The 142,913-nt window shown below is 33.9% G+C and overlaps 12 protein-coding genes, 2 long non-coding RNA genes and 1 pseudogene across 23 annotated transcripts; 10 read left to right on the top strand and 5 right to left on the bottom strand.

Annotated features, from left to right (window-relative positions):
* Positions 1-21,392: 21,392 nt before the first annotated feature.
* On the top strand, positions 21,393-25,972 carry LOC105762656 (zinc finger CCCH domain-containing protein 32). Of its 2 annotated transcripts, none has more exons than XM_012580469.2 (7): positions 21,393-21,765; positions 21,916-22,058; positions 22,748-22,810; positions 22,938-23,057; positions 23,162-23,452; positions 23,534-23,851; positions 25,269-25,972. In XM_012580469.2, the coding sequence occupies exons 1-7, from the start codon at positions 21,672-21,674 to the stop codon at positions 25,665-25,667; spliced, it is 1,428 nt and encodes a 475-aa protein (XP_012435923.1). In that variant the 5' UTR covers positions 21,393-21,671; the 3' UTR covers positions 25,668-25,972. The 2 variants fall into 2 exon arrangements, with proteins under 2 accessions (XP_012435923.1, XP_052481302.1); XM_052625342.1 differs by having other exon boundaries at positions 21,854-22,058.
* A 2,942-nt stretch (positions 25,973-28,914) lies between these two features.
* Positions 28,915-32,810, top strand: LOC105762655 (BTB/POZ domain-containing protein At1g03010). 3 transcript variants are annotated; one of them, XM_012580467.2, is made up of 5 exons: positions 29,649-30,397; positions 30,507-30,573; positions 30,681-31,877; positions 31,957-32,334; positions 32,412-32,810. In XM_012580467.2, exons 1-5 carry the CDS (start codon positions 30,087-30,089, stop codon positions 32,418-32,420), a joined length of 1,962 nt encoding a protein of 653 aa, XP_012435921.1. In that variant the 5' UTR covers positions 29,649-30,086; the 3' UTR covers positions 32,421-32,810. The 3 variants fall into 3 exon arrangements, with proteins under 3 accessions (XP_012435922.1, XP_012435921.1, XP_012435920.1); XM_012580468.2 differs by lacking the exon at positions 29,649-30,397 and adding an exon at positions 28,915-29,388 and having other exon boundaries at positions 31,957-32,810; XM_012580466.2 differs by having other exon boundaries at positions 29,661-30,397; positions 31,957-32,810.
* Positions 32,811-46,624: 13,814 nt separating this feature from the next.
* On the top strand, positions 46,625-47,296 carry LOC105762654 (uncharacterized). Its single transcript, XM_012580465.1, has 2 exons — positions 46,625-46,846; positions 46,950-47,296. Exons 1-2 carry the CDS (start codon positions 46,791-46,793, stop codon positions 47,140-47,142), a joined length of 249 nt encoding a protein of 82 aa, XP_012435919.1. The 5' UTR covers positions 46,625-46,790; the 3' UTR covers positions 47,143-47,296.
* Positions 47,297-48,786: 1,490 nt separating this feature from the next.
* LOC105762308 (monothiol glutaredoxin-S1) lies at positions 48,787-49,489 on the bottom strand. The gene has a single exon (XM_012580177.2). The coding sequence runs from the start codon at positions 49,282-49,284 to the stop codon at positions 48,976-48,978; it is 309 nt and encodes a 102-aa protein (XP_012435631.1). The 5' UTR covers positions 49,285-49,489; the 3' UTR covers positions 48,787-48,975.
* Positions 49,490-51,137: 1,648 nt separating this feature from the next.
* On the bottom strand, positions 51,138-51,748 carry LOC105762307 (monothiol glutaredoxin-S1). Its single transcript, XM_012580176.2, has one exon. It carries the CDS (start codon positions 51,670-51,672, stop codon positions 51,364-51,366), a length of 309 nt encoding a protein of 102 aa, XP_012435630.1. The 5' UTR covers positions 51,673-51,748; the 3' UTR covers positions 51,138-51,363.
* A 4,857-nt stretch (positions 51,749-56,605) lies between these two features.
* On the top strand, positions 56,606-67,422 carry LOC105761888 (probable peptide/nitrate transporter At3g43790). The gene is made up of 11 exons (XM_052624794.1): positions 56,606-56,773; positions 59,321-59,374; positions 59,458-59,520; positions 59,617-59,666; positions 59,758-59,833; positions 60,207-60,282; positions 60,663-60,811; positions 61,212-61,256; positions 61,475-61,563; positions 66,915-66,958; positions 67,075-67,422. Exons 1-11 carry the CDS (start codon positions 56,606-56,608, stop codon positions 67,191-67,193), a joined length of 933 nt encoding a protein of 310 aa, XP_052480754.1. The 3' UTR covers positions 67,194-67,422.
* A 2,055-nt stretch (positions 67,423-69,477) lies between these two features.
* On the bottom strand, positions 69,478-71,931 carry LOC105762652 (OVARIAN TUMOR DOMAIN-containing deubiquitinating enzyme 5-like; annotated as a pseudogene).
* A 3,919-nt stretch (positions 71,932-75,850) lies between these two features.
* On the top strand, positions 75,851-76,595 carry LOC105762651 (glutaredoxin-C13). The gene has a single exon (XM_012580464.2). It carries the CDS (start codon positions 76,089-76,091, stop codon positions 76,392-76,394), a length of 306 nt encoding a protein of 101 aa, XP_012435918.1. The 5' UTR covers positions 75,851-76,088; the 3' UTR covers positions 76,395-76,595.
* A 3,995-nt stretch (positions 76,596-80,590) lies between these two features.
* Positions 80,591-83,538, top strand: LOC105762650 (membrane-anchored ubiquitin-fold protein 3). 4 transcript variants are annotated; one of them, XM_012580462.2, is made up of 5 exons: positions 80,591-80,850; positions 81,298-81,396; positions 81,635-81,859; positions 82,387-82,557; positions 83,298-83,538. In XM_012580462.2, the coding sequence occupies exons 3-5, from the start codon at positions 81,727-81,729 to the stop codon at positions 83,351-83,353; spliced, it is 360 nt and encodes a 119-aa protein (XP_012435916.1). In that variant the 5' UTR covers positions 80,591-80,850; positions 81,298-81,396; positions 81,635-81,726; the 3' UTR covers positions 83,354-83,538. The 4 variants fall into 4 exon arrangements, with proteins under 4 accessions (XP_012435916.1, XP_012435914.1, XP_012435915.1 ...); XM_012580460.2 differs by having other exon boundaries at positions 81,259-81,396; XM_012580461.2 differs by having other exon boundaries at positions 81,234-81,396.
* A 2,841-nt stretch (positions 83,539-86,379) lies between these two features.
* LOC105762648 (zinc finger protein CONSTANS-LIKE 13) lies at positions 86,380-88,729 on the top strand. Its single transcript, XM_012580449.2, has 4 exons — positions 86,380-87,115; positions 87,352-87,522; positions 87,937-88,217; positions 88,333-88,729. The coding sequence occupies exons 1-4, from the start codon at positions 86,600-86,602 to the stop codon at positions 88,421-88,423; spliced, it is 1,059 nt and encodes a 352-aa protein (XP_012435903.1). The 5' UTR covers positions 86,380-86,599; the 3' UTR covers positions 88,424-88,729.
* A 3,774-nt stretch (positions 88,730-92,503) lies between these two features.
* LOC128035560 (uncharacterized) lies at positions 92,504-93,493 on the bottom strand. The gene is made up of 2 exons (XR_008192024.1): positions 93,270-93,493; positions 92,504-92,980 (listed from the first exon to the last, which is right to left on the bottom strand). It is a non-coding gene; the product is annotated as an uncharacterized LOC128035560 (long non-coding RNA).
* A 2,318-nt stretch (positions 93,494-95,811) lies between these two features.
* LOC105762649 (uncharacterized) lies at positions 95,812-98,107 on the top strand. 4 transcript variants are annotated; one of them, XR_008191793.1, is made up of 4 exons: positions 95,812-96,400; positions 97,119-97,212; positions 97,473-97,851; positions 98,029-98,099. XR_008191793.1 is itself a non-coding variant. In XM_012580454.2 (3 exons), exons 1-3 carry the CDS (start codon positions 96,358-96,360, stop codon positions 97,633-97,635), a joined length of 318 nt encoding a protein of 105 aa, XP_012435908.2. In that variant the 5' UTR covers positions 95,812-96,357; the 3' UTR covers positions 97,636-98,100. The 4 variants fall into 4 exon arrangements, 2 of the variants coding, with proteins under 2 accessions (XP_012435908.2, XP_012435909.2); XR_008191792.1 differs by having other exon boundaries at positions 95,815-96,400; positions 97,473-97,531; positions 98,029-98,107; XM_012580454.2 differs by having other exon boundaries at positions 97,119-97,230; positions 97,473-98,100.
* A 72-nt stretch (positions 98,108-98,179) lies between these two features.
* On the top strand, positions 98,180-98,631 carry LOC128035376 (uncharacterized). The gene is made up of 2 exons (XR_008191794.1): positions 98,180-98,284; positions 98,375-98,631. It is a non-coding gene; the product is annotated as an uncharacterized LOC128035376 (long non-coding RNA).
* A 10,282-nt stretch (positions 98,632-108,913) lies between these two features.
* Positions 108,914-116,311, top strand: LOC105762647 (sodium/hydrogen exchanger 1). The gene is made up of 15 exons (XM_012580446.2): positions 108,914-109,088; positions 109,663-109,867; positions 110,000-110,118; positions 110,414-110,511; positions 111,303-111,362; positions 111,737-111,783; positions 111,866-112,060; positions 112,785-112,831; positions 113,427-113,493; positions 113,613-113,713; positions 113,873-113,974; positions 114,249-114,387; positions 114,464-114,526; positions 114,903-114,986; positions 115,635-116,311. The coding sequence occupies exons 2-15, from the start codon at positions 109,733-109,735 to the stop codon at positions 115,953-115,955; spliced, it is 1,578 nt and encodes a 525-aa protein (XP_012435900.1). The 5' UTR covers positions 108,914-109,088; positions 109,663-109,732; the 3' UTR covers positions 115,956-116,311.
* Positions 116,312-117,513: 1,202 nt separating this feature from the next.
* On the bottom strand, positions 117,514-131,335 carry LOC105762646 (protease Do-like 2, chloroplastic). The gene is made up of 21 exons (XM_012580445.2): positions 130,969-131,335; positions 130,539-130,700; positions 129,898-129,948; positions 129,535-129,608; positions 129,289-129,352; positions 128,272-128,316; positions 127,820-127,927; positions 127,117-127,194; positions 126,891-126,957; positions 126,723-126,781; positions 126,093-126,192; positions 125,413-125,492; positions 125,255-125,311; positions 119,562-119,665; positions 119,280-119,367; positions 119,081-119,166; positions 118,959-118,983; positions 118,787-118,858; positions 118,401-118,451; positions 118,267-118,327; positions 117,514-118,174 (listed from the first exon to the last, which is right to left on the bottom strand). Exons 1-21 carry the CDS (start codon positions 131,161-131,163, stop codon positions 117,930-117,932), a joined length of 1,872 nt encoding a protein of 623 aa, XP_012435899.1. The 5' UTR covers positions 131,164-131,335; the 3' UTR covers positions 117,514-117,929.
* Between the last annotated feature and the right edge of the window lie 11,578 nt (positions 131,336-142,913).

The following is a 142,913-nucleotide window of genomic DNA, read 5'->3' as shown; positions in this document are numbered from 1 at the left end:
CGCTACAGTATCGCTATAGTATCTAATCTCACCGCCACCGCTATTTTTACACTAACCGCAGGTAAACTCACCGCCCATCCAAACCCACCCTTAGACTTGTGAAATCAGGAAGAAAAAATTCAAAAAAAAAAAAAGAAATCAAAAGGAGAAAGAAAGAGAGACTACGGCTTGGGTTTTATGATTTGTAATATAATTTGTATAAAAAACTTAGTGGTTCTTATATTTGATTTTCTATAAGCTGGCAAAGGCAACCCCCAAAATTTTGGAAAAAAATTTAATTAGGCTCTTCAAATTTTTTAAAATTCTCATTAATTTACAATTTTTTTAATTTAACCCTTAAATTTGTATTAAAAGAAATTCTCATTAAATTCTTACACCCCGAAAACTAATAATTTGATTAGTGATATATTACCTAAAATGATAGTTGATGACTTGTTTTTTTAATACCAAATAATTTATTATTATCTCGTTCACTTACATTATGTAAATTATATATTTTTGGTACATTAAAATAAAATATAAAATTATCTAAAGTAGCATGCAAAGAAGTTCCTTGCCTATGTTTGAGCGACATGGCTCATCGTTTCCTTAGGAGATTGATCAAGCAACCAAGAAAGTCCGGAATAAGGAGACATAAGAGTTTATTCCAAGGGAGCTGTCCTTGGAAGAAACAATTTCTGGGAAAGAATCATTTAAAGAGAAAATGATGGCTAATGTTGAGAGCAATGGTGGTGTTGCAGATTCGATTGAGGAAAATGATGATATTGTATTAATGGAAGGTGATTTTAGAGTATCAACGGATGATCCATATCCTGATGTTTTTCTTTCTGACCGTGTGCAGGAAATATTAGAAAAAGCATGGAGCAGACGGTGATGGTGAGACTACTGGGTAGAGCGATCGGTTACAGATTACTTCTTAATAGAATACAATCCCTTTGGAAACCTACAGGTTCGTTCCAGGTGATTGACGTCGAGAATGATTACTTTTTGGTAAAATTCTCAATGAGCCAAGATTATACTAAAGCGTTGACAGAGGGTCCCTGGGTGGTGTACAGAATTACCTAACGGTTCAACCATGGAGCCTCGATTTTTTCATGTAGAAACAACATCCCTCTAAAATCGTGGTGTGGATAAGGATGCCAGGTCTCCCGTATATAGATTTTATAATAAAAAACTTCTAAGATATCTAGCAGGGACATTGGGGAAAGTGATCAAAGTGGACTATAACACCACGACAGGTAAGATAAGGAAGTTCGTGAGGTTTTCCATTGTTGTGGATCTGAAGAAACCGCTGAAAGCTTTCATTGGTATCAATGGAACTTTTTACTGTGTTGAATATAAGGGGCTGTCATCCATTTGTTACCAATGCGGATGCTATGGACATACTCAAGAAAACTACCTGAAGTTGATTAAAAACATGGAGATGAGTCATCCCTCAGCGAGTACGACTAAACCCTCACCACCTATGGCAGAAAAAATGGCTGCTGGTCATAGTTGTTTCAATCCATGGATGCAAGCTCAGGGCAAGAAAATACGACCGATGCAGCAAAAAGTAACAAACAGAAATTACGAAAAGAAATTTACTGATGATAAAGTTACTCCGAAAAATTCTCGTTTTGATATCCTCGTTGATTTAGAGGAAATAGGTTTTGAGGAAGATACCAGGGATATGAGAGCAAAAATTTTGGTTCTCTACTGGAAACGGAAAATGTTTAAGAGCATCGTGAAAAGGAAAAATAACCAGAAAATGAAAGGCTCATCAACTATAAGCGGTTGTGCAATTAAGAGAAGAGGACATAGTGGTGGGCCAAGGATTGATAAGACAAGTAGTGGGCCAAAGAATCAAAATGATATTTGAAAGATGTAACAGGTGGGTCAAGTGGGACCAATTATTGAAAACCCATACGTGTCACAAAGTGGTTATAATTGAAAAGGGTACTGCCTAAAATGTATCTGATCGTAGTGTGTATGGGTCATGCAAAACAAAGAAAGCTACGGTTTTAAAACATAAAGCAGTAGCCATGAAGGAAACCACTAAGAAAGGGCATAAGGTACGTAAAAGGGTGGAACACAAAAGACCGTCTACTCAAGGTATGACAGAATGGGTAGAATCACTTTTAAACGAGTTTGATGTGTTGGCTAAGGCTCTCGGTTTCGAATTCAAGCACGAAGTTCCTACGGAAGCAGTGCTTAGGGAGTTCGATGGTTTAGGTGAGAACGATATGTTAGAGGATTCGGTTGTGTGAGATCAAACACAATATAGACAGGATGTTGTGCAAAGAATAGAGGTAAGTATTGAAGTTGCAGGTTTGTCACATTCATAGCAAGTGTGCCCTTCTCTTTTATTTTTTCTTTTTTATGGATATAAAATTTCTATGTTGGAACTGCCAAGGGGCGACTAGTCCCAAATTTTAAGTTGTTTTAAAGAATACTTTGCAGTTACAGAAACAAAATATAATAGTGTTGAAGGAAACAAGAATTAGTGGGAAAAGGGTTGACGATATCATACAGAAAACTTCTTTTGCTTATTCATACATGATTGAATTGAAGGGTTTTTCGGGAGGTATCTAACTTTTCTGGAGGGATAAGATGGTAGTGAAGGTTATTATGATTTCCAATCAATTAATCCATTGTCAGGTTCTTAGTCAAGGTATGAAAAAGAGTTTTTTATTCACTACTATATATAAGAGTCCTAATGTAGGTAAACGAAAACTGTTATGGAACCACCTTGCATCCTTGACTCCCCAGGATAGTATACTGTGGCTCCTCGGGGGTGACTTAAATGTTATTGTCTCTAGTGAGGAAAGGAAAGGAGGGGTAGAGAATCATGTGGGCATTGACCATTTATTCCGTGATTTCTTGACTCCCCAGGATAGGATACTGTGGCTCCTCGGGGGTGACTTAAATGTTATTGTCTCTAGTGAGGAAAGGAAAGGAGGGGTAGAGAATCATGTGGGCATTGACCATTTATTCCGTGATTTCTTGTTTGATAATGGTCTACTCGATATGAGGTTCTAAGGTCCGACTTTCACTTGGAGTCAAGGCTCACTTTGTCAATGCCTAGACAGGTTCATCTGCAATACTGATTGGATGGAGAGCTTCCCTGATTCCTCTATAGCTCATCTTCAACATATTGGTTCTAATCGATTTGTTTATCTCCGAGCGTGCAGGCCTCATCCATTAAAAGAAGGCCATTTTGCTTTATTTCTACTTGGTTGAAACATGAACAATTTGATTCGGTGTTGAAAGATTCTTGGGCTTTGGATGTTGATATGGTGACTAATATAAACAATTTCAACTCTAAAATCAGGATGGATGGCGCTGAAAATTGACTTGGAAAAAGCTTATGATAGACTTGATTGGAGATTCAACGAAGATACGTTAACTGACATCGGCATTCCAAGTACTATTCAAAATATTATTATGCATTATGTTAGCTCATCGACCATGCAGATGATTTGGAATGGGAATCTATCTGGGTCTTCAACCCGTCTCATGGAATAAGACAATGTGATCCTTTATCGCCCTATATTTTTGTACTTTGTATGGAGCGATTGGCTTATTTTATTAATGTGGAAGTCTAGAAAGGAGTGTGGGGACCTATAAAACTTTCAAAAGACGAGCATAGTATTTCTCACATATTTTTTTGTAGATGATTTAGTTTTATTCAGTGAGGCGACGATTGAACAAATGGTGCTTTTGAAAAGAGTGATTGAAAACTTTTGTGTTAGCTCTGGGCACAAAGTCAATGCATAAGAAACTCAGATATTTTTCTCTAAAAATGTTCTCCAATCGTTGAAAATGTAGATTAACTATGGTATTGGTTTCTTTCATGTGGACAACTTGGGGAGGTACTCAGGGGTTCTGCTCTTACATCAAAGAGTGAAAAAAGTCACTTTTCAGTACCTCATCGATAATATGAGGAAAAATTAGCAGGGTGGAAGACTAAACTGCTATCGCTAGCTGGGAGGATTACGTTGGCTAAAGCTATTTTAGCAGCTATTCCTATTTATGCTATGCAATCGATAGTTATTTTGAAGGGAGTCTGCTATGAAATGGAGAAGATCATTCGTAATTTTGTATGGGGGAACACTGAGGAGAAAAAAGAGCGTAATCTGGTTAAGTGAGATGATATTTGCAAAGATACAAAACAAGGGGGCCTTAATTTCAAGAAGCTCGACTACCTCAATAATGCTTTCCTCGTGAAGATTGGTTTTAATATTATCAAAAACCCCGAGTAATTTTGGGTTCAAGTGTTTAGATCTAAATACAAATGGAAGGGTCACCTACCTACTGTTTTATCTGCTAGAAATGCGTCACGATTATAGAAGGGGATAGGTTGCGTTTGGAGTCATATTGAGATGGTATTATATGGAATGTTGGGAATGGGTCGTATGTGGATTTTTGAAGAGATTATTGGGTTAAAAATTGGGGACCACTTATTAATGTGTGTACTCAATCCAAAAATGTCCCTACAGAGCATGTTCCTGTTAAAAATATTGTTACGCGCGCTGAATGGGGAGGGGAATTGGTCTGCAGTTAGTTTGGCCTTACCAACCCAGGTTCTTTTGAGCATTTCTTCTTACAAACCTCTATCAGTTTTTGATGTGGATGACTTTATTGGGTGGCGGCATGAGAAGAGGTCTACTTTCTTCGTTCGTTCTGATTACTCCACTAATTGCAGAATGAAAATGGCTAGAAACGGTAGCATTTGGCATCAAATTTGGGTGCTTTTCTTTGCCTAGCTTTTTTTTAAACAATATCCTCACTAATGAGAACCGAGTGAGAAAACACCTAACTTCGGATGCAAGTTGTAAGATATGTGGAAGCCTATCTGAAAGCGCCGATCACGTTCTGCATATGTGTACCTCAGCTGTAGCAACTTGACATTCGGTGATTAAGGGCCAGTTCTTCGTTACTTAAAAAAATTACTTCTGACTCCAAAAGTACTTTTGAAAGAAAAGCTATGAATTTGGCTGAAATTTTTAGCTTTTCAGAAGTGATTTTCAAAAGCACTTCTGAAAAGAAGCTGAAAAGGAGAAGCTAAAAATTTTAGCTTTTCCTTTCCCAAAAACACTTTTGGTGCTTAATTGATTTTTCACCCCTCCAATAACATAGTATTTTTCTTTTTTTTCTTGGTGTTTAATTACAATTGTGTTAAAATCATTAATTAAAAATAAAAAATATTTTTAAAATACTAATTATAAATATTTAAATATTTAAAATATAGTTTATATATTCTAATTAAATTTTATAAATAATTAATATTTATTACTTAAAATATTTACAATTTATATTTTATATATTAAAATATTAACAACAAGTTATAATAATTTTTTATATTATTACTAAAATATAATAATATTAACTAATTTAAATATTATTTAAATACATATTTGTTATTTGATAATAACATGTCTAAAATGGACATTTTATTTCTCAAAAACACTTTTTGACAGCAATGCTAAACACTCAAATTTTAAACAAAACTTTTCAAAAGCACTTCTCAAAAGCACTTTTCCACAGCACTTTTCAAAAGCAATGAAGAACTGGCCCTAAGGCTGCAAAGAGACGCGAGTTTTTCTCTATTGGGTTTGTAAAGTGGTTTGAGATTAATCTCTCTGACCCTTGATATTTTACTTGTGATCCTACTGACTGACAGTCACTTTTTAGCATCATTTGCTGGCAGCTTTGGATCAGAAGGAACAATTATGTTTTTAATGCAGATTTCGTGGAAAGTGGAAGTGTTTTAAAGAAGAGCTATTGCATGAGGGAGTATTATCTGGCCTTCAATCATTGGCTGGTAAGTCTGTTAAGGCATACAAGTTATAAAATTTGTAGGTTAATAAGATGGATTTCGCTAGATGATGGATGGCTAAAAGTGAACACAAATAGTGTTGTTTGTAATAGAATTAGGTATGTGTCAACAAATGGACTAATCTATGACAAGCATGGGAGATGGATTGCTGGTTTTTCAAGAAATATTGGTTGTTGTTCGGTCATCACTATCGAATTTTGGGGTGCATTGGAAGGTCTCCAATTAGTCTCGAATTTTGGGCTTGAATGAGTAATTCTTGAGATGGATAGCACTGAAGCGATCCAAGTGATTCAAGCAACTGAAGCGTATCAACAATATTCTACTTTAAGTCGAACCATCAAGAATCTACTCCAACTTCCTTGGATGGTTAGGATTGAACATATCTTCAGATAGGGCAATAGGGTTGCTGATGGTTTGGCTTTAATGGCGTTCTCAAAATCGTTGGGTAGATATATTTCATACAACCGCCGGATAAAGTGCTAAATTACTGTAAAATGACTACTTTGGAATGGCTTGGTAGTTATGGTTTATTCCTTCCTCTTGTACCAATATATATATATATTTGTATCCAAATACTCAAAATTACATGACTTTAACTCTTCCCCTTTTGTTAATAAGTTTAAAAGCTTAAATATAATAAATATATGAAGTAGAATGCAATTGATTGATAAGGTGGGAACAAAGTAGAAGTGTCTGTCGGTTGCCTATTTTACTTTTACTAAGGGCATGTTTGGTTCGACGGAATGGCCTCCATTTCGTCCCTATTCCACGCGCTACAAGGACACATTTGTTTGGTTGAAATTTGACCGCCGAATCGCTATTCTGTGCGGGCTAAACACTGTATATCCATTCAGAGGGTCAGGCTCTGAATGCCTATTCAATGCCTCTCGTAATAGCTTTTCTTTTATTTCAGACGAAAATCTCCTCCCTTCTTTGGTTATGGCTTTTTTCTCTTGCGTCGCTTGGCTTTACATTGCTGGACGGTTCATTTTTTTCTCTATTTTTGCTTCTGATTTCTCAATTCCAATACACCATTTTTTTGGAGACTTTTTGTTTTCTAGATCATATTTAGGGAGAAAAAAATAAAAAGGATCATAGAATCCTAATAAATATTCAATTAAATCAGCTTAGAATTGTTGTTATTTTTTTTCGTTTTTCCTTTATCAATTTTCGTACCTAACAAATTTGATAAGCTGGATTTGTTTATTTTGCAAAATTTTGGTGAAAATTAGGTTGTGGCAAGATGCAGAGAACAGAAAATTGCTTACTAATCTTTTTAAGAGGAACATTAAACATGTTTCGTTCTGCGATGTTTTCATTAGGACTCAGAAGCCAAACAAATTCTCCTTGTTTGATCCTATTTCCTCTGATTCTATTGTTGGTAAAAATTTTGTGTGTACGTTTATAAGATTATTCTAGAAACGTAGTTTACTATTAAATAAAATTTTAATAACTATAATATGTCTATTTTACCTCTGATGTTTATGTTTTTGTATTGCTAGAAACCAAAGGTTCTTACCATTGAAGATAAGCTAATAGTCTTATTTCTAATTCTTATCATCTTTTCACACTTTCTATGGTCTAATTGGACTGTTTCTAATTTTATTCAGCCCTCATTTGGAATACTTAATTTGATATTTAGGGATCTAGAGAGGAGGATTGTAGAAGTTGAGATGGATTTGACATTAGCTAAGAGTCAAGGCTACCTCAAGCACTAGTTGCCACAAAGTGAGTCTTCTTCACAACGAAAGCTTCTAGCAGTTATTGGAGTTTATACCGGATTTGGTAGTTACTTGAAACGAAATGCATTTAGAGGTTCTTGGATGCCTAGAGGTGAGTTGCTGGTTTCTTATACTCTAAAGTTTTAATTTAGATTTTTGGTTGGCTTTTACTTTCATTTTTGGTGTTCACTAGTCTTTCTGCTATGATGCTATTGCATCAGTATAACATATACTTTGCTATAGAAAGCATGTCTTATTTGCATTATTATGGTTTTTGACAGGTGATGCTTTTAAAAAAACTAGAGGAAAGAGGAGTAGTGATACGATTTGTGATTGGCGAAGGTATTCCATAATCTTTAATCCTTACTTCATTCATTTTTTTTATATGGATTATCGATTCTCTTCTTTGCTCAGTTTCATTCCTTTATTATTATGCAACTGGTGGGCACCAATGGGATTAACTACTTTGAAATTGGTAGTGCTTGTACAAGCCCAAATTTACCCGGGGCCCAAAACCCATTACGAGCCCAATTACAGACCCAACTAACCAAACCCACTACCCAAACCCGAGGCCCAACAGTCCTAGCCCAAAACATATTTTCAGAAAAAGTAACCCTAACCCTAGGTGCACCGCACCTAGGGTCGCCCACTTGCACCTGCCGCCGCCGACATCAGCGCCAACTGCTCCACCGCTCAACCACTCCTGCAAACACGCAAGAAATAGTGCAAAACAGTAGAAAAAATAGATAAAATACATTGTAGATCGGCTATAAAGAGCCCAAAAACAGATTGTAAAAGGGGAAGTTTTTTTAGAGAAATAAAAGTAGGGGTAAGCATTCGATCGAATCGAATCGAATCGAAAATTTTCGAGTTAATTGAGTTTTTGAATCTCATTTTATCATCCTAACTTTATTTGAAGTTTTCTCGAATCGAGTCGAGTGAGATGGAATTCGAATCGAATCAAATCGAATATATTTGTTCGAGTTAAATTTTAAAAAATAATTTTGGGTCCTTGTAACCATTGTCACCCATCGTAATAAAATTTGTCCACCTTAATCAAATTTTTTATTAACTTTCATCACTTCATAATTTATTTATTAATTTTTATATATCTTGGTTAGCTTCTTTGCTTGCTTAGTTGTTTCAATTATCTTGATTCTTGTCAAGATGTATTTTAGAATTAAAAAAATATTAAATGTAAAAATATGATTTTTAATAAAAGTTATTTTAAAATAAAATGTGAAATTGATACCAATATAAAATTTTAACACGAATATTTTATGGCATAATTAATAATTCAATTTTAATATAAATATTCAATATGACTAAACAATTCAATAATATAAATAATATAAAATGTGAAATTTAATTTAATAATATAAATAGTAGATATAAATAAAATTATTACTATTTATGTTTACTGGGTTTCGATTTTCACAATAAATCTAAATACACGAATCTTTTCAAACTCAAGTTTTAAACGATCTCGAGAATTATGAGGAGATCGTGTCCTAACTTACTGAGCATGATCCCTTTTTCCCAAATTTTAAATGATCTCAGAAATTAAGAAAAGATCGTGTCCTAACTTACTGGGCATGACCTTTTTTTTTTTTAAATCCGAGATAGCCAAATATTTTCTTAAGGAAGTAAATTTTTCGGCATGTATTCTCGTATCGGGAATTCAATACATTGTGTCCTAACGCATTGGATATGACGTGTTGTTTTCTCGATATGATGATTTCTCTAAAAAATAATTAAGGCAATATTTTGGGTTTGGAAATTCGAGAAAACGTGCCCTAATGTGCTGGGTTTCGATTTTTCGTTTGACCAAATAGCCAAATATCCTCTTAAAATTTCAAAGTATGGGTTTTGGAACCAAAAGACGATCTTGGTTTTGAGGGTTTAAAGTATTGTATCCTAATGTGCTAGATGTGATATTTTTTTTTCAGAACAAGAGAATTCTAAATTCCAACCCATGTTATTCGAAAATTTTTTAGGATCGTATTTTTAAAATTCTTCAAAATTTTCAATCTTCTACACTAAGACATTAATTAATCAACTAGGTACCAATTTTGGGCGTTACGAGGGTGCTAATCCTTCCTCGTACGTAACCGACTCCTGAACTTATTTTTCTGAATTTCGCGGACCAAAATCGTTGTTTTAATAAAATTAAATTGTTTATTAAAAATAACTACTTTTCAAGGTGACCCGATCACACCTTATAAAAAAGGATTGGTGGCGACTCCCATATTCGTTTTCATTTTTTAAAATCCAAGTCGACCCCGTTTCATAAAAAAAAATGGTGTCAACAATGCTAATCGAAGAGATAGCTTGGATCGCCATATTGATGAGGAAAATAGTAAGACGAAAGATTTCTTTATTCTTGTAAGTGGTAGCATTTGAATATGATTGCAAATTTGATTTTTGAACTTTTTCTTTGAGGCCTAGATATCCTGCATGATAGCAAGACTTTATCAGAAGGTTTCTTTAATTGGATGCAAGATATTGGTTTGGATTCTTCTATTGATTTGGGGCTGTTTTTTGGTAAGTTTAATTTTTTATTTTGGTTTTTTATTGTTTGTTTTGGGTTTGAAGTTGAATAGCATTTCGTGTTTGTAATGAAAAATGTGTATAGAAATCATTGGATGCTATGCACAAACTGAACTTGGTCATGGCTCCAATGTTAACAATTATACTTTGTAGTAAGCAATATATCCTGAGAACTGCTTCAATAATCATTCTCAGTATTTTTCTTCTTTGGCTCAGACATCCTTAAGTGTATCCTCTCTCCTCTTTTTTCTTGTGTACAATGCGTAGTTTTCTTATGCGTACTTTGTATACTTCATGACTTATTGTAATATTATAGTGATCTCCTTGTAGTGGTGACCTGGTAGACTGCGTAAAGTGTCCACACATGCTGTGGTTTATGCTCGTCTTAGAACAGATGGACAAGATTATGGAGTGCATGGTAAGTTCCTAATTCATGAACTTACTTTTTTTAGTTTGGTATTGCAAATATTAATTTAGATACTTTCTTTTTCAGGTTTTATTATCCAGCTGCGTAGTCTGGATGACCACTCTCCTCTTCCAGGCATAACAGTTGGTGATATTGGAATGAAATTTGGAAGTGGGGCATATAACAGCATGGACAATGGTCTTCTGAGATTTGATCATGTGTGCATCCTGAGGAACCAAATGCTAATGCGGTTTGTTCTATAACCATTCCTCTATCTGTCTTTATCTCTTTGTCCGCTGCTTTCTTTGAAGGCCAATATTTTTTCTCTCGTTTAATGTTTATCTGTCTGCCCACCTTGTAGAGGAATAAAAGTGCAGCCATGGTGGGAAGTATCTTTTGAAAAAGTCTTTACTGGATAGTTCCTGTAATGAGCAGTTTTTTCTTGACTGAAGTTGCAAGGCTGCAAAATTTTCTGCAACGTCAGTTAACAATAGAGAGGTTTTAGAGTGCTTATAAACCTAAAATTTATAAAAGTATCTTTCGTCAATTGAAGAAAAAGACCAACAAGGAAGCCACAAAAGTGATAACCTAGGCTGAAGTGCTGCTCATATAGTGTGATTTTCATGCAAAAACAAGATGACTGTTCTGATGTTTGCTTCTTTATTTCCTCGCCAAATGTTTCAATCTTTCCCAGGTTACAAGAGAAGGGAAATATGTACAATTTGATGCTCCCCGCCAATTGGTTTATGGTACTATGGTCTATGTCCGACAAATAATTGTATCCAAAGCTTCTTGTGCTTTGTCAATGGCAGTTTGTATTGCAACAAGGTACAGTGCTGTTCGTAGATAATTTGGTTCAGAGAATGGTGGTCTAGAGACCCAGGTACTACTTTCTTTTGGACTGCATATATTATTTCCAGTACAGATTGTTGTACACAGCAACCTTTTATTATATAATCACTTCTAATGGCTTGTTCTTTCCCATAGAAACTTCCAAAGACTTTTATTGAAAAGTATTGGCTGCTACTGCAGTTGATATTTCAGACTAATTTTTACATGTCCCAAAGGCTGATGCATCTAATGCTTTTACATTTATTTAATTTGTTTCAGGTGATTAACTATAAAACTAAGCAAAGTAGACTCTTTGCTTTGCTTGCCTCTGCCTATGCTTTCAAATTTGCTGGTGAATGGATGAAATGGCTATACACTGATGTGAGCAAAAGATTGCAAGCCAATGACTCGTATATAAATGTAAAATTTTTATAACATATGGATTATGATATATAAACTAATGAAATCATGTAATTTTTTGTTAATATATGAATATTATGTTTGGATGTGAAATATAATTCTCAAGTTATTTATTACTTCTAATATTTTGTTCTTTATTGTAGAATAATTAAATTATTTGTTTAACTAATGATATTTTAGCACATTAAATATGTATTGCAGTTTAAAAATAATAAAGTAGATTATATATTATTTTTATAGTATTATATATTATGAATTTTAATTCATATAATAATTATATTAATAATTTTATTAAATTATATATTATTTTATTAAATTATATTTAATAATAATTATGTTAAAATATGGTTAAATTATTTATTATTTTATTAAATTATTTTAATAATAATCTTATTAAAATTTAATAACAATAACAATAATCATCTACCTACAAAAAAATTACTAAGGATATTCTAGTCATTTTAGTTTTTTCCTTATGCTATTACAACATCATTCCATTCAACCAAACAAAAGAATGTTATTACAGCTCTATTCCATTCTATTCAACCAAACAATTGAATTACTGATTACAGTTTTATTCCATTACAACTCTATTCTATTACAGCTCTATTCCATTACAGTGAATCAAACGTACCCTAAAATCGGGTTTTAAATGATTCCGCGGAAATTTTATCAATTTCCCAGCACGCCTTATTTGGCCCACCTAATCATCTGTTTGGTTCAATGGAATGCCCCCTATTACGGGCTGATTCCATTACGGGTGTATGCCAAAATTTGGGGGATTTCTGGGAGATTTCTATTCCCTTCCCAGATCACCGTTTAGCTATTCAACCCTGTTTTATCCTCCCAACCCAAAAGCCCCAAAACACATGAAACAGAAGCTGCCAGCAAAGTCACCTCCATCCGCTCCAGATTCACTTTCATCTTGGCATCTTTCGCCGACTCCACCGTCTCAGATCTTCGGCCCAACTGTTTCGGCAAGTGCTTCTTCATATTATCGGTGTCTATTTTCAAGTTATATGCTCTATCTATATTTTTTTTTGTATTTTCTTTGATATTTCTCTTCGTCTTTTTGATCTGAATTCAATGGAAAAATGACTTTTTTTTATATTTTCTTTGATCTGAACATTTAATTGGATCAGTAACTTTCACAAACGAACATAAAAACCTATTTCTTTTCTTCATTTTATCAGTTTCGACAGCATGTTTCGTTGTTTCTTGCATTTTCTTTCTCCATCTTGCCGAAGTAGAGAGTTCCTTGTGTTGTTGCATGTAAATCTGGCTTTAGTGGTAATATATATTTCTATATTTCCTTTTATCTGGCTTTGCAATTGCATGTAAATCTGTTGCTGAAATTTTCAATTGGAGATGGTTTCTGTATTTTTCTTGAATGATCTGTTTATATTGTGCTCTGAATTTTAAAAAAAAGAAGAAAAAATTATCCAATTTACGTTTATTGAAGTTAGCTTTGAAAATTGTCCATGAAGCATGAAGTTTAGATTGTGATCTGTTTATATTGTGCTCTGGGTTATTCCCTTTATCATTATACTTATTAGATGTTATTACAACAGTTTTAGTACACTGTCACTGCTCAGAGAGATTGTCGAGGGAGCCTTACATTACAGCCTTACATTATTGCACTGTCCCCTGCATCTTGTGGTCAATTTAACTTTTACTTGTTTTATAGGAAAGACTCATTTAGCAGCTTAATAACTAATCTTCGTGGCTGATCATAGCAACCAATTTCTTCTCAAGTCACTCCCTAATTTGTGTATATCTAATATACTTGGAACAAGAGATGAGTTTGGTAGTTTTTGTTGGTTTATAAGGACAAGGAAATAATTTTCATAACATGTTAGTATAAATTACAAAAAGAAAAGAAGATTACATTATGAGACAAATGTATTGAGATTATGGCACATGGAACATATATCTATGCTGGTGGGAACATCCTATCCTAGTCCCTTGTGCATTTATGCTAATGCTAGCAGTAATGTAAGAGTTTTTTTGAGGGAAATTCAACTCTTGGGTAAACTTGAGATTTGAGTGCAATAAATAAAAACGAATATTTTATCAATTTTTTTAGGCAAAGATAGAAAAGATAGTTTGCATGCTGTCGAGGAATTTAACTAACCAAAAGATAGAAATTTTAGTGAAATTTCTAGTTGTTGAGGGAGCTGCTGAAGCATGCAATTTGCATGCACGCTGTCTAGTTTCTTACCAATTTAGGTGGCCTGATCGATGGTTGTTTATTGTTGTCCAAATAATAATTAAAGATCATCCAAATGATGAGAAAATTAAAATGGTCTGAACAATGTGAAACTAAATTGTTAAATATTAACTAATGATGTCCAAATGGATATGAATTGATGATGTTAGTAAGCTAAAAATTTAGGTGTTAAATGCTGCAATTTATGGTATCTGAAAGTTGTGATTTATGATATTCGAATGATGTATTTTAAGTTGTTCAGATGTGTTAAAGAGTTGATTTAATATAATGCCTAGTTTATTTGAAACCCACCTCTTCACTCTCCTATAGATCTACAATTCCATCAGCTTCTTGCCAAACCTTTATTCCTTAAATATTTTCAAATTCATCATTTTAAAATTAATTTTTATTTTATTATAATTCTATAGCCGATAATAATATTCAATTTATTATCATTTCCTCTAATCATTTGAGGGACTCTTCCTACTTTTTTCTCATTATTTGTGGAATTTTAATGCTTTACTATTAGACTAAAATGTATTCATTTAATACATTATTCTGCAATTTTGCTTTCTTTTATCATTTGGAGCTTTAATATTTTAACACAAGTGATGTCAATTTATTGGTCATTATTGTAGCTCCTAAAGGAAATTAATTTATTGGTCATCATTGTAGGTTGAAGGTAGCAACAAGAAGGGGGGAAATATCAGAAGATTTCTTGCTGACCATTAAAAATCATGGTTGTGTTGATGATATTTTGATAACTTTTGTGTTTGTAATATTTGGATGGTATAATGACATGATATAATTTCATTACAATGTTGTAACTTTTTGATGTTGTAAAATTTTATAACATATGGATTATAACATCTAAACTAATGAAATCATGTAACTTTTTATTAATATATGAATATTATGTTTGAATGTGAAATATTGTTTCACTAATGATATTTTAGCACATTAAATATGTATTGTAGTTTAAAAATAATAAAGTAGATTATATATTATTTTATAGTATTATATATTATGATTTTAGTAAATTTATATAATAATAATTATATTAAGAATTTTATTAAATTATATTTAATAATAATTATGTTAAAATATGGTTAAATTAATTATTATTTTATTAAATTATTTTAATAATAATCTTATTAAAATTTAATAACAATAACAATAATAATCTACCTAAAAAAATTATGCTAAGGGTATTCTAGTCATTTTAGTTTTTTTTCCTTATGCTATTACAACATCATTCCATTCAACCAAACAAAAGAATGCTATTACAGGTCTATTCCATTCCATTCAACCAAACAATTGAATTACTAATTACAGCTCTATTCAATCACAGCCCTATTCTATTACAGTGAACCAAACGTACCATTGGTGGTTAAACACAACAAAAAGGGAAATCTCATATAATAATCTTTGTTAATTATTTTTATAAAATATATGTTTCTTTTATTAGTTTATAATATCAGTAAACATTAAAAAGAAGTGCAATTTTATCTCCTATTTGTCTTATTTTTAAATTTAGAAATTTAATCAATTTATTAGTCTGATGTAAAATATTAAAAATCAATTGGATTTTAATATTTAATTAAATATTTGAATTTTAAAGGTCACCCTCGAAGTTTACTAATAATGTTATAACTTGTCTTTAGTTTTGGACTAGATTATTAAAACTAAAACAAAGAGATTGTATATAAAAGGGTTGATGTGATTTTTTTATTATGTAAATCTAGTTGGTGTAGTTGGTTTCAGATCGGTTCTCGTAGTTCTAAATTATAATAATAAACTAGTGCAATCAATTTTCTTTTCCATGAGTTAAATTTTTGTATGTATTGATTATAATGACTCGTTTCATTGAATTCTAACCAATCTAGTTGAAACATTGTGTATTGATTGGTGCATGAATAATATTAAAATATAAAATTTCTATTTTTCATCATTATTATAATAAATAATAAAAACTTTTATTGAAGCATTGTGCATAGTCGATACATAAATATTTTATTTTTGAAATTTATGTAATATAATTCATTTGATATTTGTAAATATTTTTATATACATATATTAAATATTTTAAAATATCAATAAATTCATAATGATACTTGAAGCAAATTGGTATAGGTACACACCAATTCTTATATAAAAAAGTCATTCATCGCGTGGTCTTGAGTAGTGATTACTTTGATTTTGCTACTGTATTTTTTGATCAACTTTAGTGTTTAAACTTGATAACTTTTTATTTTATTTTATTTTGATCCTGAATTTGAATTTCATTAAATTGCAATCATGTGACACTTGAGCTTGTAGATGAAACTTAAAAAAAATATAATTTTGCTTAGACTTTATATAAATTTTTAATAAATCCAAATGATGATAAGATATGATTTTAAAGTGTCATGTCATCACATTTTTACGAACTATAGGTATTAAAATAGATCTAATTGTTAAGTTTAAGTGTCAAAATTGATTAAAAAGTAATAATAACTAAAATGAATCTAATTGTCTAAGGGCAAAAAAATTACATATGTATGGAAAAGGCATAATGATAAATTTAGCTCTCAATGTTTGTATTTTTTTATCAATTTGGTTCTTATTTTTTTAGTTAAATTTGGCCTTTAACCTTTCAAAAAAAAAAGTCAAATAGTTTTTTTATTGAAAATTTTGACTAAAATATTGTTTTTTAACAATGTTGGCATGATAACTTGTGCAGCAGTCTACACGTACTTCATGCTGACACGACATCATTTGTTATATATCAACAAATAATTTAAAATTTATAGAACATTCAAAAAATAAAAAAATAAAAATAGTTCATAATAATTCTAAAAATTAACATGAACACTACAGTAAAACATGTTTTTAGCGACAATTTTTTGGGCTTATAGCGGCGCTTATAAGCATCGCTAAAATAGTTTGCAGCGCTTTAATAAGCGCCGCAAAAAATGCCATTTTAGATAGCGCTGCTAAAATTTGCGACATTTATGGGGTAAAATGCTGCAAGAGAGTCGAGCATGTTGTGGCATTTGTAGCTAGAAGCGCCGTAAAAGATCATGTTCTTTAGCGGCATTTGTAGTAAAAGTGCCGCTAAAGATCATGTTCTATAACGGTGTTTGTGGGAAAATGCCACTAACATTAACATATTTTACCAACCCATTTTATTTCATATAGAACCCAAATTTTCAACATATTTTCCTATAACTTCAAATCCAACAACAAACTTCAAATCTAAATGATACTATCACAAAATAAATATGTATATGATATAAATTAATAATTGAAATAACAATATATATTCAAAATTTATATTGTTAAGTTATTCTCACAATAAGAAAACAAAAGTTAAAGATGACAGATTCTACGATCTGTTGAAACATGTTCATCATATTTTGAAGCTGTAGCTAGACTTTGTCATATTTTCTTATTGCCTCTACTGCCCTTGCTGCTGCTTCTGTTTCTGCTTCCCTCGATGCTGCCTCCGCTTTAAGTTGTAGCTGGAGTTCATCATATTTTCTTTTGGCCTCTAATTCTCTCGATGTTGCTTTTGCTTTAAGTTGAGCAATTTGCTTAACTGTGCTCGCTTGCATCTGAGCCATCTGGTCTCTTAACCTCTGAACTTCAGCTTGAGTCTAATTCATCGAAGGCATGTACTACTGCAAGCTGGATCCAAAATGTTGGGTTGGGCTAACGAAAGATCCTAGAAATCGAACCCAACCATACCTTTCAAGACCCAAAACTTCAGTAATAACTCGGTTTTCAATGTCGTCCAAATTAACAGAACTATCACTTGAAGCTGTAGCTTCATACTCCGCCCTTTTATCCTTTAGTTTCTCCTAATAAATAAACTAAGGAGTTAGAAACGAAATATATAATCAAGCAAATGCAACATAACTTGGCATTATTTGCATTACAAATGACGAATTAAACTATTATAATTAAACATGATAAATATTTAAAATAATTCAAATTTTATTAAGTAAATATACCATAATTTCTGCAGCTTCAGTAGTCATAGGAGGTCCATCTTTCTTTCTATGTGTATGTCAAAAAGCTAAAGGCATCCAACTTTTTTACCAGACGACAGTTCCTACAATATAGTAGGAAAAATATTATTTAGTAGAAAGTAATTAATATTTGACACAATTAATATATTCAAAATACCTCGTCATCAGCTACACAAGCAAAACTTTTTGACCCAGCTGTGTGCGTGAATTTTTGTTTTTGCCTACTTGTAGTTTCAACTCGCTCACGATCCTACATTACGAAATTATTATTACGTATATAGTAAATACTATAAATTGAAATAATTATAAGAGTTTGGAAGTACATAATACCTCTCCTTTCTTTGAATTCCAAAATTTAATTGCATCTTCCCCATTGGTATCTTAGCATTCCCTGCGGGACATTTCGCAATTTCTCTTTGAGGCTTATATTTTTCTTAAAATATTCCTTTTTTAAAGTACTTTTATGGTCTCTCCATTTCTTTGTTAATGCTTTTTTCACATAATTATTTGAGACCTCTAAAGTAAATCTCTCCTGCAAATAACATAAGTTTAGAAAGTAAATATAAATGAAAATTAAACCAAAGTATTATAAATTACATTCACATAATTACCTTAATATCATCCAGAGCATGATTTTTGTTACTATCAGGCATATGATGCCAAGACTCGTAGTTGATTGGCAATAGATTGGCATTTCGTGCTATAATGCCCAAGTATCCTGCTAAAACTCAAGCTTCTGATCCAATAGGCTGACCATGACTGTTTCTAGATACTTTGACACGTTCCACAAAATTTAGATTGTATAAATCCTTTAATAGCGTACGTCCTCGAGTTTTGCGCCTCCCACAATTTTCAGCTAAAAAAACTGAATATGATAATATAAGAATTTGAAACAAAAATTAACAATAAAAGTCAACATGCATGTAAATTAAAGTTAACATTAATTTGAATTTCTACAGGTTCGTCAACTGTGTTCGGAACATTCGAAGATCCAATAGCAGTCTGTTGATCACTATTTGTTTCTTCCAAATTTGGAGGAATTTGAATAATATTTAGATCTCGCAATCTTCTTCTAGGCATATTATCTACAGTACACATAAAATAGTTGAAATATTAGTAACTAATTACAATAATAATAGTAATGGATATATTTAACAAGATCAAGATTTAAATTATAATATTACATATAATTAAAAAAACGTAAAATCTTACTACATCATGATTTGTAAATATCTTCATCCACATACTGGCGAACCTATTAAAATTGTGTACTAGTATTAGAGATAGTTTTATTTAAGTTTTGTTTTGAAAAAGGCAAAGTTTCTGATCTTTCGTCAATGTCATTTCTACTTCCATTGCCCATGTCAAACAAGTCTCTAGGGGTGTTACGAAGTACAACGTACCAACCCTCATCAGTTGGATCTTTTGAGTAAAAAACTTGTTTAACTTGAGAATAAAATATATACAGCTCGTCTATAAATTGTTGTCCAGTGTGAATTAATTGAGAGAAGTTCACCATTGTAAAACCAAATTGACCTTTTTTAATTTCGCGAGTAGTATTAACATCTGCCCAATCACATCGAAATAAGACAACCTTCCGTTTGCCATAGTAGTCCAACTCAATAATGTCCATAAGGAGTCCGTAATACTCCACATTTCCCTCAACAAGATTACTGTCCCTAGCACTAGTATAACTTGTAATTGAAGAATTAACAACTATTCTACAATTTTGAGTCCTCCTCAATCTTTCGTGAGATTTTGTATGAAACCTAAATCCATTAATGAGGAAGGTATTATATCTTTTTACTACTCTATTCGGACCTTGGGAAAGCCATTCAACTTCTTCATTGACGTCCTTTCCACTCCAAACCTATTGAATTGAAAGTAAATTGATTAATTATAATGTTATACGAAAACATTATTATTTTTCATTGAAAGCTTTAGTTGCATACCGTCTGCCCTACCCATTCATGAAAAGATTCTGTGAATAAGTTATGAATCTCTCGATGTTGTAATCTTCGGGAGCGTGAACGAGATCTCAATACTTGTTTAAACTCACTATGCTAAAAAGTGGATTACTTGGCTAAAAAATAAATAAATGAAAAAGATGAATATTTATCAAGTTCTAAAACTTACTTGCATAGTGGTTCAATTGAATCGTGGTGAAAAAAAAACATATTGATGTGCTTGTACCCAAGATCTATCATCTAAGTATGCAATTTCAACTTTACCGATTGGTTGTCCATAACTTCAAAATAGATAAGTTTCAGTTAAGTTATGATTAGTGAGCCCAACATTTCTACTTGGTCTATTCAGTCTTGTTTCAACATCTTCTAAATATCTAGAGCAGAAAGTCATACACTCCTCTACTAAGCAACCTTCAGCAATTGATCCTTCTGGATAATGCTTATTACAACAATAAGACTTCAATTTACATAGGAACCTAAACACGATATACAACATTATCAAAAGTTGTAATTAAAGGTATATTCATGAATGAACTAAAACTTTGCAAAACATCCACTATAGAAAATCAGTCTACCAAGTTTCGCTTCATGAGGGAGATGGATTAGCAAGTGCACCATAATTGTGAAAAACGAATGTGAAAAGATTTTCTCCAAGTTGCATAAAGTCAATGCGACTAGATCTTGTATTTTCTCAAGTTCTTCAACAATCAAACCTTTGCCACAAATAGCTTTCATTATATTGGATAGTTCAACTATACAAGACATCACATTTTTTGACATACAACAGCGTAAAGCAACTGACAATAAATCTTACATCAATATGTGGTAATGATGTGATTTTAAGGAATATAGTCTTCGATCTTTAAGACTCACACATCGATATGGGAAAAACACCACTAACGCTGCTCCCATTTTGTGTACCTTTGCAGCGCGTAGCATAAAACACCGCTAAATATGTACTATTTGCGACGCTATTTCCATAAACGCCACTATATAACGTCTTATTATGGCATTTTTTAGGTTAGCGCTACTAATGGGATATATTTGTGGCGTTTTTCAATAGAAACACCGTTAAAAGTTTAACCTTTGTGGTGTTTTCGATCCAAATGCTACTAAAAACGCCACTAAAAGCTTAAATTGCTATAGTCGAAGTACATGTTTCTTGCTATGTAGGCTACCATGTTAAAAAATTTAACATTTTAGTCTATATTTTCATTAAAAAAAAATAAGAATTAGACTTTTTCTAGAAGGTTGATTAAAAGGATGAGGAATGAAATTTAACTAAAACAAAAAAAGAGAGCTAAATTGATAAAATATGTAAACTTTAAGGCTAAATTTATAATTATGCTTATAAAAAAACCAAAATGACTAAATTTTAAAGTTCAAATTGTACAAGGGCTAGGACACAATTAAACCACAAGAAAAGAAACAAAGCTAAAAAAGGCCCCGAACCCAGACGTACGGTACTAGAGAGAGAAAGGGGGAGAGTAGAGAGAGAAGAAAACAAAAAAAAGCTCGAATACAGGGAATACCAAAGAATCTCTATCTCTCTTCTTCTTCCCTTTACTCCCAAAATTTCCACTATCGATCGACCTCTCCCCGATCATTCTAGAACCTTCCATTTTTCTTTCTAGAACCTTCCATTTTTTTTCTTAATTTTTTTCTTCTGTGAACTCGGTAAGGTATTACCAAGTATCAGAACCCGCCCCCCAACAGGAAAAATAGAACCCGTTTCGATGGAGTTGTACGGTCGAAACCCGGGACGGAATGGGTCGCAATCGGTTCACCAACCCGAATGGAGCCCCGCCGGTCCCGGAACCGGCCTGGAAGGTATTTTCCGTTGTGTTTTTTCCTCGGTTGTCTATCCGCATTGTAACGATATCACTTCGGTTAAGCTTATTTTTATTTGGGGCTTTAGGGTTTTTACCATGCGGAGTGCGAATTAGGTGTTTTATTCATCTTTCTTTGGCGCACTTGCAGAATCGATGTGGCAATTGTCTTTGAGGGGGCCCGAATCGTACCCGGAACGGCCCGGGGTACCTGATTGTGTTTACTACATGCGAACCGGTTTGTGCGGATATGGTAGTAGGTGCCGTTACAATCACCCTCGCAACCGTGCTGCGGTATATTCCTTTTATCATTTGCTTCAATTAATGAGGGTTTTCCTTTTCTTTATTTGATTCCGTTTGCAATGGCTGGTTTTTTGCATTGAACTGATATTGAGTTATGGAAATAGCATGTAGAATGTATGTTGATGTTGTTGAATTTGACTGTTATTGGCGACAGATGGGGTGTAACTAAGTATACTTAATAATTTAATATCCGACTATGAAAGTGCAAAATGCACTAGGAATAATGAACTTGCACGGTTGTAGTGGATAAATGAAGCAACCTTCTCTGGTTATAATCTCTATGTGCTGCAACAATGCAATAAAACTCTTATATAGTAGTTATTATCATAAGTGGTTTTTTCCCCATATACTTCCATTCATGTGTATATATTTTTGTTGCTTATAACTCATAGGACTTTGATGAAGATGATATTTCTAATGTGATATTTATCACAAAATAGAAGCTAAGTACTTCGAATTACAAGTTATGATTGACATACTCTGCTCTAGATTTAAACAAATTGCCTGCAACTTATGTCTGTATTTTTTCATCATCTTCCCTAACACTGGTAATATGAGCAGCCCTTTTCTCACACTGTTTCTTAATGACGTGTCTGCTGTCTAGGCTGATTGATCTTTTGTCTTGCACTCTGTTTTAAGGCTTTTGTCGGAGATATTTATTTGGTTGTGATGCCATTTAGGTTGAGGCTGCAGTAAGAGCTACAGGGGAGTACCCTGAACGACCAGGGGAACCTGCATGCCAGGTAAAAGAAAAATTGTTTATGGAAAATGCAAAATCGTTGTTAACGAATGAACCCCTTTGCTAATTAATGCTGGGAAGATCTTTTCTTTCTTTCTTTCTTCTAACTTATGCTTTTGTGGTTGTTGCAGTTTTATTTAAAAACTGGGACTTGTAAATTTGGTGCATCCTGTAAGTTTCACCATCCAAAACATGGAGGTGGATCCTTTAGCCATGTTCCACTGAATATATATGGATACCCATTACGACCGGTTTGGATGATCTCTTCTTGTTTTCTTTTCTTTCTCAATTTATATTAATCTTTTTTGAGTATACGTAAAACTTCCAGAGCTGGTTTGATATGCGTATATAACAGGGTGAGGAAGAATGCTCCTACTATTTGAAAATGGGGCAGTGCAAATTTGGCGTTACTTGTAAATTCCATCATCCTCAACCTGCTGGTACATCAATGCCAGTATCTGCACCTCAATTTTATCAGCCGGTGCAGTCTCCTTCAGTTCCTATGCCTGAACAGTATGGGGGAGCATCCACCAGTGTGAGAGTGGCTAGGCCTCCACTATTACCAGGTTCATATGTTCAAGGGGCTTATGGTCCTGTACTCTTTTCCCCTGGAGTGGTTCCTATTCCGGGCTGGAGTCATTACTCGGTAGGATAATCAGCATTGTTGCATTAAGGTACTGCCAAAGTATAGGGATTCCTGAAGCTGTTTTTAACTTAATTGGTGCAGGCACCTGTGAGCCCAGTCCTCTCTCCTGGTGCGCAACCCGGTGTTGGAGCAACTTCTCTCTATGGACTAACGCAGCTATCTTCTTCAACACCTTCACTTGCAGGACCATATCCTTCCTTGCCCTCTTCCACTGGCCCTTCAAGCAGTAACCAGAAGGATCAAACATTTCCAGAGAGACCCGGTGAACCTGAATGCCAATACTATTTGAGAACCGGTGACTGTAAATTTGGATCAACTTGTAGGTATCATCATCCCAGAGATAGGGTTGTGCCACGAACAAATTGCATCCTCAGTCCAATGGGACTTCCTTTACGTCCAGTATGTTAACACTCTTAATCTCTTTGTCTTAGTTTGCCCTTTGTATTGTGTTTTATGCTGAAGATGACATCTTGTTATGTTCCTGGCACTTGGGTTTGGCTTTTATAGGGATCTTGACCTTCAAAATGTTGCACTAGATTAAATGGTTTGCTAGATTAATATATTTAAATACCTCTGACATTGACTTTGACTGCCCTAGAAGTTCAAAATTTTGTTTTTTACTTTATCTGCGATGGAGTTGGAAGTTAAGTTACTTAGGGTAAAGAAAGAAAGTGATGACCTTTTGGCCATTGCCTTATAAGAGGACATCATCAAGGTTTTTATTAATCTTATTAAATATTTTTAGTATGTTTTGACTAGGAAAAACTAGCATTCAAATTAGTAGCTACCTTTAACTTTATATACCGAGGTCCTTATTTGCACCCTTCCTAATCCAGTGGTGGCTTTGATAAGTTATGGTCTCAGTCACTCTTGTCAACTTGGCCCAATTGAGAAATATGCATACATGTCTATATGAGGTGTATGTGTTTAATCTTTGTTTTTATCTTTCTTTATATTGTTTGTATTAATGCGAGTCAAGGTTAGTTAAGGAGAGAATCAAGTAGATTCTTCATGATCAAATTTGCATAGAAATATAGAATGGAGTTGTCGTGATTTATTAACTTATTAGATATTTTATCACTAACATAGATCTTTCTACTTTGCTGGTAATATCTGTTACCTAGTCAATTGAGAATGTTTCCTTTTTGCTGCAAAATATTTTTGACTCTTCTTGAGTTGTTGTATTTGCCTGATAATATACTTACTGAATGACATGCTTACTTCAAGTTGTAGTGTTTTGATGGAAACAGAGGTATAAGAATGCTATTTTGAATCAACAGTTGCAAGTTCTCACTATAGTTTTCACATCCCCTATTTTCCGATGAACTATGACCTTAGTGATCATATGTATTGTAAACTTCATTTTAGCAATTATGTACCATTTTGTGCTTTAGTAACTCGACTACATGACACAGGGAATGGGGTTTTTGGAGTGATGTCATTTGATTCTTAAATTGCCTTCATGTTTAGTCCATTGCAACTGCTTGATCTTATGTAACTTTTCTTTTTTACTATTATTTCATTCCTTGTTCATAACAAGGAAATAGGCATTGTCTAAAAGTTAGTTTGGTAACAATTTCATCATGACTTCACCATGTCGATTCATTTTATATCTCAGTCTGTGAGGGTCAAGAAATGATAATTATCTATCCACGACTACTTATTGTGGTAAATAAATTCAATTCAGGCTTAACTTTGGTATTGCTATCTTGAACTGCTAGTTTATTACCTTTATGATTTCATGTTGACATGCAGTGTCTATGCTAAGACATTAGACTTCAGTTTTTACATGGATTTTATTCTTTCTTGTAAACAGGGGGTGCAGCCTTGTTCATTCTACTTGCAGAATGGACACTGCAAGTTTGGATCCACGTGCAAATTCGACCACCCAGTAGGACCAATGAGATATAATCCATCAGCATCATCTTTCATTGACATGCCAGTTGCTCCTTACCAAGTTGGGTCTTTACTGGCTACATTGGCGCCTTCTTCCTCTTCTTCTGATTTACGGCCTGAGCTGATTTCGTCTAAGAAGGATTCCTATTTGAGCCGAATCCCTTCTTCTGCTAGCACATCTAGTAGTTCAGTTGGTTTGATTTTTTCGCAGACAGGTTCTGTTCCCCTTTCTGATTTGCAGCTTTCAAGTCAGAGTTCGGTTCCACTAAGCAGTAGCAGAAGCACAAGACAGGGTGGTGAGGTTCGTCGCACAAATTGATGTAAAATGCTAGAGCCATTCTTCATTATCTCTGCAGATGTGGTTTTCACCAACCATGATATGCTTTTCTGTTAATAGATCTGGGTAAATTATAGTCAATTGTGCAAAGTTACATTTCTCAGCAGCAAGGCTTATCAACCAATCTGCTTTACCTCAACAGTAGGACTGATTGTATTTAATGGCTAGCTTGTCTTTTTATTATCATCAAATATTATCTACAATAAGCCTTTGTAGCAAACAGAGTATGAACTACTATTCCTTTCTTCCAAATAATCACAATATAAAGCGATCATATCAGGCGATCATATCAGGTTAGCTCTGTGACTTAGCATTTCAGCTTGATGTTTTTTTGTTTTTTTTGTTACTCATCATTTTGCAAGAGGTGGATTGCAAGTTGCTTAAATGTTCTCCATGCCCCCCCCCCACCCTTTTTCTTTTAGCTGACTTTCAACTTTGCTATTGGACCATTGGTGTGCTTGTTTTTTAATATCAAAATAGTAAAAAGGTGTCGGTATTGCTGCTTTCCTTTATGGGTGTAGCTCTTAAAAAGCTTTGAATGGTTTGATAGAGGCGTTTCATTGCAGACAAAATTTGTACCGTCTTTGATGGGTCAACTTATTAACAGGGCAATAATGGAAAAGTTTTCTCTTCTTTGATTCTTTAGGTTTTACAACATGAACATTTAGAACCCCATCTTAGGTTCATTAGGTTATAACGTACATGAAACACACTTTTGGTATCTAATTTCAACAGGTTTACAAAGCTTTTGGTGATGTAGCTGGATGGGATCAGAAATTGGTCAGAGTATTCATTTGATGAGATATAAAATTGATGGACTTGTAAATAGATTGAACTAGCAATTGAAACAGTGTAATTAAATTTTATATACTTTTTATTTTTTAATAGTTTATTTTAAACTGTTCGGATTGATCTAATCGATCAGATTTCAAGATTTTGATTCAATAACAAAATTTTTTTCATCTTTTATTAGGAAAGTAACATTTTCAATCAGTACACTGTTTATCCATTGTAGTAAGGAGGTTGAATTTATCTTTTTTAAACCATCAAAATTAAGCAACGTAAATGAAATAGGTGGAGTTAAAAAAAAGTTAATCATTGGGTTTTCACCAGATTCAATGAACAAAAACAACTTGGATGGGGCACACGCATACATTCATTCTTTGAATAACTCTAACCTTATTTCATCAAATCACTTACTGAAGTTGAGCATGCGCAACAATTCACTTTTAAAGTAACGGGTTTTCTTTTCTTCTTGTAAAAAAAAGCTATAAAGAAACACCCGTGTTTTCCTTGTTGACCAATTTAACCATGAAAGTAACTGTATAGTTTCCCTTATAACCATCATTACTGCTGGTTTTTAAAAGGAATAGCTTTTACAAAACTTATACATGACGAAAATAATTTCCTCAGCAGGCTTGGATATGAAGAAAACCTAGCTGAACAAACCCACGTGCAAGAAGACACTTGGAACACTCCATAGTTCAATGATTTGAAAATAACCCATTGATTCTAACATGGCAAAGACCAGTAAGTGCAAAACAGGTTAACAAAATGATTAATAGTAGGATCATAATTAAGGAAAATATATACACGCCCACCCACACGATCAAGTATCATCGACCACCCTTAATTTGATAATAGGGGGGCTAATCAGTAAAGTATATGGCTATTATGGGGAAGGAAGGGAGAAGGGTTTCAAAAGAGTGTGGGCTCACATGTTTTCTGTAACTATAATTGTAGCCACCAACTTTGCTTTGTTCATCACCTTGCTGCACTAATGATTCAAAACTGCTTTCACCTGTAAAAAAATATATATATGAGAAAAGGAAATTCCCTTTTGGCTTTTAGTATCTATGTCTGGCACTGGGCTATACTCCCATTTTCTTGGCTGATACAGATTAAAGGGAAGCAAGATCCTCACCATTCTTTATACTTTTTACTTTGTATATATCAGTTTTTTTTTAGTGATCTGCAACTGGGATTTCTGATGTAAAACTGAAGATCAACCATATACATATATATGTTTGGTAATAATATTTAAAGGATGATATCTATATATACAATGATAACTGTGAGTGGCTACACCAATATTTGGTATATTAAATTTATGCCACCTTCAATAATATATCTGATAATGTGTTCTAAAAAATTCAAAACCAAGTTGTTAAGGTGTGGTTGCTCATGGACTCAAAACTTCTAAAAATATAAAGGTTTAGCTAAAAAGAAATGGAATAAAATAAAAATAAAAATGAAAACGAAGATGTCTTTGTCACAAGAGACCTATAACATCTTCATGATGTACCTACCTAAGAGATAATATAAACAATTAACCGCAAATTATGTTCATTTACCTTAATTTTTTTGCCTCCAAAGCTTAACCAAGAAAGAAAAATAAAAGCATTTGATCAGCAAACTTTGAGGCTAATTAAATACTGCATACCACTTACTCAAGCCACACACACACACACAAAAAAAAGCATGAATTGATGGGGTCATTATTATCACTTGATCCATGCAATCTTAGGTCATAATTAAGCCAACAGAGTACGTATATACACTCAATTTGCCCAATAAAATTTTGGGTATATTTGTTTGATTCTGTAAAGTGGAGCTTGACACAATAAAACCAACACCATGATATTTTTGTAGTACATATCGTGTATGGTTTGTTGGTTTCGAGAGTACTTAAAAGTAAAATTCTTTCTCTCGAAGTTCGAATTTATATTTTCACTCTTATGTGACGGATAAGACTACTAACCTATCAACCAAAAGTTTCTTGAGTAAGGTTTCGTATTTAATATCGAAAACAGTGCTATTCAAATGTTTTCCAAAATCAATGGAGCAAAACTATAAATGTTTCACTAAAGTTTGTGTAAAGGGAGAAAGAATGTCATCTGAAGAAACTGTAGCATGTTAAGGTAATGTCATGGTGATTGTGGCAAAGAAAATGCCTATAGTTGAAGGCCTTGGCTTCTAGCTAGGACTTAAAATAGGCTATATATATAATACTTATATATATATATCCTGCAGAACTTAAAAAGTAGTTTTTGGGTGATGTAATATGGGCAAAGGAGTGTGGTACTAATTATATCATGTAATCCAACTCATCTTCTTAATACCCTTACTTTACTAAGACTTTACACATAATATAAAGAGTTAATTAAGCTTAATCTTTTATATAGGTAGCTTTCAATAGCCATGATTATATCCCCAAAAAGCACTGCAACCCTTCAGGATTCCTGCAATATTTTTTTTTCTTTCTTCTTCATAAACAAAAACACCATGTAAAAGAAAAAGGCCACCTTCTCACTGGCTTTCACCGAAAAGTTCATAGTTAAAACTTTAGATTAGGCATATTCTCTACATTAACACTCATTAAAAAAAGTATATTTTAAAAGCCATTACCACCCTTTAATCCTGCATGAATTCATGTGACTTTTACCTCACTCCATAATCCACCCCTTCCTCTTTCATAATACAATCTTTAAACCACCTGTCAGCAGCACAAACCATGAAGTATTGAACTGACAAAAAAGAGATATTTTGCCAAAGATTACAACTTTCTTAAGGCTAAAAATCTGAGCTTTTTCCAGGTTTTTGTGAAGATGGGTGTTGTTACAGTTGGTGAACTTAAAACAAGTATATCTGGGAAGAGATCTTTTCGTCCAAGTTCAACTATAAGGCATGCTGCCACCGAATGGTAACCTTCTTGTTCTTATTTTGTTGCAGAGTGATTTTCACTAGAATTTAAGTTGGTGGGTTGTTTTTGCATTTAATATATTAAACTTTGAAAAAATCTTACTGTTTAATTGAGTTTAGACCATTGAGTTTTACTTGTCAGACAGTTTCAGATTTTTCATTTAATTGTGAAAATGATGTTTTCCAACTTCATTCTTCATATCTGACAAGAACAGATCAACAGAAGATATATCTTGCTTTGTATTATTTCCTAGGTTCATAATTTTATGCAAAGAGTGCAATCTTTTTCTTTCTATAATAATTTTTTTTTTCCAATAATCTGAAAGAACTAACTGTTATCAGAAGTACATGAATTTCAGCTTTTTCTTTTCTTAAAAGTTTGATTTCAGTCAATTATCATGTTCATATAAGGTCCCTCAAGTAAATTAAAATTAGACAGCACTAGTTGTTGATAAGCCCTGGAATACTGACATGTTTGACTGTGACAGATTAACCCCTTTGAGCTTAAGATCTTGGCCTCAGAATTCTTCCATACCAAGTAATGGTACCACGAGGCTAGATTGTCGGATTTGAGGATGTGTTCTTATAAAATTCTCATAAGCTGCCCTATTGATATATTCTCCCATAAAACAACAAAAAACACACACATCTATCCAACACAAACTAAGGGTCCCATTTGGTTCCTAGCAATTCATATCCATGAAAGAAAGTGAAATAGTTTACTTGTTTTCCACTTCCACAACTAAAACCAGTTCTTCAATGCTTGTTTTTTTTTTGAAAATTTTTACCACCACTCATGCTATAATTATTGAGTTGTTAGTTTTCCCACATGGGTCCTCCTTGTCCAACCATGGAACCAAATATAGTTTTTTTTTTCTATTGATTGAGATGTTCAATGGAATTTACATATTGACTGAAGCAGTGGGGAAATTAATGAGTTCAAGCATGGGATTGCAGGACTATGCCAAACAAAACGTCATGATATCTAAATTTTTGGCACTAACAAGCATGTAGAATTTCATTTATCTGTCGTTTAAATTTTTTGTTTTTGTTCTTGTTTCGTTTTATAGCTTTAGTCTCTATGCAATATGCTTTGACCTAGTTTTTTCAATCTTGCAGGCCTATTTCTGATGTTTCTAGTGATGTTACCATTGAAATAGGAGCATCAAGCTTTGCACTTCACAAGGTAATATTTAATCTATCATGTTGTCTATGTATATGGTGTTTGAAAGATGTTTACCTTTGTGACCAAGAATTTGTTGCACCATTGTGATTTGTAAATTTTGTTTTCAGTTCCCTCTAGTTTCTCGGAGTGGACGAATTCGTAGACTGTTGATCGAAGCAAAGGATGCAACGATTTCGCGTATGAATCTCTCTTTGATTCCTGGTGGACCGGAAGCATTTGAGCTAGCTGCAAAGTTCTGCTATGGAATAAATATCGAGATTACATTATCGAACGTCGCGATGTTACGATGTGCAGCGCATTTTTTGGAAATGACGGAAGAGTTTGTGCAGAAGAACTTGGAAGCTCGTACAGAAGCGTATCTGAAGGACACGGTACTCCCGAACATATCAAACTCGATATCTGTTCTTCACCGTTGCGAATGCCTCTCGCCTGTATCCGAAGAGATCAACTTGGTTAATAGGCTTATCAATGCAATTGCCAATAATGCATGCAAAGAGCAGCTTGCTTCAGGCTTACTTAAACTTGATCACAACTTTCCAATGAAAACTATGCCAAACATCGAACCGGAAACGCCATCTGACTGGTGGGGAAAGTCACTGTCGGTTCTTAATCTTGAGTTCTTCGAACGAGTTTTAACGGCCGTGAAGTCTAAGGGTCTAAAACAGGATATGATCAGCAAGATTTTGATAAATTACACCCATAATTCTCTTCAAGGCCTGGTCATTAGGGACCCTCACATTGTAAGGGGAAGCCTGTTGGACATGGAACTGCAAAAGAAACAAAGGGTCATTGTTGAAGCCATGGTTAGCTTACTGCCAACTCAATCAAGGAGGAGCTCAGTTCCCATGGCTTTCCTGTCCAGTTTACTGAAAACTGCAATAGCTTCATCAGCATCCACTTCATGCAGATCTGATCTAGAGAGGAGGATAGGCCTGCAACTAGACCAGGCAATCCTTGAAGATATCCTTATACCAGCTAATTCATATGGTAACAATCATGGAACCATGTATGATACGGAGTCGATCTTGAGGATCTTCTCCATATTTTTGAACTTGGATGAGGATGATGATGAAGATAATCGCATGAGAGATGAAAGTGAAATGGCATATGATTTTGACAGTCCTGGATCCCCAAAACAAAGTTCAATCCTCAAAGTATCCAAGTTACTTGACACTTTCCTTGCAGAAATTGCACTGGACACAAACTTGTTGCCATCAAAATTCATAGCACTTGCAGAGTTACTTCCTGATCATGCTCGGATCATTAGCGACGGGCTATACCGAGCCGTCGATATCTTCCTCAAGGTGATCGTCTCACAAGAAAGTACTAAATAGTCCACAAATTCCATAGACTAAGTTTAACATTAAGCTATCTGTTTTACAGGTTCATCCGAACATAAAGGACTCAGAACGCTATAGACTATGCAAAACAATAGACTGTCAGAAATTATCACAAGAAGCTTGTAGTCATGCAGCACAGAACGAAAGGTTACCTGTACAAATGGCGGTCCAGGTGTTATATTTCGAGCAAATCAGGCTCCGGAACGCGATGAACGGAGGTCACAACCAATTCTTTTTTGGCACAATCAACAGCCAGTTCCCTCAACGATCGAGCAGTGGTGCAGGGAGTGGAGCCATCTCGCCTAGAGACAACTACGCGTCGGTCAGACGAGAAAACCGAGAGCTGAAACTCGAAGTGGCAAGGATGAGGATGAGGCTAACGGATTTAGAAAAAGATCATGTGTCAATGAAACAAGAGCTGGTAAGGTCACACCCTGCTAACAAGATATTCAAATCATTCACTAAGAAATTAAGCAAGCAACTCAACTCGTTATTCAGGATCAATAATTTGAAGCCAATAGGGAGTAAACCAAATGCAGAATCTCGTTTCTTGTTCCAAAGGAGAAGGCGTCACTCAATATCATAAAATTTTTTTTAAACTACGTGTGGATAAGTTGAAAGAGTGTATAGGGTAAATTATATGTGCATGTAGTGTGAAATTTGTGGTCTAATTGCAGGGTTGATAGTAGCTTTGTATGTATGTATGTTTGCATGTATGTATGTATTACATTGTTTTTTTTCTGGAGTGTTGGATTCTGGGGTTGCTTTGTTTGGTGAGATCATTGCCTTGACATTTTGAAAAGAGTCTTGAGAGAAGAGGCATTGCTCAGTCAAAACTGGTGTATGTTAAAATGCGTTGACTGCTGAGAATCTATGTATGAACCAAAGTAGGACCAAGGAACAGCCTTTTAAGCTTTTTTTTTTTTGTTATTCATATATTCTTGACAGCATTGCTGTTTAAATTGGACCAAATTTGTTGGTAAGACTAGTTGAATCAAGACTAGGTAGGGTATTGGTTTGGAGAAACCATTTTAAATTGCGGTCGGATTGCAAATTGAGAATCGGTTTTTTAAAATGTTTTGGGACAAAAATTCTTAGCCCAAACAGAGAAAAACAAGTTCAATTATAAACCCAACTGACCGCCTAAATCTAAAACAAATCAATAAAAAAATAAATGGGTAAACTATATTAGTAGTCACCTAGTTATGGTGTTTTTTTTAATAAAAGTTATAAAATGGTCACTCAACTATTTAATTTTGTCTTTCAAAAATCACCGCTGACTAACGTATTAAATTGGAAAGCACTAAAAAATCTAAGATAATTGGGTGATAAAAAAGATAAAATTGAATAATTTAGTGACTATTTTGTAACTTTTCATTTCTTTTAATGAGGGGCTTTATCTTTTTTTTAGAGGGGAAAGAGGAATCAGACAGGGAGATCCTTTGTCTCCCTATCTCTTTGTGGTTGCAATGAATGCCCTGTCCAGGATTTTAGAAGAGGCAGCTCAATGTGGTGTTTTCAAGTATCATCCTAAATGTCTCCGTGTTAAGATTTCTCATCTATCCCTTGCAGATGATCTTCTTATATTTGCCAAGGGTTCTTTTGACTCGGTAGTTGGTATTTGGTGTTTACTGGAGGAGTTTTATAGGTATTCTAGGCTGTAGGCTAATGCTTCAAAAAGTGAGCTATTTGTTACTGGTATTTTTGAAGAGGAGGTTGAGCTTATAAGAAGCATTACTGGGTTCAATATTGGTCAGCTTCTTGTGAGATATTCTGGAGTGCCTCTTGTATCTAGGAAACTGACTTTTTCAGTGTTAGAATATAGAGATTGTTAGTCTGTTATATCATTCTGTTTCTTAGTCTGGTATGTAGTTGGTTAGCAGCAGTTACTCATATACAAGTATATAAACATTAGCATTGTACTAATTCAATTAGATAAAGAATACTAAGTAATTTCCTCAGTAAATTTATCTCTCTCAATTTGTTCTCTGTTCTTATGAAATAGTATAGTATCTAACATGGTATCAGTCGCCTAATTTCCTGGTGCCTGCTTCCGTTACCGATCCATGGCTAATTCAACAGATTCTACTTCTGTTGATCATACTAGCCTGACTTTTTCCAACTCGTGTTTGATTCAGTCTTTCCCTCGTCATGACACCGTGAAATTAGATGAAGGAAATTTTGTGCAATGGAAGTAACATGTTCGATTAATCATAGAAGGATATGAGTTGCAAGGTTTTTCAGAAGGCATGTTACCTGCTCCGCCTAGATTTGTGGCATCTTAGGATGGTGTTCTGACTCGAAATCCAGATGCGTCCTTGTTTGTTCAACAAGATAAGTTACTTGCTGATACGAGCCAAGGAGGTGACACTCAAGGGGTTGTTTTTCCTAGTGGTCTAATTACTCGAAGCAAGGCACGACAATTAAAATTAAAGATGAATGCTTTTGTCCAAGACTTTGTTGCTACAAATTTAATTCATCATGTTCGTGACATTGACAAATACGAGAATGCAATTCACTGGACAAATCTTGGAATAGTGAAAGCCCATAAATTGGTGGATTAATTTTTTATGTATATTATTATTATTATTTACTTAATTCTCATTGGTTGGGACACATCATTTATGAGTTAAGTAATTTTATTGGTTAGGTTATTATTTATTTATTTTCTTAGATAATTTTAAAGAGTTTTATTAGGATTCAACTACTCTTTAAAGAGTTTTATTAGGATTCAATTACTCTTGAAAGAGTTTTATTAGGATTCAATTACTCTTGTAATTTGCCTATAAATAGGCTTGTTTTCTACACATTGGGAGGGATAAAAAAGAAGAAGAGTATTTGTTTTCTTTCAAATTTGTGTGAGGCAAATTTTTTTTTAGAGTAGAGTGATTCTTCTCTTGCTATTTAGTTTGGAGTTTGTTACTTTTCGAGGGTATTTCGGAGTTGCAAATATTCAAATTTCTTTCCCGTTCATCGGTGTTTCTAGAGGTTCTTCTTCTAGGGGTTTCGTAGGGAGCCGCTCAATCATTGGCGTTTTTGGTTACAAGTTAACCAAGGGTTCCATAGGGCAAATCTATCCTTTTTATTTATTTATTTATTTATTTATTTATTATTTAACTAATTTTTATTTATTCTCGTTTTATTTCTAATTTGTGTGTCTCTTGTGTCTAGATCCGGGTTTCCGTATCAGTTGGTATCAGATTTAGGCCATTCGGTGTTATTTTCGAAGCTAAAATCAAATCCGAAACGAGTCAAAATACCTAAAACACTTTTCATCGGTTTCTTCGATTCTCTTTTTTGTGAAGTTTGTGTTTATTCTCCTCTTATTCTTTAAAAAAACAAAAAAAGCAAAAAAGCGCAAAAAAGAGAGAGTAAAAAGCGCAAAAAAAAAAGCAAAAAGCAAAAAAAGCGCAAAAAAAAAGTTGCCTACCTTTCATACGTAGGTTTCTTTTTTTCCTATTATTGTTATTATTTTTATTTTATTTTTTCCCAAAATTGATTTTTTTTCCCCTTCTTTTCTTGACTCAAGTATAATTAAAGCTTCAATTTTTGAAAATCTTAAGACACCAAACGTTTCCGATTTTTGTTTTCCTTTAAATTGGGTAGAGTTTTCTTAAGTTTTCTTCTTATTAAAGCTTTTCTTTGACTCTAGAGTTAGGGATCGTTGCAGGTCTACGTTTTTTTTTGTTTCTCTTACGTTTTCTAACACTTTGTTTCTTCTTGTGTTAGCAGATATTAAAGGCACGCACAATTCCTTCATCCGTGTAGCCTCCATTACAAATTGCTTCGTCAAGTTTATTGGCCTCTTAAAGCAATTAGGATCTTCATTGTTTCTTTGAAGTTTGCACCTCCATTATTTGATCTTGATTAGTAACCCTCTCCAAACATATTTACAAGTTTTGAATCATTCAGAGAGTTATTCTTTTGAGAGCTAACGAGTGAGGTTATTATTTTTTTTTCTTGTTCCTGTTTGTGTGATTTTTTCACAGATACCATGCCGATCACTAGATCCCAAACTAGTAAAAATGAAGAGGATGATCAAAAAAGAGATAACGATCATTTGGTCGAGTTGTTACAAAAAGAGATGAAAAAGTTACAAACTCAAGTCGAACATCGCATGACCCAGATGTTACAAGAGCAAAGGGAGTATCTTGATACAAAACTTACAACTCAAGAGAGATACATTGCCGATAATTACAAGAAGTTGAACGAAGCCTTTATAAGCCGATCAAATTCGCGAGATCGAACTTTTAAATGAAGGGAGGACCATGTTTTTGATGATGACTTTGAGTCCGAGTATGTACCTAAAGAAAGGGTGGAACGAAACAATGACACCCCCAAACCAAAATTTCCTTCTTTCTCAGGGAAGAATGATCCTGATGCTTACCTTGATTGGGAGGAAAAGATGGAAGCAGTCTTTGCTTGTTACAATTACTCTGATGAGAAAAAGGTAACATCTGTTGTCATTGAGTTCATTAATTATGCACTAACATGGTGGAATCAATTATGTAAAAGCAGGATTCTTTATAGAGAGCAACCTGTTACTACTTGGGTTGAAATGAAGCGCATCTTGCGAAAACGGTTTGTTCCACCATACTATTATCGAGAACTCCATCAAAGGCTCCAACATCTTGTTCAAGGAGATAGATCTGTCGATGACTACTACAAAGAGATGGAGACTATTCAGATTAGAGCCACTCTTGTTGAAGAGGCTGAGGAACTATGGCTAGATTCCTTGCCGGCCTAAAGCCTGAGATTGCAAATCGAGTTGAGTTACAACACTACATGGATGTTGAAGAGATGCTTCAAACCGCACTCACCATTGAAAAGTAATTACGAAATAAAGGGACACCGAGGGGTGCTAGTTCAGTTTCTAATCCTGTTTGGAGAGAAAATTGGCAAAAACAAGATGATAAATTGTGGAATGGGAGAGATGCACGGTTCAAGCCAAATGAGCCTAGAACTTACTCCAAAGATAGAGGTATGCCTAATTCATTTAAAGGTTCTACTTCTATTAATCAAGCTCCATCTTCTTCTTCTACTTCTCCTGGTGCCATTAAGCAGCCAAAAGATATTACCTGCTTCAAATGCCAAGGAAGGGGTCACTATGCTCGAGAATGCCCTAATAAAAAGTCATTGGTGATTCGAGAAGATGGTGAGGTTGATTTTGAGTCTGATAACGAAGATGAGATGCCTCCTTTGGAAGATGCTGATGATGTGCATACTCATGATGAGTATGAAGAATACTTGGAGTATAGTGAGAAAGCACTTGTTGCTCGAAGGGCTTTAAATGTCCAGTTTAAAGAGGAAGGGCGCGAACAAAGAGATAACATTTTCCACACGAGATGTTTGATTGGTGGACAACCTAGTTCATTGATCATCGATAGTGGAAGTTGCACCAATGTGGTAAGTTCTTCCCTTGTTGAGAAACTTGGCCTACCTTGTGTGAAGCATCCAAGGCCATACCACTTGCAATGGCTGAATGATAGTAGGGAGGTAAAAGTATCTAAACAATGCTTAGTTTCATTTTTCATTGGTAGATACTCTGATAAAGTTTTGTGTAATGTTGTTCCAATGCAAGCTGGGCACATATTACTTGGACGACCATGGCAGTTTGATCGACGAGTAAATCATGATGGTTTCCTTAACCAATATACCTTTGTATTCCTTGGAAAGAAGTTTACTTTGGCTCCACTTCCTCCTCAAGAAGTCTACAATGATCAACTCAAACTTGCTAGTAAGATGGGTAAGGGAAGTGAGGTAAAATCATTGAAAAAGGCTGAGAGTAAAGAGGCCCTTAGTGTTAAAAGCCAACTTAAAGGCCCAACATTGGTGAGTGATTGCACACACAAGTCACGAGATGAGAAAGTGAGTTTATTCACTAGGTTTCGAGATATCAAATTTGCTCATTGTACAAAACAAACATTTGTAATTATTAGGTTTAGGGAAAACTTTGTTTTGACTAACCCTAATACACATTTGTCTAGTTGTTTTGTTGATATTTTGTAGGATTTTGAGGATGTATTTCCTTTTAAGAGAAAGAATAAACTTGATGCACGAGGAGATGGACCATTCCAAGTACTTGAGAAAATAAATGACAATGCTTATCGCATTGATCTTCCTGGTTCAGATTCGAGGACGAATCTTCTTGAAGAGGGGGAGAATGGTACGAGCCAAGGAGGTGACACTCAAGGGGTTGTTTTTCCTAGTGGTCTAATTACTCGAAGCAAGGCACGACAATTAAAATTAAAGATGAATGCTTTTGTCCAAGACTTTGTTGCTACAAATTTAATTCATCATGTTCGTGACATTGACAAATACGAGAATGCAATTCACTGGACCAATCTTGGAATAGTGAAAGCCCATAAATTGGTGGATTAATTTTTTATGTATATTATTATTATTATTATTTACTTAATTCTCATTGGTTGGGACACATCATTTATGAGTTAAGTAATTTTATTGGTTAGGTTATTATTTATTTATTTTCTTAGATAATTTTAAAGAGTTTTATTAGGATTCAATTACTCTTTAAAGAGTTTTTATTAGGATTCAATTACTCTTGAAAGAGTTTTATTAGGATTCAATTACTCTTGTAATTTGCCTATAAATAGGCTTGTTTTCTACACATTGGGAGGGATAAAAAAGAAGAAGAGTATTTGTTTTCTTTCAAATTTGTGTGAGGCAAATTTTTTTTAGAGTAGAGTGATTCTTCTCTTGCTATTTAGTTTGGAGTTTGTTACTTTTCGAGGGTATTTCGGAGTTGCAAATATTCAAATTTCTTTCCCGTTCATCGGTGTTTCTAGAGGTTCTTCTTCTAGGGGTTTCGTAGGGAGCCGCTCAATCATTGGCGTTTTTGGTTACAAGTTAACCAATGGTTCCATAGGGCAAATCTATCCTTTTTATTTATTTATTTATTTATTATTTAACTAATTTTATTTATTCTCGTTTTATTTCTAATTTGTGTTTCTCTTGTGTCTAGATCCGGATTTCCGTATCACTTGCCTCTTGGTTACCCTTTACAATTAGTGCTTCTTTGTTGTCTTGTTTAATAGCCGGTAAAACGACATGTGAAGTCTGGAGTACTATGAATCATCTTTTCGCTACCTCCACTGGTGTTAAGATGTCTCGTATTAAACATGAACTGCACTCTATCAAGAAATGTGAGTTAATTGTTAAAGAGTATATTGTCAAGATCCAGAATACCTGTGCTCTGCTTGAGGCTTTTGGATCTATCATTTCGGAGGCCGAAAATGTGGAAGTTATCCTTGCCAGTCTCTTGTTGAACTCTGATGCGGTGTTGACTCTGGTATCGTTCTTATCGGAGACTCTTCCGTTTCAGAAAATAGTCGACGTGTTGTTGGAGTTTGAGAGCCGCCAGGCACGGGTGGTGCATGATGTGTCGATGCATGCTAATATGGTTGAAGCTCCTTCGGCTACAGCGATGACCGAGTCAAATCTGAGTGATGTGCATGGTGGTCATTCCACATATGGCACAGTGTCAGATCTGCAGCTGTTATAGTCATCTGGCGCAACGCTACTTCTACCGATTCAACCGCGACTACGACTGTCCGACTGCCCTAACCACGGTGCGATTCTCTTCTGCTCATGATGGACAAGAGCTACACAGTGATTTGCATGGACGATCTGCTGGTTTTAGTGGACCTGGGTAGCATGCTGACTCGGCGGGGACTATTCTAGCGTATTTTTCTAGTGGCGCCTCTTGGGGAGGATGACCATCATTTTAGAACTTTGGGGTTCCTTTCCCGCAGCCTAGGGTTGTAAATCCTTTTACCTATAACAAAATGAATGAGGTGGGTCACTTGGTTGGGTCTGCTAGTGGACCATACGGTAATATGATTGGGTCTGCTAGTGGCCCAAGTGTATTTTATGGCCTATATGACAGAACCCCTATGGAGCACGATTTGGGCCAGCGTCGTTTTGGGCCGTCTGCTGGTGTCCACAGACCGCATGGTGCAGGTCAGACTATTGGGCTGTCTAGTCCTAGTGGGCAGGCCACTGCTGGTCCAAATTTTAGGCACAATCCCTTTGGGCCTACTGCTAATTATGTTGGCATTGAGGGGCTCTATGCAAAATAAGGTTTTGGTCACACGAATTCTACGCAAAATAATAGGTCTGGCTTCCTATAGCAGACTAAACCTCGAGTACATGTCATTAATTTTGACTCCTCGCCGTGTATTGGACTGCCCAGTATCCCTAATTTTCATGCATCTAATTTTTCGACCGTCACTAAGTATGGGTCCAATTTTGATAATAATGATTCATATGTTCCTGTTCTTATAGGGACTTCGTTATGGTATCCAGATTTAGAGGCTACTCATCATGTTTGCCAAAATGCCTCTGGTTTAAATGAGTCCACTCCATATTCAGGTACTTCTTCTCTTTTAATGGGGAATGAGGCCCCCACTAAAATCTCGTCTATTGGAAATTCTATTTTACCTACGAAGAGAAGTTATTACATCTCTCTAATGTCTTGTGCGTGTCGAGTATCCAAAAGAATCTTATATTTGTCTCTCAGTTTGCTAATAACAATAATGTATTTTTTAAATTTCATCCATCTTATTGAAAATAATGTATTTTTAAAATTTTATCCATCTTGTTGTGTTATTAAGGACATCCAGACACAAGAAATTTTACTACGGGGCCAAGCTTGTGATGGTCTCTATCAATTTTCAGCTGGTCCATTTAGTTCATCTAATACAGTTTCTTCTATTCACAACACTGGAATCCAAGATTACCTTTTAGATAATGATGTTTTTACGCTGTGGCATAAAAGACTTGGTCACATTTCTGCCGCAATTGTTAAACTTGTTCTTGATAAGTGTCAAATTGTTTCCTATAAGAAATGTCTAGATAATGTTTATATTGCCTGTCAGAAAGGGAAATCACATAAATTGTCGTTTCACTCTCTAATACTGAATATATAAAATTATTTAACTTGGTTGTTTCTGATTTGTGGGGACCAGCTTCTGTTGCTTGTGGAAGTAATCTGTATTATGTTTCGTTTATTTATATGAGTAGTCGGTTTGCTTGGGTTTATCTGATTAAATGTAAATCTCAAGCGATTAAGTGTTTTCTTCAGTTTTAGAAGATGGTCTTCACTCAGTTTGGGAAGAATATTAAAAAATTTCAAAGTGATTGGGGTGGTGAGTTTCGTGCTTTTGCATCGGTTTTGGCTAGTCATGAGATTCTTCATCTTCTTTCCTGCCCATATACACTAGAAAAGAACGGTGTTGCTAAACGTAAACACAAACACATTGTGGAGACTGGTGTTACACTCTTAGCCCAGGCCAATCTACCCATGGATTACTTAGGTTATACATTCTGCAGTGCTGCTCATCTTATCAATCGTCTGCCGACTCCGATCTTGAAAGGTCAGTCTCCGTATCAAGCTCTTCATAGCCATGAACCTAAGTATGATCACTTAAGGGTGTTTGGTTGTTGTTTTCTGTATTTGCGCCTATTTGTGCATCACAAACTGGATTTTTGTTCCCAGCCATGTACTTTTTTTTGGGTATAGCTCTCAGCATAAGGGCTATCATTGTCTCACACCAGATGGTAAGGTTGTTATCTCTCAACATGTTTTTTATGAGCGTCGATTCTTGTTTCCTTCATCTGTTTTGGCTACTGTTTAGTCTCCTTCATGTGTCACCATATATGTTCCTATCGTTCGACCCTCCTCTGTCTGATCTACCGCAGAATCTAGCAGAACCACTGTACCTTTACCCACTGTACCTTCATCTCTTGCTTCAAGTGGCAATCCTGTGTAGTCTGTATCGGTTGAGTCACCAGCTACATGTAGTCCAATACAGATCGTCTCAGTTGATTCGTTGGCTGAATTGATATCTAAACATTAGGATCATCGTCTTGCAATTTCGTCAGCTGAAGCTAGTCCATTCGGTCCAACCACTGTGTTTTTAAATATTCATTTTGTTCCTCCGGAAAATACTCATACTATGGTTACTCGGTCTAAGGCAGAAATTTTTGAACCCAAGGCTTTGTTAGTAGAAGCTGTAGATTTTGAGCTACGCACTGTTGAGAAAGCTCTTGCTCATAATGAGTGGAAATTAGTAGTTCAAGCTGAATTTGATGCCTTAATGGCTAACTCTACCTGGGAACTTGTTCCTCTACCTCCTGGTAGAAAAGCGATTGGGTGCAAATGACTTTTCAAAATCAAGAAGAATCCTGATGGGTCAGTTGATCGACGAAAGGCACGGTTGGTAGCAAAGGGTTGTTCATAGATACCTGGATGTGACTTCAAGGAAATGTTTAGTCCGGTAGTCAAACCTGCTACTATCCAAACCATATTAGTTATTGTTGTATCCAATGGTTGCCAACTCTGTCAAGTCGATGTAAACAATGCTTTTTTAAATGGATCTCACTGATAAAGTGTTCAATGAGCACAACCTCCAAGCTATGTTCAGTATGGTCCAAATGGTGAGCCTTTGGTGGGTCGTCTTACAAAGGCATTGTACGGATTACGACAAGCTCCCCGTGCCTGTTTGACAAATTGAAACAATTCATTGTCTCTACTGGTTTTGTCTTATCTAAATCTGATGCATTCTTGTTTGTTAGAGTTACAACCAAGTCCATGTTTATGTTTTGGTCTATGTGGATGATATTATTATTACTGAAAGTTCGACTGATGAAATAAACTATTTTGTTCAGCAGCTATATAATGAATTTTCTCCAAAAGACATGGGCAACCTCTATTACTTTTTAGGTATTGAAGTCAACCAGTCATCTACTTGAAGTCTCCACTTATGCCAGCGCAAATACATTCGGGACCTGCTTGACAGGAGTTCTCTAACTAATGCAAAGAGTGCCCACACGCTGAGTACTCACATGTTGTTTTGTCTAAAGATGAGGGCGATCGACTTGCTAGCCCTACTGAATACAGAAGTCTTGCCGGTGTTCTTCAATATATGGTCTTAACTCGACCGAATATTGCTTATGTGGTAAATCGCATTTGTCAATTCATGCATGCACCTACTACAGTACATCTGGTAGCATTAAAACATATCTTGAGGTATTTACATGGTACTATTAATCACAGGTTGGTGTTTCACCGATCCGACAGACTATTTTTAGTTGGTTATGCTGATGCTAATTGAGGTCTAGATTTTGATGACCGCCGTTCTACGACAGGCTATTGTGTCTACTTTGGCCATACACTTGTCTCATGGTGTTCTAAGAAACAACAAGTTGTTTTGTCTAAAGATGTGGGTGATCGACTTGCTGGTCCTACTGAATACAGAAGTCTTGCCGGTGTTCTTCAATATATGGTCTTAACTCGATCGAATATTGCTTATGTGGTAAATCACGTTTGTCAATTCATGCATGCACCTACTACAGTACATCTGGTAGGATTAAAACATATCTTGAGGTATTTACATGGCACTATTAATCACAGGTTGGTGTTTCACCGATCCGACAGACTATCTTTAGTTGGTTATGCTGATGCTAATTGGGGTCTAGATTTTGATGACCGCCGTTCTACGACAGGCTATTGTGTCTACTTTGGTCATACACTTGTCTCATGGTGTTCTAAGAAACAACAAGTTGTTTCTTGATCTACGGCGGAGGCTGAGTATCGGAGCTTAGCTGCAGCTACCAGTGATATTGCTTGGTTAGTTTCTCTGCTAACAGAATTACAAATCAGTTCTACTGATCATCTTGCTGTTTCGTGTGACGATTCCAGCGCAGTAGCTATTGTAGCTAATCCGGTCTTATACTCCAAATTCAAACATGTCGAGCTTGACTTATTTTTGTTCACGAAAATGTGGCTAATGGTTCACTAGTTGTCAGCGAAGTGCCAGCTTGTGACCAGGTCACCGATATTCTCACAAAACCATTGTTTGTCTCTACTTTTGCTCGATTTCAAAGTTTACTTCGGGTCTTACCTATTGAGAAGCTAGGTGAATGTTAGAGTATAAAGATTGTTAGTCTGTTATATCATTCTGTTACTTAGTTTGGCATGTAGTTGGTTAGCAGCAGTTACTCATATACAAGTATATAAACACTAGCATTGTACTGATTCAAGTAGATAAAGAATACTAAGTAATTTTCTCAGTAAATTCATCTCTCTCAATTTGTTCTATGTTCTTATAAAATAGTATAGTATCTAACATTCAGACTGTAGTGCTTTGATTGGTAAGATATTGAGTAAAGTTACGGGCTGGTCTGCTAGATATTAGAGTTATGCTAGTAGGCTTAGCTTATTAAAGTTGTTATTTCCAGTATGCAGTCTTACTGATGTAGGTAATTTCTTCTTCCTAAAGTTGTTCTTAGGAAGATCACTCAAATTTGTGTTCAATTCTTCCAGAAAGGTCAGGATTGTGTTGCACATAGTGCTAGAGTTAGCTGGACTTTTATACGTTCTCCTAAATCAGAAGGTGGGCTGGGGCTGAGGGATCTTGAAGTATGGAATAAGGTTTGCATTTTACAGCATATTCAAAGTATTCTTGCAGAGGAAGGTTCTCCTTGGATTGCTTGGATTAAAGAGTATGTTATGAAGAGGATGAGCTTTTAGGATGTTGTTCCTAATTTTACAAGTAGCTGGAAGCTGAAGGAGCTTGCTGCTGGTAGTGTGCAAAGAATTCCTATTAGTAGTAAGATTGCTTCTTCAAGATAGTGGGAGGATATTAGAGATAAGGGGAGGAAAGTGTGTTGGCATCGATTGTTGTGGTTCCTTTTACATATATTCCTAAACATTCTATTGTTGCTTGAATGGTAGTTTTGGATTGGTTGCCTACTAGGGATCATTTAAGTTCCTTTGGTCTCAATGTTGCTTGCTTTGTTGAAACTAGAAACCATATTTTCTTTGATGGTTTGGGAGATGGTATAACAGCTTTGTAATATTAACAAAGCTGTTGGAACTTGGGATCAGGAGCTAGCTTGGGCTATTTCTAAGCTTAAAGGCAAGTCCCTCATTGTTGCGGTGCTTAGATTGGCATATATTCATTCAATTTTGTGTAAAAGGTATGAGAGGTATTTTGGCAAACCTCATTCTAATGAGTGTGTAATCTTGATGCAAATTAAACAAACTATACATATTAGGTTGATGGGAAAGAAAATTAATGGGGTAAATGCTCTTAATATTCATATTTGTTCAATTTGGGGTTTGATATATTGTATAGGTTTCTTCTATGTTTGTATGGTTTTGTTTGTAGTAGTCAACTCTTTCTGGATAATGAAATTCAATTCAATTATCCAAAAAAATGTAGTTTACCCAAAATAAATTGATACAAATATGAATGGAACCCAACCTTAAACCCAATAATCAATTGGCCCAAACCCAACCCAAATCCAAAAGAAAATTAAAGTGTTATTGTTGTTTAAATTGTTTATAAATTTTTTTAAGTATTTTTATGAATTTTTCTGACTTTTCTTTTGCAAAATTTTTCTATTTTCTTGATTCTTTAAATATTTTAATAGTGAATCAGTCAACCTAGAGTCGATGATTTGATCCCATCGAGTTAGTTTTGAAAACCATGCTTGGTGGTGGGCACCATTTCGTTCATTTTGTTCAAACAAAATGTTACGTAAAGTCACAATTTTTTAGCTCAAAATTCAAGTTGATGAACTAATCACAGATGTAATGATAAATGACTTAAGTTGCTTAATTTATTGTTGACATAAATTGTCACTTAAGAATTTGATTGAATTAGTGTTATATGTTTCTAATTCAGATGCAAAATTATCAAAGACATTTTATTTTTATTTTTTATATAAAATCTAAAAAATATAGTATTTGATTCCAAAACATCAAAATATTTATTATCTCAACTTTGTTATTTCAAATAAAATTACATTTAATTTTCATATATATTTTCATAAATGCAATACCTACAATTTTTACTAGTAGGCATGGATTAATCTAGTATATATTAAATTAATTAATGAAAATTTACTCAGAGAAAATATTTTATATATCTAAAGTTGAGGGCAATAAAAGATCAATAGGAATATATTCACTTAAATCACTCTTACTTAAATTTAGAGCTCTAAAGATTAGGTTACCTGCTTGGGCTCGAAGACCCGCCTGAAACATTAAAGGGTGTGATCAAGTAGACAAAACTCCAAAAGTAAAAAAAAATATAAGCCCATTTTTTAATCGGATTGAGTTTTGGACTCTTTTTTTTGAAGCCTGATCAAATTATATATATGTGTATTATAAATATATATTTTATATTTTATAGTAATGAGTTTTTAATATAAAAAAATACTCGAATAATCAAAGTTAAATCTTAATTAAAAATTTTTTATTACGATTTTAAAATTTTCTTTATTTATTCATGTGAGGTTATAACATCTTGGCTATAAAAGATTTTATTCCACATACGTATTTTATATACTTAAAAGTTAGTTCTTAACAAAATAATTAGATAATCTTCATATTTCAATCCTATTTCATTTATTATTGATGCAAAGTGTGAACAAGTACAATTGGTTCGAGTCGACTCAATTATCATATTTTATATAGAATTATTTTAAATAAGATGTTAAGTTCATATTTCAGATCGTATCGAATTTAAAGAAAAAGAATTAAATATCTTATTTTAACTATACTTTTTACTATTTATATATTAATAAAATATTAAAAATATTTTTAATGTTTATATATTTTAAAATATGAATATAAATTAAAATATTTTATTATTTAAATTGAAATCGATGTAAACCGGACAGTGGAGTCACCCGGTCCATTACAGGTCTACTCATACCTCCAGTTCTATAGTATCAATGGTCAGAGTGTCCTTCTGGTTTGCCGGTTCTTTGATTGCGACACGAAGGCTGAGTAATCCACCTTCATTGTCTCCCTCGACCTATCGGCTTTAGAACGGTGCCGACGAGATGCGGGCTTCTCTTTCTCAATTGGGCAATATCTTGCCCATTCCCACGCTCTTCCGGTACTACAAACTTCACCCTTTGAATTTCCTTGTTTTTAGGGTTTTCCAAATTCCAAAATCTCGAAAAAGATTGAAATTTTTTTCTCGAATTTTCTTTTTTCAGGCAATTAGAGCAAGAAATGGAAACTGTTATCAAGGTGTTACAACCTGGACCCTTGGGAATCATCGAGCATAAATTCTCCGCTGAAGAAATCCGCGAAGCAAACGCCACGGTTCGTAAAGCCGTCGAGAATTGGCGGAGGAATGCAATTATAGAGCACAGAAATGGCATTTTGAAAGATTACATTCACAGGTGAACAATTATCATGCCGCTGTGTTCATTTTCAGTTGATGATTGAGGAAGGAATTTTGTAGAGATACGTTAAAAAGTAAAACCTTTTTGGTTAGTGTTTATTTCGGTATGTAGACTTTGCTATCAGTTATGAATAAAGTTATTAAATTTTCCTTTCAGTGTTTTTATTCCTGTAAATTGGTCTGCCCTTTCAAATATAGGGGAAAATCCTCTAATACATTGCAAGTTAAGATCTTTGAAACAGAATGAACAAAAACCAATGTGGCCCCTTGTTTAGTTTTTAACTAGTTAATAAAAATTATCAGTATTTGTGGCAAGATGAATTTCGTTCGGAGTGGTTATCTCGGCAGACGTTAGATGTTCATTTACCTGTTTCATTTTACTGGTTCATGTGTTTCTTAACCGGACTCGGTGAATGATTGTATTAATGACCAAAAACTGGTTTTTAATCCTTGGGAAGAAATGGAACAATGCTAAAATCATTATGCAGTTATCTGCTTTGAATTTAATCTCAGCAGGTATCTTTTGTTTGTATCTTAATGCTTCTTAGAATTCTTGGCCTTAAAACTTTGGGATGCTTCCAATGCCATATTTTGACATATATCTGCAAAGAGTCCGTGGACGATTCTCTGTTGCGAGTTGTTGTTTCAGATAATTGATCCAGTATTGCTATCAGGTTGATTACTCGAATCCATGTTTATGCCATTAAATGTTGCATGTAATTCAAAGCATAGGCCAGGGGTGTTACATGAGGAATCTTGCTTTCCCAAGAAAATTTACTAGGTAAGGAGTCTCTTCAGTGTCTGAAGTATCTAAAATTATCAATAGGTATCCATTTTCATCATGCCAAAATGGAAAAAGAAAAGAAAAGAAAAGAAAAGAAGAGAGTCATGGTCTTTATATTGTTTTGCAACTCGGCATCAAAGCCTAGTTGAGAAAGTACATGTGTTCCATGTTCATATTACTCGCTGATGATCCACATGGAGGACCATATAACCTGATGGAGACTTCCAATGAGATCTTGCCCTATGAATACAACTGTTGCTTAGTATTCAGAATCTGGTTCAGCTGGTTTGCAGTACGGTATGCCGCCAAGTCAAATTTGAGTCTCTCTATGATATGGCATGTGCAATAACTGCTGCTGCTGAAGACCTCCTTGGGTACACAAACGAGATAAATTTGGAAACATGTGCTATGAAGTTTTTGAAGGCTAGTGATTGAAAATCAATATGAAGCAGTTCATTAAACTGGGGTTAACTTGTTTTTTGTTGATTGAAACTCTAGATGATCTCACCATAATGCAGAAGACAGACATTGTTAACACAAGTCTCAATATTAATTTTCCATTGAAAGGTCATCAATGCCTACAAATGAAGAACTCATTCGATACTCCACTGTTCTTCCATTAAAAGATCGACCTTGTTAATTCAAGTAATTAATCTCACTGATTTTCAGTTCATGCTGCTATTACATTGCCTGCTCACCCTTAAGCTTATTGTCCTGTTTCTACTCCTATATTTTTATGTGCCAAGTGTTCCCAGGACATAATGAAACTACACTGTCAAGTCAAGGTTACTAAATGCAGCAAATAATAGCATATATATATACACCTTTATTTATCATAGACATGGGATGTTACAGAAGCAAGTTAAAATACAAGTTCCACTTAATTAAAGATTAGTACAAGGAAAATACTATGACCCTGCTCAGCCCCAAAAATGGTGTACAAGGATGGTGATAGTAGGGAAACACATAACAAAGCCATTTATAACTTTATTTTTGTTTAGTAGCTTGCATGGTGTTGAATTTTGAGTTAATGAAAGTTTACTTTTATCTTTCAAATCCATATTGCTCCAGCCCTTATGAGCAGTGGGACAAGCTGGTTCCTGAGTTGAAGGGACATGACTTGGTTAGGACCTCCAACCAGCTGTTGCCCTATGAAAACAGCAGGTACACTGGGATTGCACCCCATCTGCTGCAGTGCCCTTTCAACTTGTTGCCCATTCGGAATTTCATCGAGCTCGTAAACTGTCAGGTTCGCCCCAAACCCACTGATGAGAGTCTTGATGGTATGGCTCATGCAACAAGTTGTCCTGCTAAAGATGACCACAGGCCAGTCAACAACCATCCTTGTAACCACATCCATTGTTATGCAGCAGAGAAAGAGTTTCTTGGGAAATGTTTAAACTGCTTAGACTTGATCAGGAGCTAACCACTATGGAGACCTTATTTATACTGTCCATCAACAGTAGATATGCTGAGAAAGAATAAAATAATCCAAAATATCTTCCTTCATATATTTGCCCCCTTGATGATTAAATTGATAAGGACATCCATAACATACTCAAAGTGAAACCATGCATGGGCCATGAGATATTTCTCCTTCGACACCTCTCAAAATATGGAAGAACAATTGGTCGCTTCTCAAGATTTTATATTTGAGATAACCTTTGATACGTTAATAATTTGCATTATATAGATTGACACATTCATGTATTCGTGTTGTAATTATTTTTTTCTCGTATTATGTTAACAAAGTCTATCTGGTATGACTAATTTTCTGCTCTCTATCATCTTTGCAGCATCTCTGCTGAAGTGGAGAAAGAAGTTGGGTTTATCCAATTTTCCCCTCAAATTCCAATGATTAGCATAAGTTCCTAGAGAAAGCAACGGAAAAAAGGAAGAGAAAAATGGAACCTTGATCTTTAATAGCATTGAAGGACTAATAAGAAAAAAACCAAAAAACAAACGTAAATGACCGTACAAAGAAGCAAGAAGAAGATGCCTTGATGACCCACTACATTATCTAGTACTTCCTCTTTACATTAATTGCGTTCTTTACTTGCAAAAGAATGTGATGAAGCTGAGATATTCCTCCACATGTGGAACCCTATTGTTAGTGCACTCAACTATTGGAAAATGCCTTGAATTAATAGTAATCACCATGATTACAATGGATAGCATCTTAAGGTAATGGAAGATTTGCAGTTTTTAATGAAGTTTTTTATTACTGTGGGAAGCAAATTTAGAACTTTCTTAGAAAGTGTTAACCATTGTGTTTGATACCTCCACAATGTTTATCATATGAATTAATAATGAATTACTACTGCCGGTTAAGTTTTAGTTCAGTTGACTCTGTTACCATTATAGCAACAAAAAAAATTTCGGTTTAAACAAACTTAAGCATATTTTATATCATGACTTGTTTAAAGATTCGGGAGAGTTATGGACGGTAATAATAATAATAATAATAATAATAATAATAATAATAATAATAATAATAATGGGTTACTACTTTTATTAAGTCCTTTTATTTCTCTTAAAAAATTACACATTTTTGTTATCATTTATTTAGGAACTGGTAAAATTCGAGTCACTCCACGAATTTTGCATTGATTCATTCAAATGAAGAATTTTTTTAAAAAAAGGTGAATGTATGTGATGAAATGGGACAATTGTAGTAAATGCTTATTTCGCTCTACCTTGTTCTAATTTGTAAATCACTATTTTACCTAAAAATGATATATAACTTGAATGAAAAAATTATGTATAATTTAAATTGAAAATTAAGTAATAAATATAGTAAGGTGCTTCATGGAAACGTAAGGCAATCCTCGCCTCAACACCCCTCCATTGCCATCCCTACATCCATCTATCTCAAGTGAGCTTGCTTATAGTATCATAATCTCTGCACAGTTTTTTGGTATTAATTTATCAAGTCAGAATATGTGGCCATGTTAGAACAACATTCAATCCACCAATTTGAATCTGCTTTTCTTCTTTGTCTGTTGATAGCATCAACAAATTTACTTTGTTTTACAATATTAAAGGGTCATCGATGCCTACAAATGAAGAGCTTATTTGATACTTGATTATTTTTTCCATTAAAAGATCAACCTAGTTAAAACAAGTAATTAACCTCAGTAATTGATTTTCAGCTCATGCTGCATTGCACGCCAAGTCAAGGTTCAAGCCACTAATAGCAGATATACCTTTATTTAGAGTAGATAAGGGATATTACATAAGCAAGTTAAATTACAAGTTCCACCTAGTTAAAGTTTAGTAAAAGGAAAATGCTATGACCCTGCTCAGCCCCAAAAATGGTGTACAACTATGCTCTGCAAATATATGTGGACACAGACAACAAAACCATTTCTCACTTTATTTTTGCTGAATAGCATGCATGGTATTGAACTTTTAAGTTAATGAAAGTCTACTTTATCTTTCAAATCCATATAGCTCCAGCACTTTTGAGCAATGGGACAAGCTGGTTCCTGAGTTGGAGGGACATGACTTGGTTAGCACCTCCAACCAGCCGTTGCCCTATGAAAACAGCTGGTACACTGGGATTGCACCCCATCTGCTGCAGTTCCCTTTCAACTTGTTGCCCATTCTGAATTTCATCGAGCTCGTAGACCGTGGGGTTTGCCCCGAACCCATTGATGAGAGTCTTGATGGTATGGCTCATGCAACAGGTGGTCCTGCTAAAAATGACCACTGGCCTGTCAGCAACCATACTTGTGACCACATCCATTGTTATATATGCAGCAGATCAGAAAAGAGTTCCTGGCAATGTGAGAGCTAAATGAAGCTTATTGGGAATATGTTTAAACTGCTTAAGCCTTGATGAGGAACTAGCCACCCCTGGAGACCATATTTATAATGTCCATGAACAGTAGATGCTGAGAATTGGAATAAAATCATCCAAAAGATCTTGATGATTAAACTGAAAAGGACATCCATATCTCCTAGTCCTTGCATTCAGTACTAACAAGTTGCACAGCAGTTACAGTATGATAAATATACAACATATATATATATTTAAAACGGCTACACTATCCTTAACATTTAGAGAAGAGGGAGGGCAAAGTGTTCCATGCATGAGCCATGAGATATTATTTCTCCTTTTGAGTACATCAACTTGGTTGCTTATCAAGATTTTTTTCGAGACATTCTATCTTTATATAAATTTTGATACATTTTTGTTCTAATTATCTTTCACATGTTAAAGTAAACCGGAAAAAGAAGGTGGGTCTGTCCAATATACGAGATAGCACTTTTGTTATCGTTTTTAGGTTCCTTCATATCCCAATGATTCACATAAGTTCCAGTTCAGGAAAACCGAAAGGTAACAGTGAAAGCGAAGGTATTGACCGTACAAAGAAGCATGAAGAAGATGCCTTGAGGACCCACAACGTTATCTAGTACTTGCACGTGGAAAAGAATGTAATGAAGCTGAGATATTCCACCACATTGGAACCGCCATTGTTAGTGCACTCAACTGTTGAGAAATGCCTTGCATTAATAGTAATCGCCCTATGATTTAGGTTGAAATATGCACCCAATGGTTGGTTAATTAGTATAGCATAATACATCAACACCGACTTAGTCTAAAGCATAGTTTTTCATGCGATTTCAAATCATTTTAATAGGTTTGTTTTCAAATGCTGCTAATAGTAAACATTAAATTATCAACAGAAAAAGGGGGTTGGCTAATCGCCAGATTAGGATTCTTAACATATCTTTGCCACTTATCTTCAATTTGACTAAAGCTGAAGAGAAAATTTGTCAGGAAAAATCAAAAAGAAATGAGAAGAGCTAGTCCATTCATTGATTCTATAGTCAGATCTATTAAAAAAATGATGCTCACCACAAATTTTAAAGTTGTTTCATACTTAATGGTATTAAACATTCTAATATGACAACTTCTCTCTTGTTTTGCTCTTTCTAGTTCAACTTAGTGGATTGCATGTGAAGCTAATGATCCATTAGCAGCTTTTAAAAAGTTTTAAACTGTGGGGGATGCAGTCATTGTGTTGATAACACTCCACAATGGGGGTATTTGGTCCTTTGACTTCCCATTCAAGAATGTGGGTTCGACTTGGAGCTAGCTAATATTAGCATCATCTCTGCATATATATATTGGTGTTAATTTAATAAGTACTCAGAATATATTCTCATCATGTTACAACAACTGGATCCATATCATGATCTATCGCTTTATCCATCAACTATATCAATCCCACCAAAGTGAATCACGGTTATGGTGCATCTGCTTTTCTTCTTTGTCTCTTGATAACAGCATCAACAAAACTATGACTTTTGTTTTTCTGAGTGTAAAACGCGTTGTACGTTTCTATATATATATACAACCTTTGAGTACGTACCAGATATCACCACGTAATATTATCACCAGCCAGCCAGGCATATATATATATATCTGCCCCGTTACCCTGGCTCATGATAAACCCAAAGGCCAGGGTCACTTTAACCCATTTCACTTAGATTTTTTCTTTAAAAAAAACCCCTGGATTCACTGTAATATTTTTAATGGACATATTCAGTTAACAGATAAATGTGTGAATTCATATCAATTTACTTCAGCACCTGCATGAATTGATCTATATGCTACTAATAATATTTATCAAGGAATATAAAAATGTGAAAGATATAGACTTTTTCGTTTTTTGTTTTCTGATATCTTTTTTGCAGAACCATTCATTTTAAGCACACTAGAAAAAATTTCCATCACACACATATATACATGTATTTATATAAAAGATATATTCTTTGATTTGAATGAAAGAGATAATAGAGAGTGATAACGAAGACAACAAGTACACATGGATATGGCGAACAAACCGACAGTTCGAGAATGTCAACTTTGGTGGATTCACCTGAAGTAGTACTTGATTGAACCACTAAAACAAAGCAGTAAGAGAAAGAAGAATACGAAGGCGGCTCCTGGCATCACAGCAACATGGATTTTTATTAACGTTCTTTGAATCAGTACTGCATGTTAGGAAGATTTATTTATGAAGATTTCCCATATCAAGGTACAAAAAAAAAAATCATTTTACTGTTGTTGATGAAAATCTAAAGTGTTATTCTGCAAATACTGATAATCGTCTTGAACTGGAAGCTGAATTTCTTTTACAGTGTCACAAAAATTCCCAATGACAGCAACAGCTACATGGGGGTGATGGCATATATATTTATACATATATGTATGCATCTTTCATGTTTGATGGATCAGTTGTTGCTTTCTTCTTTAGGTTAAACCACTTGCCTCGCTATTCCATGTTTCTTATCTTCATGCCTCGACGTGAAAGTTGATGGTGACTTCATGGAGATTAACTGGTATCACTTTCTAGACCCATTTGATTGGTTAATTTAATTAAAATAAAGATAAGTATCTGATTTGATCCCATTTTTATCCGGTACTAATTAAAAATCAGCTCGAATATAGCTTAACAAAAATTAAAATAAGAGTTTTATTTTAAAATAAGGAATTATGATGAGGTGTAATTTGATATCTATAAAATCAGTTTTTGAAAATTCTTTTAAAAGATAATTTTGAGTTTATGTTGATTATGTACGAGAAAGATTTTAACATTCTCGTGATGCTCAAAACCGATACATTATCAATTACATGTTATCAAAAAATTAAAATTAAAATATTAATATTTAGTTATGAGCTACTTGTTTATAAATAAATAAATAAATTTATTAAAGGAGTTAATCGATGTCATTAGAGTCAAACATAAAAATCATTATTTTGCACTATTCAAGTGAATCACTGAGATACGATAAAGATATTTTTTGGTTAATGATGATCGTATTTTATGGCTAAAGGCTTTACTTTTCATCAGACTTTAAAAATATTCCTTTATTTACTTATTTTAAAATGTTTCCTTTTTCAGCTTCTTTTGCTTTTTCGGATTGGGCTTCCTTGTTTACTGGGTTGCCTTGATGGGTCGGACTTATTTTTTTGATTTGTTTCTTTTATTAATCCAGCCCGGTTATTTATCAAAAAAAAAATTGTTTAAAAGCAATTTTTTTTTTTTGTATTTTCAAATATGAGTAATGTCAATCCAACCCAAATGCAATATTGAATAATAAATACACATTTTAAAAACCATATCAAAATCGGAAAAATAAGTCTTATAGGCGCTTTCCAGCTAACGATCAGATCCCAACAGAATAAACTCTAACAACAGTAACTTTTTTTTTACCCTATAAATATCTCTCAAATATCATTGTTTTTTCATTCACATCCTTCTCTCAATTCTCTCAAACCCTCTCAAGTCTCTCATTTTTAATAATTTTTGATATCTTTATTTAAAAATATTTTTTTTAAAATTATCTCGTTTTTATTCTTTTAAATTGATTTCTCACGAATGGCTTCCTCCTTAATCCCCTTCGACGACAAACATATTTCCGCCGCCCAATTAGTAATGGTAAGACCGGAGTTTATTTTTTTTTAATTTCAATAATTTTAAATTTAATTTTTATTATATTATATTTTTTGTGTGTAAATAGACGGATGATTATGTTCTGGAGGGCTTCATCCGGAACATGTTCGCATTGGTCTCGCATAATTATATTTATTATAATTTAATTTTTAGTATAATTATATTTCTGCCTGCGATTCTTAAAATTCATGGCCACTTGCAAGCAGCTGGATTCTTACATGCGTCTCGCATGTCCGAGGCCTACAAACTCAACTTACAACTAATCAGCGTATTGGTGGAAATATGAAGGCCCAAAACATACACTTTCCACCTTCCACGCAACGAGTGTACAATCACACTCGAAGAAGTAGCACTACAACTCGATCTGCCAGTGGATGGACCAGTCATCACGGGATTTGGGATCGTTCCGGACAAAGTGACCCTCTGTCGATCACTATTGGGGAAGGTCTTGGAGAAGTTTGAAGGTGGCCAAATATTAATGAACTGGTTGAAGGATAATTTCGACGAGCTCCCTAAAGACCTTAAAGACTGAACGAATGAGGTGATATAAAAATACGCCTGAGCATACATCATGAAGTTAATCGAGGGCATTTTAATGCCCGTAAAATCTCAAAATTTGGTGCACATAAGGTGGCTACTACATCTAGTGGACTTCAATGACAACAAAAAACTAAGTTCGGGATCTGCTGTATTGCCCACGTTATACCGAGAGATGTGTCGGGCCACACAATCGAGGTCAGCATCGATCGGTGGTTGTCTGCTTTTGTTGTAGTCGTGGGCTTGGTGGTGACTACCGTTTCTATGTCTCAAGGTGACCGACCCATATATGTTTCCATTGGTGACAAGGTAAACATCATTTATTAACAAATACGTAATTTGTACAATAATTATTATTATACGTTTTGACTAACATATCACTTGTACAGGTGAAACTATGGGTCGAGCTACGTGGGATTGCTCGAGGTTCTAGAAGATATTAAGCTATTTTTAGATCAACGGTTGGGAGCTAAGGTTAGTTACCTATTCTTTCAAACCTATATTAATTACGAAATGATTCATAAAAAAATCATAAATAATGATATTTACAATTTTACTTATCAGTTTAAATGGATGTTGTACGTCGACATCGATGTCATATCCTGCATCTCGCCGAAAGTTTTGAGAAATAGATAGATGAGAGATGCGAATGTGCGGTTGATAGTGTATGCGACAATGGAAATGCACGAAATAGACAGGGTGTTGAGGCAGTTTGGGTGGAGGCAACGAATTCCACCGCCACCGCAAGACCTGAAGGAACTACACAATGTGGACATATGGGGGAATGACAACATCGACTGGTTGAAAGCAATGCTATTAATGCTGGGGCCTCAACATTTCATTGTACAAAGAACAAGTAGGCTTCGTATGCCCTGAGTTTCTACAACACCCGCATAATTTCTATTGATCATGCCTCTCCCGAATATCCTTATTGTTCCTTATCTAGGCAAAATTCGGGTGACCTTTTGAGATGTAACGTAGGTTTTTATTTGGCACCATCTTGAACGGTGCGCTGGACACAAGCGGCCATATACTCTCATTTGGGACGGGTGGGAATTCAGGACTCCACACACTTCGAATGCGTTGTAGTCGGTGGACGTCATTGATGTAAGGTGCGTACTCAATTTATATGTTCTCACAAGTGGCAATTGCATATGCGCATGAGAACCGAAGTACTTGGAAGCTCCCACAATCGCAGGTCTCTTCCTTTAAGTTTACACGATAGGATACACCTGACATTTCTTGGTCGAGCCTAAATGCTCGGTGACTCAAAAATTAAGGTTACGATGTGAGTGGCACACTACATACATCATGTTCGTTCTCGCTGTACTTCACCGAATCTCTTTCATCATGTCATAGCAGAATGTACCGTCGCTTGCTATTTGTCCAGCATACGCCGACTCCCTCTTAGGGAACAAGACAACCAATCGAAAGTATATCTCTTTGGCAAGCGATGTTACCGGCAAATGATGCATCCTCTTTAGTAACGAATTGATGTAATCCGTCAAGTTTGACGTCATGTGCCCGTATTGTAGACCCCTGCTGTACGATTGCGTCTACTGTTCGAACGGTATATTCGAAACATATGTCGCACCGTAGGCATTAATGATGGTTATGTTGTTCAACTTTTGATGGAAAATATGTTGGACAAGCTTGTAACTTGTCGATAAAGAGATATTGTTTAGTGCAATGAAATAACCACATAATTGAAAATTCGATTTGCAGTGAGTACATATTTGGAACTACAAACCCAAATCGGTGACTAGATCTCACTCAGTCATCGAAACATTTTTTTATAGTAGATCTCACCAAGTCGTAAGCAATACTGATGATGAGTGCGATCCCAAAGGGATCTATGACGATCAATCGCCGAGAGTATTTTGGTTCCTCTGTCCGATATGTCACATATGTTGGGCTGCAGGCAAACGAGGCGGTGTAATCGGCTTAGGAAAGAATCTCAGTCATCTGTCGTTTCTCTAGGAGTTATTGCGAAAGCTATAGGCAGAATCTTCCAATTACCATCTTGAGCAACGACAAGCAATAGACGCTCTTGATACCTTCTGTACAGCCAGGTGCCGTCAATTTGGACCATAGGCTTACAGTGCTGAAATGCCTTTCTACATTGCTCGAAAGTCCAAAAGAACCGATGAAATACTCTTTTCCTAGGGACTATCTAATTGTCACAGTACCCTGGATACATTTCAAGATTAGTTACGGAACCTGGCACGTACCGATCCAATGCCTGACACCATTTCTATAAATAGTTATATGAACCCTCTCACCCGTGATACAACTTTTCCGTAGCCTTCTGTTTTGCAACCCATACTTTGTAGCACGTTGGAGTGTACTAGTACTGGCTACGTATGTTCACAATCAGCACCGATATTTCAATCTGGGGATAGGCCTTCACCATCTGTAGAACAATGTCAACAATCATGTCTGACTCTAGCCTCGGATGGTCCTAATTTGCACCCGTTGTAACACATGTATGGGGATCGATATATTTCTTTATCGTCCATATCCCGATTTTTTTCCAGTAAGACGCCATGATTTTCCACTTACACCTTCCATCCTTCGTTGTGCACTTTCTTTCGAATTTCTCGGAGCGAGATTTCGTGATGTAGTAGTTCACATCGTTCTTGATGTTGTACCGCTTCAATGCAACAAGAAAAACATCTTTATTGGGGTATTCCATTGAAACTTCTAGTACTCGTACATCACGAATTGTGCTTGCATGTCCAAGTGTTCTGTGCGGAAGCCGAGAAAACTCTAAAGTCTAAATCATTAAGACATTGAATTTTATTATCAATTTGTTTTTTATTTTTCATGTTTTTTGTCATTCCTAAAGTTGGCATGTTCTTTTCAAATATATATTTTTCACTAATAAAAGTTTTTGTATTACAATTACGGGCTGTTTGGTTAGGGGAAATAGGAATGCATTTCCCCTTTTCTACGGGCCACCACCAAATAGGCATTTGGTTTGCCCGTAATGCTATTACGTCCTGAATCCATTCCGTCCCTAATACGTCCGCATCCCGTGTAATAGGCATTTCCCCCATTCAGCGCCGATTAGGGATTCTTTACCCGTTTCTTATTTTCGTTTCCTTTTTCTGCCCTCATCGTTTTCTGCTTCTTCTTCCATCGATATTGCAGAGGTAATTTTTACTTCTTTTTCCATCGATTTCTGCTTCTTCTTCCATCGTTTTCTTATTTGGTGGCCCGTACGGGTCATCTTCAGCAAAGGTACGTGCTAGTTTTTGTCTTCAGCAAGGGTATGTGTTCTTGGTCTGCATTTTTGAACTCATATACATTTACTTACACAACAAGCATTTCCGAGTATTACTTACTCAAGAGGACTTTAGTACTTTACCTTCTTAGTTGTTCTTCCAGGCTTATGCTTCTGAAGTGTGTGGAGAAGAGTATTGGGCTTTGGTACTTTCAGTTGTAAGATGATTGATTTTGTAGTCGGTTGGGTACATCATCTGGTTTTTGTAGTATTATACTTATATCAGACTTCGCCATTTCAGGTTAGTACATCGCGAGGCATAGGACTGATTATTGGCCTTGCTATTAGAGGATTCTTTGTACAGGTAGAGACGTTCCATCACTCTACTCTTTACGCAGATTGTTAAAGAAAATTTTCTTACCTTCTAACCATATTTATTACTTCATGTATGGCCTCTTAGCCTGTAGAGAAATATCCAAATCTTTTCGCAGAAAGCTCCATTTTCGTGAGGTAGTCCACATTGCTTTTTTTTTATCCACTTGTCATATTTTTTCCCATTTTCTCTTTATGTGGTGGTGTTTTGATGTGCATACAATTGTAGATTTACCTACTTCCAACCATGCCTCATAATATCAGTTTATGCTGTTGGATCTCTTATTGCCTGCAAATGGCTTCCAGTAAGTTTCAAACTCATTTTCTCATCTTTTGCATTTTCTTGTTCCCTCTCTGGCTTGGGGAATTGGTAATTACAATAGAAGTTCATGATCAATAAAGACATTGTTCTATAGGTTTGAACTTTGGATATTTGACTATTAGACACAGGTATCCATCATTCATCCCTAAGTCTGAGCAACATAGCTGCACATTAAGATTAAGTTTACTTTCTATTTCTTTCAGTCTTCAATATTTTTTTCATTTATTGGTTGTTTACTGTTTATATGCATGCATTTGCCTTCAGTTTGCACATTATGATTGATTCTTAGAGAAAAAAATATTGCATCTGGCACTGAGACAAGTTTAATCCTTTTATGGGGTATGCTTCTTATATAGGCGATTTATAAGATTTCTGTTGTTTATTTCTTTCTCCTTTCTGGTGACGAACACTTACACAGGAAACTTTACACAAGTATGCTGAAAAGGCAAATGAGAGAGCTGATCTACATGATATTTCAGAACATTCTTCAAATGATTCTGGCCAGAAAGATAACATAGTAGAACTAGAAGATAAACAGATTCACAAATCAAATCTCTTAAAAAACTGGCCACTAATGTCTACAATCATCGTATACTGCGTTTTCTCACTTCAATAGATGGCTTACTCTGAAGTAAGTTATATCCCTTAAATACAATTTATTGTTATCCCCTATGCCTATCTGACTTAAGTACAAACTTCTCACATTGTCTAGGATTCATCATGATCTGATCTTCACATATTCTTAATATATGTGTGTGTGTGTGTGTGTGTGTGTGTGTGTGTAATTTCCTATTTGAATTTTTCTTTTTCAGAAAGCGTTAGTCTAATAGCATGCTTTCCATCATTTCCAGGATTTGGTCTTTTACTGTTTCAACTGCTGTTGTATCCACCAGTTGAGAGACGCCTTGGGCCTCTCATGGTTACACGCCTTTCAGCTGGAAATTTTTACTTCCACATCACTGTATTCCTATACTTCTTTTCTTTGGGTTAATCTATAGATACACCTTTTAATTTTTAACCATTTGGCACCTAAAGAGAAAAATAAAATTTATAATAAAATTATTATATTTTATTTTCATCAAGTAAATTAAACCAAATTGACTGATGTTGTTAAATAAAATGTTGACCTGTAACTTCATTGACCAATAGTAAATCCACACTTCTTGGATCAATGTTAGAAAATATTTAACTTGACTTATGGCGGATCAGTATTGGTTACAATTCCACATGAACTCCAGGTTCTGAATCCAATGAATACACTGAAATGAATCAGACACGTTTCTTTTAAACTATTTTTCTTTCTTTGTTCTTTTCGGTTGAAACCGTCTGATTTATGGGGCAAATTCATTGGTATCGTGTAGGTTTCACTTGTTACTGGATTATTCATATTGCTGAACAATGCAGTGGTAATGTTTTCTGCCCATATTTTGGGAAATATTTCATGTTAAATCTATGTTGAACCCTTCATTTTTCTTTTCAGACATGGGGGTGGACATATAACCCTCCAAATACATAGAAACACTGAGAAAAACAATTGTATTAATTGACTTTGATTGTATATAAATGAATTATCATTCCTCTCTCTGGTTTCAACATTGTTTGTTTATGCTTTTTCTTGTTTCAGCCTCAAAGTCAGAGAGGGGCTGCTAATGCCATTTCAATAACTGCAATGTCTGTTTTCAAAGCATTTGGTCCAGCAGGAGGAGGAGCGCTGTTAGTATATTTTTTCTTTCTATTTTCTGTATGTATTTTAGCTTTTTACATATGAATCACACTAGTCTATTTGAGTGTTGAATTATACTCAAGTAGTAAGTGATGAATATGATCAATGTATACCCTTTAGAAGAGTTATCAGTACATGAATTTATACAGCAGTGATAGCTGCAACTACTAACTAACTAACTGCTGCAACTTCCTTAGCTAACTAACTGCTAACTAACTACTAACTTGACAACTGACTAACTTCCTTATAATACTCTAACATTCTCCTGCTTTTCTCTTTTTCTTAAAGCAACCGCCTCATCTTTAGTTGTTACTCGAAGAGCACTGCGCAGACCTACAAATTGCTTGGGAGCTAGAGGCTTAGTAAGCACATCGGTAATTTGATTAGCAGACGGAACAAAATTGACCTGAAGGGATCCATCGGCAACATTTTCTCGAACAAAGTGATGATCAATTTCAATATGTTTTACTCTTGCATGATTCGTTGGATTGGCTGACATGGACACTGTAGACGTGTTGTCACACCAGACTGTTGGTGCATGGACTATGCAAACTCCTATCTCATTTAGTAATTGTCGAATCCATAATAATTCAGAAACGCAACCAGCCAAGCTACGATATTCAGCTTCTGTAGAAGACCTGGACACAACAGGTTGTTTTCTCGAGCACCATACTATTGGATTTGGTCCGAGAAAGATAACATAACCCGTGGTAGATCGCCTGTCTTCAACAGAAGAGGCCTAGTCCGTATCGGAGTAACAGACTAACTTGAACTGTCTACTCAAAAAGAACAATCCATGATCTATTGTTCCAGCTAAGTAACAGAGAACACGCTTAACGGCTTTCCAGTGAGCTTCACTGGGCGAGTTCATATACTGGCTTAGCTTATTAACGCAAAAGGAGAGATCGAGTCTTGTAACACAGATATTGCAGCATCCCTATAGTGCTACGATAGAGATGTTCATCAACTGTCTGACCACCATCAGAGGCTATCAGTTTAGGATAGCTGATCATAGGAGTCGGTGTGTTAGCAGCACCCTCTATCCCTGTCTTCTAGAGAATGTCCTGAACATACTTTCGCTGAGTGAGAAGCATACCATGAGGCATGTGCTGCACCTCAATGCCAAGAAAAAACTGAGAGGACCTAAATCTTTAAGAGCAAACTGTTTGTGTAACTGACATACCACCTCATCAATAGCTTGAGTGGAGTTGCCAGTAAGAATAATGTCATCAACATATGCCATGAGAAATAGCTGATTTGAGCCAGAACGCCGAATGAACAATAAAGGGTCTACCTTGGACGTGCAAAACCCCAGCTTATTCACCACAAATTGTTGAAGTGTGTGAAACCAGGCACAAGGCTCCTGACGCAGTTCATACAATGCCTTGTTTAACTTACATACCAATTTACCATTCGAGCCACATACTTCAAAACCTGGTGGTTGATCCATAAAGACTTCTTCATCAAGCTGACTATTGAGGAACGCATTATTCACGTCCACCTGTCGTAGTGACCATCCATTCATGACTGCAATAGCAAGAACCATTCGTATAGTAACAGCTCAAACTACTGGGCTGAACGTGTCTCGAAAATCAGTCCCAGCATCTTGAGAGAAGCCTTTTGCTACTAACAAAGCTTTGTACCTTTCTATAGTACCATCTGCTTTCTTTTTCACCTTGAACAGCCACTTACAGCCAACAGTTTTTCGTTGAGGAGGAAGAGTACACAGTGTCCAGGTGTTATTTCGAACAAGTGCATTCAACTCATCAAGAATTGCTTCTTTCTAAAGAGGTTGTGCCATAGCAGTATGAATGTCTGGAGGAACTTTAGATGACAAGGCAACACCACTCATGTATGCTTTTGGCTTAAAAATGCCAGCTTTGCTGCGGGTTACCATAACATGGGTGTTTTGTAGAGTAGGAATGGGAGATGAGACAGGGATGGAGACAGACTGTGACTGAGAGGTTGACACATTTAAGGGAGTAGTTGACATGAGAGAAATAGAGGGACCATGGTGTGAATGGACAGGGGAGTTAGGTAGGCATGATGGTAAGGTCAAACTAGGTTGGCTAAGACACTGAGGCTGTAAAGGAGAATGTAAGCTAGGAGCTAGAACCATTAGCCTGGAGCTAGTATGAGGGGTTGTAGAGGCTGGAGGCGGTTTGAAGCAAACTGCTTGGAACCCAGACTTATTTTCATGAAACGTGAGATACCTAGCTATGTAAACCCGACCATTGCTATCTTGACACCTGTACCCTTTATGACTAGTAGAGTAGCCAAGAAAAATGCAAGGAATAGACCGAAACTGAAGTTTGTTTTTATTATAGGGTCGAAGATTTGGAAAGCATAAACAACCAAATGTTTTAAGGAAGGAATAGTTGGGTTTGTTTTGAAAAAGTTTTTCATAAGGAGAGATAGATCCTAAAGGTGCAGATGGTAACCTGTTAATGAGATATACAGCGTCGCTAAAGGCATCGTTCCAATATGACACTAGCATTGCTACATAAGCAAGCATAAAAAGTCCAGTTTCAACTATTTGGCGATGCTTGCGTTCAACCAAGCCATTCTGAGCTGATGTGTGAGGACAGGTGAGTCTATGCAGAATTCCATGTTGAGTAAGATACGGTCGAAGAGCTTGGAACTCACCCCACCATCTGTTTGGAGTGATCGAAGGTTCATACCAAGGGTTCTCTCAACTTACTTGTGAAAGAGAGGAAAAACAGTAGAAACATCCGACTTCTTATGCAGAAAGTATAACCATGTAAATCTTGTAAAAGCATCTGTAAATGCTACATAATATTGAAACCCATTGGATGTTACTGGTGCTGGACCCCAGACATCTGCTGCAACAAGCTGCAAAAGTGCCGTATATCGAGATTCAGAGGAGTGCAAAGGTTGTTTATGTTCTTTGCCTAAACGACATGCCACACATGCAAAGGAATCTTTATTATCATCAAAAGCCAGATTACAACTTTGTAACGCTTTAATCAGTACATTTCTGCAGGGATGACCTAGCTTAACATGCCACAGACTTAGAGGCGTTGGAGCATGAGTTTGAAAACAACTAGCTAGCTGTCGATATTGATTATTCATACGACTTTTGTTGAAGCAAAGCTTATACAGACCCTGATGAACTGGACCTTGAAGAAGCACTTCCTTGGTCTTTAAGTCTCGAACTTGACATTGTGATGGAAGAAATTCAAACATCACCTGATTGTCTCTGGTCAACTTAAACACTGAAAGCAAATTGTTAGTTGTACCAGGAGTATATAACAAGGACTTCATGTAAAGTGGTCGTGTCTTAGTAATAAGAGTTGACTGACCAGAACGCAATACAGGCAGGGAGTTACCATTGCCCATATACACCTTACCTGGTCCAGGACGAGAGGTGGTATCACCAAGGGACTTTATCGAGTGGGTGAGGTGATGTGTCACCCCAGAATCAGGATACCAGACAGAATCTCTAACCATATCCGGAGTGACAATCATTGCATGTGGTGACGGAGCAAGCACAGTCACAGACAGACCCTGTTGCACTGAGTTACTAACAAAGGAGTTTGGCCAGCTAGAGGAAGAAGGTACCTGATATGACCAGTTAGGGGATGGAACCATAGAAGGAGCAGTCATACAAACATTAGCTTGTGGATGGGGTCTGTAGTTTGTGCTCCTGTAGGATGAATCGAACCGGCAGTAGCAACGGTCCACAAGATGCCCGAGTTTACCACACAATTGACATTGAAACCGTGTGTTAGAAGAGTGACCACGACCGCGACCACGAGAGTTAGATGGCTGATAAGCCGGTGTGGAATTATCTGTAGCAGAACTAGCAGGCTGCTACGAAACAAGGTTCGCAGAGCTAAGGACCTCAGCCAGTAACACTTGCTGTCGAGACTCAGCATCAATCAACATAGTCATGACACTCTGAAGGCTGTACAGCGTTGGGCTGGCTACAATGATGGACACGATTGGCTCATACTTAGCTGGTAGCCCGTTCAAGATCGCTGTGATATGCTCATGTTCGCTGATGATTTCCCCAAAACCAGCTAAGTTATCACAAAAACCTTTAACCTTCATTAAAAACTCTCGCATAGATAGATCACCTTTGCGTTGTGAATGCAAAGCACGGCGATAGAACATTAGCCGCGAAGTAGACTTACTTCCATACAAGGATACGATAGCGTTCCAAATCTGTGCACTAGTATCTAATCCAATAAGATGAGGTAAAATTGTTGGACTAACTGATGTCAAGAGCCAAGAAGCAAGTGCACTATCTTGCTGTTCAAACCTTTCAAAATCAACATTCTCTTGAGGCACCCCATTATCATCAATAACCATCGAAGGAGGCGGAACAGTATGTAAATCAAGAAATCTTTGCAGTTTATAAGCTTTTATAACGAAAAGAATCTGCTGACGCCACAAAAGGTAGTTAGAATCATCAAGAAGCACACTAACCTTCTTAGTGGAGAAAAACTTACTATCAACAATACCAGCAGATGGTTGAGAGGCCATCGAGGGAACCGCAGAGTGAGCAGCAGAGGGACTCAACGAAGGATCCATGCGAACAACAGAAGTACTTAACCCAGGAAAAAACTAACATCTGATACCATGTTGAATTATACTCAAGTAGTAAGTGATGAATATGATCAATGTATACCCTTTAGAAGAGTTATCAGTACATGAATTTATATAGCAGTGATAGCTACAACTACTAACTAACTAACTGCTACAACTTCCTTAGCTAACTAACTACTTACTAACTACTAACTTGACAACTGACTAACTTCCTTATAATACTCTAACATTGAGCAGCAAAATCTGCACAGTTCAGCACTTTCAATTTTTACAAACTGACAATGCTTTTGTGCCACAATATCGTCGGCATATTCGAGATTTTGATGGAGAGGTCTTAGTTTACATTGTTGTTAAAACGCTGAACTTAATTAATTCTTAAATTTCAAAGGTCTTGAAGGGCTAAATGTGAGGGCTTCTTATTATGGTTGATTATATTGTTAAAATGAAATCTATAGAACCTGAACTAGGTCAATTTGATGCATGTGGTCACCCTTAAAAAGTAATGCAGTAGATTTAGTGTTCGATTCCTAGAATGTGCAACATCTTCACTTAACCTCAAGCCGCAACCTTTTTTATACTCCTTGCTTAGAGAGATAAAACCAAAGATTAATTCAATCTTAAATTTAGCAAATGTTTGTTTTCTTCCTTAATTCAATCTTAAATTTAGCAAATGTTTGTTTTCTTCCTGGCCAATTTATATACCAGAACTACTATTTTCTCTTGACTCAATAAGGGTCTTATCAACCTTTTTTCATTCATGAAAATGTAGATTTTCTTGGGCACAAGAGCGACAAGTTGTCTCTTTTCTTCCAGGTTTGTAGTTTGAATCCTAATAATACAGCTTCAAAATAGGCTCGGATCGATTTACTATATATACATGTGGGTATTTAATACAAGACATTTCTTTGATTTTTGGATTTTGGAAACAGGTGATCAAATGGTTTTCTTTGCGCTAAACGTGGTTCAATTTATTGGGTTGCTATTGACTTTCAAGCCCTTTCTTGCTGAACCGTACCAGAGAGAATATCATCAACAATTATTTTTTTAGTTCACTTCATCGGTGTTCTCGTCATATGAATCATTGTTGATTAGTGAATTGACCCGAATAAAGTTTGTAATATTTGGGATGATATATCATTACAATGTTCTAACTTTTTTATGTTGAAAAACTGTATAACATATGGATTATGACATAGAGTTTCATGAATTTCATGTAACCTTTTGTTAATATATGAATATTATGTTTATGCAAAATATAATTCTCAAGTTATTTATTACTGCTAATATTTCTTTTATTGTAAAATAATTAAATTATTTGTTTCACTAATGATATTTTAGCACATTAAATATGTATTGCAGTTTAAAAATAATAAAGTAGATTATTTTAAATTATATTTATAGTATTATATATTATGGTTTTAGTAAATTCATATAGGAATAATTATATTGAATTTTATTAAATTATATATTTTATTAAATTATATTTAATAATAATTATTTTAAATTATATTTTATAGTATTATATATTGTGATTTTAGTAAGTTCATATAAGAATATTTAATATTAAGAATTTTATTAAATTATATATTTTATTAAATTATATTTAATAATAATTATGTTAAAATATGATTAAATTATTTATTATTTATATTAATAATCTTATTAAAATTTAATAACAATAACAATAATTATCTACCTAAAAAATTTTTGCTAAGGACATTCTAGTCATTTTATTTTTTTTTCCTTATGCTATTACAACATCATTCCATTCAACCAAACACAAGAATATTATTACAGTTCTATTTCATTCCATTCAACCAAACAATTGAATTACTCTTGCGCCTCTATTCCATTACACCTCTATTCCATTACAGCGAACCAAACGTGCCCTTAGTGGTGAAGCCACTGGTAAGACCATTCGGGAAATTTTTTATTTAGATAATTTTATAATTTATAAAATTTTAAATCAGTAATAATAAAAATTATACTTTGACCCAAAAAAATGATAAAAATTTTATTTAATCGTTTAAAAATTATAAAAATATAGACTATTAAACTAATAAAAATATATTTTTACTATTGTAAAAATTCCGGCTTCCCAAAAAGCTCAAATGGCGCAGAATAATAAACCAAAAAAATTATGAGCCAACAAAACCCAAAGCTCAAAAATTAAGAACACCCTAAAATCACAAACGGGAGAGACTACCTAACCAGTAAGGGCTTAAAGCCACCGTAAACCATCATCGGAATGTCAGCATTCAACAAGGGAGGCCATTCCGCGATAAAACCCGAAAAGCAGGTACTAGTGTCACGGACTTAGAGCTTTCCCACGCGATCCGTGCGGCCTTAGGCAGTTTCTCTGCTTAAAACGCCTAAGTCAGCCTAACTTGCAAAGAAAAGGATTCAACAGCAAAAACGCCCAAGTCAACTTAACTCACAACAATAAAGGATTCAATAGAATTCCCTTAAGATTTTCGCTAAGAACAGCAGAAGAATGAAGTAAGAACGAGCCTTGAAAGATGAACAAAAGCAAGAACACTTGAGAGAAAAGTTTGAGGGAATACTCTCAAAATTCTTATTAATAACTGAGTGAATTACAATGAGTAAAGAGGTCTCTATTTATAGTTGAGCCTCAAAGTACATCAAAGGCTATAATTATAAGCTGTATACAATTAGAACTCTAAGACATAATTAGAAGCTGTATACAATTAGAACTCTAAGATTAAATAATCATATCTTCTTGGGTCTCTTCCCTTATTTATCAGACTCTTGGGATGGGCTTTTAATCTCTTCAGGAAACGGGCCAGTTTGGTTGGGCCAAATGACCTCCTTCAAATACGATGGATCGCACAAGTTCGTCATGGTTGCGTGTTCCCATGCGCAACCCATGACACTAGAACCACCATGAATCAAAAGGAAAAACAACATAGGTTAGGATCACCATTGAATATGGCTCCCATCCCCAAACTTACAAATCTAGTGCGTAGACATCGCAGCTCCATCACATCTCGTCTAGCGATTCGGAGGATGGCAGAAGGGAACATTAGGGAGGGGGAGAGCGGCAGCCATACCACTCATTGTTTGCTCATTACATGCAGGGGTTACCTTATTTTCCAACATAGTACATGCTTTTAAATGGATACGCATGTCATAGTACATGCTTTTAAATGGATACGCATGTGGCGTAATTTCCCAGTCATAGTATTAGCAGCTTTTTTTTTATTAGAACTTAGGCCGCGGTCCTTCCTTCTGTTAAGTCTTATATTCAACCTCCAGTGTTATATGCTGGGACCGTCCTAGTAAGTCTTCTACTACTTCATTGACGAACTTGATGCAAAAATAAGACAGATAATAAATCAACTATCTTCAATCAAAATCAAGTTTCAACTTTTGGTAAAAAGAAGATGTTCCTTGCTCCTTGAACATCAGACTTGTATGTTCAAATCCGGGAAAACAGAATTATAGTGCTCTCCAAGCCCAAAGGCATGCTTATGGTATGACAACCGGATAGTCCCAGTTGATGAACTGCACCCTCCATCGGATTTGTATTCTATACCCATCTCCACATCAGGAAAAGATCCAGAGTATATCATGATATGTTTTCTCAAACAGTGGGTTAAAGCTCCAAGCTCTAACTGTCCTCCCCATGCAGCAATTGACTCCACTTCTTTACAGTAGTCCTCGAATTTCTCTGCAGGTGATTCGTCTGAATCTCCATCAATGGCATTTTCAGATAGGAAAAACGGGAGGAAATCGGACGCGTGTTTCCTCATATAAGCAGCCGCCATTTCCCGTAGCTCTTGATATGCATAAGGAGAAGAGCCTCCTGACTGAAGGGACAGCTGATCTTCAACAGCTCGGTAGAGGCAGTGTCCGTTTGGCTTTATTTCCTTGATTGTGAATCCTAAAGGTTTGAGTTTTCTCTCAAATTTCTCACCTTCAATCATTCTATCGCTCATGATGCTGCTCTGCTCTTCTTGTATTCGTTGTCCTCTTGCCGCTTCTTGCTCAGCTCTTTTCTCTCGTCTCTTTGCACCTTTGCTGGTCTTTGGGTGACCCTGCTGAGGGGCAACAGACACCCCAGCGATGGCCTTCACCAAGTTGTCCGTATTGCTTTTATCATTTCCATTATGACTGAAGCCTAGTGAAGCAAGCTCTTCAGCATGCTTTTCCTTTAGGTTAGCAGATAGCTGAGAGATCTCTTCTTCCACCTGCTTCTTTTTAGCCTTCTGTTCAGCCTACCCTTCGCTGCTGCCTTTTTCAGTTCAATTTCCTTGTTCTGCAGTTGCGATATCTCTTTCCTGCAGAAGAGGGTGAATAAAACAAGTATTATAGAGAAAGAAAAAGATCATATTTTATTTGAAAAACTAATTCCAACTAAACATGGAATGGGCAAAATCCTAGCAAGAAAACTGCAGTTTTTTGTCCAAAATACATTTGCCAAATCAGGGGATAGTAATATTTATGCACGTATCGGCCTTATTTCATAATAACAACTAAATATACTTTATTATTAAACCATACATTGTGCCAGGATATAAGCCTAATTCTTTTTTTGGCAAAACGATACAAGCCACATTAATTAACTAGATTAAAATATAAAAGAAAAGCATGAAACATCCACATTAATCAACTTCATAAAACCATCGATAGGACTATAGGAATAATTGAAACATAAATTAATGGTGATCGAATTTACCTGTGCCTCGAAAGCATTTCACGAGTTTCATGCTTTAGGGATGTAGAGGGCAATTTTTCTTCACATGGTTTGCCATCTATGTCTTGAACATCTGCCATTTTGAGCACGCCTAAGATCCTGGTAGACAATAACACAGAGGAAATGGTAACCTTGAACTTCAAAATACAAGAAACAATACGAACATCCAGATCACTTTGAACTAATAGTGACATGTAAAGAACATGCTAAAATCAAACAACAGGTTATGTTTGTCTAAGCCACAAGTATGCCGCAAAACAGATTAAATAGTCTTTTATTTACAAAACGAAATTGATTACCTATCTATCTATGAAGACAACCGACATTTTTGCAAACATGAACTTATAGATGCCTTAACATATAACATCTACTTTGATAAACCAAGTTCAAAAAAATGATTAGATACTCAACTTCTTTCCAGGACTCTAAATCCATGCATTTTTCCTAAGATTCTTATAATTGTTTCTATTGATGAAGTTTCACATTTGAGTAAAGAGACAAATTAAACAGAACTCTAAATTCAATTCTCATCTAAAAAGAAAGGATAGCAATTTATTGGTTCAAACATGAACTAAACTGAAATTAAACAGCAACTGGCAATGGAAATCTCTTTTTTTTTTTTCTTTTTTCTTTTTACTTTATAATCAAACAGTAAATTAACGCAAACTCAAATCCCAATCTCATGTAAATCCTACCAATCATCGGTAATAAAAAAAAACCTCAGACTAGAAAATTATATTCAGAATTGGCCAATCGTGTCTAGGAATCGGAGCTTAGTTCTAAAAAAACAAAGCAAAGCAAATAAGACATACAATTAGGATTCCCTTTGATAATTTCTCTTGTTTTCTTCAATTTTCTAGAATAATAAACGAAGTGCAGCGAAAAAGCTAACCTTAGCAGAGAAGAATCCTGCAGAGTTAGCGTAACGAAGAAACCTTTTGATGAAACTGGAAATCTGAAAGAGAAAATTGACAGAGAAAATAGAGAAAGAGAGGAGAAGAATCGACCGAGAGAAATAGGAAGTTAACTGAAATTGTGCTTAACAAATTGGATAACAGTTTCTGGTTACAATAGTGTATTTTTAAGAGAAAGAAAATAACCTTTGGGGAGTTAGTTAGCTCTTCACAGCTCAAGCAGTTAATCTCAAACCACTTCAGTAAAATTCGATTCCACTCGAAATGTTCGAAAAAGATTTTAAATTTTAAATTATTTGAATTAAATTATTCGAGTTAATTTAAATTTTTTTTAATTTTAAATTAAATTAAATTTTTAAATTTAAATAATTTAAATAAACTCAATATAAATTATATAATTTTAAATTTTAAATTTATATTTCTCACTCCTTAAACCTAAATCTTTTTACAATACTCATTTACTCCAAAGCCCAAACCCACCCTATTTCCCCTCAAAAGCCCATCTGCCACTTTTCCAATTTCCCAAAGCGCCATCCCAATTTCCCCAAAAGTCAAGATTCTATGTTCACTTCTCCATTCAAACTTGAAACTCCCGATTCTCAAATACCAAATTTCTTTTTCTTTTTTAAAACCCCTAAATTAAAAAGTAAATCAATTCTTCTCCTCCTTCTTTTTCTTCAAAAACCTTAAATTAAACTCTCTATTCTTCTTCTTATTCGTCAGTTCATTCAAAATTCAGGAAGAAAATTTTAAAGACAAATATTTTTTAAAAATACATAAAAATAAAACACCAAAATTATTTTTTAAATTTAACTCGAACAAATATATTTTATTTAATTCAAATTTCATTTTATTCGCTTGATTTATAAAAATTTTAAATTAAGTTAAGAAGATAAATAAACTCAATTAACTAAAAAATTTTCCATTCAATACCACCGTTTAACTGACATAAAACACTATGCTTTTTCATCGAATCATTCCTTAAATGCACCGTTTACTTCACCTAGTTTTATCTTCTTAATTCCTTAAACCCCGTAACAAATACTGCTCTCCAAAAAGGATCTTTGTCCTCAAGGATCGAAATGAGGAAAAGTGGCCTGTAGTTGCTGCAATGGTATCTTTAGGAAATGTGTTTGCCCATTCTACAAGGAACTCGATGAACCAAAACTCTAATTAGATCCTTAAGCAAGGCCCTATGAACATCCACTAGAGGAAATTGACCTTGGACTGGCGTTGCTCCCACATACTTCTTCAATTGAGATACATGAAAAGTAGAATGAATGCGCGAGCCTGAAGGTAACTACAATTTATAGGCTACTTGTCCCACCTTGTCCATTATAGGAAATGGATCAAAATACTTTACGAGACAACTTCTGATTTTAATCTTGATGTTATAATATTCAACCTTATCATAAACGTAATTAATTTTATTATTATTGTTTTCAATAACCTCGGAATCAATTTCACCATCCATCTAAATTGACACTCATATGTTATTTTTTTAAGATGACTTAAGAGATTTTACAACACAGTGAATTAAGACAATGTCAATTTGATAGTGGGTGACAAACTTTCTTCAGTCATATTATGAATTTATCATAATTTTATGCTACTTAAAATATTTATAGATAAACATTTAGGTGAATATAAAATAACTTATTACGTGATAAACTTAATATATATGTATAACTTGATATCGTATTCAACATTTAACTTAAAATCATTTTAAAGAGAGTCCTTAAAAGTGTATTTATTCTTATCTTCGTTGTTGCATTTAAATCTAAGTTTGAAATAATCTTTCATTTTTATTTGTGATTCTACAACCTACCTGAAGCTGAAATTTTTCTATATAATAGATTCTCTCTCTTCCTAGGGCTTATAAATAAGAGATGATGAAATCTCCTAGTTTACCACAGCCAAGCCTTAGCACATATAAGCTTCCTACACTAAAAGCCCTTCTCCCTAGTCTGCCTATTCACCTTTTCTTTTTCAAGCTTACTTCAGTTAGACCTTCATTTCAGCTTCTTTTGCCACTTATCTCAATTGTTAGTAACTTCTTATAATTCTTCAGACTGAATTTGTGTCCAACAAAATCAATGAGAGCAATGGAAGACATGATATGTGATATTCACTAAGACCTCATGATGTTGCGTGACCCATACCATCAACACGCTTCCTTATGAGCTTGGTGCTAGCCCTATAGTTGATGAGCTGGACCATGACCCTAGTGGGAGAGATGCAGAGTTGGCTTAAAAGGGCTAGGGTATGACCCGGTGTCTCGGTCCCGTTGAGGGGTCCGTTAGCCCTCGGTGAATGGTACTATCTTACCCATAAATTCCATATAAGGACATAGGTTCAAATCCCACCAAGCAGATGTTGACATTTTTTTTAGTGAGTAAAAACGCTCTCACTCCGTAAACCCCTCAATACTCTCTGAAATCTGAGAATAAAACTAAGCACAAACACCTGGACCAATACCGGACCTCTTTAGGGTTTGTTAGCCAGACAACACTTGGCAGACTTCTCCCCAAGTAAATCTGACCTCCTCTCAATAATCTGCAGAAGGGTTGTAATATCCCTCCATGTTGAAAGGGAAATATTGTATAAAGGGCTTTGCTATGTGTTCAGTTCCTTGAATAAAATTGTGTATAAAAATGACACTTAGTAGATATGTAGTATCTTAAATGCTTACTGTTTAATGGATACTGTTTCCATTTCCACGGATATGATAATATAATGATGCATTTAACTTTGTAGGATTCTATATTATCAGAAACAGACATAAATTCCTGGTTTTTTTAAAATCAAATTTAGGTTCACACGGTGGTTCATGGAGCTCTCACTGAAGAATATTTTTAAACTAATATATAGAATAAAGGTTCCCACATCCAAAATGCATGGCTCTTCCTTCTGGGACTCAAATATGTTCCCAATAGAAAACTCACCCACTTACAAAAAGTAATCACATGCATTATTAGTAAACTATTGCACAAGCAACATCAAGCTGATGAAATTTCTTTAGGATATTGCAGGTTTTCAGTGCCTTTTTTTCATTTTTTAAGGTGTTAATTAGTACTAAAAGTGATATCAAATTAGTTGGTTCTTGACTTTTCTGGCATGTCACCTCCATTGAACAAACACTTGGCATGACAGTATCCATTAACAAGTTTAGTTAAAGATTTCTTTATCAAATTGATATCTATATGGACTTATCTGAGAGACAGAAAGGTGATGTTGGAACTTTTTTATGCTTCCATTCTATTCCACCCCATCTAAAACCTTAAAGGATAGAAAACTTATTTTAACATGCTTGGAAGTTCCTAGATGGCATATGGATACTTATATATATATCATTTGTTAATTATTTATTCAGGGTTTTTTTCCAAACGTGTAACCTTTTACTGTACCTACCTCATGGATGATTATACAATGAGCACTTCTTGTAAAGCTAATTACTTTATTCTTTGCAGTAAGATAGCTGAGAATGGGGAATCCTGCCCCCACCAGTGATGAAGGAAGAGTTGTTGTCATTTGCACGTATGACCATTCGTCATTCGCAGGCTTCACTCGAGCATGTCAAAGGGTTGCTATATGTTTAAGAGCAGCAGAGCTATGCATGAAGTGAAGTGAGCCTATGTGTATGCTCACATGTGTGAAGAATCGTTGCAAGTTGTAGTGCACAAAAAAGGACATCACCATTCGCGATCTCATTCGTAATCTTTTCTGCAGAAGGATTCAAAGGGAAGTGATTTTGTGAATCTGGTGTAAATTGACTTGCCAGCCTCAGAATTTTGTTACATTTTGATAGGAATTCGAAAGTATAAATCCCATAAAATCTACCAAAAAGGTTGGAATACATATGGTTTGTAGGCTAAACACGTAGGTCGCCGAATCAAGCTAACATGAATCTTGTTGCTACTTGGGTTTTTTTTTCTTTTTTCTCTTGAACCATCTATTTAAAGAAGTGATTATATCAGAACATGTTTTAAGTTGAGTAATACATAGCAGAAACTTGAATTAGCCAACTTGTTAAGCCAATGGAAACACAGTAGTCCCCCATCCCATAAAGTAGCATCTATAAGTCCCTATAAATACTCTAGCATCGAAGCTTAAGTTCCAACAACCTTAACCTTTGAACCCTTCTTTAATTTCTTTCTTAATTCACCTTCTAAAAGTCCAACCTTCGATTACAATCGGATTCGAATGCTGTGCTTTTAACATTTAAGTGAAATATCTACAGGTAATCAAGGGAGTTTCTCCTGTTACTAACAGTGTTCAATACAGAGAACATTGTGAACCAGGATTTTTCAGCATGGAAAAGGTGACAAGTTTGGCCTCAGAGAAAGGGGTAGTGCTATTCAGCAAGAGCTCATGTTGCATGTGTTATGCGGTCAAAATCCTATTCCAAGAGCTTAGGGTAACCCCTATGGTTCATGAGATAGATCAAGACCCTGAAGGCTGGGAAATGGAGAAAGCACTCAAGAGGTTAGGGTGTAATGGTCCTGTTCCAGCCATCTTCATTGGTGGGAAGCTAGTGGGTTCCACCAATGAAGTTATGTCCCTCCATCTAAGTGGAGGGCTCTTACCTATGCTGAAACCTTATCAGACTTTGTGTTAAATAAAAAAGTAAAACTTCAAAAATATCACATTGTAAGAATAAAATTGGCTCAATACTAGTCTCTCTGGTCATGAGCTGTGATTGTATTACTCTGTATGTAATCATCTATGTTCTATGTGTACCTGTAACAGCTTTGGATTAGCTCGCAAGTCTCTACCATGTAATCACTTCCTATTTCTTAATGAAGTTAACTTAATATAATTTGTGATTGTGAGTGTGTGTGTGTGTGTTTCAATTATGAACCCCATAAAACTTTTTGAATAAACTTTGATGTATGGTTTCTGCAAAAGCAATATGCCATGCAAAAAGTCATCTTTTTTATTTTTTTTTATTGGTCCATCCACCAAATTATACCACCTCAGTGATTGGCTTTTTACATAAATTCCCCCCGCCCCCCTCATGATATATATCAATCCTTCCATAGTCGAATCCTATGAACAATTGACAAGGAGTTACATAAAGTTCTGAATGTATAAAAACCAAACACTAATGGTTGTCCGAAAATAGACAAAAAAGAAAACTCCCAAAATACCAGAAGTTTCTCATTGAGTTCCTCAACTTTGGAAACCCCTATTACATTCCTCCACACATGCAAAAAGAAATTCTGAAAACTTTATCTCATATAAAGAAAGGTATTACATTCCTTTGCCTTTTTATTCTTTAGTTTAGTTTACTTTGATTTTACATCCACTGGTAAAAGATTGGACTCTGATTATATATAGTAAGGGCCATTTTTCTTTACGAGGCAACTTTTTCGAAACAACAAAACTGTAAAGATGGTTTTCACTTCCGAATTTTTTGGACTTAGGCATTAACAAGTAAAAAGTGATATATATATATATATATATATATATTCTTTACCTTTAGCACATTGAATAGCAGAGCTCTATTTAGCTCAAATGAGACAAGATTGCTAATGTCTTGGAAAGAAAAGTTATTTAATTGTAGGGATGAACATAACTCGATTCGATTTTAAAAAAATTAAAAGAAAATTTGAATTTCGAGTTAATTGATTTGAGTTATTCGAGTCAACTGGAATAAGTAATTCGAGTTCGAATCGAGTTTAATTTTACAATTCGAATAACTCAAATAATTCGAATAATAGATTGGTGTAAATACCCCTTTTGTCGTTGTCAATTTTGAAAATGAGTAAATTGGTCTCTCTCAACAAAAATTACAAAAAAAAATCTAAATAATTTTTAAAAATTCTAAAACTTATATTTTAAAAATTATAATAAAATTCTAAAGAATATGTAAAAAGTTAAAATTTTAAAATTTCTAAAACATTAATTTTGGGAACCTAAATAAGTTAATTAATAATGTTTTTTTGCCTTAAAAAGTTTTCAAATATATATGGTTTCAAATTTATGTGCTCCAATATAGAATTAGTTATACAGTAACAAGATTTTAATTTGATATGTTTACTTTTTCTAATTTTAACTCAAACAATTTCACTCGATTCGATTCGACTCGAATTTCACTTTACTCGATTCGATTTGAAAATAAAATTCAAATCGAATTAAAATGATAAAATATGACTTATCAACTCGATTAACTCAAAATCTTTTCACTCATTTCGATCCAACACTCACCTCTACTTTATTGGATGCAATGGAATAATAGTTACAGCATTGGTTCAATTATTTCAGAAATGTATTGTAAACAAATTCTTGACAAGTGTAAACACCCTTCTTTCTAAAGGTGAAAAAGATGGACAAATATACATACCTTTCTTTTTTTGGTATATTTTACAGGGAGGGCCTATAACCATAGGCTTTGAATTGTGACCTTTTTGAAGTGTTAATAATGGTGGATTTGGATGGACGATTGGGTGTGGTGTGGTGCATTTAGCTTACTTTTTGTCTTACGCTACAGTATCGCTACAGTATCTAATCTCACCGCCACTGCTATTTTTACACTAACCATAGGTAAACGCACCGTCCATCCAAACTCACCCTAAGAGAACTTGATGATTGTTGTTTTATATTGTCCCCCTTACACATACACATATATATATTAACCATGAAGGCTATAAGATCAGGACAATATCAGCTCAAAGTCCCTCAGTCATTGAAATTAGGGTGTTTAAATAGTTGATTTGAGCTATCATTAATTAAATTAATCGGAAATTTAAAATGTTTAATCGTTAATTGAATTATACTTTTCATGAAAATAATTAATTGAATTTAGTTCTATCAACTATGCTGTCAATAGTGTCTTCAACAGATTCCTCCATTGTAAATGGAAACAAAGCATTGGGAACGCATCAACTTTCTAATACTCCACCTTGTTAATCATGCCGTGTGGGGGACTCTCAAACCTTTCCACTGTTTTTGAATCTTTTTTTCTACATCGTTAGATATGTTGTACCAGCTTATAAGCCCAACTTTGAAACTGGTTACCCTCCAAAAGAAACAAATCTAATCTTATACAGCCCAATCCCTTAGTTTGCTCGGTTGTCTATTAGAGAGCTTGTCTTCTACATAATATTTTCAGAATCGGATTAGTGGTCGAACCAGTTAGATCACTAATAATCAATTCGATTAGTTTGATTGTCGGTCCGATTTTAATTAAATAATTTATTAAAAATTATAAATTACAAAACACGTCTAATTATCACTTCAATCAATTTTTATCTCATTTCAATTGGTTCATACAAGTTCACGGGTCAACATGTTTTTTCCCTTACTCTGGATTGGTGTTCTCGATCGGTTGTGATCTTGTCATTCCAACCTACTAATTTGATCTAGTTTCAACAACCTTGTTTCTAAGACGGATTAGCAAATTTGTTAAAAAGCTTGGAGTAACTAGTGACTAGACAAAGCAACATGCAAACATGACTAGACGACCAACCAATGAATGGTAAGATCTTCTTTTTCAATATCTACACTCTCAACTTTACTATACTAGCTTAAGCTTTCTTGTTTCTTTACTCTGATTACACATTTTATTAACTAAGTATTAGGATACGTTTTGGAACACGTGTACGATGCCCCTTAACCCATGTTCATCTTGTTCTAACTTTGAACTTCCAAATCTAGTCCATTTACCTCAAAAGTTGCCTTCAAGCCTAATTTTACATTGAGAATAAATTAAGCAGTCAATCAATCTTTTAGCAACTGAAAGTATTGTCTCCAAGTGGAGAGTTTTGTCTCCCGTACTCTGTCGAGAGCTAGCATACAAAGAGTGGCAGCCCAGTTGACTTGGTTCACAGAGCGGAGAGTACCTCAATTGGTGGACCTACAAGATTCAATGGGAAAGATATCAGTATCGGGTGTGTGTAGTAATTATAGAATTCATTTGGGCATGCAGGGACTCAAACTACTAATTTGAGGCATATATGTCATTTACTTGCAATCATGGTACCACTTGAGCTATGTTGTCTTATGGTAGAGTACAAAAGACAGAACTCTCGTCAAGAAACACTAACTTTAACAATACCAATCGATTGTCCAATAAATAACATTTTAAAAACTTCTTCTAAAAAAGTTAACCCTTCAATAATGCCATACTCGAGTTTGACTCTCAACCAATGATGGACATCTCCACTTCACCCTCTTTGATCTGCCCACCCACTTTCACTTGCCTTGGTGGGGTTACAACTACCAATAGCATCATGGTTGTCACAGTCACCATCTTCTGCATTATATTTCTCTCTTTTGTCTTAGCTTTACAGGAATGACCAAGCTGTACTAATGGACCAAACATTTCAATTACTACATATATAAGGAAAAAGCTATATGTATATAATTGGCTGCACAGCCCATTTGTTTTGCTATAAAAATATGTTTTTTTCTAATAAACGAAATTTTAAGAAGTTGAATGAATTTTGAAGTTTTCAGGTCTTCAGGCAAAATAACTAACAGTAACGGCCACCTCTTTTTCTCTAAGGATAGTTATCGCCCTTAATTATAGAAGAAGCCAATTGTTAAATGCCACGTGTAAAGTTAGGTTAAATTAGTCATTCCGAGAAATCTCTGAGTCCACATGGCAAACAGAGAATGGAAAAATTTTGAGCTTTAACATATTGTCTCCTAAGGATAAAAAAAGGTTCCTTCTTTTTAAAAACAATTATTTTGGTTGATTAAATTCAAAATTTAAGAGATAAATTTGAGCTAATTTTAAAATAGATTAATTTTTTTTATTTTTAAAATTTAAATCCGAAATATTACTTAAAAAAAAAGATAATGATTTAAAGAAGGGGGTAATAGTATAAGTTTGGGGATTGGATCCACCCTGCTATCTTATATCGATTTTCGACATCTTATCACAGATTTTGGGGAAATTAATTAAAATGAATTTTATTTTTTAATTTACCAAAGAAAGGAACGGAAACTTCTACTTCTCACCCTTCTTTTTCTCGATCAAACACCGACAGTGTGGCCAGAAAAAGTCTTTTGCTCGATTCGATTCTATCTGTATCTCGCCGATCTTTCATCAATGGCTTCTTGCTCAGGTTTTTTTTTTTTCCTATTTCCTTTCTTGATTACTTTTTTTTTTCTATTTTTATGTATTATTTCCGATTAATTTCCTTGATTCTATCATATTTTTTGGTGAGTGAGAAAAATTGAAAAAATAAAAATAAAGCGGAAACAATTAGATAGGAAAAAAAAAAAAAAGGAAAAGTGATGTTAGTCGTGATTTCAGTTTTCTGAATTGATAAAACGAAAATGAAAAGGAAATCTTACCCGAATTAATTTCTATTAGGTTTTAATTACTCTTTTCTTGTTAGCTAATTAGATATTTAATAGAAGCCTTGTTGTTGATTTCGATTTTCTTCTCCAATCAGAAGATAGCAGAATATTTAGATTTTATTAATATTTTTGTTCTCTTTTTGAGGTTGAGTTCTGCATTTTTGTTAAAGGAACATTGGTTGAGAGATACTGACCGGGAACCTTGTCAGTTATCAGAACATATGAAGTGCTCACTCTGTTTGAGACGTTGTCTTGAAGTTGTTTCACTTGCACTCTTACTAAACAAACTTCGCCGAGGATTAATTGAGGTTAGTTTAATATTTTGTAATTTGAATTAGATTTATGCATAACTCCACTTGAGTACGAGAGCAATCTTAGAAAAAAAGGTAACAACAAGTTCTGCATTTTCCGCTTTCTAGTTGATACCATTGATAACGTATAATTCTTTGTGCGTTTACCTAGGTAAACTAGGATAGGTAATTTAGCTGATTATGAAATATTGCAAGTTTAAATTTTAAGCGATGTGACGGGGGAATTATTGTGCAGGTGGGTGAAGGGAGACTGAATTCTGAGACTAAAACTGTTTGTTTGCTATCACATTCGACCTGTGTGCTGGAAAATAGAGAACAAAGACTACTATGGCTGAGGGCAAGGAGCTTATTGAGCTTAAGTTCCGCATTTATGATGGAACAGATATAGCACATAGTACTTACGCATCCTCTATGACTGTTGCAACCCTTAAACAAAAGATTGTTGCTGAGTGGCCACAAGGTTATTAATATGCTTCTGCTTACATATTTCCTCCTCTTAACTTATTCCTTTCCGAAATCTACATAATTGGATTAAACATCATTGGTGCTCAGTTTCATTGTCTTTGTTTATATTTCTTTCTATCTTTCATCTGATCACTTTTGAACTAAGCATGTTTGAGGATCACTTGCTCCCTACTTTAGCGAGTTTCTTTTCTCTGTTTCCTGTTGCTGGCATTATCATTGATTAGTCTCAGTATAGTGATAACATTGCTTCATGGTATGTTTAAAAACAAATTATTGTAATAGCTTATATTCATTTGAATGAAAATAGTTTAGCCACAGTGTTCATGCATGTGAACAGAATTGGCCTTTATTTTCATTTGATGATGCCGGTCTGCTTGAAGAAAAGGTGTGATGTTGGCCATGTCTACAAACTCATATATGGGGCATGTCCGTAAGGAGCAAATTTGAATCTAAAATGTCTTTGATGATGCTGCTCCCGTGCAACAGCTGTCTGAGTTAATGGATTCTTTTGTGTATTTTCAGACAAAACCGTCATACCAAAGTCAATAAATGATTTGAAGCTCATACATGCTGGTAGAGTTCTGGAAAACAACAAATCACTCGCTGATTCCAGGATAACCTTTGGTGACCTTCCTGTTGGTGTTATCACCATGCACGTGGTGGTGCAGCCCACTATAGCAAAAAATAAAACAGGTTTGTTAAGTTCACTTTCTTATAAAAGAAAAATGTTTGGGAGAATGTATCTCATGAAATCTCGTTGGTATTTAAGATTACCGAGAATCAAAAGATTTATATTTTCTTCATAACATGTAGTCTATAGCACATATATTGGTCATTTAAACACCCCCCCCCGAATCCCTTTATTGTTACATATTTCTCAAGGAAAATAAATAAACAAAAGGGGAACAAAATGAAGAATCTCTTTAATTTATCTACTTTAAGTAAGGAATCTATAAAAAAGCAATCCCTTTAATAAACCTCATGAAGTAGTTGTGAGGCTACTGGAGAAGCAAGAAACTGAGTTAGGCTGAAGTTTTGTTTTCTTGCCCACCTAAGTAACAAGGCCCCAAAGGCTTATTTTGCCTTTTGCCTTTTTCCCTCACCACATCTATGTTGTCGTTTTTTTTCCTAAAGGGGAGTGGAGGTTAAAGGATTCTAACTTTGAATTGTCTTTAAGGATGCATTATTGATCTTAATCTTTTAGTTGCTGTGTTCATAATTGAAAATTGAAAACAATTCCTGGTTAATATAAACTTTTATCATCATCAGTTTGTCATCAATGGAATTTCATCTAACCATGTTGAATACTTTTTGCATTCTAATTAAATTCCTTTGTTCCATTATCAAAATTTGATAAGAAAAAAAGTCATTAGTTCTAAACTTCCTCTAATTTCACTTGGTTTTGCCCTTTTGTTTTGGTGCTCTGCATGCAGAAAAGAGCAAGGAGGATATGCAGAAGCTGAATTCATGCCGGTGTGTTATCCTTTAATTAATCCATAGACATGTTTCCCACTAGTTTTTCAACTTATCATCTGTATAGTGGCTGCTTTGTTACTGTGATTACTCAGGTTACGGAGTTCTGTAACCATCCTCTTATCAGTAAAATTAGGCTATTCAGAAGTACATTTTGTAAAAGCTACGATTGTACAGATGAATCAAATGCATTTTCAGACAGAGACAGATAGAGATGGTCATGTCAAGGTTTGAGCAAATTACCTTTTGGCATTTTTTATGTATCCATAACTAATTGCTCCATTATTGAGTAGCTAGCATGTTAAGGTTTAGAATTTTAGAAGTGATGGACTGGTTAATCATGCAATCAGCCTAGTATATATTAATTGAGCAAGTCGGGTTATCGGATCAATTCGGGCTTTACAAATTTTGGGTGTTTGGGTTGTTTAAAATTTGGGTTATTTTGATTTTTTTTCTAGTCATTCAGGTATGAGACTTGGATTTTTCTGGTCAAGTTATTATAAGTTTAGATCATTTTAAATTTTGATCATTTTCTTATTCGAATTATTTCAGGTTTTGATAATTTTTAATTCGAGTCATCTTTAAATTTAGGTTGTTGATTTTTTATAATAGCATTGAATTAGGTCATATTTGAATTCAAGAATTCGGATTAATTGAGTTAAATTTTTAGATTTAAGTTAGAATTGTGATGTAGGTGTCATTACCTCCTTCTATATGACAAAATTGAATCGGATTTGGATACGGAAAACTTGAGTTTAGTTTTCAAATTCAACAGACTTGACATGTCGGGTCGGTTGTTGTTAGCACATAAATCCCCGTCATTAATGTTGATGTCGGACCTACTATTGAGTATGAGTCACGAGTTGCACATTAGAATTATGTGAGATTTGTCCTTTTTTAAACTCAAAACTTTCTAGCATGAAGAATGCCATTGATACGACTGATCGACCTAAGCCTTATCCAATATTAACTTTTCTCAAATTGATCAGTCAACATACTTCACAGCAATTTCTCGTGATCAATCGTGAAATTCGTTGTGCGAATCTTATCATAAACCATTCATTGAATCTGGCTTTCATTAATTTATTAGGCTTAAATATATAAATTGGTACTTAAATTTGACACTATTTTTTATTTAATATGGTATTTATATTTGACAAAAGTTATATAGTTTGATATATAAAGATATCAATGTTAATTTTTAGTGTTTAATTTAAATTTTAGAGTGATTTGATGAAAATTTATCATATTCATGATCAGATTGTATTAATACCGTTATTTTTAATATCAAAATATATAACATTTGTCAAAAATAAGTATCAAATTGAACCAATAAATAACACAAGTGTCATATTAAAAATTAAACTTATATTAAATGCTATATTAATCCTTTTATTTATTCCTTTTCTTTTGTAAATAGAAATTAGCTTTAGGATAATATTATAATAAAACAAGAAGTTAAAGAAGTTTACTCTGATTATAGAATTTTGACTTTTGTTGTAATTTTGGACCTCCTAATTAGCTTTTATTTTAGGAAAATGCATTCATAATTTATACAACTATATATATATATATAATGAAAGCCTTAACATTATGAATCTGTTTATTTTTAGATTATAAGAATGGTTAAATTTCAATTTGATTCTTACATTTTGTTTAAAATTGAGATTTAATATATATACTTTAAATTTGATATAATTTGTTGCCTCAACTTTTATAATGCCATTAGTTAGTCTAAATCTAATTAAAATGATGTTTGAAATTTTAAGAATTGTTATCCTTGTTAAAATTCTTTGTTTAATCTTGGTTCCTTATAATGTTTTTTTTGTTATGTTGATACCAAATTTTTTTCAAAATGTCACACAAACAAGAAAGAATTCTAACAATGTTAACAAATAAACCTAAATTTTAAATTAAAAAATAGAGAAACTAAAATTTTAAAAATATAAATAAAAATATTAAATTCCAAATAGATGGAAAATACAAAAATTCAACAATTTATAATTTTAAAATTTTCACTATAATTATATATTGAATAGGAAAAAGGTTAAGGTAATGGTTCTACTATATGTATATAAAAGGCATTGGGAGTTGTTCCTTAATTCAATATCTTCTTTATAAGGAATTTTTCCTCCAACTTCATGAATGCTTTGATTTTACAAAATTTTCCATATTTTTCATTTGTAAGTAGTGTATAATTTCCCAAATTTGGCAAAAAAATTTGATCTTTTTAATTTGTTTTGGTGAAATGTTATTTTTTTAATTTTGATCTGAGTAAATTGATTCATTTCAACAAGAGCATTAAATTCAATTCAAATTTGACATGTAACATATTTAAAACATATTGATCAAATTGTAAACATGATGTTTGAAACTAATATGTTTAAGAAAAAAAACACTCAAGTTTTAGGAAAATTATTATTTTTAAATGTCAAATCTAAATTGTTAATATGACAAGTATATATATATATATATATATATATATATATATATTTAAATTTCAATTCACATGTTTTAAATATGTATCACATCAAATCTGAACTAACATTATAATGCCAACATATTTTTCAATTAACCATATATTTATTCTTTTATGTGTAATATTTTTGGTAAACTACACCCAAAGTCATTAAATTAGTAGTAAGTTTAGGTTTTGGTTACTCAACTTTAAAATGTTACAACATGCTCATTGAATTATTTGAAAATTTGTATTTAAGTCATTCAACTATTTTAAATTTTTATTTAAATTACTAAACTATTAATATTTTTAAAAATATCTGACTAATGAGTTTTAAATGATAATTCAAGGAGCATTGAATAGTTTAATGGCTATTTTATAATTTATAAAAGTTAAATAAATAAAATATAAATCTACTAATAATTCAATAATGTTGGCTGAGTTTACGCCAAAATTTTTTAAGGTCTTTTACGTGAATAATAATAATATAATAAAACCTGTGCTGTCAGCCTGTCACTTCCAAACCGAATAGTATTTATGGGTGTACATGTCTACAATATAAATATCACTTTCTCCCATTAAAAAGGAGCAAAGAACAAAAAATTCAACTAACACATTGAAAGACAACTTGCGCACCAAGAAAAGCCTTAACTTACTAGACTCTATACCCCTCGCCTCTATCCATTTCCACCATTTTTCTTCAGACAAAGCACCCAAAGCTTGGCGCCATTCAAATGCTTTATATTCTTCTCTTTTCTTCTTAACCAATCCTTCCTAAAAAAACCCAACCTATATCAATTACACATGACTGATCAGAGAAGAAGTAACCAAAAACAGGGGAGACTCTGTGATTATTGCAACCAATCCAAAGCTCTTTTATATTGCAGAGCTGACTCCGCCAAGCTATGCTTTTCGTGTGACAGGGAAGTTCACTCGGCTAACCAACTATTCTCTAAGCACTCTCGGTCACAGCTCTGTGACGCTTGTGATGGTTCCCCTGCTTCCATCTTTTGCGAAACAGAGCAATCGGTGTTTTGCTCCAACTGTGATTGGGAAAGCCACAAGTTTTCGACGTCTTCGTTGCATAATAGGAGGCCAATAGAAGGGTTTACTGGGTGTCCTTCGGTGAATGAGTTGGTGAGTTTTGTTGGGATCGAGGATGTGGGTGAAAAGAAAGGTGGTGATGATTGTGGATATGATGATGGGTGGTTGGATTTGTTGAGCTGGGAAAATCCGGTGATCTCTAGCTTTGATGATTTGCTTGTTTCGAGTGATTCTGATCATGGGTTTAAGCCAACTGATGTTCTTCCTTTGCCCAAGGTAGGTTTCGAGCTGAACCTTTTCCACCTTTTTTGCATTTATTTTGGGTCTATGTTGGTTGGCTAGGACATGTAAAGAAGCTAAAAAGGTTGTTCCTTTTTATGAATGCTACTGCTATGCTTGTGAAAAGGTCTTGAATTAGTTGTTTGACATTGATGCCCGTGAGGGTTCTGCTTATTGAGGCTTCAAGTTCATAATAACATGGATCACTGTACCCTTGTTTTTTTCTGATTCAGAATCGTAATGCTAATTGTGGACAACATAAAGAGGAAGTACTTCATCAACTACGTGAACTAGCAAAATCTGAACCTACCCTCAGCTTTGATAATACTGATGATTTGCAGACAGGAACTGTGCATACAAGTTGCACAAATGATACAGCTCCAATTTCATTTCCTGCTTATGAGGTATGAGCATGTCCTTTTCTTGTTTTCTCCAAGAGATTTGTATAATCCTTTTTGAAATATAATACATTGAGTTTTGTATGGGATGTTGATTGATAAATATACCACTTTTAGATGCTATTTTGGAAACGGAAGCAGCTGCAAATTAGCCATGGATATGTAGCACAATTGAGAGGCTTGTTTATTGGCCTTCGTTGTCATTTGGGTGAGGTTAAATTGACAATTAGGTCAGCAAAGAGGCATATTGTTGTTTGGCTGTAAAGTCTGATATGGCTTACAGTTTATGTTGATGATAGATTACAGCCTTTGATATGGTTTGAATGGCTTCCAATAGATTTCTTTGGTGTTTGTGGAGCATCTAAAAGTTTTGGCTTGTTTACCAGAAATAGAGGGCTAATCTTTTTTCTCTTCATGCAGTCAAGTGCACTACGGTTCTTCGGCGACAACGTTGAGATGACCGACAAAGTTTTTGTGCCTTTCTCGGAATTAAGGGGTCATACTGAGGAATGTGCTGTGGTTCCTGATAAACATCTAGGTTCAAGTAGGACTATACCTGTGAGTGATAGTCTTGGGAACCAACAACATCAAATTGATGCTGGAACCGTGTCAGCACTTCCAAAGGTCGCTGTCCACGAGTTAAATAGCCAGGAAAGAGACTCAGCGATCTCGCGCTACAAGGAGAAAAGGAAAACAAGGAGGTATTGCTTGACTTTGTTTTGTACATATTAAACATTATAGATCAGGAAGTTCTTTTAACACATTAAACATTCCTTTCTGCATTTTGCTGAGCAATGTTTCATTGAATCATGACAGATTCGATAAGCACATCAGGTACGAATCAAGAAAGGTCAGAGCCGAAAGCAGGGCAAGAATTAAAGGACGTTTTGCGAAGTTGGAGCATTGAGATTACTGGTGAACTACTTTTGAGACTGGAATTGCTATGAGCAGGGATCATTTTTGTAACTAGATAATGTTTTCCTTTGTTCATTCTTTGTTCCTTTGAAGCTAAAATCTTAGTAAGATGCAAGGTTTCTTGTAAAATATTGAATTGTAATACCTATAATTACATCATGTAGGCTATTTTTTAACCTTTAAGCTGATGGTTTGTGCACTGAAATGCTGATTATTGGCCACAGCAGTGAAAGCCCTTATTTGGAATCTTGGACTTTTTACAATCATGTCATGCAAAATAAAACGATGGTTAGTGAAATTTGAGTTCTATGTTGAGAATATTCCATTTTTTACTGTAATGAGATTCCACAACCAGCTTGGCTACAAATTTAACACCATTGGGAAGTTCATTAAATACTCATATACGACACCGAACCTACTTTTTGATATTTCACCAACACTAGATACTACCATTAATAGCCCCCTAATGACTCCCCATCAACCTTCTTAACTGCTCATCTACCTTGACTTGTTGTGAAGGTTGAATATGGCGTGTGCTATGAGCCAAATGCAAAACCAACGACCCCAACAACCATATAAAACAAATTCCGGTCTTTCTTCGATTGGACATGCGAGTTACCAGCTTGGCCTAAGATCCTGACAGCGATTGCTGCCCTGTGGTGACGTCTAGGATGACGAGAAATATTGCGGTCTTGTTTCTGGAAGTTTTGACCGACAATGGTACTACTAGTCATGCTGTTGTTTATTAAAATGCCATGGAAGCACCTTTATTTCGAGGATTTAATTTTACTCTCTATTAAAAATAGACAATTTAATAAATTGGTCTTGCATGTCAACCTTACATATGCCATCTCATGTATCACTGTTTGGTTATTCCGTCAATCATACAATTTTTAACCATGTTTTTAAAATCAGACTGGTTATCGAATTGATTAGATCACCAGTTTGTTAGTCCGATTGGTTCAACCGATCCAATCGATTCGATAAAAAATAATAATAACCCGGTTTCACCTAATCAATTGCCAATTCATATCGATTTATGATTCAATTGGTTCAATATCTTTCTCCAAATCGGTGCTCTATCTAATTTTCAGTCTAACCGGTAGGTTCAGTTCGATTTAAACAATAATTGTACAAAAGATATGCAGTTGCATAAAATTCCTGATTCTGTCACTTGAAAAATTTCAGAATGTCTTCATTGCCATTAAGTCAAACTCATCGGCAATTAACATTTAAGCTAAATAGGATGTAGGACGAGTTAACTCTAATTAGAGAGCATTTGAAGAGTGAAACAACTAAAACATGACGTCATTTCGTTTGTCATTGTTTTTGTCTACATCTACAGACACAAAATATCTCTGGTCCTGTTAACCTCTTAATTGACTGATAGATCCAGGGTTTAAAACTTGCTTACTATACATGTAAAAGAGGGTGGGAGCCAACCATGCAGACCAAGCCATTTATTGCAATGGTCATTAATAAACATTATCTATGTGCAAAAGCAAAACAGGAAAGTACTAGTGTCACGAGCCGCAGTTTAAAGCCCGTGACCATCGCACCAAATGCATCCAATAAAGGTCTATTGCTCAGATGAGGATCATTTGGCCCAAGAGAACTGGCCCGATTCAAAGAGCGATTGGAGAAGCCTGTCAGATTGAAGTCTGGTTGGCCCGATAAGAGAGAAATGGGCTAATATGATAACTAATCTAAAAGATAGAGGGGATCATATCTTGTAAAGATTAGATTGGATTTGATAAGGCTTATCTTGTAAATCCCTAAAATTAAGGGATATGGTTAAATCTCATCCGTCGATGTAAATGTATCTTGACCGTCGGTTTTGGGGGAGCTCAACTATAAATAGAGAGCCTCCCCTCATTTGTACTCATTCCATTGTATTCTGAATTCTTAAGAGTAATAGAGTTCTGAGAGCATTTACTCAAACACCTTGTGTGCATTCTTTTCTGTGGCTTTCTGTTGTTCTTTGGCTTAGCTTCTTTTGGCTTAAATCGCTTCCGCTCTTTAATTGGTGTCTTGGATGAGTTCTTAAGGAATCCTCACTTGAGTTAAGCCTGACTTAGGCGAATTTAGACGAACGGATCGCCTAAGGCCGCACGGATTGCGAGACGAAAGATCTAGCCCCGTGACACTAGTAACTTGTAATGTTGAACGGAACTGAAAGATAAGAACACATACACCATGGCAAAGACATGTAGTGCCACTTAGCAGTAACAGGGACATGCAAGGAGAGCATGGTTTTGGAAAAAACCAACAGAAAAAGTCTGTCTCTTTGTCAACAGCCGTCAGAGTCTGGTGCTACCAACGTAAGGAGCAGCCCCATGAACTTTAAAACCCCCTTCACAAGTATTTAACTCTACATGATAGATGGTTAATTAATTCGACATTAAAGTGAACAACTGAACATAACTTATGTAAAGCTTTTCTAGGACAGCTAACTTGGGAAGCAAGTAATGAACAAAGACCTTCTTAGGCTATACGCGGTGCGACCACCATAGCTCGCCGAGGAGGTGGTGGGATGCATATGAACCGTTGCCTTGGTATTTGTTTAGTTTGTAGCAAATAACTTTTCACATCTCTGGTAAGAAGAGTTGGGAGGGAAGGGATGCAAACTCCATGGACGTTAATGGTTCTTAGAAAGAAAACTTTTAATTCTAAGTGCAGTGTCATTGGGTTGGAAAGCAGGTTCAAAGTATAGGTTAGATGTGAAATGTGGAATTTCCATAACTACAGTCTACAGGGTAGTGAATAGAAAAGAAACCAATGGCTTCAATGGGGGTGGCTATGGAAAAGTGTCAACCTATAAGCAAATAGCACCTTTATCGGCTTAGTACCTACAACCATTAAATTTAGCTATTTTTGTCAAAATTATCAGTTACGTATGTAACATCCTAAAACTTGTGGCTTAAATAAATTTTGTTAGTCCCTAGCGTTTAACCTTTTTTATGGTTCTAATTTTTCTTTTTTAATCATTTAAATTTTAGAAATTTTTTAGACCAAAAAATTAACTAAACCATTAAAGTTTTAATCAGTTTAACATAATATTTTATAAAAATTAAAAATTATTAAAAAATTCAACAAATTATAAAGAAAAGTTCATAATTATTTTCAAAATAATTCATGCCATGCAGGCTGCAATTCAGTGCACAGTTCAGTTAACTTTTTTTTGTCCAAAAATAAAAAAATAAAATAAAATTTTAAAGTTTTAAAGTCAAAATGATTAAAAAATAAAATAAAGAGAATTACATATATGGCTGAATCTTTTGAAAAAGATTGTATTAGACCTGATCATGAGTCGAGTCGGATCAATGTCAAATTTAGGCTCATTTTTTAGGCTTGAACTCGGCCTGAAAAATGGATCTAAAGTTTGCCCAAGTTCGGTCCAAATAAAAAATATTAAATCTGAGCCCGACCCAGCCTGCCTATATTAAAATTTTTTATATAAAAATAAATTTAAAAAATATAATACATCAAATACACTAAAAACATTAAAATAAATGTTTCCCAACAAATTGAAAATATATTAAAAATTCTTTACTTAAATAACACTAAAATAGTTGCAACTTAGCAAGCAAATGTCTCTAAAATAGTAGCAAAATTAACAATAAAACAAGAGTTATACAATATCCAAACAATAACAACAAAATAGTAGCAATATAATAGCAAAATGACATCAAAACAACAGCAAGAGGAAAAAAATTTTTAGGCAGATTCGGGTCGGGCCGGACCCAAGATAAAAAAAATATTATTCGAGGCTTGGCCCATTCAAAAAATGAGCCTTATTTTTTGTTCAAGCCCATTTTTCGAGTCTATATTTTTATCCAAACTCTCTCATTATTCGGATGGGCATTAATTTAAATTTTAAAATTGTTAAATGACTTTTTTTTTTAATTGGGTTATATATATAAACAATAAATATTTCAAAATTTAGTTGATTGTCTTGGATTTTGACCCAGAAGCAGTCATCCACCTCTGTTGGGAGAACTGAAATTGAGGGATTTTGTAAGTATTGAAAGTATATGTGTATTGGAAATTTGGTTGATTTTTGTTACAAATGTTTGACATCAAATAATTTTATTTACTACAAATTTGCTTTTACTGTATTAATTGCCTCTTTTATTTCTGTCTTACATTACATCAACAAACACTCACTTTAATATGAGAATACAATAACATTAAAGGAGTTTGCAAACTCTATTACAAAATCTAGATCAACTTTTTAAACCCTTTTATCAGTTCATTGGCACAATCCCAATTCTCAAAAACATGAAAAACTATCCCATGAAACTTGAAAAAAAAAACCAAACTTCAAAAGAAACAAGATTATTGATGATGATGATGATGATGATGATGATGATCCCTTGCTTGAGCCCTTACCAAGCTATACGATGAGTGACAACCATAGCTGGGCGGGGGCGTGCGCGTGGAGGTTGGTTGACACAGGTGAGCATGAGCGCGATGGCAATAACCAGTGCAAGTACAAGTCCCATGATATCCACGTCTAGGTTTATGCAGAACTCCCCCATCTCCAACGCTATGAAGAAAAAACCAGTTGATGCCCCAATGGAGAAGAAGAAGAAGAAGAAGAAGAAGAAGAAGAAGAAGGAAGGAAGGAATTACTTCAAAATAGAATGCATTTGTTTAAAGTCAAGTCGGGTGTGGAAATTTTTATGGTAAAAGGAGGTCGTTAGCATCAAAATCTTGACTAATCTTATTGGAAAGAACTAACAATATTTAATTTTCCAAAAGCTATATGACTTTGGCTTAAAATTAATATTTAATTAATCACGAGAGTTAAATGAGACGGTAAGAGTATTTACTACCTTAATCAGTGGTCGAGGGTTTAATCCTCACCCTGGCATGGAACAGCTTTAAAACTCGTGGCCAACATCTACCCCTTGATGGTTCTACAGAATGTAAAAGATTAATTATCAGGTTTGCTCTGATAGATACCTTAAGAAATTAAAAAAAAAACAATATCTAATTAATTAGTACATTAAATATGAGAAATGGTGAAACATATCTTACTTATCACTTTGAAAATTATACAAACCACTCACGTCAATATCATTTGTTAGTAAATAAAACCCACCCAAAAACTTCTAGCTACAAAGCAACCACGTAATAGCTAGCAAATATTCATTTTTTTTTTTTGGTTGTAGTTGTTTTTAATAATATTATATCTAAATTTGAATTTGAATTTTTTTAAGAGTAAATTACTCAAAAAGAAAAGAAAACATTTCCTTTAATTACCTCTTTCTTTCACCTAAATTTATGCCTAATTGTATTGGTTAACCTTTTCCATGGAAAAATAGTAACTACTTGCTTAATTGACTGGTAGGTTCCTTCCTTAATAAACTAGTGCAATTTAAACCTTGTCCCTCAAGTAAACTCCCATGTTTCTACATAATGCAATGCAACCTATAGTTTGAAGATTTTAGCGAATATCTTATCAAGACTACAACTTACCTGTTTGGCATCGTGTTGCTAGTGGTGGTAAGTGGTGAAGATTGAAGATGGAATAAGTGAATTTGGTCCAGGGCCGTGCACATGCCTTTCAAGCTGTAGCTAAACTGGGTTCTAACTAAATCTAAAGTCGAGTCGAGTTATATCACTACACCAAAACAGGCTTTTAGCGGCATTTTTAGCGGCGTTTGGATAAAAAACGCCGCTAAAGATCGAGCATTAGCGGCGCTTTTTGGAAAACGCCGCTAAAGATCGAGTATTAGTGGCGCTTTATGAAAAACGCCGCTAAAAACAAGCATTAGTGGCATTTTCCAGAAAGCGCCGCAAAAAACCTAAGCCTAACGACACCGTTTTTTGAGCTTTCGGGGCTTTAGTGGCATTTTTGGGGAAGTGCCGCTAATGCTCAGGGCTTTAGCGGCGTTTTTGGGTAAGCGCCGCTAATGCTCAGGGCTTTAGCGGCGTTTTTGGGTAAGCGCCGCTAATGCTCAGGGCTTTAGCAGCGTTTTTGGGATAGCGCCGTTAATGCTCAGGGCTTTTAGCGATGTTTTTGATAAAGCGCCGCGAATGCTCTATTTTTAGCGGAGTTTTTTAAAAAGCGCCGCTAATGCTCAGGGATTTAAAATAATTTAAAATATTTTTTAAAAATGGAAAAAATTAAAATACTATTATTTAAAATTATTTTAAAGTTTTTTGGATACAATATTGATTTTTTAATTTATATATTAAATAATTTCTTATATAATCGTAAAAGAGAGAGTATTAATTTTAAAATATTGAATTAATTATCACTCTAGTTTAGAGTTAAGGTTTAGGTGTTACCATTTTAAGGTTTGTGGATTATGGGTTTAGGGGTTATGGTTTATGGTTTACGGTTTATGGTTTATGGTTTAAAGGCTGGGGTTTAAGGTTTAGAGGTTATGTGTTAAGGGTTTATGGTTTTAGGGTTTAAGTTTATGGTTTAAGATTTAAATTAACTAGTGTTTTCTAATTTATATATTAATTAATTTCTTATATAATTGAAAAAGAGATAATATTAATTTGGTTCTTCAAAATCGTGTGAAGATTTGGTTCTTCAAAATCGATATAAGCTATATCTGGCCAAGGATATCCCCATCTTATCCCATCCCGGTTCAGTATTTTTAGTGCTTGGTTCAGTTTTTTTTATCCAGTTCAGTTTTTTGCGTGTTTTGCCTTGCCCCCGCCGTGATCAAATAATTATATATGGATTTAGGGATTATGGTTTAAGGGTTGGGATTTAATGTTTAAGGGTTAAGAGTTATGGGTTAAGAGTTAGTGATTTAGGGTTTAGAATTTAGGGATTTAAGGGTCAGGTTAGGGTTTAGGGTTTAAATTAATTAGTTTTTTAATTTATATATTAAATATGTTCTTATATAATTGTAAAAGAGATAATAATAAATTTAATATATTAAAGTTATGAGTATAGTTTATATTATTTAAGAGATATATAATAGATAGACTTTATGTATATTGAATGGCTAATTTAGGGTTTAAGGTTTATTTGAGATTTGTTAAATGATACAATTTTATACAATCAATTAATACTTTTATATTTAAAATATTTAATCTAAACCATTTGATATATTTGATATGGATATATAGGTAATTATTTAATTTGGATAGGACCAAATTATAAGGAAAAAATACAAAATAAAAATGAGATAAAATGATATGGATATATAGGTAATTATTTAATTTAGATAATTCTAATTTAATAATTAATTACAACCATTTTATCATTTATTTTCTTATTAAAATATATAATATTTATTTTAAGTGTAGTTGATTTTTTTATTAATTTTTAAGGGGTTTAAGCAATAGCAGCGTTTTTATAAAAATTCACTTTTAAAAATGGCGCAGTTTTTATAAAATCCCTTCTTTTTCCCCTTAAACAATAGCGAACGCCACAAAAGAATTTCGCTTTTAAAAATGGCGCATAAAAGCCCTTCTTCTTTTCCCCCTTCTTTTTCCCAAAATTTCAAATGAAATCCCACCTGAAATCTTTCTTCTTTTTTCCCCATTTTATTTTTCCCAAACCATTTCTCGTTTATTTTTTGCCCCCAATTTCCCCAAATCGACAGCCCTCTGCATCTCCATTGGTCCTGCCCATTTTTGCAGCCTCGACTTAGGTGAACAAAACGACTACCTCAAAGGCGTCGTCACCGATGTTATCCATGACCCAGGCCGCGGTGCGCCCTTAGCTCGCGTCGTGTTCCGTCACCCATTCCGTTACAAGAAGCAGAAGGAAGGATCTGTTCGTCGCCGCTGAGGGTATGTACACCGGACAGTTCGTGTACTGTGGTAAGAAGGCCACCCTTATGGTCGGAAACGTGTTGCCTCTTAGATCTATCCCCGAAGGAGCTGTCGTTTGCAACGTTGAACACCACGTTGGTGATCGTGGGGTTTTCGCTCGGGCTTCTGGTGATTATGCCATTGTTATTAGTCACAACCCTGATAACGACACTATCAGGTCTCTAATTTCATATTCTTGTTTTAATTTTAATTTTGATTTCGATTTATTTGCTTTAATTATATGCCTTGTTTATACCCTGATAACTCTTGTTTTAACTTTGTGCTTCCATTTTTACAACATGGACTCAACCAGTAGGGAGAACTAGAGAAGACATTATAGATAATGTTTGAGTATTTTAGCTATGCATTTAGTCCATCTTGGCAAAGCTAAAACGTCTTATAGACAATGTTTAGTTTTGAATGCTAATGGACTTAAATTGAATGCATCTTTCATGACTTTCTGATCTCATCCTACATGGAGTTCGGATTCATAGAGATGATACATTATTTTGTTTTTGCACATAGCTTATGGCATCTTCTTTTGAAACAATAACCGAGCATTTACCTTAATTATCTTATCCTTTATTTCTGTCGATAACTGCATGTTATGTCAATGGAAGCCAATATTGTTCATTGGGAATTTAAAAACAGAAATTGTCTATATTCTAATGCTTGTAAAACCATTTGCTCAGTCTATCTTTGCTAAGTTACTAGCCTTGAGTTAGCCTGCTAATGGACTCACATCAAAGTCCTCTCGGTACTCTTGTTTTGTGCTTTTTATTTACGGAGTTACAGAGTTATCGGAGAAGATACATAAAAAAATTGCCTTTGCATATTCTATAATCTCATAGACGGATAATATTTGATATTTGACAATTGCAATTATTATTTTGCAGCTGAATTGTTTATTAATGGGGAGATTGTTCAACGATCACCAGAAAGACAAAGGAGGGTGGAACTACAACCGCAAAGGGCCCAAGACAGACCAAGGTGCAAGTTTATGCCTTTGTATGTGTTCCAGTAAAAATTGGACAAAAATGTATAACCCGATTCATTACTGCTCATCTTCTCATATTGGAGGCAATGCACTTTATTTTTGTTAGTTTGTGAATATAATGTTGGTTCTAAAATCAATAACTGACTGCATTTCACGTTAGTATCAAATTCATTAATTTTTCTTTGATATATGGGTTTTTGTGCATCTCGATGATCGTACAACTTATTTGTAGTAACGTGCTTTATTGATGTAGGATTGCTGACAAATCACAGGTTTACACTCAACATGCTTATATGAGACCTCTTGGAGTTGGTATGTCTATGATTTCTTTAAAATCTTATGAATATGATTTTGTTTTAATTACTTATATTTGCAACAGTAGATTTTTTACAATTTTTCAGTTAGATATATGCTAATGTATTTCTAAGTAACTTTCTCTAATATGTAATGACAAAAATGGATGCAATATTGTTCTACTACTAGTAGTAGTAGTAGTACTAGTAGTAATTATTGATGTAAAATGGAGAAATATGAGGTGGTCAAAGATTTGGGAGCTGGCAATTTTGGGGTTGCTCGACTTCTCAGACACAAGGGTACCAAGGAGCTTGTTGCTATGAAATATATTGAGAGAGGTCACAATGTTTGTTTCTTTAATGTCTATTATCTCTCTCACTTGTTCTTGCATTTTTTGGGTATTATTAATCTTGTTCATTACTTCATCACTTCGAATCACGTTCTTCTTTCTGTCTCTTTCTTTTGAATGCCAAACCGGTTGATTGAAAGCTTAGCTTAGCTGTGTTTGTTTGCAGATAGATGAGAATGTGGCAAGAGAGATTATCAATCACAGATCTCTTAGACACCCTAATATAATTCGGTTCAAGGAGGCAAGTATCGTCTCTTGCTTCATTTCCCTTTTAAAAAATTTAGGATGTTTCTATTTTTGATGGGATATGAATGCTGTAGGTGGTTTTGATGCCTACCCATTTAGCAATTGTGATAGAGTATGCTGCTGGTGGTGAGCTCTTTGATCGAATTTGCAGTGCTGGTAGATTCAATGAAGATGAGGTCCTTTTTCTATTTCTATTTTTATTCTTTTCATTCCCACTTTTTTTTTGGAAACAAAATTTATTTTAGTGCTTACTTGTATTTCTTCAGGCTAGATAGTTTTTTTCAACAGTTGATCTCTAGTGTTAATTACTGTCACTCCATGGTGTTAAGATGAAGGCAGCTGAGGAAGCCTTGGAAGCAAAACAAAAAGTAACAAATAGCTTGTCTGCTACCTGTTCTTTTTTTTATTATCATGTTTTATAATTTTGTGACAAATTGTTCTTGGTACTCTGAAGATATTTATGCAAAATTACCCTATGATTCTATTGTATTTATACTGCATGGCTGCACCATGTATTTCTTAACTAGTTTGATAAATTTTATGTGTGGGTGTTTTATTTTTCGTTATTGTCTGTGTAACTTGCATCAAAAACCTACATTTGAGCTATCTTTCCATTGTTTATTTTAGTTTTGATTCTAAATTTTATTTTTACTTTAATATTTACGACAACTTGAGTTTTAACTTTTGAATTTTAATTGTGTTATTAATTTACAGCCCTAAATTCTAAAACTAAATTCATTAATTTTATATTTAGTTTTAAAGTTAAAATTTTCATAGAAAATTTAATTTAAATAATATTTTATTTATCCTTAAAAGTATATTTAAAGTTCAAATTTTAAAATAAAACATAATATAATATTTATCATAAAATAAATATTATTTGATTAAAATAATTTTTTTTAAAGATTATGTTTTTAGCGGCGTTTTTGTTAGAAGTGCCGCTAAAGGTTTGTTCTTTAGCGGCGTTTGTGGGAAAAAGCGTCATTAAAGGTTATGGTCTATAGCGGCGTTTGTGGAAATAGCGCCGCTAAAGGTCTTGGTCTTTAGCGGCCTTTGTGGGAGAAGCGCCGCTAAAGGTCTTTGTCTTTAGCGGCATTTGTGGGAGAAGCGCCGTTAAAGGTCGTGGTCTTTAGCGGCGTTTGTGGGAGAAGCGCCGTTAAAGGTCGTGGTCTTTAGCGGCGTTTGTGGGAGAAGTGCCGCTAAAGGTCGTGGTCTTTAGCGGAGTTTGTGGGAAAGCGCCGCTAAATACCTAAAAAAACGTCGCTAAAAGCCTGTTTTGGTGTAGTGTATCCTTAAATGGAAAGGTAAAATTTTGATTTGAATCCAAAACTTTGTTTGATATATGTTAAGCTGTTTAGTACTTAACTTTAACAGGTGTTGGGAAAGAGCTCTAAAGTTCACATTTTAGAAGCACAAATAGATGGATTATTGAGAGGTCATGAAAGACAATTGCATGCTCTTAGGTTGATCACTAGACTAGAGTTCAAATTTATCATAACAACACATCTATACTAAATCATAAGTATTATAAAAGATCAAAATATAGGAGATATACAAAAGATAAAAGGCATCAAAAAAGAAGAAGAAGCATAAAACAATAAAATTTTATAGATGTGGAAAATTAGGACACGTCTCAAAATATTGTAAGATTAAAAGAAATATTAATAATTTAAACCTAGATGAAGAAATAGAACAAAAGATCAATGAAATTATTCTAGAAAGCTCTTCCTATGAAAAGATACATCTACTAAATCGATGAATTGCAAATAGATGAATTACATACAACATCTCAATCCTCTACTAAAGATGAACATATAATAAATGTCTTAACCAAAGACCAAAATTTATAATTGAAGTTAGAATATCTTCTTAAATTAAAATATTTATTAAAAGACGAGCCAAAAAAAATATTCCTAACCAGTCACAAATGTATAAATTTAAAAATTAATAAATATGAAAATCGAAAGGGAAAATTAGACATATATGCCACTTTAAAAAAATATTTAGGGTTTTAGGCTAATTTTTTAAAAAATTTAGGAAAATAGATCATTTTTGGATAAGTCAAGTGCCATGTGACAAAAGCACGCCTTGCACAACATTTATTTAAAAAAATAAAAAAAATTATATGTTAATCGTTGGATTGCCAACGGTTAGATAATAAGGGACATTGATTTTCTAAACGTTGGGACCAACGACTATTGAAAAGAATCCCTAACGACTAAAAGTTTTTTCCTATATATACCCTCTACACTTTCAATTTTTTTCATTCAATCTTATTCATCTATTCTCCCAACTTTTTCAACTCTTTTATTCTTAATTGACCATCCTAATATCTTAATTTTCTCTCAAATTCTTCTTCTCTCAATTTTTTATCCTAATCATTTGTAATTTCTTGGACTTTATTCGACTTTCATCATCTTAAAGATTTTAAAAATGTCAACGTCTCTAATTCGTTTGGACCACAAACACATTTCTGACGTCCAATTACAAATGGTAAGAAAATATAATTATATTTTTTATTTTAAGTAATATCATTATTAAGTTGTTAATATATATATTTTAAATTTTTATGTTTATATAATCAGGACGAAGGTCAGATTATCGAAACATATATACATAATTTAAGTACGAGAGAATCCTGTGTTATTGAACAATACTTGGAATAGGCAAGATTCTTGCACGTGTCCCGTATGCTCAGCGGGACTAAATTGGAGCTCGCACTTATCAATGATTTGCTAGAAAGATGGAGACCTAAAATACACACATTTCATCTTCTGTGCGGTGAGTCTACGATTACACCCGAGGATGTGGCTTTACAATTTGGTCTACCGGTTGATGGGTCAATCGTTACGGGGGTAGTGCGCATTGGTGATTAGAGCGCAATTTGCCACCAACTATTAGGCAAGATGTCGAACAAGTTTAGTAGTAACCGAATATATATGAAATGGTTTGAAGATAATTTCTTACATCTCAACAACTCTTCTAGTGCGGTTGAAAGACAACAATTCACTCGAGCATTCATGCTAAGGTTGATCGGAGGTTTTCTAAAGTCAGATAAATCTCAAAATCTAGTACATTTAAGGTGGCTCCTACATTTAAGAAGTCAGGTGACTTAGTTTGGGATCAATTGTCCTGGCTACATTGTACCGACAGATGTGTCGGGAAATTGAAGCCTAGTTTACTTCTAGGCATTAAAATCCAACTCAGCAAAATTATAGTACGATAAAAAAAAGAAGAAGAAATTTTATCAATTTTTTTTGTGTATTACAAAATTTCAAAGTGATTTGTTAAATCAAAAAGTTTCTTTCACGAATTGATCACATATCTTCAAAAATAGTTTTACAAAAAGGTGTTCAAAATATTGCTTCAAAACATTTTTTTGCTAGATGACAAGCAATTTTAATTATATTTGTAACAACCTGATTTTTAGTGGTGTCGAAAAAGGCAATTTTAGAACCCCATTTTCGTAAACTGAGTCCATAAATATTAAATTAGAATATTTATAGATTTAGTATAAAAGAATATTAAATTTTGTCCTTCAATTTTATTTATTAATTGTTTAAGTAAGGTACAAGGACTAAATTGTAAAAGTCTTATCGCTATGAATTTTAAATAGCTAAAGGCTCAATATGGTAAATAAAACATTTTGTTTCATCAAATGGTGGAGGATGATATTAAAATCCACTAAATTTGACTAATTAAGTTTAAGGTTTGGTTAATTAAAGTTTAATTAATTAATATTTAATTAAGTTTAATCAAAGTATATAAGTTAAAAATGAAAGAAAGACAACAATTTTTCTATTTATCTTCTTCTCCACCGAACAAGAAAGAAATAAAACCCTTAAAAAAGTTTCAAACATTCGACCCCTAATTGGTATTGTAAGAGCCCATTTTTGCCCGGCCCGTTAATAAAATAAAACCAAATGAAAAAAACAATTAAACAGTCCAATAAACAAAAATTCACCAGACCCAATTACAGCGGCCCAAACCGTTCTAACATAAAATACCTAAAACCCCAGGTCCAATACATTATGGCCTGATTTGAATGATTTTTAGAAACCCCTAGGGTTTCCTGAATGCCCCCTGCGCCGCAGCCACCAGGGCTTTCCCTCGGCCCCATGAGCCTTCACACGCCTCAGCCACCGCTCCAGCAAGCCATCAAGCCGCAATCAATCTCTGGCCACGCATGTGCGCCACTGCCACTCGCGCGAGCCTCCATACGCACACGTCCACTGCTTCGTACGACACCTGCAAAGGACAAAAACGAGCAACGCAACAGAAACAAACAGTACCAAGGGAAAAAACAAGAACGAATAGCAAACAAAAGGCAATAGAAAAAGGAAAATAGAAAAGAGTAGAGAAAATAGATGTATTTCGAATTTATTTATGTATTTTCTTTTCTTTTTCGCTTTGGCTATAAAAAGCCGATTCATCTTTTGTACTGGGGGACTACGAATATGGTATTGAAAAAACGATTGAAAAAAGGAATAAAAAGCAGTCTTTGAAGGTGATTTCATGTTTTTATTTTATTTTATTTTATTTCTTTTGTTTTCCTTTCTCTTTTCATGGTTTTATGTGCTAAAACAAAAAGAAAAGATGAAGAGGAGGAGGATACACTTACTTGGTGGCCAACTTGCCTTCTACTCCTTCGCAATCGGAGCCGGAAGGAGGTCAAAGGCACGAAACGGCGCAGCGAGGAGAGGAGTCTGCTTAGGTTTTTTATTCAAATAGCAGATTAGGTTTAGTTTTAGGTTTTTATTTTTTTATGCTGATTTTGGAAACGACGCCGTTTGAAGCTTGTATCAGTAGCTTCCAAATGGTATCGTTTCGGTGGCCTTCAACCCGCGTAGTGACCTGACCCAAGGGAAGAATCCGCGCGTTTTTACACAACGGTCTATTTGCGCAATAGGCCCCTCTGTATTCGGTGTCGTTTCGATTCAATTTTCTTCTGTTTTGTTAATTTATACTATGCATTTAACTTCGATTGCATTTGAGCCCCCTGTTAAGCGACGTCGTTTCCTTTGTTTGGACTTGAATGCCAGAACCTTGTGTTTAATTTCTGTTTTGGTCCCTCTGGTATGCAATGGTTTTCAATTTGATCGTCTCCATATTTATTTCAAAGTAGACCCTGATATTTTGTTTTATTTTTGAAATTGTCCTTGTTTTTTTATTCTTATTTTTAATTATAATACTATTATTATTATTACTATTATTACTACTATTATTATAAATGTTATTATCGTATTAGTTTGTATATTTATTTACTTTTACTTTATTTTATTTTATTATGTATTTTATTTCTTTGTCATGTATTATTATTTATTCAATTACATAATATATTATTTTAAATATTCTTTATGACTAATTTGTACACATTTTATAATTTTATTTTTACAATATATTCATAAATTCCATTTTTATATATTTGTAATTTTATTTATACAATAACATTTTCATAATTCCATTTCATGCATATATACAATTTATATTTAATTATTTTATTATACACATGTATATACATAATATGCTATTAATTTCATTTTTACCTATATATATATATATATATATATATATATATATATTTCATTTCTTTAAAAGTCTCAATTTTATTTTACTCATTCCAACCTTTTACATACCATTGTATATTATTATGAAGTTTTCACTCCTATGTATTACTTACTTTAAATTAATATATGCATATGATTTAATGCATTTTGATTTATTTTTTAGTGTTTATTTTGAATTTTGATGTTGAAATTGGCATAATTGAGACTATTGTTACTATGTTTGTTTGTATTCATCTATGGATTGTTTGTATTCATTGGTGTACATTTCAATTTACGAATTATCAATTCGCATTGTACATTATTATTCTATTGCATTTTATTCGCTTAAAAGATTATGTTTCATATCATTTAATTATTAAAACCAATTTATTCAAAAAATCTTTAAAATACTCGAAGCTTGGAATCCTCGAGAGAATTGAGCCCTAACGTATTGGGTTCCAATTTTCCTCGTCGAATCTAAATAATCGATTTTTTAAAAAAAATACAAATTTCAAATAAAAACCCGTTCTCGGGAATTCGACACGTTGTGTCCTAACGCATTGGATATGACATGTTATTTTCTCGAGACGAGGATTTTAAAAATAAAGGCAATGTTCGATATTTAGGAATTTTGTGAAATTGAACCCTAACTTACTGGGTTTTGATTTTCTCATTTGACCCAAATAATCGGATATCCTTTTCAAAATGCATAAGTTTTAAAAGACGAAAGATAAATTTAATTTTAAGGATTTAAAATGTTGCACTCTAACTTACTAAGTGTGACAATCTATTTCTTTGAAATAAGTGAATCTCATCGTCCAATTCATTTTACTCAAATTTTCTTTTCAAAGGATCGTATTTTAAAATCTTTTCAAAGTTTCAACATTAAGACATTAAACAATCAATTCGGTACCAATTTTGGGCGTCACGAGGGTGGTAACCCTTCCTCGTGCGTAACCGACTCCCGAACCTGTTTTCTCAAAATCCGCAGACCTAAAATTATTTTCATGGTGATCCGATCACACCTCAATACAAGATCGGTGGCGACTCCCAAATTTTCATTTTTAATAAGTCGATAACTAAAATTTTTATTTTTAAAAAGTGGTTTCGACAGGATGTTCAATTAAGTCATTTTCTTGTAATTTTTATGTTTTTGAGGTCATAAAAGCTTAATTTAGCTAGCCCATGTACCAATTTGCAAAATTTTTAAAGTTTTTGATAATTTCCATTGATGATTTCTTGAAGAAATTGGTGTTAAATTAATATATTTTAAGCTTAGATGTGAAAAAGGACTAGATTGTAATGTCTAAATTGTTAGTTTTGTACAAAAGGACTAAAGTGAATAAAATGTGAAATTGATGTAAAAAATGATAATAATAGATAGTAAAGGGTCTATAATGAATGTGATTGAGATTGATTTTGAAACCAAAGCTCAAATTTGAAATATATTGTTATTTCGATTTTAGGGACTAAACCTGAATCAAATGCAAAACTAAAGGGACACTCAAAAATGGAATTAAATAGATTCATGCATATCATGGAATGATATAAACATGTTTGATATTGATGAATTGTCTAAAATAATTGTTTAGATCAATAATTGAATCAAACTAGAGATAATAAGAGAAAAGCTAAAATTATCGAATAGTCCTTAAGGATTCAATTTGCTAGTTGTTTTGACCAAGTAAGTTCATATGATATTTACGTGTTTAAATAATTATGTTTTTGATTTGTATATTTATAATTGATTGTGAATTAATTGGTGGTAAATTAGTATGAAAGGTAAGATTTGGACTAAATTGTAAAGAAATGTTAATTTGTATAATAGATGCTTGTTTGAACTTAGTAAATGTTAAAATACGATTGGCATGCCAATAGGGTCTTGTGCACACTTATATAGATTAATAACAGATGATTACCGAGATTCAACATTTGTTGCGGGCTTGAATATACATGTGACATAAGGTTAGCCTGGACTGGTAACCTAATACAATTTTAAAGGTTTAGCTCGGACAGGTAACCTGACATGTATATTTTTTTAGCTTGGACAAGCAATTGAATGTTTCGTTATAAATATTTAGCAGGGATTGGTAACTTGATACAAATATACTTAGCTTGGACGAGCAACTGGTGTAACGACGATACCTGTGTATCTAGACAATCATATTGTACTTCAATCTTGTTTTGTTTATTGTTAGTGAAATGTTCAAAAAATACAATTAATCTTTTGACAAGTTGGGCCGATTAGGGTTGAATTACCATATTTTATATAGGGTCAGGTTTGGAAAAAATATCAAGCTCATATTTTGGGTCAGGTTAGGCTTGGGCATAAAGAATATGCATAAACCCCTTGTTTAGGCTCGGCCTAGTCCATGGACAGCTCTACTATCGATGCATTGTTACCTTAGGCCAATACAAAAAAGGAATACAAAAATATTCATGACTGAAATGATCAGCTCAATGAACTTCGATTTAGAAGACGACAATTCCTCAATATTGTTAATGAAAACGATGGATCTTGCAGATAATATTACAACGATGATAATCACTAAAACCAAGAAGTGAAAAAAATGATGAATAATGAGATTCTCTGAAAAGTTTTTGAAATGATTGCCTACAAGAATCTTCAAAAAACTTCAAAAGAAAATACAAGGGGTGAATAGTGAGGATTCTTTGCATGCCTACAAAAGTCTTCAAAACAAAAGAAAATGATGAATAATGAAGATTCTCTTCAAAAGAAAAGAAAATCATAATTATACATCGGTTCCGCAAAGTCTTCAACCTTTTCACAAATCTGGGGTCTTTACCTTGTGCGGGTGATAACAACACAAATATATTGGTCATTGTTTTCGTGGATGCCAGCAACAGTGATGGAACAAGGGAGAAGAGAAAATGGTGGTGGGCATTCTGGTTTCCCCATTTATAGAAGAGAAAGAAACAAAAAAAAAAGTGTTTTTGGAATAATTATAAAGAGGTCCCTAAACTTTATTAAAAAGTAAAAAAAAGTGTCACGTGTCATTATTCAATTGGCTAATGTTTATGTCAATAATCCGTTAGTGAATTACTAAAATTTTTAATGGTAGTGAACAGTTCGAATGATTATCTTAATTAAATTAAAATATATATATAATAACTAAAATAGGACACACCCTATTTTAAAGTGATGTTGGGTGGAATGTACTGTAAAATTAAGGCTCTGTTTGATTGCCAGTAAAATATTTTCCGTAAAATGATTTCGGGAAAATGCTTTACTTTTCGTAAAATGATTTCTTGGAAAATATTTTACGGTGTTTGATTGAATCTGTAAAATATTTTTAATTTGTTTGGCGATTTCGAAATATTTTTGAAAAAATTGTTTTTACATATATTGATATATATTAATAAATTTTATATTTTAAATTATTTTTACATATATTGCAATGATTTATTTATAATAATACTCAATTATTAAGCTACAATATTAATCGTTATAAATTGAAAATTAATATCAAATAAATTATTTGTAATTGTGTTAAAAAAACAAGTATTGAATAATTAAAAAAACAAGTTATTGGAAAATCGATAAAGAGAAGCAATTTTCTACCGGAAATGAAGGAAGGAATAAAGGAGGCGATAGAGAGGAGAGCACGGAAAATGTCTTACGGAAATTAAAAGGGTAAGACATTTTCCCTAAAATGTAACCCATTTTCCATTGTTTTGGAGTTCATTTTCCAAATGGAAAATGTTTTCCGCCAATCAAACGCTGGAAAAGTTGGAAATGATTTTCCAGAAAATCAATCCCTTCAATCAAACAGACCCTAAAGTTTACCAATAGAGATTTATATAAAAATAAAGATTAATCTAACCTGCTCTAATGACGTGTAGAAAAAAATTAGGAGCCATCAATTTGTGTGAATTTTTAAGATGGTCAAATCTTTCAAAAATATGAATTATGAAAAATGTGTAATAAATTATTTAATTTTAATAATAGCTGAATAATATATTTATTTACTTATGTAAATAATTCATCTATTTTTAAAGATAATAATTCATATGTTAGTTGTAGTTAGTAATATCAGTTATCTTTAATTAATTGATGAAACATATTTGAATAATAGAATAAGATAATTTATTATTTTGTATTAATGCCTCATAAATTATGTTTTAAAATGGTAAATTATGGCTAAATTAAAGGGTAAAACAAATGATAATTTATTTAAAATGTGAAATTAAATTAAAAGACAAATGAAATTAAATATAAGCAACCTATTATAAATATATATATATATATATATTAAAAATATTTAAAGAATAATAATAAACTCAAATTCATATGGAAAGACATTGATACAATATAAATGTTAATAGCAAAAAGAAGTATTTGGACCGGTATGATATTGATAATCTTAACTAATATAATTAAAATTTAAATAAAGTCAACTAAATAAGAAGAATAAATAATTTTTTTAAATTCACTAATTAAATTTTAGAAAATAAAAATATTATTAGTTTATTATTAAAATAAAATCATTTCGTCAATTTTGTGGGCAAAAAGAAGCTAATTGATCCAAACATTCGATATTATCACTAATAAAACTATAAAGCAAATAGAAAAATAAGTGAAAAAAAAAAGTTAAGTGAAGCAGAGGAAAGGAAAAATATAACTGTCCAACGGCGCGAATTGTCACGTGGCTACCTCCCAAAATAAACGGTTATTAGTAATTTCAACGATCGACACAATTCAACTTCAAATCTTTACCGGCTTTTTTCTTTTGGATTTATTAGTAAATTAACCTTTAAATTATACTTTAATTTGTAAATTAGTCCCTGAATACCTAAACTATAAAATTTATTCTATTTTACCAAAAATAATAGCAATCAATAAAAATGTGATCTATGACATATTTTTATTGAAGTTCAAACGCTTTTTGAAAAAAATGAGATAAAATTAATAGTTTAAGCATCGTTTTATAAAAAGTTTAAGGATCAATCTAGAATTTGGATATAGTTCACAAGAGCCAATTAAGAATAAAACCTTTTATTTTCCTAAAATAATAATTTTCTTTACTGAATAGCGAAAGTTCGCTTAGAGTCCACACTAAGATTGTGTAACGTCCCACATAAAAAAAACCTCAGATTCTACACAATTCCATCATCAATCATGAGGTTTGATTTCAATGATCATACGGTTAGAAATCAATGAAACACAACCGTCTCGCGTGTCCGCCACTACACGTTATAAAAGTGCCATTACACATTCATTCCTTTCGCGGTCTTTGCATTTGCAACGTTTCCTACAGACATTCGGATTCTTCACCTGATTTTCCCACTTATTCTTTGCTTCTTTTTTCTTTAAAATTCACATTTTCGCATTAAATCCTAGAAAAAAAAAGAAAAGAAAATTAGTAATAATCTCTAGTTTGTGGTTCCTCCGAAGTTTCAGAGTAATTTCGTGGTAATTTATTTATTATTTTATTTTGTTTTATTGTTTTGTTTTGTTTGGATGCTGAGAAAAGTGAAGGACCGAATGGATACTTGGTCGTTAAGTTTCGTTGATTTCTATTTCTTTCTTTTTTAGTTTCTTCTTAAATTAAAGAATGAAGCGCAATGGGGAAAAGTAGTTTATATAAAATCAAGTTTTTATGTTTTTACATTAAGGGATTCTTTTAGGCTTTACCTGGTGAGTAATTATAGTGTAAAATAATATTTTAAATTTTAATGTATTTCATCTTAACGTGTTGTACTGTAAAATGAACTCCGTTTTAGATCAAACTTTTGAATTGACTCTTCGATTGTTTTAAGAATTCTCAACAGTTTAAAGTTTACTGCAACAGAAAAAGGTAACTGTATCTTTAGTTTAACGCTTAATTTATGCTAATAATTTGATAGCAAATAAATGATCACTAAGGTATTATTTATCTTTACTTCTTTAATGAAGTTCTGTTTTTATGTTTGAATTTATTACTTGTGTGATATGCGATCGATTTTAATAACTGAATACCTAAGTTATATCTTTGTTTTTCGAGCAGTGGAATTATTTAGACTGAGGCAGCTAGACTGGGTTTGAGGGCTTTTTCTTTTCTTCCCAAGCATTTAGGGATGGCACTAGACCCCGACCAAACTTCGGTGGACTCTATTACCCTATTTGTGGCACTTCTCTGCTCCTGCATTGTGATTGGTCATCTTCTGGAGAAAAACCGATGGTTTAATGAGTCAATAACTGCCCTTGCCATTGTGAGTTGTTCAATCACTCCCTAACTAATTAACCTTGTTATGCTGTTAGGCTTCACTTGGTCTTGTTTCGATTGTTGTTTTGTAACAGGGAAATAGTTTTTGTTGGGTGATGATTTTGGGTGTGATTAACAGGGGCTTTGTAGCGGAATTATCATTCTGTTGACCACTGAAGGAAAGAGATCACACATTCTAGTATTTAATGAAGAGCTGTTTTTTATATATCTTCTGCCTCCCATCATATTCAATGCCGGGTAAGACTGACTTATATCAAGCTATCAAATCTTTGGTTTTTATTGCCTTCAGCATTTTGATAATTGATATTATAAATGTCATTTCATTTGAATATGATTTATCATCTTCCTCAGCCCCCCCCCCCCCCACTCTTTTTTTATTTTAAATATCTTGCAGAGCGTGAAAATTAATTGCCTGGCTTGTTTATACTTTTATTTCAACCTGTATTTCTTGAAAATTGACACTACGCCTTTTTTAATCTTTATTTTTTTTGGAATCACATGTCTGATAATCTTACATTTTTCAATTTACCAGATTCCAGGTAAAAAAGAAGCAATTTTTCCGTAACTTTGCGATGATAATTTTGTTTGGTGCTGTTGGAACTTTGATATCATTTGTCATCGTATCCATAGGTATATTCAAATTTCTTCGAACTTTCTAGCCTTCAACCGATTCTCTTTACAATTGTTCAGTTCCAGGCATACACAAAGACAACTGACATATTCAGGCTCTTCTGACAGATCGTTTTTGCTTGTTGCATTTATTGGGATATATCTGTTCAGTGTTTATACTGTTTATGCATAATGCTAGGCTGTTGTTTAAGCTTTATTCTCCAATTTTTTTTTACCAAACAAAGATAATTTAAAGATAATTTAACCTACTACAAAAAAAGTGGCATAGAACCTTACTTTTTGATGGCTGTAATTTTTCTTTTAGTAAAAGAATAACCATCTTTAAGATTTGTTGATAACGAAAATTCTGAAGTTTTTTTTCTTCACTCTGAACACCCCAAAAGCACACAAGTATAACAAGCTTCTAAGTAAAGTTGAAGATTAAAACTTATCTGACATTTTTATGCATATTGTTAGATTGTCCTGTATTAAATTTATTTTGTCAGGATTTTCATGGAATTTAACATGTCTGATGCTCTTAGTGTTCATAGATAATCTTTACTTAAACAAACTAAGGTTAACTCTTCCTTTAAAAATCCAGTTGCTTGTTTAAGTTATAATCAGCATCTTAGCATGATACACTGTTGAAAATGATGAATAGTTCAAAACAGAGATTGACTTTGGTTACTGCAAGTTCCTTTGGATTGTAGATACCACCTTTTGTTAGTAAATTTATCTTTTCCCTGATTAGTACCAGGGAAGTGTTTGAGGCTAATTGTGCTGTAACCTTTATGTTTATCTATATTTTTCAGGTACCATGCAGTTATTTAAGAAGTTAGATATTGGTTTCCTGGACATCGGAGATTATCTTGGTAAACTATGTCTCTCATTAATAGTTTGCCGATGTTATTTAAAAGCTTACTTTTAACTAATTACAGTTCTGCGTAGGAAACTAGCATTTAAAGATTGTGCCAGATCATTCATCCTTGCATTAATGAAAATCATGAACAAATTATATTTTATGCCCAATACATGCATACACACACACAAACAGCCACATACATACATACTTACAGATGCATATGCTTTTCATGGAACCAGGTCTTATTCTTATATTATTTTCTTTTTTCCGTAATGATTTGTTATACATTCATTAGAGGATCACAATTATTGTGTAGTTAAACTAGTTTCTTCAGGTTAGTTCTCTATTTCTATCTTGGCTCTTACCGTTGCTTTTTTCTTTTAGCAATTGGAGCAATCTTTTCGGCCACAGATTCTGTTTGCACTTTGCAGGTAAAAATATTTATACAGTGAAGTGAAGTGAAAAGAATAGTTGAATATCTATTCTATTATAAATCTTGTATTTTCTGTACAGGTGCTTAATCAGGATGAGACACCTCTTCTGTACAGTATAGTCTTCGGTGAAGGTGTGGTAAATGATGCCACGTCAATTGTACTTTTCAATGCAATTCAGAAATTTGACCTCTCTCACATCACCTCAAGAATTTTTATCGAATTCATTGGGAACTTCTTATACTTCTTTATTACAAGCACATTGCTTGGAGTAGGGGTGAGTCCTTTTTCTAATTTTTTGCAGCTTTCCTATGTGCATCTGCATTTCTTGTATGGTTGCTAAATTTGTTTCATCATTATTTGATCTTATATTCTTTGTTTGTAGAACCCACGCTATATATTCAAGTTTGCATTGCATAAAATCTTCTAAATCATCTATCTAGTATTTGCACATTATATCTTCACCTCAGCTAAAACTTTTATCATAATTAACTGAAAAAATAAGTGCAGTGAACATCTTTATATTCCATTTATTGCCAGAAATTCAAAGCCATAGTGTCAAAGGAAGTTCTCGTTTAAGCTTTTAGTCTCTCCAAAGGAAGACCTAAAGAGATGATTAAATCAGTGTTCAATACAATCCAGACTTGTTATAAGATAGGATTGTTCTTTTTTATTATCATTGATAGCATGCAATACGCATAATTGGTGTTTGCTCGTATAAATAATGGCAATTACTATCACATGAGCACTTTATTCTTTGATTATTAACAGTATAGCTGTTGGCTTTAAGTTAGTTTTAGAAACTCTAGGCTTTTTTGCTTGATGTTTACTTGAACCATAAAGAGGTCCTCCTTGGTTTTTCTCCAACAGAACTTGCGCCTTGTTGATAATTAACTTTGCATGTTGAGTCTGCCCTTTTTCAAGGGTGTTTGGGTATCTGAGATTAAAGACATGCATTAATTTTATATATCCATATAACATCACACCGATTTCACTTGCAGGTTGGACTAATAAGTGCGTACATCATAAAAAAATTGTATATTGGCAGGTATGTTAAGGGCAAACGATTACCTTTTCTTGTTGTCTCATCTTTTGTGATGCTAAATATAGTAACTTAACTATCCATGTTTATACGCTCATACTTGTGTTAAAAGTGCAAGCAAAATTTTGTAGGCGGCATTAGAGCTCTATGTTACAGTGTTTGAATGTGTGGATTGGTGTTCCACAACTCTTTTATTTGGCATTTTCTGTTCAGAGCTTCAACAAGATCTAATAGTGTTGATTGTCAAGTGCTTATGAATTTATTGATGTTGGGAATCATATAGAACTGGAGACTTATTCAACTTCTTATCATCAACCTAGATTTCACATGATAGTCACAGATCATTAACTTGAGGACAGTAAATTTAGGTTGTACTTGTTTATTATAATGTTAGGCTGAGCTCTGGATGGCTAAAAAAACTAAGAATCTTACCACAATGCTAGCTCTAACCCCTAAGGACTCTCATTAAAATTTGTTTCTCTCTCTAAATGGCTCACTGTTTTCATCTTATCTTCCTGCATGACATGAAAATCCTACAACTCTTTACAAATAACATCTAATTTCATCTTTGACTAAGTAGCTAAGCTTTTCCAAATTTCAGGCACTCTACCGATCGTGAAGTTGCTCTCATGATTCTCATGGCTTACCTCTCATATATGATGGCTGAAGTAAGTATTCTTTTTAATGACTCGCGTGCCTAAATATCTATCTTTGTAAAAATTCAGGTACTGTTTTTACATTGCTTTGTCTTATTCTTGTTTTCTCTGATAATGATTTTGTTTTTCAGTTGTTCAATTTGAGCAGCATTCTTACAGTGTTCTTTTGTGGCATTGTTATGTCACACTACACCTGGCATAATGTGACTGAAAGTTCAAGAATCACCACCAAGTATGTTAGTTTGGAATTTATTTCCCAAATGTTGAAAATTTTTGCTGCTTGTAAACTGTCTTCTTTACCACTCCCCCCCCCCTTTTCCCGCCAATTCTTCTTTGTCAAACTGAAGTAGACATGTTTTGACATTCTTATGCTGATTATTGATCATTGCAGGCATGCTTTTGCAACATTATCATTCATATCAGAGATTTTTATCTTTCTGTATGTTGGTATGGATGCTTTGGATATAGAGAAGTGGAAAATTGTTAGCAAAAGGTATTTCCCATATTTTGGCCAAAAATTGTGGTTTCATTAGATCTTGTCGTGTTGTATAAATAATTTTTCGCATCAAATCTTTCTACCATTGCCTTTAACCATCTCAAGAAATTGATTGTGTCATATGAAGTGATAGAAACAATATAGTACGTGCATCAGTTATCATTGTGTGCTTCTTGTTTTATTCAAATTGTATCTAACTCTAATATCAAAGAAATGTCTCTCAATAGCAATTGAATGACTGTTCGTTTGGATATATTGTGTGTTTCTGTAGTCCTGGAACATCTGCCGGGGTGAGCTCAATACTTCTTGGCTTAGTTCTAGTTGGAAGGGCAGCTTCTGTATTCCCTCTATCTTTTATATCCAATTTATTCAAAAGGTCTGAGAGTGACAAATTTACTTTGAAGCAACAGGTTGGTATTTAGAGTTGCATTTGAGGATTTCTTCCCTCTGACATACTTGATGTACTGAAATATTCAAGTCAAACAGGTTACAATATGGTGGGCAGGGCTCATGCGAGGTTCTGTGTCTGTGGCACTTGCTTATAATCAGGTAAATTTAGGTCATAGGATTTAGATTTCAAAACCTCTGCATTTTGATGGATTTATTGCTCAAAAGTTGAACATAAATTATTTCAATGTTGTCTTTGACATCAGTATATGATAATAGTAGTAAGATAATTTTTTGCAGTGAATATAGTTAAAATTTTGGCATCTAAATGCCTGATCAAACAATGATGTATGGTAAGATGAATGTTTCTTCATGCTTTTCTATAAATTAAGAAATTTGTACCAAAAAATTGTGAATTGTTGGGCAACAAACTTCCATTTACTGCAGTTATTCGGAGGTGCATTTGCTTTGGCATGTTTACTAGATTGGTTCTTGCCACCTATGTTGTAACTTATTTTATTTATTTGGATGTATGCAGTTTACTAGATCGGGGCATACACAATTGCGTGGAAATTCCATAATGATAACCAGCACCATCACTGTTGTTCTTTTCAGTACTGTGGTAAGGACTTATCCTTTGTCGGGACTGTTTTTCAGCAATGATAAGATCGATAAAGATGTTCTCTGCATAATTTTGTTAAAAAAAGATTTCTTTGTAGTGAATCATTGTAAAGTGTTTTCCTCCATAGTATATTATTTCCTTGACATCAAGTCAATAACCATCCTTTTACTAGCATGCGTAGATATCTTACAACTGTATTAGGGATCTTTGTATAACATTCTACATTAGATGTTCATTTTGGAATGCATATAGAAAAGCAAGACCTGTCATAAACACCAGAATTAAATGGAAAAGGAAGAACTTGATGAACCAAAGGGCTTAACACCTTCATGTAAGGGCATATCATGGTGGAACAAGCAAGCAAAGACGGCTATTAAGGAAAAACAAAATTGTTATAAAAGCAAGAAAAAATAGACATATAGAGCTCTGGATATAAAAGAGCAAATTAGGCCAAGAAAACTGCGAGTGAGGTCAAAGCAAGAGTTTAAAGGTATTTTTTGATTGATTGTGGTAAAAAGATGAGGAAAAAATATCAATAGACTCAGCTTACTTTGCCATATGTTAGAAGAAAGCTCTACAAAAATGTTCCATGCATCACATGTAACTATTAACGTTCATATCTTACAAGTTTGATATTCTTCGTTTCAGGTGTTTGGATTAATGACAAAGCCTCTAATAAGGCTGCTGCTACCAAGCAAGCACCTTTGCGGAGGTGTGTCCTCTGGATCTTTTAATTCTTTTCCCTCAAAGCTGATGACAGATCTGCCACTTATCGCCAATGGGGATGCTGAAGTGGGCGGCAATAATATTCCCCGTCCAACCAGCCTACGTATGCTCTTAGCCACACCAACTAGAACCGTCCACTACTACTGGCGGAAGTTTGATGATAGTGTCATGCGTCCCATGTTTGGTGGGAGAGGTTTCATGCCACATGTTCCTGGTTCACCAACAGAACCACTTCTTCACTGATGACACTTACCATACACTGAATGAGTTTTCCACTAATAAAATATATCTGGGGATTTAAGGATCGGCCTTATGTGTGAGTGTATATATATGGGATAAAATCAACATGGCTGGTGTAAATATTAGTATATTACTGATTAGAGACGTAAAAGAGTAGTGGAAGAGATGAGTAGGGAGATGATGGTACATTTTGTACTGGTTCCGGATTCAGAATTAGGGATTAAGGTAGCTTTATGATGTTTCAACTCAAAACTTACTAGGAATATGTTCATTCTTTTTCTACCCAGACAGACAGGAAAATGTAAACCATTCAATGTTCTGCATATAAACTATAACAAACTACTTCCATACTTCTAAAACATTCTTTTTTCATCCTCAACTTCCTTCCTACCTCTCTTGTTTTTCATTTTTTGGGATTTTTGTGTTGCATTTGATTTTAGAAAAATATATTTAGCTTCATCCTGTTTTGTTGTTTTCGTGCCTCGTTCTTCTGCTCCCCGTGGAATCCGGTAGCCTTCCTGATACCACGCACAGAGTTGGTTGCATGAAGGAATCCAGAAAATCTTTTAGTGGGGTCAGAATTGAATTATAAAATTTTTAGAGATTAAAATATAATTTTTTATCATTTATTAATTTATAGTTTCATTATTTTTTTTATTTTTTAGGGCTGAATTCCAAAATTTACATATATTAATTTATAATTTCTAATTTTTCCAATTTTGAGGTTCTAAGACCCCTGTGTACCCCTTAAATTCGATCCAACTTTGACAGTCCAATTAACTATTCATATATTAATATAGTTTTATAAATTAAATTTAAATTATTAATATTATATCTTCCCGCGCAACTTATATTGGATAAACCAAGGAAACTATGGATTCGACCCGTTCAAGTTTAATCAACTGGGTTAGACAAGCCTACTTCCTGTGCAGAATTGACAGATACCAAACAAATGAGAACATTGTGAACAATAAAAGCTTCTCACAAGTTGTAGAAGAAACAGGAAATCCTGTTAAATGAGGATTGGACCAGGCACGACCACTATGTCATTTTTGAGACTCCATATTATTTTCGAAATTTTCGTCTTCTTGTGTATTCCGTCACATTTTGTCTTTTTATGTATTTTCCCCATCTGTCAAGAGTTTCTAGACACCCGTCACTTCTGTTGGAAACTCATAAGCTTTTCATGCCTAGTTTTACTTATCTTTATATGTATTCATCTGAATAGCCTAATTTGGTCTTTAGTTCATAGGCTGAAAGGAGTTTTTGCATGCTCTTGAAAAAACTCTTTCAATAATAATATTGTAATAGCTTTCTAGTTTGAGTATTTTATTTTCAATAAAAAAAAATGCTTGTAGAAAATTTCTCCAAGTATTGAGTTTCTAATTCTTCGGTTGCTATATGTTCTGCAATTGGCACCTGATGAATTTGTTGAATTCAAGCAAAGCAGACTCGAGATATAAAAGAAAAAATTGCTCAAATTCGATTCATGTACGGATCTAGTAAGAAATGTTTATTCCAAGTCATTTTTGCTAATCCCAATTCAGTGAAGAAGCATCAGTAAATAATGATAGAATGTATTAACCATTTAGCCGAACCATTCACCTATATTGTTTAAAAATTTTACATCAAATGCTCTCTCGAAGTTTAAATGCAGCCTAATTCTGATTTTGTGCATGCTACCATGCTATTATTCTCCCTTTAATCATTCAAGAATTCTGGAAAACTGTTTCAACCAAATTCTTTTCTTTTTTTTAGAAAAATGGGATAACCCAAAGTACAGGGTTAAAGGAAGGAAGATATGGCACTCCGTTATTCTGCTAAGGGCTCCATGGAAATCAGCATCATAAGCTACTCTGAAACTTTGACTTGGCAAAGGCCAACTGAAGCTGCTCGCAAAACCGACCATAATTTCTGAGCAATGATTTTCGTTTATCCCCTGACCTTTTGTCGAACTGAATTCGCAATCGTTAATAATTAAGCCCAAAGGAGTCCATCAAAGCCTATCTCCAAATTCGAAACGGGACTCTCCCCAAAGTCCTGCTCTATCGCTTGGTTGTCTCCAAGTGATTCAACATACGGTTCTAAAAGGTCATCAGATCTTTCAGATGGAATACCGTAATCTTTGAGAATGCGAGATGAAGTGGCCATTGCTGCTTCCCTCTCCAGAACAGCTAGGTAATTGTCTTCAAATTCGAAAACCAGATACTTGTCTTGGCAACCTGACCAAGAATACAGGTTGCCATGAGAACTATTTAACAAAAAGATGAATGATGATGATGATGACAACAATTGGTTGGATGTTAGGACTTACAAGCAACAAGGTGTGCCAGGTGACGAATGTTTTTTATTCGAGTTCCATTAAACTTCAAAACCTGAAACTTTTACTTTTAGCACATGCAAATAAATTGGAAGATATAAATGGTAGGAGGATATAAAAAACCGAACCTGCTGGTTGCTCATGTCCTCATATCCAATGTTCACTTCATTTGCCAAGACCTATTGAAGACAAGATAAACAAGTGAGATCCCATGCGCCAAAATACTGTTTTGAACTTTCCTTTAAAGAAAAGCCATGCTTTATGATACGAAGATGAAGTCAATAGTTTCAAATAGCAGTTTGGTTACTCCTAGATTAGAAGGTTAATCTAGAAGTATGGTTATGACAAGAGATAGCCCTCTTTCAATTTGTAAATCTTAACCCCGTATTCCAAATTTGAACTAGAACCTCCAATTTCTAACCACTGAGAAAACCTTTGATCTTTATAACACATGTAGAAGGAGAGTTTGCCTTAGCTATCAATATCAAACAAAATATTATTATAAGCAGCATACCTGTGATAAGATTACAATCTGTTCCTCTTTGAATCTTGCCAGAGAGTATCGTGCCTTAGCTAGCAGTTTCAACTAAGAAGAAGAATGAAAAAAATTAAATGTCAAACCTCAAAAACACTGATATCAACATGCACTGTATTTAGTATCATGCTTCACAAGTTCCCTAACTTACTCCTATTGACTCTTCGCACTCCTCCCTGAAAATTGGACATGAAATTCACGTGCAGTCTTAATATCCTTTTAAATCCAATCATCAAAAAATTGAATAAACAGTCCGTGTTATTCCACACTTACTCTATTAATGGTTCTGAAAGTGGGGTAAACACCAAACCAGCAATAATTAGATATGAAGGTTGACCTCCATCAATATGATAGGGAACCTAGAATACCAAACACAAAAGGATCTAAATCATTAGCTCTAAAATGAAAGCAAATGTAACCGATATTCTGGAGCTGTACATTCCAGTTCAGAGCCAAAACTTTTATTGCATACCAAATGTACTCTTGGATTTAACGCTACTTGAACTTTCATTAATTTGCCTGCTCTAATAATACCAAGCTCTGCTACATCACCTGCAAATCTGTAAGAGAGCTTAAATTGGATACCAGACTAGCTTATATTACAGGAATATAGAATGAATGCTTAAAGAAAAGAAGGGATAAGATGATATAAGAATGTTTATTCTGCAATATATTGCTTAAACTGCTAAAATGAGTAGAAAACATGACATGCAGCTTTTTATGAGATATTTTATAGAGAACAAGGGACCATTACTTCTGACTGATGAGATAGCGGAATGCAATGCGCTCATTTGATCTGAAAGGAACTGTTCCTTCAGAACCCACATGAACATCATCAAAACTGACAATCACGTCGCCCTGGAAAGATGGATGTAAAATAAAATTTATCTTCATAACATACAAGTACACACAATGTCTATAAAAGGCCAAAGAAATCCTTATCATTAAGCTTCAAATATATCTGTACATATTTCTGTGTTGAAAATCTTTGATTTATTTGACAGCATTGAATGGCTAATCTTTAGGGGTTAGCTGATTTTTAGAGATTCAAATTAGAGATATTTTTTCTTTACATGATTCAATGCTTCATGTATATATATCTGTACATATTTCTGAGAAATATATAGTTTGAGTGAGTTTTTTGGATAATTTTTTTTTTCTAATTTTCAAAGTTTTGTTCCAAAAACCCTAGAAACACTAAATTGGTACTTTCCACCCTAGCTTTTATTTTCTCTCTCACCGCCCCTACCATTGGAGTCGGAATCCACTCGCTAGCGAAACACCAGAGTCTGATGACCAGAAGACCCATGCGTGGGCCTCACGTGTCATCACAAGGTTCTACCTCTTTGTTTCATGCGCCGTGCGTAGCCTCACCTACTGCAGTCGTGTTTTTCCAACGCCGTCACAATGCTCTCTGCTCCCTTCCGGTCATTCTCCTCTAATTGGTGGTGTATTTCAACTAAGTTTTTTATGTGGGATCTCTTTTGTGTTTTTTTTAGAGTAGTTTTTGTTATAAATTTTCCAAGCAGATTTTTTTGGGTATTAGTTGTTTTTTTCAACATTATGTCGAATGACGAAAAGCTCGTGATCCCAACCGATAATCCCTAGTTACAAATTAGTCCTGTGAAGCTTAATGGACATAATAACTTTGCTTGGTCAAGGTCCTGCTTCTTGTTTATCAAGGCTTGTGGATTGCAGGGATATATTACCGGTACCAGATCGAAACTTGAACTCACTGATTCAACTTTTAGTCAGTGGGATTCAACGAACTCTCTTGTTATGGCATGACTTATCAATTCTATGCAACCCTATATTTCCAAAACTTATTTGCTACTTGATACTGCGAAAAAGATTTGGAATGTTGCGGCTCTTATCTACTCTCGTATTGGGAATGATGCGCAAATTTTTTAGATTCGTTATAAAGTCCCTGGTACAAAACAAGGGAAGCTAACGATTTCTCAATATTTTGCTGAATTAAGTGGCTTGTGGAAGGAATTTGATTATTATTAAAATTTTCAAGTGACTTGTACCAGTGATACTGGGAAATTTCAGAAGATGGAGGAGAGAGTTTTTGATTTCTTGGCTAGGTTGAATACTGAGTATGATTCGATTCGGGTTCAAGTTATTGGCAAGACTCCATTCCCTTCTCTCCATGAGGCATACTCTTATGTACAGAAGAAGGAGAGTCGACATGTTATGCTCTATAATCCACCTATTGGGAAAGCTGGTCTCATTGCTAATCAGGATGGTTCATCGGGTGGTAAGTCTGACAAGGATCACTTGACGTGTGACTATTGTGGTAAGCCTTGGCACACTAAACATTCGTGCTGGAAAGCGAGGGGGTAATTCTTGGTCTCAGGCAAATTTGTCAAACTCTGTGACAACAAAGGACAAATCCACTTTTACTGAGAGTTTTTCCTCGAACGAGATTCAACATCTCCGGCATTTCTTTTCTCAATTGGACTCTACCTCGGGTGCTAAGTCTAATCATGCGAAATCAGGTCCTATTTTAAATGCTCCATCTACTTTTGAATCTTGGATTATTGATTCCAGTGCAAATAGAGATGACAGGGTCAAACAAAAACTTATTTAACTATACTAGTTGTCCATCTAAAGATAATGTGCGAATAGCCGATGGCTCCCTTACCTTCGTCTCTGGAACAGGTTCTGTTGTTTGTACTCCTAATATCATTTTATCCTCTGTCTTCCATGTCCTTAAATTTTCAGTTAACCTTTTATTTGTTAGTTCTATCACTAAAATCTTAAATTATAAACTTGAATTCTTTCCCGATCATTGTGTCTTTTAGAACCTCCAAACAAGGAAGACGATTGGCAGTGGTAAATTGTGTGATGGCTTATTCTTCTAGATCGATCGTCCAGTATGTCTCAAGTCTTATTCGGAGAGAATAAAAATGTCAACCGAGAGATAATTCAATGGCATAGTCGATTAGGACATCCATCTTTTACTGTTCTGGCCAAGATGTTTCCTACTTTGTTTTCAAGAACTAAGATGGATTCTTTAGTTTGTGATGCATGTGAGTTTGCTAAGAAAACAAGAAAAAGTTATCATTTACGTAATAATAAAGAACTACTCCTTTTGAGATTATTCATTCTGATGTTTGGGGCCCTACTCGCTTTACTTATTTATATAGTAATCGTTGGTTTGTTACATTTATTGACTGTTGTACTCAGGTGACATGGATTCTTTTATTAAAATCCAAAAGTAATGTTTTCTCATGTTTCCGTTCTTTTCATAAATTGATTGCTACTCAGTTTGACGCTAAGGTTAAAATTTTGCGAACTGATAATGCAATTGAGTATAACTTTAATGATCATTTAGAATCATATAGGATTCTACATCAGACCAGTTGTCCCGATACAAGTGCTCAGAATGGTGTTGCCGAAAGGAAAAATCAACATCGCTAGGAGGTTGCTAGATCACTTATGTTCACTATGAACCTCCCAAAGCCTTACTGGGGGGATGCGATTTTGGTTGCTGCTTATCTCATTAATCGGATGCCTCTTCGAGTCCTTAATTTTAAAAGTACCATAGAAATTTTACAGGGCAAGACGAATTACTCGGTTTCACCGAAGGTATTTGGTTGTGTTTGCTTTATCTATCTTCGACATGGGAGCAAACTAGATCCTCTAGCAGTCAAATGTGTTTTCATTTAATACTCTCCCACACAAAAAGGTTACAAATGTTATCATCCGCCATCCAGAAAATATTATGTATGGATGTAACATGTCGTGAGGATGAACCTTATTTTTTTATCACAACCATCTCTTCAGGAGTAAGCTATTGAAAATGAAAAGATGTCACCTTGCTCTGTTACTCTTCCGAGGGAGATTTGAGTTCCAACAGAGACTTTGGTTCAAGAGAAGAATAGTGGACGGTTGTTGGATAGGCCTAATTTAAGGACATACACTAGAAAAGGCAAGAAAAAAGATGTCATCATACAATCTACTCTGTGCCCTGACTCTTCACTAGGGGTGTTCAATCAATTAACCGACCGGTTAACCGACCTGAACTACTATTAACCAAATTGACCGACCCTTTTAAACCCTTAACCGTTAACCGAATCAAAATTTTTTCAAAAAAAACTAATCGAACCAAACTTTTTCGGTTAATTCGGTCGATTAACCGAATTAACCGAAATTTATATATATTTTTTTATTTTTGGTTAAAACAAGTATAAAACATATCAAAAATTAACCGACTTAACCGACCGATTAAATTATATTTCCAAAAAATTAACCGAACCGACCGAATACTTATATATTATAATATTATTTATTAAATTCGGTTAATTCGGTTAACCGACCGATTAACCGAATTCGGTCGGTTAACCGAATAAATTCAATTTTACCCGAAATTTGCACACCCCTACTCTTCACTGTCAAATCAGTCTTTTTTTACCTAAATTTGCTACTAATTTAGAATTACCAATAACCCAACGAAAAGGTGTTAGAACTTGCACTTTATATCCTATCTTTGACTTTATCTCTTATGATTCATTATCCCCATCCTCTAGAGTTTTTGCTTTGTCCTTGTTCTCTCTATTTGTTCCACTGGATTGGAGAGAAGCTATCACTGATCAAAGATGAAAGAAGGCTATGATAGACATGTGAGCTTTAGCAAAAAAATGAAACATGGGAATTGGCTTATTCTTTTGAGGGGCAGAAAATGGTTGGTTGCAAATAAGTGTTTACAATCAAATATAAGGCTGATGGTTCAATTGAAAGACTCAAAAGTCAAATTAGTAACGCAATGATTCACTCAGACATATGGAATGAATTATCAAGAAACATTTGCTCCGGTTGCTAAATTGAACACGATTAGGATCCTTTTATCATGTGCAGCAAATCTCGACTGGGACTTGCAGTAGTTTGATGTAAAGAATGCCTTCTTACATGGAGACCTGGAAAAAAAAGTGTATATGAAAGTTTCTCCAGGATTCGAGGCTAAAGATACAAAATGGAAGGTGTGTAGACTGAAAAAAGGCCCTATATGGACTAAAACAATCTCCCAAAACCTAGTTTGACAAATTTGGTAAGGCTATGGTGTTGTTTGAATATCGACAAAGTAATGTTGATTATACCCTCTTTATAAAACATCACAAGGGTAAGATTACTCTTCTTATAGTCTATGTTGATAACATAATTATGACAGGAGGCGACAGGAAAGAAATGGTCTGGCTTAAGAAACAATTGGCTCAAGAATTCAAAATCAAAGACTTGGTAAAGTTACAATATTTCCTTGGAATAGAAGCGGCCAGATCGAAAGAGGAAATCTTTATTTCTCAAAGAAAGTATGTCTTAGATCTTCTGACAGAGACTGACATGTTGGGTTGCAAACCAACAAAATCACCTATTGAGAGTAATCACAAGTTACAAGCACGGACCGATGCAATGGCGGATAAAGGGAGATATCAGATTGATTTATCTCGCTCATACTTGACCTGATATAGCCTATGCAGCTAGTTTGGTAAGTCAATTTATGCATGATCCTCGTGAAGCCCATATGCAGGCACTATTGAGACTTTTGTCTTATTTGAAGTCTGCCCTGGGCAAAGGTATTCTCTTCTCCAAAAATAGTCATCTCAAGATAGAAGTATTTACAAATGCAAATTGGGTTGGCTCTCTTGATAATAGAAGGTCTATAACGGGTTATTGTACTCTTGTGGGAGGAAACTTAGTCACTAGAAACAAAGTGTTGTTGCTCTATCAAGTTCAGAGGTTGAATATAAGGTCATGGCTCAAGGTGTTTGTGAGCTTTTATGGTTGCAAAAGGTATTGGAAGAGCTAAAGTTGTTGAATGAAAATGGATCAACCTGTACTGTGACAACAAAGCGACCATCAGCATAACTCAAAATCCAGCGCAGCACAATAGGACCAAGCACATCGAAATAGATTGTTATTTTATCAAGGAAAAAGTAACCAGTGGTGTCTTAAGTCTATCTTATCTAGTATCCGAAAAACAGTTGGTTGATGTTTTTACTAAAAGGCTTAGCTGTAAGACTTACCATAATCTTCTTTGCAAGTTGGGCACGCAAGACATCTACTCACCAACTTCACGGGAAGTATTGAGAATCTTTGGTTTATTTGACAGCATTGAATAGCTAATCTTTAGGGATTATAGCTGATTTTTAGAGATTCTAATTAGAGATATTCTTTCCTTACATGATTCAATGCTTCATGTATATATATCCGTACAAATTTTTGAGAAATATATAGTTTTTGAGTGAGATTTTCTTCAATATATTAGAGTATTCATCTTTAGTTTCATCAATCTGTGAAGAAATCGGACTCTCATGACAACAACTTGAAACAAATAACAATCAAATTCTCAGCCATTCATGGTTTGAGCACAAAAAACTGAGATGAACAATAAAATAGAACTAAAGGTGCAACATGCTTTCATACTTGTGAACATTGTCAGCATACCTGCTTTAAAACATTATTTGCATCCGAAGTAGGTTCAACTCTTCGAACAAGCACCCCCTGTGGAAGTCAAATTTTATATTGGAAAAACACTAGAAATATGTGTACAAGTGCATTTGTGCATTATGCTGTATATGCTGAGTCAATTGTAGCATAAGTACCTCATTAGACTGTACTTGTAAGCACGCACGTAGTGCTGGATTCTCCAACTTCTGCAGCAATACACCAAGGCAAGGGAAACCTGGAACTCAACGAATGGCTTCATTTGTTTATTTTACTTTTGAAGAAAATACCACGTAGCTTTGATATTCATCATTAATTACTAGGTGTGAATCACAAATCAGTAACAGAATGATGGTCAACGATTGAAAAATAATATTTAGCATAATGGTTAATTCAAGCAACTGGCAGGCTACAAGATATGGCTTGTTCAGAGCAAGTGGCTAGATTCATTTTAAAGCATTGCACTCTGTTAAGATATACTTTGTTCATCATGCAGTTATGTGATGAGGATATAGAAACTGTTGCAAAAATCTAATTGTAGCTCCAAGTAGTGTACTTTGGAAGGAAATAACATGAACCATTGGACTTACACTAAGAACTTTATGTATCAACTTGAAGGATATGAACAGATATGGTGAAGCTACAGGAATGAATTTGTATCATAAATTAACAATAACAAAAATGATGAACCCTGTGCAATACTGTGAAAGAGAAGAGGGTACCTTATGCACTAGTTATCAAACTCCAAATATATTCACACAGATTTACATGCAAGCATAATACATATTTCACATACTCACGAAAGCACCAAAAGTATAAGTTATGACCAGACTCTAACCTGTATATTTTCCATTTCTCTCATAGTCATTTAGAAAATGAGATACAACTGTAGTTGGTATGACATAGCCAATATTTTCAGCTTCCTCGGATCTGTAAACCTAAAGGAAGTCTACCGTTAATGCATAATTTAATAAATGGTAGCTAGGGGGGTGGAAAGATTATGAGGGACTAAACATAGCAGAAGTAAAAACATGTGAAGAAAAGAACAAAAGTTGGTAAATTAAAATAGGGTCAAACATGTTAAAAATTTTAAAGGACGCAAGTAATAGAAGTACTATCACCCCTTGTCACATAATGTTATTCCTCTGACATATTTACAGTTTTAAGGAGTGCTTTTTGCTTTTACATAGTATATACATTTTGTCACTAACTATTGTCAGTTACCTTAATAACTAATTCAACTAAGAGTACAACACCATAAACAAACAGTTAATTCTTGTTCTAGTCATGAAAAACATTTTGAGACAACTCAAAAGGGAAAAATGGAAGGCAGTGGCATCATGAAAACAAAGAAAACATAAATAGTACTAAACCAATTTTTTTTTTTTTTTAAAGAAGCATTTGATGACATATTTTGGCATAATTCCAAAATTTTGAAAGTCAATCAAAATTGACACAGAAGATGTACCTGAAATGCAACCCCAATGCACTCTCCCTGCTCATTGAATGCAGGACCACCACTATTACCTAAAATCTACCAAGTATAAGCAATGACTATCACAATGATATGGTTAACACCTTTCAAAAAGGGAGATGATGAAAGGCTTAGGTATACAAATTTCATTGACTTACTGACCAGGATTTATTGCTGCATCAATTTGAATGCCCAACAAATCAGATGAGCCATGGGCATATGATGTGACCTGAAGTATAAGAATTTCAGAAAGCAAATTATATACAGTAATTTATTTAACATATTGTCAAGAAAAAGGAATAAATGGATATGGACATCAAAGTTGTTATATGGCAAGGCAAGATCTGATGGATGCTTGTCATTATCACTTTGAAGGGGTGAACCAAACCTCTATACGTGAAACAACACCCTTTGTCACTGAAATGGTGTCTCCTCCTAGGGGATATCCCACAACAGTTACTGCATCCTGCCCATAAACAAAACAAAACAGAAACAGCTCAAAAAACTTGAAAAAGAAATTTGTCATAACCATCCTAGCATGAGTCATTAAAGCTTCAAACTCTTTCATCTAACTAGGATAAAGCTGAACAATGAAGGACTTTGAATGTCACGTTGAAAGAAGGACATGTGGAGCACATTGTGTGTTTCTATTTGAAGATCAGTTTAAGCTACTAAGATTTCATGTGTCTAAGTCATCTCATGCCTCATACAGATCAGGCAGGTCTGTAGAATTTCTCACAAAGACATTACAGGTACACACAGCTTATTATGACCTTACATGACCATCAAACATGGAGTAACTACTTAGTGTGGCGTTAGGCTTTTCATTATTCAGCTATAATCATTTTGTATTGATAGCAAATCATATCACTGAATCCCCCACCCCCCCAAAAAAAATTAAAATAGACAAAAACCGAAGACTACTGGAATTATTTTATCATGGTTCCTCTGCTGAATCTGAAAATTGCTAATTTCATCAAGGCAATTAATCAATTGGAATGTCTTTAAGATTCATGATGAAGCATGAGGTATTGCAAAATGCATTGAGAGAATAATCTATGATCAAAAAAGGTAGAAGGGCTATTCAAAACCTGAAGACGCGGCAAGTGTCCCAAGTGGAGTGGCTTAGCTCCTTTCCAGAATTCCTCACTCTCTACTGAAAGCAAAGCTATATCACAATCAACACCTCTGGCTAAAACCTGTTCAGTAAATCATGAGACGATATTAAGCTGCAAGACTTTAATAATGTTGAACAAGCAGCACAACTCATGACCTGAACATCTTATGATTCCTTGTCATATTTTCAACTGATACCTTGCTTGCCAATGATGTGCATTACCATGCAGAAATATTCATTTGATATACTTATCCCGCTAATGGGTATCCTAAATAAATATTAATTTGAAGTAGGATATTATTATTCAATGAGAAAACTAAATAAGTCAATTAATTTATCTCAAAATTTTATGTCTAATAAGGCACTAATAAAATATAAGACGCCGCTGTTGATCAAACATCATGAAAAAATTATTAGGAATAATACCTTAGCTACATATTTGGTATCATCTCCTCTTCTCTTTACTTTAACCTGTTGTCACAAAAGATAAAAACAAAGAGAATGAATAATCAACTGAAGAGAATAGTAAAATGCGATCAAAGCAGGCTAGAAATAATGAAAAAAAAGATCCAGCTCCAAGTTATTTGAAAGAAAACTGATATGGCTAATATGCAAGTCCTGATGACTTTATGTACTTCAACTGACAACCAAGGTCAAGATGTCCATATTACACAACTTATCTGAACAAATATAGCTTAAAAATCCCAAATTAAATGCATCTAAATCCACAGAATGAAAGCACAATGCAAATCCAACAAATTGGGAGCTAAAAATAAATGAGTTCTAAATTATTAACTCTGAACATCAATCCAGACATGATCTTCACTTTCCTTTATATGCCATTCTTCTTTCACATTTTAAATAAGAACACAAAGGCAGAAAGGATGCCAAAGATGGTGTCTAAATGGCTTATATTCTTAGTGGTAGGGAACCAAAGCTGACCTGTTTCTGGTTGGTAAATTCAGAACCTAAAATCTGGAATCTTCAAACAAATATCATTCTAAATATCCCTTAAAATTAAATAGTAGCCTCATTTACATGTTGAAGTTGGATAAGTGTTGAGAATCTTTTGATTATTTGATAGCATTAAGTAGTATCTTTAGAGATTACAACTGGTTTTTAGAGATTCTAATTAAGAGATATTCTTTCCTTAAGTTGATTCAATTTTTATGTATATATAGTTGTACATATTTCTAAGAAATACATACTTTGAGAGAGTTTTTCCTCAATACATTAGAGTATTCATCTCTAATTTCATCAATAAGAAATGATAGATGTGGCTTTCTAGGATCACATAAACAGTAAAAACTTTGACAATTGGTAATAATATCTCCAGCAAATTCAAAAGCTATATTATTCAGCTGTGTGATGATTCAACTGCATCCCCTAAGTTTTATAGATAATTTAGCATCTATTATGTACTCCAGAACTTGAATAGAATACCTGTGTATCATGTTCCACGCAATGTGCATTTGTTAAGAGCTTCCCATCCCCAATCATGAAAGCGCTGCATGATTACAAAAAGGGAATATAACTCTAAATTGAAATTTAACACCTAATATACAACACAAGATGAATGACAGACGAAAAACCACTTGATTGGAATAAGAAAAGCTTGAGAACCAGCTAAGATCTTTTTCTTAAAAGCTGTCTATGTGCCTCAGAGCCAGAAACAGGTTAGAATCTTGCCTTCCGGTGCTTGTATATTGTCGTTGCTTTTGCCAAGGAAGGGAATAATCAGGTGCGGTATGAGTGCAGTAAACCTAGATCAGATATGAGACTTATCATAAACAAATAGCAGATAGATTCTGTAAATAATGACTTGCCAAGAAATGTTTCTAATACATCTAGAGAATAAACATGACCAGAATCTACATTAAAAAAAGGACAGACACAAATGCTGTTTAGATATGCACAGCAGGCACTCAAATATGCAACAATTAGAAATGTTAAGTATGATAGAGGCAATACAGCACTCTACTGTTTAACAAACTAAACAGATTGAACATTCCCAACATAACATATATATATTTGCTTTAATCATTTCCGAACCTTCACAACAGCATTGAGAAAGTTAGCATCCTGAAGACTCCCTGGTTCAACCTGAAAATGAAATGGAAACAGAGAATAACAAATAAAGTGTTGCACAAAAGCAAATTGAGTGTACACAAAAGAAACAAGAGTGGGCAAATGATGAGGAAAACTAATGTAGTAGTATTTTTTATATTATGAAAAGTTTGCTACGAATTTTAGCAAGCACACTTCTAGAAATTTTGAAAAAAAAAATGACAACAATCCCAGATAAAGGATTAAAAAGTCCACAGAAAGTTTCACGGGCTTCCAACATTATTGAGATTAGCACATTGTTCATTGTAGATATTGGGGTGTCATGTATGAGTCAAGTGACTTTGTATACTGCCTCACGAACAATTAAAAGTGAGAGTCATAATGAAGTCCAAGTTTCTTGAGAAGTAAGTTAAGCTAACCAATTAGACCCCGAGTGTCATAAATGGTTGGAAATGGGGATTTTGCATCTGCGAAAGTTTAGCTTAACCTTGGGGTTGCTGCTTTAGTAAAGAGCAAGCAATGGATGAATATAAAATAACCCAATCTTGTAACTGTCAAAGGCCTTCACCTTCAACTATTAAAAGCAAAAACAAATTCCCTTCAAACTATAGGTTTTGCAAGTGTACCTGTTGCTCCCTTGAATCGAGCTGAAACTCCTTCTTGTCTTTTCTTTGCGTACCAAATGATTTAAAACCTGTTGATTGAGGACGCCCCATGTCCCCCTGACCACTAATTCCATCAGCATATAAACCGGACTTGTCATCTTTCAATCTTCCCGGAAGTTTCTTCTGTAAAAACATAATCTTTCTTAATATGAAACATAATACACCAGTAGATTAGTTAAAAGAGGATCTACTTGACCCGCTGTATAAATTTCCTTTGAAATCTACAGAAGATACACAAAAGGTCCATACTAACACCAGTTGTTCCCATAATTTGAAATTGTTACCCATATATTCTCCTAAATGATAAAACTTCCAAATCCTACTTCACAATGACATACAAAATGGTTAATTACTTTCCTTGCTGCAAGCTTTGATAAATCACTTGACTTACCTCAGCATTGGATTTACGCGGAGATGCTGACGAGGAGCTTCCTTTGAGAGCTCGTTTCTTATTATTGGTGGCTTTAAGAGAGCGGGCGTCAAAGTACGAATGGGAAGGGGAAGTGGCGAAACGTAGGTGGCAATAACGGGATTTGAAGGTAGAGCTGAGTACGGAGAAGCAGCAGTTAGCCACTGTTATTGCCATAACAAGCTCACACTATTCTTTTCTTTTTTGTTTCTGGCTTTAGGCACTGCAAAAAGGTACAAGATTTAACGGTGAATTCCTTAAAGCTCAACTCAGAGTTGTTCCTTATCCGGTGGGTACTTCGGAAGATTAGGTTACTGGTTTTGGCCTCCTTCACTTTCCACCAATGGCAATAAGGAGAATTATTTTTTATAAAGGGATTTTTGGGTTATTTTAGTTTTAGTCCCGAGCTTTAATCTTTTTATTTAATTTGATATAATTAGATTTTGTTTCATAAATAGAAAAATTAATTGTTTAATTATAAAATCTGTTTACTGATTATAATTTCATTGTTTGATATTTTAAAAATATATATTTTATATTTTTATAATTTTTTAAAACATTTTCCATTACTTTAAACAAATTCAAAGTTTTAAATAGCTTCAAAAATATATACAAAATATTATAAATCTAAAAATTGAATATTATAAGTGTGATTAGTTGGGTGGAAAAGTGGAAAGAAAATAAGTTGTGTGTTTGGTTGGGAAGAAAAGTAAGAAAAACAAATGGGAGATATGATTATTTTTCATCTTAATGCATAAAAATAAATTCTTTCAATTGAAATGATAAGATGAAGGAAATAAGAGAAGTTTGGCTCAAAGTTATGTATTTTTCAAATGTTTTTCTATCTTTCTATCTTTCTTATCAAAGATAGTTATAGAAAGAAAAATTATGTTCTTCGTCTCTTTAGTTTTTTACCTTTTAATTTTCATCCTTCCAATTTTTTTCCACTCTACCAAGTAAAATTCATATGCTATAAACCTAAACAACTTTTTAATAAAAGAAGAGAATGAAGTAGATGTGGAGCATCTTTAAAAATCTTTAAAGGATAATATAGTCTTAAAATAAATTAATAAATTTAAGTGTATTTTTATTCAAGGTTTAACTAATAAATTTGTATCTAAACAATACCCTTTTTCGTATCTTGATACTTAAACCTTCTTTTTGTTACAAGTGGTATTTAAATATATTTTTTCTTAAGTTGGTATATCATTAGTCAAACTATTAAATCTCTTTTTAATAAAGGTTTAACCCATAAATTGGTATCTAAATTATGCAATTTTTCCATTTTGGTGCCTAAATATTTTTATCACAAATGGTACCTAAACTATTCTTCTCTTACCCATTTTCGACAAAATTGTTATATCCATTATAAAAATTCCAACCAATAATAATTTGTCATGTCATATAAACTTTAAAAATATTTTTAATTCTTTCATTTTCTCTTTTCTTTTACATTATTTCTCTCTTTATTTTTTCTATTTTTCTTTTTTTTGTCTTATTCTTTTATAATGTATGATAATACCAACAATGCTCGAAATTTTCCCTCTTCAGATGAAGAAGCTGGCTATTAGTTTTATTTTCGAACTTTATAGCTTGCTTGCTCAACTTGACAATATCGAAAAAGTTATTTCATTTGTCAGAACCAAATTGGAATGCTTGGTCAAACCGATTGGGATATTGTCCGAAGATAGGGGTTGAACCAATTAACACACAAATTAATACAAGTCGGTTAAACCCAACTAAAAATATAATTGAACTGATTTTCTCTATTTTTTAAATAGTTTTGTTTTATGAATTTTTAATAATTTATTTGATCGAACTGAAAAAACAAATCAAATTAAGAATTGATGGCTTGACTGATTCAAGTATCAGTCTAGTTCTAAAGCAAGAAAAAATAAAATATTTATAAAAAAGAAAATAATATTTTGTCCTCTTTTTTTTTTGGCGATGTGTCAATTTTAAATTAGGTATCTATTTTTAAAAATAGACTTACACCACGTTTGGTTGGGGTGAATAGAATAGAACTACAATGGAATAGAGTTGTAATCAGTAGTTTAATTATTTGGTTTAATGGAATAGAATAGAATTGTAATAGTATTCTTGTGTTTGGTTGAATAGAATAGATATTGTAATAGCAAAAGGAAAAAGACTTAAATGACTAAAGTACCCTTAGCAGAATTTTTTGTTAGGTAGATGATTATTGTTATTGTTATTAAATTTTAATAAGATTACTATTAAATATAATTTAATAAAAATAATAAATAATTTAGTCATATTTTAACATAATTATTATTAAATATAATTTAATAAAATTCTTAATATAATTATTTATAATATTTAATAATAATTTTAATATAATATTATTATTAAGAATATTTCGATGCCTAATATATTTGCTTCAATCTAGCCTCTCACCTCTTCTCTCACAAACATGTCACAATCACGAATATTAAAATGAGTTTTACCTACAGTATGATAATCCTCTAATAACATTTTATTTTAATAGTCAATTTTAATAGAAGGCTACTTTTTTGTATTTTATTTTATCCTTTATAATAGCATGGTAACAAAAAATAATTATAAGGTATGCTCTTTAATAAATTAATTATTTATAGCAATCTTTGGGAAATAAAACCTTCAAATTTTACATAAAATTACTAAATTTTAGTAACATTAGTTCCTTTCATATGTGAAATAAAAAATCAAAACTCATAATTCTTTATGTTATTCAAAAACCATAGTACTTGATTTTATGTTATTCAAAAACTTATAGTTCTTTATGTTATCCAAAAACATGAAGAAAACTCAACATAAATACAGAAGGAGCTGAGATTCGTAATCCTTTTTTTCTCAAAAGCCATTCCTCATTTATTGCTAAATAATGCAACTTGATATTCTATCAATTGTATTATTGTCCTTCCAGGATCCCAATACCTTTAACTAAATAGGTAAAACGTTACAAGGTTTATTCATCATTGAAAAAACCGAATAGGAGGTTGAACTGTTTGGACCATCTATTTTCTGATTTTTTCTGGTTCAGTCTCTAAAATTTTCCAATTCAAAAAGTTGAACTGCCAATCCAATAGATTCCTAGTTCAATCTATTGAAATAGCTGATCTGATTTTTAAAGCCATGGTTTTATCTAAAAAACTAAAATATTTTAAGGGTCAATGATGCAACATTAACATGGATAACAAACCTCATTACTAACTCGTTGATAAGCAAGCAAATATAAAAAGACAAAATGAGTGAATCTACATCGGTACAACCTTTATGCTTATCTATCGAACCAATAAAGACAACACCAAGTCCTAAACTACAAAACGTAATGCATTTTCAAACATCTATTCCACATATCATTGGATAGTCGTAGGACAAACCTGTACAAGCAATATGAATAATTACAATAAAATGAACTTGCCTTGTAACCAAACCCCAAAGCACTCTTGGAACCAGGACAGGAGTCTTTTTGTTATTCTCGTATAAGAAACTGTGAATTCTCTCCAGAAGCATTGGCTTCTCTTAGAAAGTCAAACTCATATTCGATCTTTACAACACAAAGGATAAATAATTAGCGACATGCAGAAGAACAAAGAAATCCAAATCCAAGTGGAATGATACTCTCAATTTACATAAATTGAACAGTACATAAAAGAAGGATAGATGTGTTTTGCAAAGAACATCAGTGTGAATACAGATACATGTTTTTCCATTTCCTTGTTAACGGAAAACAGATCAAATTTGATATCAGTAACTCATGTTAATCAAGAATGAAATACACTTATGGGCCTTAAACTGGGCCTACAGGACCCTAAAAATAGTTTGAAAACATTCAGTGATCATTTTGAAACAAAACAGAAAAATTTGAAAATATAGGTCACACGGTCGTGTGGCAAAGCCGTAAGACATAGCCCAGACTGTGTAAGCATTCGAAGTATGGCCATGTGACCCCTATTTTCAAATTTTTCCATTTTTTTTGTTTCAAAATGGTCCCTAAATATTTTCAAATTATTTTAGGGTATGTAGGCTCAGTTTAAATAAGTGCATTTATTTCTTGATTAAAATGAGTTATTGAATGTTATTAGATAATTTGCATAATTGTTTTTATTTGAATTTAAATGTTCTAAATTGTATTGTAATACTCTTAAACCCTAACCCGATGATGGAAACAGGTTAGAGGTGTTACAAAAAGTACCATACAATTAAGAAAAAAAAAAGGTAAAGTCTAATTATCAATCACCTATTTACGAGTGGCCATACTCGCGGTTGGTGGCTCACTGATGCAAAAAATGACATTCAATATAACGCTCACGACTACAACAGAAGGCAACAACCGCCCATGTTCTTCGTAGATGGCTTTGTTGCTCGATAAAACTCACAGTATAAGCATGCCAATACTGTAGAGCCTCAACTATAATTCTTAGCTTGGTCCAAATTTTCTAATAATGGGAGGTATGTGATGTGGACTTTATTCTGATTGACATCCGACATCAATACCCCACTAATCAGTTACAAAATATACGATCTTACATCATAAATAATGTCCATTTGCATTGGACGGCTCAATAGATGTTCAAAATTATTTCTTAACCAGGTAAATTTCAACCTGGTTAATTTTCCTTCCTCGTCATTGAGGGCACTCTTCCAAGTAATTGTTCGCAAATGCCCCACAGATCGATAACTTTTCCTAGGCTGGTCACTGTTTGTCCATCAATAGACAACCCTAGTTGGATTGCTATGTCTTGCAGTGTTATGGTTTCCTCCCCACAAGGGAGGTGGAATGTGTGGGTCTCCAAGCGTTATTGTTCCACTAAGGCTGATACTAAATCGACCCGTAAGTCAGAAATATGAATGAATACGACTACCCTAAATCGTGCAGGATTCAAAAATGGCAGAACCCTCTAATCGAGAAAATATCTCGAATCATGGAGTTGAGGCCTCACAACCCGGTACCATTCCTGTAGAAATCATAAACAAAATATTTTTATTTCTTGTAAAAATACAAATTATATGGATTTTGTTTAAATCTCAATTGGTCAAAAATGTACCATATCGTGTACGAACTTTGCAATGTGGTTTTCATTATTTAGAAGAGATTAAGGATCCATTCCGATATCTGCATAAAAATTTAACAGTTTATCAAAACGATATAAAAGATGAATAAATTATTGAAGAAACATTTATATTAAAAACATGTTACATTAACTTACAGTTTTTAAATAGTGGAGTAAAGATGAGAAAATAAAATTTTTCGGTGAATGGCGGTGGTACTTGAGGTGGTGGAAGGGTCGGGGACCAATTGGGGGTTTTATAGTGGGGACCATTAAGGGTGTTAAGAGAAAGAAAAAAAAAAAAGAAGGAAGGAAGGAAAGAAAAAAATTTACCTGAAAGCATCGTGACTCGTAGCCATCAGGTTACATCAATGCAAGCGATGCCGACCATCAGAAGGCTGTGGACCCGCTGACATAGGTCAGGTACCGACCACCAAAGGCCCACGTCCCTGCTGACATGGGTCAACGTGTCAGGTGCTGGCTATTCCCTTCCCAAGCCCACTAATGTTCAAGTGTTGGCAATTAATAGGTCGTGGCCTACATACGTGACCGATCACTTTTTAATTTTTTTAAAACTATAATTAATTTATTTCTTCAATTATTATTTTTAATTAAATTATATTTTTTAAAATTAAATTTATTTTAAACTTTAATTAATTTACCTTTTTAATTAATTTTGATTGTTTTAAATTAAATTAAATTTTTAAATTAAATTTATTTAAACTTTAATTAATTTATTTCTTTAATTAATTTTTATTTTTAATTAATTTTATTTTTAAAATTTATTTTATTTTAAAATTAAATCAATTTATTTCTTTAATTAATTTTAATTGTTTTAAATTAAATTCTATTTTTAAAATTAAATTTATTTTAAACTTTAATTTATTTATTTATTTTTTCAATTAAATTATATTTTTAAAATTCAATTCAATTTTAATCCAAATGGGGTTTTGTTATTATTTTTATACTATTTGGGGTTATTAATTTATATAATTTTACAACCATATTTTAAACTTTTTTATCATTAGATACAAAGTTGATTTGCAAATACAATATTGATCTACAAAGATAAATTATAGTAATCATGAAAAAAAATAAAAAATGACTCATCATCTTCCAATCCGACATCACGAGAAGATTGACCGGCACAATAGACACGATGTGGGCAAGTAGATCGGTTGTGGTCGGATGTTCGGCACACTCCGCACTATTTGGGTTCCCCAGTCTCCCTAACATCCATGTCATTTCAAATCCTCGTCGAAGGTTGTCGGCCTTTAGGATGTCTACGGAGACTGTGGTCTGGCAGTATCTAGAAAGCAGCCGGTGGTACTTCCCAATTTGAGATTTCCAGCAATACGGGATACTCGTTTCCCTAGATATCGAATGTCTGTTGTGGCGTGTAAACATCGTCTATGAATTGTTCGACGTTTAGGTTGGCGTTCGCACATGCTGTATGAACATGCACACACGGATATCGAAGACTTTGGAACTTCCCACACTTGCAACGCCTGTTTCGTAGATCAACTGCGTACAACCTGGGCGGAAGACTCGAGCGATGACTGACGTATTCTTGAACCCGAAAAGTCTCAAAGTCGTGAGAATACAGTTCTACGTTCATCTTTTGCGCCATCTGAGCGTTTACTACCATGGCCTTTTGGACGGCCTTAACGTGCACGTAGCCAGCCTTTATCTGCTTTACTTATCTCAGCCCCATCCTTGGCATCAATGTTGCAAGCCTATACAATATTGCTGAGTAAACTGTAGAAATTAGAAAATGACGTATACGTCTCAAAATGGAGTTAATCGCCTTTACGAATTGGTCGTCATCTAACCATAACGAAACCCATCATCGTAACTTTGAGTCCACTGCCAGTGCTCTATTCTACCCAACCACTGTCAAAGATTTTAGGGTAACGATGTCATCTGAGCTTCAAGTCTCGTGAATTGCTGCCTGAATCTTTGTGGTTCTATCTTGTACCCTACTTATGCAACAGATTCAAAATGTTAATTATCAAGTTAGAACAAATAATTTCTATAAAAAATTATGGGAAAAATGATAAATTTTGTAAAAATATATATAAAAAAATGACTACAAATTTTCAAAGACAATTTTAAAAAAATACAAATTGATAAATCTTGAAAAAAGATTATAAAAAATATACGAACTGATATTTTTCAAAATAGATTTTAAAAATTATGCACTGACAAATTTTCCAAAGAGATTAAAATTAAAATATGGACATATCAATTTTGGAACAATATTTTTTACCCATGTTCACGATTTATTTGCGCCATTCTTTATTCTTATAATCCTTATGGAAGTTTGTCGTGATATGCTGGATGCATTAAACGGACCTTCACGAAGCCCCCGAATGCCTTATCACAGCCAATAGTCCCTTCGATCCGTTTGATATAAGGCAGATGTTGTCTTTTCTGACAACTTGCCTCCACAGATTTCTTAATAAAAATTCCCAAGACTCGAAGGATTCACCCTCCACGATGGAGAAAGCGATAGAAGTACATTCCGATTGTCGTCTTGTACAATCGCAATCATGAGTATTTACGTGTATTTGCCGTAGAGTCAGGTACCATCCACCTACATCAACAACTTGAAGTGAGGGCACATAGCTCGAACGTCCAAAACAATCGGCTGAAAACTCGTTTCATCGGTTGTATCTCGCCATCCGGACCTCTATGCGGCTTTGTTTGCAAATCAGTCATCGTTCCCGGTACATACTCCCGCATCACGGCCATCCACCCTTGAAGCTCGTTGTATGACGCATCCCAGTCACCATACAATGGTTGCATCACCATTTGCTTCACCCACAATGCCTTCTTGTAAGAAACCTGGTACTTGAATCGAGCTTGCATGTCCGCAATAAGGACTAATATAGGGATGGTGGGCATGTCTTTCACCAACTGTAACACCCCTAACCCATATCCGTCGCCGAATTAGGGTTACTAGGCAATACCGACCTAAACACAGCTCAGAATAATCATTCAATTCAATTTATGAACAAATTCTATTAACTCAAGCACGATTTTTTTTTAACTCGAGTTGTAACTAGCAGCCCAATCCTATAAATCACATTCACACATATAGATCACTTATCCAACTAAAACTAATCACGCCTTAATACTTATAATACATAAGCAATTTATGTTTTAAAATTTTAAGAAATCAATATTATTAATTTAGTCACCTATTCAGCCTAATTAATATACATCAATACAACATTGCATGCTTTACAAATCAATTGTTCAAACCTATTTAATATCATATTCATACCATTTGAATATTTAATGTATATATAAATTCAAGCTTATTTCATTACAGACATATTTAGTAATTTCATGTCAAAACATCCATTGCATATATTTATTTCATTAGCAAATTTTTAGCCACGCTATTTTATAAACTATGCACATATGCATACTAAGTCATAACAATCCATATCTTTAACTAAGTATCAACCATATCATTTTATTATATTTATATATATATATATATATATATATATATATATATATATATAACACTTTAAAACAAAGCCATTTCTAAATTCAAATACCAAATCATGGCTAACCCAACTCATTAAATAATTTATAAACAAAATAGCAATTTATATGTTATGCATATGCACATTTACTTAGGTTAAACTTTTCACACACCTTATTAGACATACAAATATAAAACATAAGCAAGCTTCATTATACAACCAAATATAGTTATAAACATTACTAATATATGCATTACACCATAGCCACGTTAAACAATTTTTGAATATAAGCAACAATTCTAAATACACTAATTCACGTGCTAATTATCATGCCTCAAAACACATAAACACAAAAAATCAAGTATCCCTATATTCAGTCATTAAATTTAGCCTCAAATGATCAAACCAAACCATTTTAAAACATATACGTTAATTACCATTCCAATTGTACCCAAATAGCATTTACACCATCATTGATATACTCATCTTTCTATCTTCTTACCTATTTAATCAAGTCAAATCTCAAAATCATTCCACACATAAATCACTATCATAGCATCATTAACAAAACACAACCAAAACAAATCCATCATCCTTATATCAAGCTTACCAAAATGAACTAATCATGAACCATATATATATATATATATATCTTTTCATCATACCGAATTCATATACCAAGCATACCACACATATATACCATGTCCCAAAATTACTTAAACATTAGCATATTATCATTAAGATCAAGCCATTTTCGCATGGCTATTTATATATATATAAATTCAAAACCCAACATATTTAATCTAGCCTATACATGCCATATGCTCATAGTTTAAAACTTCAAAAGTACCGAATGATGGTCGATAGTGTGACGATGATTCTTGAAGATCCCCAAGCTCATAACTAGCTTCCAAAATCTATATAACAACGAATGGGCAAACACATAGTAAACTTAAATAGCTTAGTAAGTTATAAGCAAATAATTTATCAAAGAACATGCATAATTCACACAATTAGGCCAAATACTCTCAATCTTGAACACATATATATAATCACATTTAAGAAATTAGTTCACATTTTCATGTTATACCACAAAAATTACCTTTATTTCCAAACTTCATATACCTCAAACTTACCTGATTCGCTTAAATCGAATTCACATTCGGTCTTGCCATATCTTTGTCTGTAGAACCATTCGGAATCAAAAAGGATACTCGGATAGCTCATAAAGCTCGTACAATGCCAACATCCTAGACGTGGTTTTACATGTAATCAAATAACGATGTCACTGTCCCAAACAGGGTCTTACACGTAATCATATATGATGCCAATGTCCCAGACATAGTCTTACACGTAAATCTCAAATCGATGCCAACGTCCCAGACTTGGTCTTACACAAAATCACATATCAGAATCCTATGGTTCGTACAGGGTTTTCGAATGTCTTAATTCAATCGTATCAAACTCGTAAACAATTCTCCTATGTATAAAATAATTCAGCATTTATAATACATATATATATTCAAATTAATGATAATTATTTACTTATAAACTTACCTCGAACGAATACGAACGAACCGAGACAACTATTTGACCACTTTTGATTTCCCCCGATCCAAATCTGATTTCCTCTTTTCTTGATCTTGAATCAAGCTTGGACTATGGCCGAATGTTGCTTGCTCTTTTTCTTTCTTTTTCTTTGGTAAGTTCGGCCAAAAAGATGAACAACATGCATGGTTTTTAGTTTATGTTTTATTATATTAACATAATTAATTAATTTACAAAACTAACCTTTATAATTTCATTTAAAATCCACTAACATTAGGCTTTTATGTCCATCCATAATTTCAATGGTATAATTTCAACATAAAGCTCCACATAATGAAAGCCATAGCAATATAACACTTTAACAATTAGCCAGTCACTTTTGCATTTTACGCGATTAAGTCCTTTTTATAAAATCGAGCACACAAACGATAAAATTTTCACACGAAATTTTCACACATATAAATTAACATGCTATAGACACTAAAAATAATATTAACATATTTTTATAACTCGGATTCGTGGTCCCAAAACCACTTTCCGACTAGGGTTTAAACCGAGTTGTTACACTAACAGCATGATGTAGTTGCATATGGTTCTTGCAACCAATTTTTTATGGTCTTGCGACATACGAGAGACCGTGTATGTGTGAGGAATTTTTATTTTCCTGACTGTCCATATATGAGTCTGATGCATTAATACCACCCGAACACGCCAGTTACAATCACTTGAAGCTTTCCTACATTCTCCAACATATAAAGACTGTGTTTACTTCATGACTTTGTAGTCGATAGACAACTTCAAGTTGTACTACTTTATTGCATGTAAACAATATTTATTATTATCAAAATTTTATCCTACGAACAACTCTTCAGTATTTGAATCTCGATCTAGTAGCCAGCCGGTACTATATTTGGATATTTGGGGAACTCGCATGCATGCATTGCATCAAGATCTACGTCAGTCATAAAAGCCACTGGATTATTATAGATAACTATACCAGATCTCGTGTTCCCAACTGAATGGGGGTGTACATATTCACCCTCCATCACGCCTTCAACGTCTATGTCTTTAGGGATATCATCCGAATCAAGGTCAATGAAATCTTCATTATCATGGTAGGATTGATCTTCATTATCGGATCCTTCATAACCATCTTCTATAGTGCCCATGAATCTCTAGACGAGGACACGAGATTGGAATGCTATATGAACATCCAATGTAGTTTAGATATTTGGGAGTTTGCAGTGACCCTCCACAACCCGGCTGATCTTCCCAACAAACATTAAGATCAAAATCAATGCCAGAACACTGGCTTACTGGAATTACAACTTAAACGGATTCTAGGTCATCTATCTCTGCGAGCAACTCATCTGGGCTGGGATTATCCATCTCATGGGGGCAATAAATTACTATCATTGTCCCTAGATCATTATCATCTTTAAGCTTCATTTCTGAGAACTTGAGCGGATCTGTTGAAACTAGAAATTTATAAAATAGTCTCAACATTTGCTTCCCGTAATTGGTAGCTATCTTTGTATTGATCTTCTGTTTCCAATACACAGCAAAACACGCTTGTTGAATCTCATTCTGATTTTTTGCCGACTTTGAAAAACACAACTTTCTTCAATTGTATTTATTATTTCTCCATCGAGATAAACATAAACTAACAAAATTTAAAAACTCATATTTAATAATTTATGCTTCTTCCTCAACAAACAAAACACTTATATGATTAATTTCGATTTTCAACTGATAAAGCAAAAAAAATCTCAAATGAAAGACAACACCTATATATATACCTAGCTTCAGTGTTGAGTATTAAAAGTCC

Source organism: Gossypium raimondii, chromosome 12 (assembly GCF_025698545.1).
Source record: "Gossypium raimondii isolate GPD5lz chromosome 12, ASM2569854v1, whole genome shotgun sequence".
NCBI lineage: Eukaryota > Viridiplantae > Streptophyta > Magnoliopsida > Malvales > Malvaceae > Gossypium > Gossypium raimondii.
This window is presented reverse-complemented; position numbering and strand designations above follow the sequence as displayed.

Excerpts from the sequence above, each read along its gene's own strand:
- LOC105762646 (XM_012580445.2), bottom strand. The coding sequence starts at position 131,163 with ATGGCAATAACAGTGGCTAACTGCTGCTTCTCCGTACTCAGCTCTACC. Across the intron at positions 129,949-130,538 it reads TCGATTCAAGGGAGCAACAG|GTTGAACCAGGGAGTCTTCA; the intron begins GTACACTTGCAA and ends TTTCATTTTCAG. Across the intron at positions 119,368-119,561 it reads CGCTATCTCATCAGTCAGAA|ATTTGCAGGTGATGTAGCAG; the intron begins GTAATGGTCCCT and ends GCTCTCTTACAG.
- LOC105762649 (XM_012580454.2), top strand. The coding sequence starts at position 96,358 with ATGCCATTGTTATTAGTCACAACCCTGATAACGACACTATCAG. Across the intron at positions 96,401-97,118 it reads CCTGATAACGACACTATCAG|CTGAATTGTTTATTAATGGG; the intron begins GTCTCTAATTTC and ends ATTATTTTGCAG. Across the intron at positions 97,231-97,472 it reads AGGTGCAAGTTTATGCCTTT|GATTGCTGACAAATCACAGG; the intron begins GTATGTGTTCCA and ends TTATTGATGTAG.
- LOC105762650 (XM_012580462.2), top strand. The coding sequence starts at position 81,727 with ATGGCTGAGGGCAAGGAGCTTATTGAGCTTAAGTTCCGCATTTATGAT. Across the intron at positions 81,860-82,386 it reads TGTTGCTGAGTGGCCACAAG|ACAAAACCGTCATACCAAAG; the intron begins GTTATTAATATG and ends GTGTATTTTCAG. Across the intron at positions 82,558-83,297 it reads TATAGCAAAAAATAAAACAG|AAAAGAGCAAGGAGGATATG; the intron begins GTTTGTTAAGTT and ends CTCTGCATGCAG.
- LOC105762651 (XM_012580464.2), top strand. The coding sequence starts at position 76,089 with ATGGAAAAGGTGACAAGTTTGGCCTCAGAGAAAGGGGTAGTGCTATTC.
- LOC105762654 (XM_012580465.1), top strand. The coding sequence starts at position 46,791 with ATGCGGGCTTCTCTTTCTCAATTGGGCAATATCTTGCCCATTCCCACG. Across the intron at positions 46,847-46,949 it reads CCCATTCCCACGCTCTTCCG|GCAATTAGAGCAAGAAATGG; the intron begins GTACTACAAACT and ends TTCTTTTTTCAG.
- LOC105762307 (XM_012580176.2), bottom strand. The coding sequence starts at position 51,672 with ATGGATGTGGTCACAAGTATGGTTGCTGACAGGCCAGTGGTCATTTTT.
- LOC105762647 (XM_012580446.2), top strand. The coding sequence starts at position 109,733 with ATGGCACTAGACCCCGACCAAACTTCGGTGGACTCTATTACCCTATTT. Across the intron at positions 112,832-113,426 it reads AAAAAATTGTATATTGGCAG|GCACTCTACCGATCGTGAAG; the intron begins GTATGTTAAGGG and ends TCCAAATTTCAG. Across the intron at positions 113,714-113,872 it reads AGTTCAAGAATCACCACCAA|GCATGCTTTTGCAACATTAT; the intron begins GTATGTTAGTTT and ends TGATCATTGCAG.
- LOC105762655 (XM_012580466.2), top strand. The coding sequence starts at position 30,087 with ATGAAAGAAAGTGAAATAGTTTACTTGTTTTCCACTTCCACAACTAAA. Across the intron at positions 30,398-30,506 it reads TTTTTGGCACTAACAAGCAT|GCCTATTTCTGATGTTTCTA; the intron begins GTAGAATTTCAT and ends TCAATCTTGCAG. Across the intron at positions 30,574-30,680 it reads CAAGCTTTGCACTTCACAAG|TTCCCTCTAGTTTCTCGGAG; the intron begins GTAATATTTAAT and ends TTTTGTTTTCAG.
- LOC105762308 (XM_012580177.2), bottom strand. The coding sequence starts at position 49,284 with ATGGATGTGGTTACAAGGATGGTTGTTGACTGGCCTGTGGTCATCTTT.
- LOC105761888 (XM_052624794.1), top strand. The coding sequence starts at position 56,606 with ATGGAAATGCACGAAATAGACAGGGTGTTGAGGCAGTTTGGGTGGAGG. Across the intron at positions 59,667-59,757 it reads GAAAGCTCCATTTTCGTGAG|ATTTACCTACTTCCAACCAT; the intron begins GTAGTCCACATT and ends ATACAATTGTAG. Across the intron at positions 61,564-66,914 it reads CCAGCAGGAGGAGGAGCGCT|ATTTTCTTGGGCACAAGAGC; the intron begins GTTAGTATATTT and ends ATGAAAATGTAG.
- LOC105762648 (XM_012580449.2), top strand. The coding sequence starts at position 86,600 with ATGACTGATCAGAGAAGAAGTAACCAAAAACAGGGGAGACTCTGTGAT. Across the intron at positions 87,116-87,351 it reads ATGTTCTTCCTTTGCCCAAG|AATCGTAATGCTAATTGTGG; the intron begins GTAGGTTTCGAG and ends TTTCTGATTCAG. Across the intron at positions 87,523-87,936 it reads TTTCATTTCCTGCTTATGAG|TCAAGTGCACTACGGTTCTT; the intron begins GTATGAGCATGT and ends CTCTTCATGCAG.
- LOC105762656 (XM_012580469.2), top strand. The coding sequence starts at position 21,672 with ATGGAGTTGTACGGTCGAAACCCGGGACGGAATGGGTCGCAATCGGTT. Across the intron at positions 22,059-22,747 it reads ACCCTCGCAACCGTGCTGCG|GTTGAGGCTGCAGTAAGAGC; the intron begins GTATATTCCTTT and ends GATGCCATTTAG. Across the intron at positions 23,453-23,533 it reads CGGGCTGGAGTCATTACTCG|GCACCTGTGAGCCCAGTCCT; the intron begins GTAGGATAATCA and ends TAATTGGTGCAG.